We start from the raw sequence: 124,191 nt of genomic DNA on the forward strand, positions 1-124,191 counted from the left end.
AGGCACAAACATAGAACTACATACAGCACAAGAAGTCATAGACATTTTTTATAAAGACAGGCATAGATACATAGGGATACAGACACACCACTACAAAGACATGTGCAGACAGACAAAAACATACAAATGCAGTCATGGTTCAATGGACAGACACACATACACGCACACTCTCACAGTCTAGCTCCCTCCCTTTAACGGCTCGAGCATAGCCGAACAGCAGTGCATAGCTGGGAATGCTACAGGCTCACCCAGTGGATTTGGCTGGAGTACTCCTGCTCTCTGTATTTCTTCTACATACTCACTCTAAAGCCCCTCTCTCAATTCACTCTCTTGCCCACTTTCCTATAGTTTATGGGCTCTGACACCACCCCCACCTCGGGCTTCCAATTCTTAGCCTGTTCTGCTGCTGCTGTAGCCTATTCTGCTGCTGCTGCTGCTTGGGGCATGGAGGGGGGGGGAGGAGTGGGGTGACTCAGCCAGGCCAGGATGACTCACACTGCCAGTATTTTTAGCAGCAGCCAGGAGCTCTCTAGTGTGCCAGCCGCCCCCCTCCTTCTGCTTGCTATTTTGGAACTGTCACTGGTGATATAAATAGCTCCTCTCCCACGGCCTGAAGCTTCTGCCAAGCTATTTTTGGTTCTTCGCTGTTAAAAATAGCTCCATGGAGGTGGGAGGAAAAGGGAGTGGGAGTTAGCCTAGAGAGAGGAGACATTGGGGCATTCAGAGCTTCTCAACTTGAATTGGAGTGGGCGAACTAGGATGAACCTTTTTTTACTCCCTCTTTTGTCCATTTCTAGACCCTTCTTCCCTTCGAGTGTCTCTCTTTCCCCCAGTCTATTCTCTTGGAAAAATCCAGAGGCTCTTCCCTTGAACCCCGTTCTCCCCCCATGCTTCCTTCACTCCTAGAGCTCAGAAATCTTGGCCCCTGGTACCCTCTCCCATATTCATCCTCAGAGGAAGAGGGGACATCCCATTGGGACCTCATTCTGAGGCCTGTGTGGTCTCAAGCTCTTACTTTGATGTCCCAGGCAGACCATGGCCAATATGATGTCCCTGGTGACTTTTCAGGACCATGGACAGCGATCAGAGTTCCATTCTTTCACTGTGAACGTTCTGCTCACTGAAGACCAGCTGGGCCCCACCAATAGACACTTACCATGGAGAGGGGCACTACGAATGTGTCCCAGCCAGGGCTAGAGCTTCATCCGAGCGTGAAGAAAACAGGAATGCTGCCCTGGATTGTCATACAAGAAGGACATCCAAAGATCAAGGGCTTGTCCACCAGGAAGCCTAAGGGAGGGGTGGGTGAGTACGTCAGGGGTCAGATAGAGATGAAAGTGGAACTATTGCTCTGTCACCCAGATGAACAGGGTTAGAGAGTGTGCAGACACACACATCCTTTTCCTCCATTTCGGTTGTGCCACTGAACACAGGATGGTTGATAGGAATGTCCCCAACATCTGCCAAAACGGCACGAGCGGTCGGCCACCCTTCTGCTTGGCGGTCTCCTCCTCCCAGGCTGCCTCTCTCGCCACTGCCCTTTCCCACAAGGAGCGAGGAGTTCCTTGACCCCAAATTTCACTTCTTGCTCTCAACGTTTATGTCTACCCTTCCTATGTGACTTCCTACAATCAGGCCAGTCCCACTCTCCCATTTTAAAGTGACCTCATTTCCAGCCCCTCAAGGGATTTCACACAACCCCCTCCGTCTTCCTAGCGAGACTTCGCTAAACTACCCCCTAGCCCACCCTTTCTTCTTTTATAGGATCCTGGGGAAAAGAAAGGAACCCCTCAGACCCCGTAGAGAGCAATCATCTGTGCTGAAAAGAGAAAAAAAGGAAGAGGGAGGAGATAGGGCCAAGGAAACAAACTGACAAAGGACCTTCGAGAGAGCAGAAGGGGACTGTTTTGGGAGTAGAGGGCGCAGGAAGCTGAGACAAACCACCACGCCAGGCAGTGAGATAAAGAAACTAGTTGAGGCCGAGGGAGGGGCATGTGGAGAGTGGAAGGTGGAGAGGCCGAGAGAGGAGTCCCAGCACCGAAGACGGAGAGGGGTCTGCAGGGGGTGTGGAGGGCAGCCCGACGAGCAAAGGGGTCCGTGTCGGTGCAAGGATCTCTCCAAATAGGTCCAGCTCGGCCCCCTCGCTTCTCCGCTGCTCCCCCATCCTCCCGGCCGGAGGCGGAGGGGGGGCCTCGGGAGCGTTGCGGAGGCTGCGAGGCTCCGCCCGCCGCTGCGCCGCGGCAAACGCTGGAGGATTCCTCTCCAAATAAGGAGCTGGGATTCCCCGGCCCCGCCCCCGCCCCCAGCCCGGGGAGACACCAGCCTGCGGTCGGGCGTGGGTGCGGGGGGCGGGGCGGGGCGCTCACTTTGGGGGCTGGCGACAGGGGCGCATAGGGGGGAGGGATACCTCGGTGCAGACTCAGATCCTCACCATGCCCTGGACCCTGCCTCAGTTTCCCCCGCCACGGGCTGAGGTTAATTCGTTGGAATCCCTGCAGACCGCAGCGTAGGTGCTGCTATTTCCATGCTTGGCGGTGGGAAAATAGGACCAAGGCCAGACTCGGCGGATCCCTCTTCCTCAGGACCCCTTTCCACCCCACCCGAGGGGCTGAGACCCCCACCCCCGCGTCACTCCCCTGCTAAACCACCAAGGCCTGGCTTGGGGACGGGGTGGGGGGAGGAGGCTTGTTCTTTGAAAGTGACTAAGGCAATCCCAGACCCAGGAATCCCTGGAGAGAAACCCTAGCCGCGACCTATCCCGCGGAGGCTAACAAGGCCCTTCTTCCCCTCGTGTGAAGGTGACTTTTGGCTCGCAGCTAGGAAGGGGGGTTTGTGGACAACCATGCCCTCCCTTTTCTTATCTCCTTTAAAAATCGACGTCGGAACCAACCCCTCCTGGCCCTCCGCAGCCTCTCCTGCCAGAGGCTTCTGGCCGCCTCCACCCTTGCCCTGTCGCTTCCCTGGGCTGAGCACACTCGGACGCCTGGGCCCCTGCACCCCCTTCAGGCCTTCCTAACGCAGCACCTGCCCCTCCGCTCAGCTGCCGCCAGCCCCGGCCCCCTCCGCAGCCTCCTCTCTCCCCCTCCCGCCGGCACCCCTCCTGCTCTCGTTCTACGTCACGGGATGACGTAGGAAGCCGGGGAGGGAGGAGGAGCGCCTGCCAGTGGCTCCTGCTGCAGTTTGCTGAGCCCAGCCTCCCGCTTTCCCGCCCCCCTTTCTCTAAATCGTGCCCCCCCACGCCTAGCAGGAGCTATATAAGGCGGAACGAGGCAGGCGAGGGAGGCAGCGCAGCGGAGCGGAGCCCAGGAGAGGAGAGGAGAGAGCGAGCTGGAGCGAGAGCCGGAGCGAGAGCCGGGGAAGCGAGGAGGAAGAAGCCGCCGGCTTCGGGACAGGACCGCAGGTGCTCGGAGCGCCGGAGCGGGAGCCCCGCAGCCGCCAGGCATGTACCGCTCCACCAAGGGCGCCTCCAAGGCGCGCCGCGACCAGATCAACGCGGAGATCCGGAACCTCAAGGAGCTGCTGCCGCTGGCCGAAGCGGACAAGGTCCGGCTGTCCTACCTGCACATCATGAGTCTTGCCTGCATCTACACTCGCAAGGGCGTCTTCTTCGCCGGAGGTGAGCAGACTGGGGCTTTCGGAGACCCGAGCTGGCGGACACTGGGGACCGTGGAGCTAAGGGAACGCTCTGGGGCTGCCGCATGCATAGGGTGGTATGTTGGTGAGCTGGGAGAGAAGGGATTGGGGACTAAGGAACTCCCACTTTTCCTTCCGAGCTCTGTCCAGACTTCAGCTTAGTTCTGGGTGGGGAATAGAGAGCCCGGACGGTGTCCCTAGCGCCAGACTTATGCAAGGAAGAGAGCCAGGACACAATGGCCCCCGTTCCCACCCGCGCAGAGGCGCTCCCGGAGCCCGAGAGGAAAGCCCGGGAAGTTGCAGAGATAGAGTAGCGCTGTCCACGGTGCAGACAGCACCGCCGGGTGGCGATGCGCTGTCCGCGGTGCTGAATGCCCGCGCTTCTCTGTAGCGCTGTCCGCGGTCCTGACATTCAGAGATGCAGGAAAGCCCGGCCCCGACTTGGAAGTCCAGCAACAGGTTCCCTAGGCAAGAACCGCGGGCAGTGGGTCCAGGGGTGTGTGCAGAGGCAGGGCCATGAGAAATTCCCCTGGGTTTTCTGAAGTTCACTCCATGCCTCCTGGTCTCACTCCTGACTCACCATGTCTTCTCACCCCACAGGTGCTCCTCTGGGGGGCCCCACAGGGATTCTCTCCACTCAAGAGCTTGAAGACATAGTGGCCGCGCTACCTGGCTTTCTGCTTGTATTCACAGCGGAGGGGAAGCTGCTGTATCTGTCTGAGAGTGTGAGCGAGCATCTGGGCCACTCCATGGTGAGTGCTGAGGGCCAGGGCACAGGTGGGACACAATGAGCTTTCTACTTCTGAGATTTACTTGGGAGCAAGGGTTTATACCCTGCAAGATGCTATTTGTCAAAGATTGGCCCTTGACACCTTCACTAATGATCATCTCCTCTTCACCTTTCTCCAGGTGGACCTGGTTGCCCAGGGCGACAGCATCTACGACATCATTGACCCAGCGGACCACCTAACTGTGCGCCAGCAACTCGCCCTGCCCTCTGCCCTAGACACCGGTGAGCACTTCTTTCTTGCTTCCTCAATCCAATCTCCCTTCTGCTGCCTTGCCCCTCCCCATCTGCCATCTCTCTCAGCCATTTGCCTTCTTATCAGTTTTCCTCTTCACTCACCTAGATCGCCTCTTCCGCTGTCGCTTCAACACCTCCAAGTCCCTTAGGCGCCAGAGTGCAGGCAACAAGCTGGTGCTTATTCGAGGCCGGTTCCATGCTCACCCACCGGGAGCCTACTGGGCAGGAAACCCTGTGTTCACAGCCTTCTGTGCTCCACTGGAGTCAAGACCCCGCCCTGGTCCTGGGCCTGGGCCTGCTTCACTCTTCTTGGCCATGTTCCAGAGCCGTCATGCTAAGGACCTGGCCCTACTGGACATCTCTGAGAGGTAAGCCCACAGTGTGTAGACCCCAGGAGGAAAGCAGGCCAAGATGAGGGGACCCTAGATTCTGGAGTCAGGGGCAGGGAGGATGGGATCTAAGGGACCAGAGGATCTGGGAGGGAGTGAGAGGCCATGGTAAGCAGGGAAAACAGAAAGCTGACCTCACCCTTTCCGCTTTCCCAGTGTCCTAATCTACCTGGGCTTTGAGCGCAGTGAACTGCTCTGTAAATCATGGTATGGACTGCTGCACCCTGAGGACCTGGGCCACGCTTCTGTTCAACACTACCGCCTGTGTGAGTGTCCAGAAAAGCTGGGGACAAGACAGGGAGCTGGGAAAGGGAATGGGAGACCCTACCAGGAAGGTCTGGTCGAGGCTGATGCTGGGGAGGCACCAGAGGCCAGCAGTTTTGGATGCTATAGGGTGCACATTAGGTGAGGAGTAAAGGTGAAAACAGAACTGGAGGACTCCCAATGGTGAGGTCAAGGTGGGGAGCTGAGTGGTACAGGTTAGGGTAGTCAGAAGAGGATGTTATGGATCCCAAACTCAGTGGAGAGGTCAGTGGGGTGATAGTTTAGGTGATGTTATGTGATATGTGTCCTAACTCTGCATTTTTTTCTTTCCCTTCAGTGGCTGAGAGTGGAGATATTCAGGCAGAGATGGTAGTGAGACTGCAGGCCAAGCCTGGAGGCTGGGCATGGATTTATTGCCTGTTATATTCAGAAGGTCCAGAGGGCCCCATTACTGCCAATAACTACCCAATCAGGTGAGTTGCGAGGCAGGAGCCTGAGCGGGGGCGGGGGGGGGGGGGGGCGGGCAGCTGAGGGGGGCATGGAGGAGATACAAACCTGGGAACTGCTCTGGGAATGGGCACCAAATCCTTACTGGCTATCTCTTCTCTCCTCTCCAGTAACACAGAGGCCTGGAGCCTCCGCCAGCAGCTGAACTCTGAAGACACTCAGGCAACCTATGTCCTGGGTACCCCAACCATATTGCCCTCATTCCCTGAGAACATCCTCTCCCAGGGACAGTGCTCCAGCCGTAACCCACTCTTTACCCCAGCCCTGGGGGCTCCCAGAAGCACCAGTTTCCCCCCTGCTCCTGAAATGGGTGCTGTCTCAACACCAGAAGAGCTTCCCCGACCTCCCAAAGAGCTGGGCTTCAGTTACCTGACGTTCCCACCTCGCCCTGAGCCTTCTCTTCCAGCCGACCTGAGCAAGGATCTTGTGTGCACCCCACCCTATACACCCCACCAGCCAGGAGGCTGTGCCTTCCTCTTCAGCCTCCACGAGCCCTTCCAAGCCCACTTGTCCACTCCATCCAGCTCTCTCCAAGAACAGCTGACTCCAAGCGCCGTGACCTTCTCCGATCAACTGACGCCCAGTAGTGCCACCTTCTCAGATCCACTGACTAGCCCACTACAAGGCCAGCTGACCAAAACCTCAGCCAGAAGCTACGAAGATCAGTTGACTCCCTGCACCACCAACTTTCCAGACCAGCTGCTTCCCAGCACTGCTCCCTTCCCCGAGCCTCTGGGCAGCCCTGCCCATGAGCAGCTGACTCCTCCCAGCACAGCATTCCCGGCACATCTGAACAGCCCCAGCCAAACTTTCCCAGAACAACTGAGTCCCAATCCCAGCAAGACTTACTTCGCCCAGGAGGGATGCAGTTTTCTCTATGAGAAGTTGCCTCCAAGCCCCAGCAGCCCTGGTAATGGGGACTGCACACTCCTGGCCCTCGCCCAGCTCCGGGGCTCCCTCTCTGTGGATGTCCCCCTGGTGCCCGAAGGCCTGCTTACACCCGAGGCCTCTCCAGTCAAGCAGAGTTTCTTCCACTACTCCGAGAAGCAGCAGAATGAGATAGACCGTCTCATCCAGCAGATCAGCCAGTTGGCTCAGGGCATGGACAGGCCCTTTTCAGCTGATGCTTGCGCAGGCGGGCTGGAGCCACTTGGGGGGCTGGAGCCCCTGGACTCCAACCTGTCCCTGTCAGGGTCTGGCCCTCCTGTGCTCAGCCTGGATCTGAAACCCTGGAAATGCCAGGAGCTGGACTTCCTGGTTGACCCTGGGAACATATTCCTGGAAGAGGTGCCCGTGGAAGACATCTTCATGGATCTCTCTACCCCAGACCCCAATGGGGAATGGAGTTCAGAGGATACTGAGGCAGCGGTCCCAGGAGGGGCCCTGTCGCCTTGCAACAACCTGTCCCCAGAAGACCACAGCTTCCTGGAGGACCTGGCCACATATGAAACCGCCTTTGAGACAGGTGTCTCAGCATTCCCCTATGATGGGTTTCCTGATGAGTTGCATCAACTCCAGAGCCAAGTTCAAGACAGCTTCCATGAAGGTGAGTCCAGCCCAAAAGTTCAAGAACTTAAGTCCCTGTCCTGCCAGCGAGATACTGGGTGGAATGAGTAAATTCCCCTCTCTGGACCTCAACTTTATTAATGGGATAATATTGTCTGCTGCCTAGGGTAGCAGTGAGAATAAGAACTAATGAAAAATATTCTGGAAATTCCTGACAAGTAGGCTTGAAGGGCAGGGGTTAGGGGTGTGGGATAAATGCAAGAGGATCCTTCACTAATGGTTTCTCCTCCTTAACTCTGTGAAGGACCTAGATCAGCCATCATCACCCTATTTTACAGATGAACACAATCAAGGTCCCAGGGTTAAAGAAACTTACCTAAGGCCACACACAAACTGATGGAGGAGGCATCAGAGCCCCATCTCAGTATTCTTACCCCCCTAAAGGGGATACAGACTAAGCGTTTATAGGCATTTGGAAAAGTAAGAGAGGCTGCCTGCTATGGCTCCATCCATTCCAAAACTATAGCCATGGTTTCACTTCATCTGTCCAAGTTGCTCCCTTTTCTGCTGAACCGCTGGTGATCATTCAGTCATTGGGCCAACATATTTGAAGCCCATATACTATGTGCCACATCCTCAGCCTATCTTTCCTAACAGGCCTACTGATTGTCCTCTCTCTCTCTCTCTCTCTCTCTCTCTCTCTGCAGATGGAAGTGGAGGGGAACCAACGTTTTGAATAAGTCTGTGACTTAACGTCGTCAAGTATGGCATATTGTCATCAAGACGTGGAGCTGCTCTCCACCCCCCCGGGACTGTTGGGGGGATTCTAGGGGCTGGAGGGGGATATATCTGATTCCCCAGGCCCTGCAGGATTGGGTGGGGGGAGGAGGGAGGGCTAGGGAGGGGAGCTTCTTTTTAATATTTAGAGACTTCCAGCAATCCCAGTTTCCATTTCAATCTGTATTCACTCGTAGTGAGTTTCCTTGAATGGGATTTCAAGTGGAGAATGGGGGAGTCTCACTTACCCCCTGCACTGCCCCATGGGCTTGGGCCAGTTCTCCACGCCTGGGGGCCAAGCCACCCCTGGGCCTTGGTGGGGGAAAGGCAGCACCCATTCGGGCCAGCCTGTGCCCCAAGGGGCTCTTGACACCCACGTAGAATTCTCTACACACCAGTAACGGGATTTCAATTCCGATGGACTCTGCCGCCCTGGCGGCCCTTCTTGTGACTTTTGCGCCCCGCACCTGGGGTGGGGGGCGTGAAGAGACGCTACGTTTCTTTCCGATGGAGGAAGGCAGACCTGCCGCTGTCACACGTGTGCTTGCACGAGTGCGTGTACCTGGTGCAGGACTCACCCGGCTGCCAGACTGCCTGGGCCTGCCCAGGTGGCCACCTCGTGGTGCTGTGGTGACTTTGTAGCCAACTTTATAATAAAGTCCAGTTTGCCTTTTTGGTACCTCTGGTGTCATGCTGTAAAGAGGGAAGCGGGGGGGTGACCTGAGAAGGTTGGAAGGCCCAGATGGGAGTGTGGGGGTCTGGAAGTAAAGCCTGGACCTGCAGACAGCCTGGCTGTCTTGATTCTTGATTCACTTATTCGCTCATTCCTTTGTTCATGCAACATCTGAGTGCACAGTGTGCTGTCCACCCTGTGCTGGAAGCTGGAGAGTCTGGAGCTGAAACAGCAGATGCCACAACTTGCCTTCAAAATGCCAGCGGGTATTGGCATCTCCTCCGTGTTCAGGCTTGAAGTGCTCACAGTGTGGGAGCAGCAGAAGGGCCTGGGGATGGGTAGCGGATTCCGCTTGGCATTTTCCTGGGGGTGGGTTGGAAGTCTCAGGACATGAGTTTCTTTCTTCAGCCTGGTCCTGCAGGGAAACAGCTTCCCTTGGTGGCCTGTTGGAATGATAACCACCTTGCATGGGTCTCTCAGCTGACACACACTTTTATATCCCTCATTCACTGCCGAGAAGCCTCTGAACAGGCCTATTGGCGCCATTTCACTAATGAAGAAACGGAGTGTCATAGGGAAAAAGTGATTTCCCCCACAGTTGGTGAGAGCCATAAGTGGGCGACACATCATCTGCATCCGAGCCCTGGGCCGGGTCCTCTGCCCCAAAGCCCATGAACCACCATCTCAAATCATCCCGTCCCAGTTACCCGAGAGGGCCGGCTTGAACTGGAGCAGGGAGCCTCTTCCCTCCAGGTCTGCATACTAAAGCTTTCAAAAATACTGTTTTCCTCTGAGCTTGAGGGCCCAACAGCCACAGGGCATGGCAGGGGGGAAAATTAGGAGACAAAAAGGCCTGGATTTAAATTCACCAACGTTTTGCTGAGTGGAACCTGAGCCTCAGTTTCTTCTCAGGTAAATTGGGGATGGAGTCCAGCCGGTGTGGCTCAGTGGTTGAATGTCCACTTATGAACCAGGAGGCCCAGATTGTGGGCTGGATCCCCAGTAGAGGATGTGCAAGAGGCAGCTGATCAATGATTCTATGTCATCATTGATGTTTCTATTTCTCTCTCCCTCGCCCTTCTTCTCTGAAATCAATAAACAAAAATATATGAGAGAAAAAAGCACTTCACTGGTGATTGGTGGAGGTGGTGGGTGATAGGAGAGAGTGTGCGTTTTGTTGAGAAGGCAGGTGACTTCAGAAAGAGACCCTGGCCACCAAGTTAGTTGGAGAGAAAAAATTAGAAGAGCCAATAGCTCCACCTGCTGGACAAAGAAGTATCTGCTTCTGTTCCTCTCAGAGCTTTATAGCTTAGACCAGATGAATGGTTATACTGATGCCCAGGGAGAGGAAAGGACTCGCCTAACGGCATTCTCACATCTGACTCTCGGCCAGTTCTCTTCCTACGGATACCAGACTCTGCCCTGGGAGCAGAATGGAGGAGAAAGAGCTCAAGTTTTGAGGTCATGAAGGCTGAGTGCAAGTGCTGGCTCTGCAGCCTCATTTCTTCATGTGATAAATAGTATTTACAATACCTACATGTGGCAGTGTTCTGGGTGCTGGCAATGCAACAGCGAACAAGGCCCAAGGTCCCTGGGGGTGGGTTGGAAGTCTCAGGACATGAGTTTCTTTCTTCAGCCTGGTCCTGCAGGGAAACAGCTTCCCTTGGTGCATTCTAGCTGTGAGAGACATAACAAAAACTAAGTGAACAGTCTGCAAGAAGTGCACAGTATGTCGTTCAGTAAGGGAAAGAACCAGTTCTCTGACGGCAGGAACTGTGTCTCTCACATTTATTCTGTAGTAGGAGCACTGAGCCCAGTACCTGATAATAAGCCACTCAAAAACTGTTTTGCAAATGATGTTCATCCTAAGTTTGTGTATGTGTGATATATATTAAATGTTTATTGATTTTTAGAGAGGAAGGGAAAGGTACAGACAGAAACATCATCAATTGACTGCCTCCTGCACACCTCCACTGGGGATCGAGCCTGCAACCTGGGCATGTGCCCTTACTGGGAATCAAACCGTGACCTCTTGGGTCATGCTCAACCACTCAACCATACCCAGCGGGGCTGTATATATATTTTAATACAAACAAAATAGCCAACAGTTATTTTATTGTTGCTTCTGAGGACTTGGTTAAATGAATTACGGTCCACCCACAAGACAAAATACTAAGCAGTCATCAAAAATTGCTTAAAGAAGATAATGAAAAATGTTTTAAATAATTGCCAAGCTAAAAGTAAAATAGAACAGTATCTAGAGTATGACACCACTTTATTTATTTATTTTTTAAAGTTACATATAAATACATGCACAAAGAAGAGTAGAAAAGATATATACCTAAATACTGTTAGGAGTCTCATCTGGGTGGTGGGATTACCCAAACTGGAGTGTGTTATTTTCCAAATCTTGGTGCAAAACAAAGAGACTAGCATGTAACAGGTGTTCAGTAAACGTGAATCCATTTCTGCCCCAACTCCTCCTCTCTTCTCTGCAAGGACAAGTCCTTGATGTTCTGGGGAATGGGGGAAAACAAAAGGCCAGGGCTTCCTCAGGTCTTCTCCTGCCTCGGGCAGGGACCTCCTGAAGCTTTGCTTCTTCCATGGGTCTGTAGCCACGAGCCCAATGGTTCACATTCAGCTAACACCTGATCCCGTGCCAGGACCAGCTTCGTAGAGGGACCTGAGGCACTTGTGCAGCAACACTGCTGGGGCTGTGACCTGAAGTCACCACAGGGGTCTGTTTCTGTTGAACTGGCAAGTTCCTAAGAGTTAAGAAATGTTTCTGATTACAGCACAAGCAACATCTGCTGCTTCTGTACACACGAGCCCCGGCGTTCGCAGCCCCCACCTACCCTGCTTGCTTTGTCATCGGTGGGGAGGAGGGCTACTACTCCGACCTCTGCCACCGATTCAACCTGGACAAGTTGCTCGGCTTGGCTGAGCCTCGGATCATGTATCTGAGAAGCAGCAGGAAGAGCCCTACTGTCTGTGTTGCCACCATCAGTACTGGTCCCTTTCCCCTAGGGCCCTAAGACAGAACTCAATAGAGAGTGACAAAAGGTGTTTATTTAGGCTGAATCTCCTGATACATCCATACGTGTAAAAATATATAATCTAAGTCAGGGCAATAATAATCAGGTTGGTGTCATCTCCCCTTCTCCCCTTCGGCACAGCCTTCCCAGCTGCTCCTTTCAAAATTCTGGAGTGCGCAGGACAGGGGTCACTTTTTGGCAGCGGCAGCTTCTGCCTGAGCTGCTAAATCGGCCTCTTTCTGAGCCTCCAAGAATATGGCTCGCTCCTTCTGGAAAGCTGCCAGCTCTTCCGAACTGAGGCTGTGGGTACAAAAACACAGATGGTAAGTGAGTGGCCCATGTCATTGTCTCAGAATCCTTTCTCCCCTCCTGGACTTCTCCTACCTTTGCTCATCTGTTTCCTCTGCCAGGAATGTCACCCCACCACCCTCACCATCTCTGCCTTTTGTTCCCTTCTTTAAGCCCTACGGTCCTTTGAGGCCCCGGCTACAACTCAGCCCAGATGAACTGGCTCTTCCTCGGTGACCCACAACACTTTGTGCAATAAAGTCTTTGGGCATGCGTGTCTCCCCGTGAACAGGAACCAAACGTACTCATTTCTGTACTCTCAGCAAAAGTAAATATTTGAGAAAAATGAAGCCCATTCTTGTTCCCTGCTTAACCCCACTTCTTTTGGGAAACGACCGGCAGCAAAAGACCAGTAAAGGGTTGAGAGCTGACCCTGCTGTTGTCGGGGCTAGACGCCCTCTCACCTAACATCTCACTTCAAAGACACAATTGCTGAGGTCATCTGAAGCCCAAGGTGGGGGCCCCTGTTGGCCTGGCCTCTCTCACACTATTTCCTATTCTGCCTGTAATGCCGGATTGTATACCAGATTACACTGAACTTCTTGCTGCACTCTTTCACCTTCTATCCTTCACAGCAATCTCCACTTTTTGGAATGCTTGCCCCCAGTCCTTGACTTCCTTTTCCAGGTCTCGTCACCTCTCCTACAAAGTTCCCATCGACACGCCAGGCAAATCAGGAGTCCTACACCTTGTTCTCAAGACAGCTGTCGTTCAACACTGCCTGTCTGCAGTCTAATGCTCCAGCTGTGCATCTGCCTCCAGCTCTGGACTGTGAGTTCCTTAAAAGTGGGGCCAAGCATGGCTATCTAGTTCCCTCTAACACATAGAGGGTTCTTAACAAGTGCATTCAAATGAATGAATGGGGCTCCCAAGACTCTAAGGTCCTCTGACTCAGAAGCGGACGCTCCCACTAATGCGCACGCTCTGTCTTGCCCCAAAGTCAAGAGCTGTTCAGGTCCTCCCCTGGCACTGTGCTTCCCCAGAACACTCACTTCTTCACCACACGAATGCCCAGGGAGCGGGCAGAGCCGATGATGGAGCGGACAACAGAGGACAGGGGCATGTCCCGCAGGGCGAAGGCATCGTCCTGAGCTTTGACACAAGCAATCTCATACACGTGCTTCAAGGTCACCAGGCCTGCCACCTCCTTCCCTGGACGGAAGAAACAAATAGCCCTTTGGGTGTCACTGCCTCCTTCAGATCCCCCCTCCCCCCAAATCCCAGGGGCCTACCCCAACCCTTACCTGTCTGCCGGGCCCCTTTTTCAATCCCAGCAGCTGCCTTCAGGAAGTAGGTGACAGTGGGTTGTCCTATCTTGATTTCAAACGTCCTGTCGGGCTTAATGAAAAAAAAAAAGAAGAAATGTGAGAATATCTCTTCCTGCCTCTCCCAACCCCTGCTTCCCCAACCGAGGGGACTTCTAACTTCCCGTCTCCCCTACCCTTGAGTCCCTTTCTGATGGTGTCCCTCCAAAAGACCACAAAACCACAAGAGAAATAAATCTGTAGCAAACAGCCGCGTCCCCTCGGGTCCAGGCCCAGCTCTGCTCAGGAAGCCCCAAGGAAGTGAAAGGACAATGGAAGGCCTGCGACCGGCGGGCGGGCTCGGAAAAGAGGCCGTCGTCTCCCCTGCGTGGACGGGGAACGCGGGGCCCAGGAACAGGAGGAGACCCGCCCCGAGCGAGGAACGGGGTGGCAACCCCCGGCGACCCGTCCCGAGCCTGCGGGCGCGGGGGGAGATGAAGAGGAGCCAGGCTCGCAGTCCCGATCGATCGGCACCTTCACGAAGATCTTGGTGGGCAAAGGGATGCCTTCTTTGATGTCCTTCGTCTTCTCGTTGAACTCCTTGCAGAACTGGTTGATGGAGACGCCTCGCTGTGGCGGAAGCACAGGGGCTCGTACAGGGAGCAAGGAGGCTCCCTCCCTCCCGCTTCCATCTCCAAGTCTCCCTGTCCCCTTCCTCTTCCCTCCACCCAGATCCAACGACCACTGAGAGCCGGTGCTCTGCAGGCAGCAGCCCTCTCCATCCTCACCACAGTCCGCTGGGGACGGGCTGAGGAGGCGGGGCCTCCAGGAGGCACCTTAGCGAGTGGGTGGCAGAGCCGCGCTTGGAACCGAGGCCTCCCCGGCTCCCGAGCCCGCCCCCTCCGCCCCAGCACCAGCTCCCACCCTCCGGCGCCTCCCACGCCGAGATCCCGCACGCTGCACCTGACCCAGGACGGGGCCTAGAGGGGGCCCCGGCATGGCCTGGCCCGCTCGCACGATGGTCCGGATCACGCCGCCGACCTCGGGTTTCTTGGCCGCCCGAGTGGCCCGGATGAGCTTCGACATGATGCGGGGTTCACTGCCTTCGTTCACGCAGGTCAACAGCAACACCGACGGCTCTGGGCGCCGCCATCTTGTGTCAGAGGTCACGGGTCCTCTCTTTAGGTTAGGGCTGGTGAAGCCCAAGAAGAGCAGAGTTGTTTCGATCCTCCAACGAGTAAAACAAAGAGGGTGATATAAAGAAAAAAACTTTTACTTTGCCCTCTGGAGATAGAGGAAGGACCCGAACGGTTCGGGTACACATATTTCTCCCGAAGAGCACGCAGGCAGTACTTCGGACAGCTAAACTAGAGAAGGCCCTTACTGTCCGCACAGCATTGTGGGTATGGTAGTTTTGACGGCTTTGCAAATCCCGCAGATGGCTGTGCGCTGGGGCGCTGGCGGCTGGACATGGGTTTGAAATGAACCTAGAGCTCATTTCCTCACCTGTTGTCCAAAGGCGGTATGGCTAAGAGTACAGACTCTGGAAGCAAACTGCCCGGTGGCTCCTCTTGTTGCCTGTGAACTTGATGAAGTTTGGATCATCAATGTACACAGGATAAAAAGATTTACAGGGTCCTAACCGGTTTGGCTCAATGGATAGAGCGTTGGCCTGCGGACCCAAGGGTCCCAGGTTCGATTCCGGTCAAGGGCATGTACCTTGGTTGCGGGCACATCCCCAGTAGGGGGTGATGTTTCTAACTCTCTATCCCCTCTCCCTTCCTCTCTGTAAAAAAACCAATAAGATATATTTTAAAAAAAAAAAGATTCACTGGGCTACAAGGAGAAAGAAGAAAGAGGGGAGTGGAGTGATGAGAGATGTAGGAATCCCAGCTGGAAAGGCCAGTAGCCTGCTTCCCAGTGGGTTAATGGAGCCCAGAAAAGTGGTTCAGGCCAGAGGTCTGTGGGTGGCTAATCCCACTCCACAAGGAGGCAGCAAGACCCTGGTGAGGGCCCTAGCTGGGTGGCTCAGTGGATAGAGCGTAGTCCTGCGGACTGAAGGGTCCCGGGTTCGATTCCAGCCAAGGGCACATTCCCCGGGTTGCAGGCTCCATTCCCAGTAGGGGGCGTGCAGGAGGCAGCCGATTGATAATTCTCTCTCATCCTTGACGTTTCTATCTTTCTCCCTCTCCCTCTCTGAAATCAATATTAAAAGAAAAAAAAAAGACCCTGGGGGGGAAGGTGGGGGGAACAGCTGAAGGCTGGGCAGAAATGACTGTGCTTTGAAGGGTGACATGGAGAGAACAGAGAAGCTTCCAGCCCTGAAGGGCATGGCTGACCAGCTAGAGGCCTCTCAGGGTGAAGGTCCAGTCAGGCCATCTCCATGGGGACCTGTGTGAATGGACGACATTGGGTGCCAGATACATTCTGCTGAGATGTGTACTTGTCACACACAGTGCTCAGTCCGGTCCCCTGGAGGCCCCCTGTAGCAGCAGGACAGCAGAGATGGAGGAAGGCAGGGGGAGGAGTGGGCTGAGCTTCCTTCAGCCTTTGATTGAAGACACGGAGAGTTAGGGACCTAGAACTGCCCACTTACAGTTCACCCCTCTCCCTCAGCCCCCACAGTTCTCTCCAATCCTGCCATCCCCTCTGTGACTTCCCAGAGAGAAGTGGTGACATCCACTTTCTGTCTCTCCCAACATACACTTCTCCCTCATTGTGTGACTTGGGGCAAGTCCCATCACATCTGTAGGCCTCACTTTTCTCAACTGTGAAATAATAATAATAATAATAATAATATCTACCACCAGAACTGTTGAGAGAATCTAATGAGATTACCCAGGTAAGGTGCTTAGCTCAGGTCTGGCATGGGATGTATGGTAAGCACTCTCTAAGGGGTAGCTATTATTATTGTCACTTCAGACTTTATCTGTCCTTGGCTGAACACTCAGGACAGCCCCCTTTATGGTCTCTCTGCCTCCATTCTTGCCCCATCAATCTATCCTCTCCAACTCAGCGAGTGTCAGTTCCCTAAAACTTGTCAATGTCAATGCAGCTTCTTTTCCCAGAGTGTGGGTCTTGGTCCATCTGAGACACTTATTAAAATTCAGTTCTCTGGGATCCTCCTCCAGTCCCAGGGGACCCTCCTGAGACTCATTGCTTTGTAAACTAAAGTCTACACTTGTTGGTATGGGATTCAAGACCCTGGAGCTAGCCAACTTCTCCATCCTGCTACTCCGTACCTCACACCATACTCTCAGCCACACCAGAGTGTGCACTTTCCTGCCACTTTTCGCTCTCCTGGGCCTCCGTCTGTGCATATAGACCTGGACACTCTTTCTCGCCTTTTCTCCCCGGCTCCCTCTGCCTCCATACCCTTCAGGAAAATTATAAGGTTTTTCTCTTATAGGTTGAATTATCTCCACCCAAAAGTAATATATTGAAGCCCTAACTTATAGTGCCTCCAAATGTGATAGGGCCTTTAAAGAAAGGTGACTAGTTAAAATGAGGCTATTAGGTTGGGCCCTCATCCAATCTGACAGTTGTCCTTATAAGAGCAGATCAGGACACAGACAAGCACAGAGGAAAGACCATGTGAGAACACAAGGAGAGAGGTCTCAGAAGAAAACAGATTTGCCCACACATTGGTTGATTATAGGGATTTTTTTCAAATTAGAATTGTGACCTATCAGTGGGTTATGAAATTGATTTCATGAGTTTGACCAGCATTTGTAATGAAATAGAATAGAAAATGAAGTATATCACATGGAATAAAGATAAGTGTTTTTGCCCTGGCTGGGTGGCTCAGTTGGTTTGAGTGTTGCCTCATGCACCAAAGGGTTTTGGGTTTCATTGCAGGTTAGGGCACAGGTTTGATCCCCGGTCAGGGCACACACAGGAGGCAACCAATCTACATTTCTCTCTCACATCAGTGTTTCTCTCTCTCCCTTCCTCTCTAGAATCAATAAAAACATATACTCACGTGAGGATTAAAAAAAATTATAAGTGTTCTCATAAAACCTGTGTTTCCCTTGTGTGTCTGTGTGTATGTATTGGATCACAATAAAAATGATCTCTTACTAATGCTCATGGCCCAGCCTCCCCCCAAAATAGAAAGCAGTGCAGTGGCCTGTGTGACCCTAAAAAGTGATGTTACATCTTGCTCATTCCTGTATGTCCAAGGCCTAACCTTGGACCTGGCACACAGTAGGCCTTTTGGAATTATTGATGGAACAAATATAATGATCCTTGCATGTATTAGTTCCTGTGCTTCCACTGCTGTAACCCTAGTCTCAGCACCAACATCTTTCACCTGGATGACTACAGCCTGCTAACAGCACCCCACTTTGGCTCAGAGCCAGAGGCTGAAAGGGTTCCTGGCTCTCGAGGGAAAGGTGGCTGTGCAAGTCACTCCCGTGCACTGAAACTGGCTCCCTTGGTCCTGCTGGAAGGACAAGTATTGCTTGTGGGTGCCGGCCAGGCAGTTCTGAAAAAACAGTCTCGGTTCTCAATTCAAGATGGCAAAAGATGGGCTTCTTCAGAGGAGGAGCAAGGCGTGGGAGGCAAATACAGAATAAAACACAAACTGGTCATGCCACGGAAACTGAAGAGCATGCAGGGAAGGTCTGCCAACCAGGACGGCAGGTGGACATCACCTAACGGCCACCAGCAAAGGGCTGTGTAGGTGAGGCTGCCCTCTGAAGCATGCTATCCTGCCCCGCATGTTCAGAAAACGAGGCTCCTGGAAGGCCTGTCCACGGCCTTGAGCACTAGTGTAGACATGGCTGTTGGAATCCAGAGGCAGAAAAACGGTCCTCCGGTGGCTACCCTGCCAGGAGTATACGGGGGTCACCCCCTTCCCTGAGGCCCAGGATTCCTTCTGTAAGACAGTGGCACCCAATGACCTTCCTGGATATTGGTTACTGGACTGTGGGCCTGGCAAGTTCTGATCCCCAGATAGCATGTGGCCTGGGAGTTGGAGGCCCTGCATTTCAATCCCCGCTCTGGCTGTGGCTCAGGTTTTTTCATGGCTGCCTGGATCTCAGGCTCCCAATGGTTCAAAGCAGGGGTGGAAACAGGTCACCTGTCCACCACTTCTTGCTGGAATATTCTAGGGTTCCAAGCTTGCTTTTTGCTCTTATGCTATTCCCACTATCACTGTTTCTTGTGGCTTCCTGATTCCAAAGCTGTGTTGCTTGTGTCTGATGTGGGGAGGCTGGGGTCCAGATTACAGCTGCCAGCCTATAGGGGCTAGTACTGCCACACAGGAGGTGGCACACCCACACGAAAGACCTCAAATACCCTTTCTCTAGCCCCACCCTTGTGCTTGTACATTTTCTCTGCCAGGTCAGAAACAGGGAAGATGGGAAAAAAGACCTCATCTTTCCCCCACCCACCTCCAATCTCTGACTCTCACTTTCCAGTGGGAATCCGTTTGCCTGTTACCAAGTCGGGGACTCGTATGCAGTCTGTGCAGCCTACTCTTCTGGCTTCCCCCACCTTCCTAATGAGTGGCTAATTGGCTTGGAAAAGACTGCCTTTAGTGAAAGAGACCTCTCCAAAGTTCTTAAACAGCTGTGCAAGACTATAAAGGGAATTAAAAATCCTAGATCAGAGAGAGCTTAGCAAGATTTTTTTCTGTAACAGCCAGAGAGTAAATGGCTTACGATCTCTGTTGGAATTCCAAGTCTCTTCTTATAGTGTGAAAGCAGTGCTCGGACTCTGCTCAGACTGCGAGAGAGGCCCACAAGGCCAGGCTGGCCTCACAGGGCTCTGTCCAAGCTCGGCTCTCCGAGCGAGGTCCGGCGGCCAGAGCCCGGCCTAGCCTCAGAGTCTCTATTTTTCTCTCTCTGTTCTTCTCTCCTTTTCTCTCTCTAAAAATCAGTAAATAAACAGCCCTAGCCGGTTTGACTCAGTGGATAGAGCGTTGGCCTGGGGACTAAAGGGTCCCAGGTTCGATTCCGGTTGAGGGCATGTACCTTGGTTGCAGGCACATCCCCAGTAGGGGGTGTACAGGAGGCAGCTGATCGATGTTTCTGACTCTCTATCCCTCTCCCTTCCTCTCTGTAAAAAATCAATAAAATATATTTTTAAAAAATAAACAATTTTAGTTAAAAAAAGGAATAAACTTGTATCTTGTTTCTCTCTTTGTCTCCCCCCCTTTTTTGAAGCAATAGGGTTAAGATCTAGATTGAAGGGAGAGAAGGGAGGGGCTGAACAAAGGGATTTCAGAACAATACTGCATTTAAAAATATATATATTTTCATTGATTTCAGAGAGGAAGGGAAAGGGAGAGGGAGATAGAAACACCAATGATGAGAATCATCAATCGGCTGCCTCCTGCATGCCCCCCACTGGGGATCAAGCCTGCAACCCGGGCATGTGCCCTTGACCGGAATGGAACCTGGGACCTTTCAGTCCACAGGCCGATGCTTTATCCACTGAGCCAAACTAGCCAGGGCTACTGCATTTTTTTAAATTGTTGGTATTACAGATGTTCCCCAGCCTTCCCCTTTTGAATACTGCAAGTTTTTATCCCACTACGGGTAGATATTAAATTATTTCCATTTTATAAATAAGGATACTGAGGATAGAGAGATTAAGAAACTGGAGTTCTTAGCATAGAACATGGGAGTTAGAGCCAGAAACCAAGGCTGAACTTGGGCATCTGTGTCTGCTGGTGGTATCCAGCTGTCCCTTCTTCTCCCCTATGTGGACAGTGCTGGGATCAGTCCCATTGCAGGCTTCTGGAGGCCCCTTCAGGTCTGGCTGTGCCCACCATGCAGCTCTGATCCTCGTTGATTCCAGCACTCTACGGCAGGAGAAATCACTGTCTTCCTGGTGTTGGGTGGTAGCACTGGGCTCTGGACAAACCTCAGCTCTATACTTACCTTGCTGTGTGATCCGGGATAAGTATCTCCCCACTGCCAAAAAAGAAAAAAAAAAAGAGTCTCACTTTTCTCAGTTGTAAACTGAGGTATCTAATAGTAACCCAAGCACACGTTCACTGGGCCTGCTCTGGCAGACAATGTGCTAGAAGCTGGGAGTGCAAAGGGGAGTGAGGCTGTCCCTATGTCCTAATGGAGCTGTGCCTACCTGGCATGGGAGAGGGCATACTGTAGGCATTCAGGGATGGAGGCTGTCTTGTGGTGCAGGATTTGCATGACCTGCTGCTGGCAGCCCAGCAGTCCAGCTTGCTCAGTGGTGTTTCCTTCTGATCAATGAGTACCTTTGTCCCTAAAGGACTTGCTGTCTGCGGCTTTCTTGTCTCATCTGACAGAGGGCCCCAGAACAGATGGCAAAGCAGTTGGTATCCTAGGCTATTTTTGGTGGGGGAGTTAGTGAGATGTGAACATGGTGGGGCCCAGGTGGTCTCAGACACTGGGAGCTTCACAAGCAACAAGTGTGGGGTGGGGGAAGGATGCTCCCTCCAGGATTTTGTGGGCAAATTCACGTACCTTTCACAATAGGGCCAAAGGCCATTTCCTCTGTGCAACCTTGTTTGATTTCCGCAATGGAGCACACACTCACTCCAAAGATGCAGGTTAAGAATCCATCCTCTAAGCGTCCCCCATTTCTTGATTATGGCTCCAAACATACTGAGAGATAATGTCCTAAAGGGATCTCATCTGATGCGTCTCTGGGCCTCTCCTGCTCTGGCCCACCTGCCTCTCCCAGTTATCACAGGTAAGGAAGTTAGGAGTCCAGACTTTGGAATCACACAGCTGAAATCCACTCCTGGCTCCTTTCTAGCAGAATAACCGTGACCAAGTTTGTAAATCTGTTTTCTCATCCATAAAACAGGTGATTATTGTGCCTGCCTTCCAGCAATTAAAGGCTTGTTTTGCTCAAAGTACAGTGGATAGCTACCTGTGCAGGCCCATAGATGAGATAGGTATCTTTCACGCCAAGGCCCGCAAGGGGTTGTGGGCCCTCCATCCCTTTTGTGGCATTTCGCCTGGTGTGGGCGTGCCGGCCGGCGGGAGGGAGGTGTTCCTGGGCACCAGGGGGTCCAGAGGGGCCAGAAGTCACCCAGGGAGAAGAGAGGGGCCGGGCTGGGCTGGAAGAAAAGGTCTGCGACGTAGCGGCTTTCCGCGGCCTCCCTGCAGACGCACAACCCTCTCGCCCCCGTCCGCCTCCTCTCCTTCCCGCCCCAGCTCTCTCCTCTAATTCTGCGGCTTCCCCAAGTAGAAGGTGGGTGTGGGGGGGCGGGGGAAAGAGAGCCCCTGTACTAATGTGGGGAGAGGGGCCTCCTGCCCAGACTGTGGGGGAGGAGGGGGCGCCCAGGTCTTTGGGGGGACCCGGGAAATCCCCAGAAATAAGGGCGGGATCTGGGTAGCCCGAACTAGGCTGCCAGGGAGTCGCCGAACCCGCAACGATAGTCCACGGAGTTCCTGAGACAGCGGCGACTGGGACTTCCAGTGCAGGGGGCGGGGTCATAGGGGCGTGGTCTTCCAGGAAGGGGCGGTGCTCAGGTCATTAGGGCTAAACTTCGCCGCAAGGGGCGGAGTCTAGAGTGGGCGGGGCTTTCCTGGAGGCGGGCCAGGGGCGGGGCATCTGGACGGGAGGTGGAGCGTGGAGGTGCGCGCTGGTCCCCCTCCCTCGGACCCGGGTGTCCACGTGACGAGGCAGCGCGGAGCCGCCACGGGCCGGGCCCATCCCGCCGCAGCGGCCCCGGGGCCGAGCAGAGTCGAGGTGCGGAGGGATCGGCGCAGAGCGGACCCCCGAGCGCGGCCAGGTGAGGCCGCCTGGGCGGAGGGGGCGGGGGCTGCGCCGGGCGGGCCCTGGCGGGTGCAGGGGGCGTGTTTGCATGTCTGGGGGCGGCAGGGGGAGTGGGTCCGAGGGCGAGCGCCTGTGGCTGTTTGGGCGCTCGCGCCTGCTGTCGCAGGACCAGGGTTGGCTCTGCGCCGGTCCTGGTTCTGCTCGCGGGGCTCGGGGTGTGCGGGACTGTGCGTGCACGCGCGTGTTTGTGTGGAGGGGCCCCGGGTGTGTATCTGCGTATGCGCTAGGCCGTCATTGTGCCTGGCCCGGGTGCGGGGCGCGGGCCTGCCCGGCGCAGCCCCTCCTGCGCGGGTGTTTTCCAAACAGGCTTCCTGCGGAGATGGGCTCTGCTGCAGCCGTAGCTGGAGGGGGGAGCGCCGCCCCCACAGGCCTCCAGAGACCCAGACAGCCCGGGGACTGCAGACAGACACCTGAGGGAGGAAGGGGGCGCGCACCCGGGATGGGTCCAGAGGCCTGGCCGAAGGGCGAGGCCAAGATGGACAGACTGAGGCAGATGGATAGGGAAGTGGAGGTGGACAAACGGGCGGAGATGGGGAAGGAGGTGGGAAGGGAGGTGGTGAAAAGGACAGAGGCGGGGAGGACGGAGAGTCATTGAGAAAGCAGACAGACAGAGGCCAGACCCGCGAAGAGGCGGAAAGATGAAAAAGGACAGATTCCAATAACCTGCCAGAAGGAAGGTCCTGGGGCTGAGAGCTAAACCCAGGAGCTGAGTCTGAGATGAGGAGTTAAGGACCCCCAACTCCTGGGGTACCCTTCTTCCAAAAACATCCCAGACTGGGGTCCTGGCCAAAAAGAAGCCTCTGGCCATCCCAAGTTAGTTCATCCCTCCAACCCCACCACATTTTCCCATCCTCTGTGGGCTTCTCCCTCTTGGTTCCATTCCACCTATCAACTCCCTTCCCTGGTATCCCAGCAACCCAGGGCAGTTTAGGAGAGGCAGAGGTGAAGTGGTTGCCATAGCAACAGAGGCGGTGAAAGGTCATTCTGGCATTAGCCTAGGTGGCCCAGCAGCAGGCCAGAGCTGGCATTGAGGGGGGATGGGATGGGAGGCTACAAAATTCTTTTTCTCCTCTCCCATTCTGCCCAGAATGGTGCTGGAAGGAAACCCCGACGTGGGGTCCCCCCGAACCTCAGATCTCCAGCACCCTGGGAGCCAGGGCTCCTGCATCCTCTCTTCTGGTGAAGATGTGCAGCCAGGCGAGGAGCCCATCAAGTATGGCGAACTCATCGTCCTGGGGTGAGCATCCCTGGCCCAGGTGGGGTGGGGCACCAAGCTCCCTGCAGGGCAACCAAACCAAGGGCCCAGTCCTCCCCGTCTATGACCTTCTGCTCTTTGTCCTTCCTCACCTTCCCAGCTGAGAGACAGAGTTGATCAAACCCACTCAATTCATAATTGTTATTTTATCTTCCCATTTTTCATAAATTACGAAGACAACTCTTAACTACCCACCTGTTTCTGATCAGAAAAAAAGTAACACAGCTGCCTTTCATGAACCACCTCGTGAGTGTGTAGTTTGAGGTGAAGAACTCTGGTTCTCTATCAAAATTGCTTGGTTCAAATCCTGCCTCTGCAAGTTGTTTAACTTCCCTCTGCCTCCGTTTTCCCCTTTTACAAATAGGGATGATGATAATACCTCAGAGGGTTGTTGGAAGGAAGGAATAAGGTGATTGCTGTAAAGCACGTAGAACAGTGCCTGGCACGTATCAAGTGTTCTGGGAGGCAGGCCTGTGCCAAGCCCTTTCATGGACATTATTTCATTTCAATCTTCACAAAGATGCTGTGAGGAAGGAGGTGAGGAAACCGAGGCTCAGAGAGGGGAAGTGACTGGTCCAAGGGCACACAGCTGGTAAGTGGCAGGGCTGGGATTTGGATCCAGGTTTCTTACTCTAGGTCTAGTGCACTTTCACTAAGCCACGGCTGATTTTCATGCTACAGATGAGAAAACTGAGGCCAGAAGAGAGGAAGTGATGTGAGTTGGTGGCTGGGTAGACTTCTTGGTCTCTGTCTGGTCAGGATCCCTGCAACAACCACTTTGCTTTCCCCCCAGACACAGACCCCTCCTTCTCCCCCATGAATACTTCCTTCTGGCCTTTCTCTCTGCCATCTGCCCTGAAGAAAATATCCGAGAAGCTATGTTATCATTATGATAATTTTGTAGAAATAATACTGGCTACTGTTTGTTGACATACACATGCCATGTGCTTTAAAAATTTTTTTTTTTATTGATTTCAGAGAGGAAGGGAGAGGAAGAGAGAGATAGAAACATCAATGATGAGAGAGAATCACTGATCAGCTGCCTCCTGCATGCCCCCTCCTGAGGATGGACCCCGAAACTTGGGCATGAAATCAAACCGTGACCTCCTGGTTCATAGGTCAACACTCAACCACTGAGCCACACCGGCCAGGCCCATGTGCTTTTAAAAATAATAATAGCTAACATTTATTAAGGGTCTGCTATATATATGTCAGACTCTGTGCCAAGCATTTTTAAAGGCTTTATCTCGTTTAGTTCTCACAATGAACCCACAGGTAGCCCCTGATAAATTAGCCCCGTTTTACAGAGGTCATGTGATAAATGGACAAGCCAGGATTTCAGCTAGGCCCTTCTGAGCCCCAGCCTGTGTCCTGAACTGCCCCACCCCATAGGTGGAAGGAGCTTACAAGGGTAAGAGTGATGCCCCTCTCAGGGGTGCTTGCCTTAGAATAGCAGCTGCCTGGTATTCCAAAGTCAGGGCTGCCTTTGCAGATGGAGGTGAGACCAGTGATGGGGGAGAGTGCAGCCCTAGGGTCAGGTCCTCTTGACAGCTGGTGGTTCAATGCCGAGCATTGAAGCCCACACTGGCTGTACATCTGAGCCACCTGGAGAACACATGGAAAGTGGCCAGGGACAGGCCCATCCCAAACCTACAGAATCACCATCTCCATGGGTAGGGCCAGGGAATCTGTATTTTAACAAGCTCCTAGAACAGCCGTGGGCAAACTACGGCCCGAGGGCTGGATCCAGCCCGTTTGAAATGAATAAAACTAAAAAAAAAAAAAAAAAAAAAAAAAAAGACCGTACCCTTTTATGTAATGATGTTTACTTTGAATTTATATTAGTTCACACAAACACTCCATCCATGCTTTTGTTCCGGCCCTCCGGTCCAGTTTAAGAACCCATTGTGGCCCTCGAGTCAAAAAGTTTGCCCACCCCTGTCCTAGAAGGTTCTGATCAGGTGGTCCTTGGCTGTATTTGGCAGCTCTTCATCCTGTCAAACCATCCACTGCTCCCCACTGCTTACAGACTAAAGGCCAGACTCCTCAGCCTGGTTTTCTGGGCCCTTCCACGAACCTCATCTTCTCCTGTTGCACTTCACCACCTGAGTCACCATGCCCTGATCTCATCAAGCTCTGCCAGCCTCAGGGCCATTGCTTACGATGAGCCTTACCTCGAAAAGGGCTTCTGCAGGAGAGGCTGGAGTCAGACAGACCCGAGTTCAAATCTAGACTTTTTCACTTATTGGCCTGGGACCTCGGGCAAGTCATTTTACCTCCCTGAGCCTCAATTTTCCTCATTTGTAAAATGGGAAGAAAGACACTTGCTTGGCAGGACATCACGCAGGTTCCATTAGGTAATTACTGAAGCACCAGGAACATGGGAGGCTCCAGTACGTGGCAGCAATCAAGTCTGTGACTCACCCCATCCTTGCTTTCCACATCATTCCCTCCGGACAAGAGCTGGAAAGGAAGGTAGAAATTTGATGTGAATGGCTGTATGGAAGGCGTGGCATTGTGGGTCTATTTTTTTCTTTCATTCTGGTTTCCAGTAGTACTGTGGTGTCATAAATGGCAGTTTGCTAAAGGTGACACCTTTCCAGTTCTTCAAGGCCCAGTAGAGGTGTGCTCTCTCCTAGAAACTTGATCCTGGGGCCAGAATTCCCTTCTCCGGCCTCTGGGCTTGTAATGCACTTGACTTGTGCTTGGGTCATGGCAGGTGGCACCCAGGTTCCTTGAAAAGCTGAGGATCCCCTTCTGCCACCACTAGGGCATAGAACTGACCTGTGCTTCATCACTTATGCCACCCCAGTGCCCAGCACCTGGCCGGGCACGGCTCAGGGGGCCAGGAATCACTGGTTAATTGAATGAAAAATCCTTTCAAGGTGTTCTGACCCAGTCTGCTCCCGAAAGGCCCCACTTTGATCAGTAGGGTCTTCTGGTTTCAGGTGGTCCTAGGGCTTGTTTATTAAGGTAGGATCCGCCCAGAAGTTGGCAGTTCCTACTAGCCTCTCAAAGGCTCACTTGTATCTCTCTCCCTGCAACCTTTGCTTACCTCCCCATATCCACAGCTACAATGGTTGTCTATCCAGTGGGGACAAGGGCCGCCGGCGAAGCCGCCTGGCACTGAACCGCAGGCCACATGCCAACGGAGTGAAGCCAGACGTCATGCACCATATCTCCACGCCGCTCGTCTCCAAGGCAAGCAGCTTCTCCCAGCAGACCCGGGTCACGGTCCTGCCCTTGCTGCCCACACCCCACTGGAGCCCGGAGCTCACTGTGTCTTTACTCATTGCCTCCTGGGCTGCCAGAGAAATGGTGCTGGTGGGGGAGCCTTTGCAGGGTGCACCGTCCTTTCCAGTTTGCGAAGCATTTCCTTCACCACCAGACGCCATCCACTGGACAGTTAGCAGCATTATGTATTTATTTATTTAATATTTGTATTGATTTCAGAGAGAGGGAGAGAGAGATAGAAACATCAACAATGAGAGAGAATCATTGATCAGGTGCCTCCTGCACGCCCCACACTGGGGATCTACCCCGCAACCTGGGCATGTGCCCTGACTGGGAATCGAACCGTGACTTCCTAGTTCATAGGTCAACACTCAACCCCAGAGCCACGCCAGCCGGGCAGCATTATTTTATTTTATTTTAAATAAATTTTTTATTGATTTCAGAGAGGAAGGGAGAGGGAGAGAGAGACAGAAACATCAATGATGAGAGAGAATCATTGATTGGCTGCCTCCTGCATGCCTCCCACTGGGGATCGAGCCTGCAACCTGGGCATGTGCCCTTGACTGGAATTGAAACAGGGATCCTTCAGTCCACAGGCTGACGCTCTATCCACTGAGCCAAACCAGCGAGGGCTAATTTTAGAGGCAGCCCAGGGTCAGAGAGGGGACATGAGAGTCACACAGCAATGACAAAGGAAAAGCCTTTGGGTTAGAATCGGGGCTCTGTTGTTTCCTGCTCCATGACTAGGCCAATTTCTTCTCTCTGAGCTGCTGTTCCCTCAGCTGTACAATGGGAATGATAACCATGTCTTCTTGTTGGGGTGGCTGGAGCGAGCAAAGAAGGTAACCTGTGTGAGTGCTGGCTGGGCCGCACGCCTCTGCAAAGGGTAGAATCACCATTCCCTGGGAGTGGCCGCTGGCCTTGGGCCCCAGCTTCTAGTTCAGAGGTTCACCCTTCTCATGGCCGCTCACTCTTCGTTCCCCCGCCAGGCACTGAGTAACCGGGGCCAGCACAGCATCTCGTACACACTGTCCCGGAGCCATTCGGTCATAGTCGAATACACACATGACAGTGACACAGACATGTTCCAGGTATGCTCGGGCCCTTCCGCACGCCTCCTGGCCACCAGCCTCAATGGTCGGCTCTACACACCTTCCAGGGGGAGGCTGGGGGACCGAAGGCCCTGGGGAAGGTGCTTTGGGGGCCTTAGTGCAGTTGGCCTCTCTTCAGATGAGGAAGCAGGACATCCCAGCAAGGGTCACACAGCAGGTAGTCGCTGTATCAAGATTCAAACCCCAGACCGGACGCCCCAGCTGTGGGAGGACGTACAGTTTAGGGGTTCAGAGTGCCGTGTGAGAGTCACACCGCCTGGCTCGGATCCCAGCTCCGTTGCTTACTAGCTTGGTGGCTTTGAGAAAGAGTCCCCTAAGCTCTCCAGGCCTTGCTTACCTCATCGCTCAGGTGGGGCCCAGAATAGTACCCGCCCGAGGAGTTATTGGGAAGATTAACTGAGATACGGCACAGAAAATGCTTAGGAAGGAGCCTGGCATATAATAAACACTACAGATTCATTAGTTCTGCTAATATGTGAGCACTTCCAGACCATGGCTATCACCCTTTCACTGTGCAGTCAGCAAATCGGCTAGTTTTTATTGAGGGGGATGCTCCCCAGAGCTTTGGGGGAGGTGAGGGCGAAGCCCTGGACCTTAGCAACTGGACTTGGAGCTCCCCGGGGACTTGAGATGGTGCTGCCCCTCATTATTTGGTGACTCTGCATGCAGAGCAGCTACCAGGAACCCTGGGGGTGGGAAGCCGGGGGATTGACCTGCACACACGGCATCCCTGTGCTTGCCTTCCCTTTCCTCACAGATCGGCCGCTCCACAGAGAACATGATCGACTTTGTGGTAACAGACACGTCTCCTGGAGGAGGGGTGGCCGAGGGCCCCTCTCCCCAGAGCACCATCTCCCGCTATGCCTGCCGCATCCTGTGTGACCGCCGGCCGCCCTATACTGCCCGCATCTATGCCGCCGGCTTCGATGCCTCCAGCAACATCTTCCTTGGAGTGAGTGAGCCCCAGGCAGGGCCCAGCGCTTCATCTGAGAGTGAGCTGTGGGGTAGGCTGGGGAGGGGCAGCATCCTGGGGTGATGGACCAGCCCTCAGTAATCATAACTATGACCTGTGCAGGGCTTAGCACCCCACTTAACCAATGAGCAAAGTGAGGTTCAGAGAGGTCAGATGATGTCCAAGGCCAGGCAGTGCCAACGTTAGTCCCCTCTGGGCTACCTGTGACCTTGAGGATAGAGGGACAGCCCCCCTGGCTCATGACCTGCTGGGGGGCCACTTGAGGGCGTGGTCTGATCCCACGTGTGGTCCCAGGAGCGGGCAGCCAAATGGCGGACCCCCGATGGCCTGATGGACGGCTTAACCACCAATGGGGTCCTGGTGATGCACCCAGCGGGCGGCTTCTCTGAGGACTCGGCCCCAGGTGTCTGGCGGGAGATCTCAGTCTGTGGGAACGTCTATACTCTGAGGGACAGCCGCTCGGCACAGCAGCGGGGGAAGCTGGTAGGTGGTCTGTCCCCTCCCTCCCTCCCCGCGCAGTCATCCTTCCTGGGATCTCCAAATCTGCCCGTCCCCCTGCCCAAGCCAGGAGGTGGTCTCCAGTCCTCCTGCACGAGGGAGCCCCAACAGGCTCCAGGTGCCGCTTGCTGCACAGAGGGGACCAGGCTAACGTCCCCAAGTACCACCCTTGTTGGCGGTCAAGGAAGTGGAGCACACACAGGCACGCCATGCAGTACCAAATGGCTTGCAGTGGTTCTCAACCTTCTGGCCCTTTAAATACAGTTCCTTATGTTGTGACCCAACCATAAAATTATTTTCGTTGCTACTTCATAACTGTGATGTTGCTGCTGTGATGAATCGTAATGTAAATATCTGACATGCAGGATGGTCTTAGGCGACCCCTGTGAAAGGGTCGTTCGACCCCCAAAGGGGTCGTGACCCACAGGTTGAGAACCGCTGCCTTAGAGGATGCCAGCAGCGGAACAAAATCACACGCTCTTATGAGAGTGACACTTGGCCCATGTGTGAGCAGTTTACAGCCTAAAGTGTTGGCAGTTTGTAACGTGTCTGTCACATTCAGACGGGTTTAGCTTTACTATCCTCTCCCAGCGGGAGGGCCTATGGAGTAAGTAGTTCTGACGCAGGTGACAGCGAATGCTCTATGTGGTCCAGATAGGAAGCTGGGAGAGGTCATGTGGCCAAGTTCCTCAATGGCCAATGCAGAGCTCTTTCTGGGTATGAACGTGTCGGGCAAGGAAATGCAAAACCTCAAGGGAAAACGTGGCTTATCTTTCCAGAGCCTAAATTCTACTGGGAGGTTTGGGGAAACATTATTTTTAAAAATTACGCACGCGAATGTGTCACTACCATTCGCTGAGTTCCAGGCACGCTCCAGTTTACATTGATTGACTCATGAGAACCACTTGACATACAGGAAAGTGGAATCCATCTGGAGGGTAAGGAAGTGAAGACACAGAAAGGTCGAGTCACTCCACCAGGCACACAGATTTAGTAACTGGTGAGGCCAGAAATCACACCCAGGCAGTCTAGCTCTAGAGTCCGGGCTTTAACCCAGCCTTTGGGACAGCTGCTGTGGGCTCAGTCCCCAGTAATAGAAGAGTTTCCTGCCTCTGCCACTAGGGGGGAGCCTGGGAAAACTCTGGGTCCAGACCTGATTTGACGGATGAGGTAACCAAGGCCCACACTCTGTTGAGTGAGGGATCCTGTGTGCCTGGGAGCACCTGCCAGCCCTCCTTCTGAGATGGTGCTGCCTGTTTCTTGGTCCTCCCCCCTCCTCTGCCCCAACCCTCCCCTTCTCTGTCCCAGCCACACCCCCTCCCCCAGCCTGCTCTGACAGTCCAGGGTGCCCTCTCCAGGGAGGTTCTGTGGGATGGATGGGTGGCTAGTCCGGGGAGATGGCTGCCTGATGGTAGGGGCGTGGGGGCCTCTTGGGCAGTCAGGCCCTTCTGCTCCCCTGGCAGGTGGAGAACGAGTCCAATGTGCTGCAGGACGGCTCCCTCATCGACCTGTGTGGGGCCACGCTGCTGTGGCGCACGCCGGCGGGGCTGCTGCGGGCGCCCACGCTGAAGCAGCTGGAGGCCCAGCGGCAGGAAGCCAACGCCGCGCGGCCCCAGTGCCCCGTGGGCCTCAGCACCCTGGCCTTCCCCAGCCCCGCCCGGGGCCGCACGGCGCCTGACAAGCAGCAGCCTTGGGTCTACGTTCGTTGCGGCCATGTCCACGGCTATCACGGCTGGGGCTGTCGGCAAGAGCGGGGTCCCCAGGAGCGCGAGTGTCCTCTCTGCCGTCTCGTGGGGCCCTATGTGCCCCTGTGGCTCGGCCAGGAGGCCGGCCTCTGTCTGGACCCCGGACCACCCAGCCACGCCTTTGCACCCTGCGGCCATGTCTGCTCTGAGAAGACTGCCCGCTACTGGGCCCAGACACCGCTGCCCCATGGCACGCACGCTTTCCATGCCGCCTGCCCCTTCTGTGGGGCCTGGCTCACCGGCGAGCATGGCTGTGTCCGCCTCATTTTCCAGGGACCGCTGGACTAGGCTCCCAGGACCCCCTGCTGCCTCGCCCACCTGCCCACCCAGGTCCCCCACCTCCTGCAGCCTAGAGGGAGCTCTGCATGTGGGACTCTACCTGCTGGCACCTCGCCACACCACGTGGACGCATCGGATGGGCTGTGCCCCTCCCCTTTTAACCCAGAGGTGTTCCTGAGGCCCGTACTCCAGCAGGGATGACGGGGTCCTCAGCACCAGCTCTGTCCTGGCCTGATGGGAGAAAGCCCACCACCATCCCTGGCCCCTCCTGGGGTGTCTCACATCACGCCGCCTACACTGTGCCGCTGGGGGAGTGAAAGGGCCCTGGGCCCCTGACCCCCAGTTTAGGCTGGCTGTGCCCGGAGCCTGCTGACCCAGCTTCAGCTATTCCCCCTGCTGCTGCCGTGGGATTCTGTAAACCTTGCTGCTCAGCTGCCCCCACCAACCCCACGTGTCCCGCATGTGTGCAGTGCCCCAGCCCCTGACGGAGTTCCAGGCGGCGGCAGGCTGGGACCAGCCTCTGCTGATACCACTGTGGGCTGGACTCCATGCCAGGTGGGTTCTGGGGACACAAAGACAATCAGGCCTGGTCCCTGCCTGGTGGAGTACACAGCCTAGTGGACGACAGACCGCGTTGCCGAATGACAGCATGGCTTCCTGTGTGCGCGGGTCGGAGAGTTACCAGAGGCTGCGGTGCGGGTCTCACCGGCAGGTGGAAAAGTGAAGGAGGGTCACAGGGGAGGTGGCATAGGAGCTCAGGGATCCCCCACAGGAAGGGGAGGGTGCCCTTGGCAGGAGGGAGAGGGAACACAGGCTCAGAGGTAAGGATGCAGGAACTGAGTGGGGTTCAGAGTGGCTGGAGCAGGGGCTCCCGGAGGGCAGGAGGTTGAGGCTGTGCTGACAGGGAAGATGCTGGATGGAGGATTCGGAACCTCATTTGCGGACAGTCAGGAGCCCAGGGAGGAGAGAGGACTCGCAGTTCCAGAGCTTTGGCTGTGATATAAGGGCTACCATTCCCGAATGCCCACTTGTGCCCCGCACTGTGCTAATGATAATAATAACTATGTTCATCGATCACTCACCAGGCATCGGGCTCTGCTTCTCAGAGGTTCGGGTATTTAATCCTCCTGGGAACCCAGGGAGGGCGGTGTTACCATTCCTATTTATGGGCAGATTAAGGCATGTGCTCCACGTCCCGCTGCTAGGAAGTGGCCAGGTCAGATTCCTGTCCACGGCTGCCTGCCTGGACGCAGGGCCTGCCCTCTTCTCCATTACACGGTGCTGCTTTCCTTGACTGGGTGGGAGCCGTGGGGAGGGCAGCCCAGGTAAGAGGAGCAGCCTGGGCACAGGTGCGGCCTGGAAAATGGGCCGGGTGTGGAGGGGGCAGAAAAGAGGGTGGGGACATTGGACTGGGGCCTGGTGGGCTGTGGTTGCCATGGAGGCCAAGTCTGAATCGGATCCCTGAGCCAAGACAAGCTTGTGGTGCTGCTGAGGTTGCCCCCAGACTATGTCTAGGGCAACGGTTGCCAACCGGTGGTCCGCCGACCACTGGTGGTCTGTGAGGTCCAAAAGGTTGGCGACCGCTGCTCTAGGGGGAGTGAGCTAGGGCGACAGGTAGAGGTTCTGGAGATATAAAAACCTGAAGAAGAGGCTCTGAATACAAGCCTGACCTGGACATCATCCCCAGTGGAAGATGGCTGTCTTAGGGAGTGCAGATTCCTAGGGGGCGGAGGGCGAGGGGGGGGGGGGGGGCGGGAGGACAGCCGCCCCAGGCCACACAGCCAGTTGGAGCATAGAGACCCGACCTGGGGCTATTGAGAGGACAGAGGGCCCCCATGAGTGGTGAGAGGGGGATGTGATCAGCCTTGCTTCCAGACCATCACACTGCCAGAGTAGGGGAGCCCCGCTGGGGATGCTGGGAGGGGTATGGGAGCATGGCGGCTCCTACACACACACACACACACACACACACACACAGCACTAGGAATCCAACTCTACCCAGTGGCTTTCTCTCGACCCGGTTGGGAACCAGATGGGAACATCCTGGTCCCATCTAGCAGGGAATCTCAGACTCTGGAAGAGAGATGAGCAACGGGCACAGGCACAACCCCAAGGAGAGCTCAGAAGTGGTGGTGGAGGGGATCAGACAGCCCTGGTCTGGGCCCAGCTCTGCCCTTTTCCACTCCTGGAGTCTCCGTTTCCTCAGTTGTTAAATGGAATAAAAGTCCCGTCACCAGGTGGTTGTGAATTATGGAGGATACCTGTAATACAGTAGGTACTTAATGTTCTTTCCTCACCCGTCTCTTCTTCATTCCCATGAGAAGAGACAAGGCTGGGACAGTCAGGACTCCAGTTGCGTGTGTGTGTGTGTGTGTGTGTGTGTGTGTGTGTGTGTGTGTTGAGGCAGGTGGAGTTTGAGGAAGGCTGAATCCCAGTTCAGGGACACCGGAGGACATGCTAGGTGGCCTTAGGGAAGTCGATGAACCTATTAGCCTCAGTTTCCCCATCTGTACAATAGGTAAAATAATGATATCCTATTTCAAGGTTTTTTTGCAAAATTAAATGAGACCCTCCATGTCCAGCTGCTAGTACAGGACCCCAGTGAGGCTCGGAGTAGCTAGGATCAGAAAAATGCAGCTTGTTGAGGCTCCCAGGGGTACTGGGGTCTTTTGTTGGCCTGAATTGCCCACTGGTGGCAGTGGACAGCACTACTACCTCCTTTACCGGTGTACATTTCAACTCCACCCCCGTCAGGAAGAAAGATTTTATACTCAAAGACCATGAAAATGAAGCACAAGAAAGAAGGGTGGCATTCCTAAGGACATAGACCAATTTATTGAGCTCCTCCTACGATCATCATCATCAGCGCGAACAGTTGCACTGTTGTGCCAAGCAGAGCTTGGGCACCTTTGTGAACAAGCAGCTGGTGCTCACGTTGGGCAGATGTTGCTTTGGGGCAAGACAGGTGTGGCAAAGCCAAGACAGGCAAGGAGGGGATGTGGATTTCAGGTGCCCCCTTCTCCCCGCATCCTCTCTGCACAACACTAGGGGGCAGCACTAACCAGTCCACACTTCACTGAAGCTGACATCCCTCAGAGTGGAATGGAAACAACTATTAGCCCAGTTTTTCTGCCAACACTCAGAGTGGTAAAGCGACCCAACCAAGGACACAGCCAGTAGGCGGTGGAGGCCAGATTCACTTCAGATGGCCTGACTCCGCCTCCATTCTGATCGGGGACCCTCACCATACTCCCCTAGGTCCCAGCTGGGCCCCAGGCACTTTCATAGGCTGTGCCCCACCCAGGCCCTACTCCAGTGAGACCATCCAGACATACAAGGTGGGTCTCAGGCCCGGCTCTGCCCTGGTCAGCCTTTCTAGGTCGCAGACGGCTTTCTCATCCGCCAGGCGCCCGCCAAGCAGCAAGAAATTGCCAGGCCCCTCGCTTCCTTGTGCTGAAAAAAAAATGAGGCTCAGAGATGTTCAGCGGCTGCCGCCACCACCCTTCCGGCCCATGGTGAGTCGGTGGTGGTGCCGGCACGTGTGGGACCATCCGAACCCAGGCTGCAGCCTGCTCGCCGGCAGCCGGTGTGTTCTGCTGGGAGAGCTTGGCCGACTCCAAAGAATCTCCACCCACTGGCCATCGAATCCAGCGAGGGCGGGGGAGCCGCCGCATCCCCGTGGTGCAGGCTTCCACCTGCAAAGAGCTGAGGTCGGGAACCGGGAAAACCCCAAAGGAGGTCAGGGTCGGGGCTGTGTGTGGGGCGGGGAGTGGAAATCCCTGGCGCTCCGTCGGCGACACCATGCCGCCCCGCCCGGAGCGGGGACCTGGTCAGCCCGGTCTGCCGGCGCCAGGCCGCGGCCAGGCCCGTCGCTCGGGTTCCCGCCCCGGCGCGAGCACCACCTACGGACAAAAGGCCAAGGCCGCAGGGTCCCCACCCCCAACCCCCGCGCGACCCCAAAGCACCGGGAAGCGGGCGGCCCGCAGGCCGGCGGAGCACGCCTCGGCGCTCCTATTGGCTGGAGGTGACGCCCATCTGGGTCCCGAGGCCCGACAATTGGCCGGTGGGGGAGGAGTTCGCGGAGCCCCAATGAATGGGGGAGCCGGAAGCAGGAAGTGAGTTTGCGATCGGAGCCGCGGCAGCAGGTGAGGCGCGGCGCCTGGGTGTCGGGTCATAATGTGTCATCCTCGGGGGACAGGGCGAATCTGGACCGGGTGCAAGACCATTCCCTTTCTCCCCCCCATCCGGTACCCCTTCTAAAGCCATCGAGGCCCCGAGCCGAGGAATGCCCCTGGCAGCAAAGGGTTAACGCCCCTTGCAGAACCTGGGCGATTGTGCTTTTAGGGCAGAGCATCGGGGCGGCGGGGGATGCTGGAGACACTTGACCCGCCAGGGCGGGAGGACGGTGTGGAGAATGTCCTGGGTTGGGAGACCCCTGGGTGCCTACAGGCTGTGAGATCTTGGTAAGTTACTTGGTCTCGCTAAGCCTCAGCCTCCGTATCTGTAAAAAGTGAGTTTTCTTCCAGCGCCGAACTTGGGTGGCTCTGTAGCTCCCGGCCGAGCACAGGGAGAGAGCAGCAGGATGCAGGGGGCAGATCCTGCGAGCACTGAGAGAGGAAAAGGAAAAGCATTAACTGCTGTAGGTACATTCCGTCAGCGGTGACCTTATCTAATTTGCACACCCACCTGGTGAGGTTGGGGTTGTTACCCCCCCCCCCCCCACCCCCCTTGTACAGAGGCGGAAACCGAGGCCCAGAAAAGTGAAAGAGTTGACTTGATTTTAGGAGTCTGGGACTGAGCCAGGACTGGAACTGGGTCTTCCAGCCGGTAGCCTGGGGCTCTGTCCTTGTGAACAAGGGGTGAGTGGAACTGAAGAACCTGCAGGAGAATTTTGAAGGCCAGGAAGTCAGGAGGAGCGGGTAGCCAGAGAAGGATGTGGGCTGGGAGTCTAGAAATGCAGGTCTCTGCTTCTGACCCTTCCCTTGTGTTATTGGGCACAGCTCCTAACCTCTCTGGGCCTCAGTTTCCCCATCTGTAAGACTAGGTAGTTGGATTCAATATTTAAGATTGAGGGGCCACAGGCCAAATATGGCCCACCAATGTATTTTGTAATTTCCCTGGGTGAGTCACCTAACCTTCTTGGAGCCTCAGTGAGCATATCTGGTGAATGGGTACAATGGCATTTCCTTCCTCATGGGCTTTGGGGAGGATTAAATGAAATCATGGGAGTGCAGAGCCAGGGGTGCAGTTGATGTGGTGTAAATGACGGCTGTGATGATGGTAATGGTTCTCAGCAGGACCCATGGCGGACACCCAGTACATCCTGCCCAATGACATCGGCGTGTCTAGCCTGGACTGCCGCGAGGCCTTCCGCCTGCTGTCGCCCACAGAGCGCCTCTATGCCCACCACCTGTCACGCGCCGCCTGGTATGGAGGCCTGGCTGTGCTGCTGCAGACCTCCCCGGAGGCCCCCTACATCTATGCCCTGCTCAGCCGCCTCTTCCGTGCCCAGGATCCGGATGAGCTCCGCCAGCACGCCCTGGCTGAGGGCCTTACCGAGGAGGAGTACCAGGTCAGTTCTTTCAGGCCAACCTGCATTTCGTAAATGGTCTGTGAGTGTGAGGGACCAGGAAGGAGGGGGATAAAGGTCTTTCTCTCTCTTTGGATTAAGACCCAAAATTATAAATACTGAAGCCTTAGTCTTCTCGTTTGCAAAATATGCACGAGGGTAGTCTATACCTCTTAGAGTTGTGGTGACCTGCCTCCAAGATAAAGTTTGGCTGCAGTGATTACAACAGGGCTGTGAATAAAGAAAACAGCTGGAGATTCAGAGATGGTAGAGGAATAAGATCAGGGTAGGAATCAGGTCTGTGTGTGGACCAGTCCCTGGGCAAAATATTCTTCCTGTCCCTGGTGTTTGTTTGTTTGTGGGTGTGTTGGCCAAATAATACATGAATGCATTCTTAATGTATTGCAAAGATCACTCATTCTCAGTGCCTTTCCCAGAGGTAACCACTGAGGACGGCAGGGTGGACAGCCTTTTCAACCCTCTGTATCACAGACTCCCACTCTCAGTTCCTTATTTTCTCTTTTACATAAATGAGATCATTTTCTCTGTGTTCCTCTGAGCCCTGCTTTTTTCACCGAACACCATGTCTTGGAAATTTTTCATGGGATACATTGAATCCACCTCATTCTTTTATTGGCTGTGAAGCATTCCACAGCAGTGTACACTATAATCAATATGGTCTTTTCTTTATTGCTGGATGTTAATTGTTCCCGGTTCAATAAGCAGTACCACAGTGAGCATATCTGTGCACGTGGGTGAGTAGGATCTATTTCTAGGAGTAGAATTGCCGGGGCAAAGGCTCGGTACAGTTACCGCTGGTTGGTGCTGGTAAGTCATCTTCTAAAAAAGCTTCACCAAGAATATATGAGGCTGTGGCCTGTGTTTCTAGATGTAAAATAAAGGGGTTGGATTGCTTATCTCTGAGCTGAGGCCCAGGCGGTTTCTTCTATCTTTTTCAACCTTTGTGTAATCACATCCCATCTCTAGGCCTTGATTCACTCATTAAAAGAGCTAAACGCTGGGGAACTGCTTATAAATGGAAAAGCGCTGCTCAAGTACTCCTATTTCCGGTGGGATTCCTTTGTTTGTAAAAAGCAGAAACTCACCTCAAATAGACTTAACTGAAAAAGGAAATCCTGACTTCTAGTTTCTGGCCCGGCATGTAAAGAGCTTAGACGTCTCCAGTCTGTCCTAATGACAAGTTAAAAAGCTGGACAAGCTGAAAGTCAGCAACTCTTCTTAGATCACTGGGTGAAGTGAGGTCACAGGGCAAACTCTTGTTCCCCAAATTGGAGAGAGGCAGGCAGGACTGAGAATTACAACTTATCAGAGCAAAACTTCATGAGCAGAAACCTCCACTGGAACCAGTGCTGGGGGAGAAAAACCTGAGCTGAAATTGGCGACTTGCTCAGTGTGGACAACTCTGAGCTTTAAAAACTCCAGAGGGACCCAGTCATATGGAGGCGGGGGGCAGGGGGCGGGGGAGGGGGGGGATCCCCACACTCTTGAAGATTTTACCTCCAGGATCTTGACCTAGTTCTCAGGATGAACAATGCCCTCAGGAGAAACTGTTTAGCCAGAGCCTTATGGAAGGGTTTTGTCAGAACATGACTGACCTGGGGGAAAGGAAATAACCCACTCCAGCCCACTCTAGCCATCCCGTCCCACCTAAGAGGGAGTCAGGGACGTGGAACTGTGAAGCACATGTGAGGTTCTCAGTCCAGAGGCAAAGGCTCACTGAAAGACAGACCTGCCTGGCCCTGTGGCGTCAGCCTATGAACCAGAAAGTCATGGCTGGATTCCAGGTCAGGGCACATGCCTAGGTTGCAGGCTCCATCCCCAATAGGGGGCATGCAGGAGGTGGCCGATCAATGATTCTCATCATTGATGTTTCTATTTCTCCCTCTCTCTTCCTCTCTGAAATCAGTAAAAATATTTTTAAAAAAGCAAAACAAAAAAAACAAGTCAGACCTTTAAAATAAATAAAAATAAAAGAAGTAAAAGACTGAGACCTGATCGTGGGACCACAGAATGCTTTCCCTGCCCCCAAACCTACCACCACATTCCTGAAGCCCTCTTTACAGCAAGCAGCTCCTTTTAGCTAGTGCATCATGTCTGGCTATCAAGAATAAATCTACAAAACATGCCAAAGGCAAAAAACATGGGTTGAAAAGACAGAGCAAACATCAGAACCGGACTCAGATATGACAGGAATGTTGGACTTCTCAGACCAGGAGTTGACACAACTATGATTAATATGTTAAGGGCTCTAATGGATAAAGTAGACCACGTGGAAGGAAGATGAGCAATGCAAACAGAGGTGGGAATTCTAAGGAAGAACCCTGGGCAGACTCTGCTGAAGCTCAGAAACACTGTAACAGATGCAGAATGCCCTTGAGGGGTTCATTAGGAGACGGGACCCTGCTGAGGAAAGAATCTTTGAGTTTTGGGGATATCTCAATAGAAACCTCCAAAACTGAAAAGCAAAGAGAAAAAAGATGGGGGTGGGGTGGGGTCAGAACAGAATATGCGAGAACTGTGGGACACCTATAAGAGGCATAAATTTATGTAATGGGAATATCAGAAGGATCAGAGAACAGGAGGAAATCGGAAACAATAATGACTGAGAAATGTGTTGCCAGTGGACCTGTTTTGCAGGAAATGTTCAAAGAAGTTCTTTAGAGAGAAGGAAAGGATATAGGTCAGAAACTCATCTCTACATTGGTGATGTAGAAAGAGGATTGGAGAAGGAATGAGTAAAGATAAAATAAAAGCTTGTTTTTTCTGATTCTTCATGGATCTAAGAGAGAGCAATCTGTTCAAAATCATGGCAACAGTGTATTCAATTACATGTGTCTGTCTGTATGTAAATAAAACGTACGTATGTTACGTATAAGTGAGATAAATGATAGCAATGACACAAGGGAGGGAAGGCGGGAATTAGGATTATTATTTTTTTTTATTATAAGGTACTGCTACCACCCAGGAAAGTGTATAGTGTTATTTGAAAGTGGACTTGGGTTAGTTGTAAATGTATTTTGGGTGAAGGGAGATGTGAGGTTTTGTGGCCGGAGGAAGGGAGACTGTTTTGGGCCAGCAAAAGCCATAGAGTAGATGACCAATACCGCTCCAGCCCTAACAGTGGATGCTGCCGGTGCCAGCTAGCTGCCGGCCAGGTTGGGGGCAGAGGACAGCAGGTTTGCTGCACAAGGAGGCGGTGTTTAAACTGGGCCTTGAGGTCATATGGGATGGCCGCAGGTGGCTGAGAGGGTGCTGGGCGTAGTGGGTGAGCACCTGGATATGTTTGGGTGCTGCTGAGACCAGTTTGGAGGGACAGTGGGTGTGTGAAGATTGGTCTGTGAAGGTATGTTGGGGCCAGGTGGGGGCCTTCCGGGACCTGGGTCCTGCCCCCAGATTTCCCAGCCTCACCCATACTGGTTCCTCTGGGTGTTACCATCTCAGGAGGGAACTTCCCCGGGTGGGGCGGCTGTGCCTCCAGGTGTCTGATGCCCACCTCCCCCCAGGCGTTCCTGGTCTATGCCGCCGGGGTCTACTCCAACATGGGCAACTACAAGTCCTTTGGCGACACCAAGTTTGTGCCCAACCTGCCCAAGGTGAGCTGAGAGGGGACTGGGGAAGGTCGGGATTTCGGGGCCAGTGGGGTGAGTTCAGGGCCCTGAGCGGAGCATCCACCCTGTCACTGCCATCTGCATGACCTCAGGTCAGCCACCCAGCCTCGCTCGGTGCTGCAGCCTCCTCCTGGCTGTGCTGACCCAGGGGGTGGGCGAGGATGTGGAAGTGCTCTGGAAACTCTTAGGTGCTTGCAAAAATGAAGCCTGCTGGCACGGGGAGTCCCTCCCTGGGACTGGGGCTCGGGCCCACCTGGGGCCGAGGCAGCTGTTGCACCAGGGCTCCCTGCCCCTCCCGTGCACACGGACTGCCTGGCGATCTTGTAGAAATGCAGCTTCTGGTAGAGAAGTCTCGGCTAGGGCCCAAGGCTCGACGTTTCTCGGGCATTGCCAGTGCTGCTGGCCCATCGGTCGCCGAAGGTCTTACGTTGTGGGATGAGAGCTTGGGGTGATGTGGAGGCTCCAGGGGCAGGTCTGGGCAGTGTGGCCAGACCAGTGGACTCCTTCCCTGGCAGGAGAAGCTGGAACGCGTGATCCTGGGGAGTAAGGCCGCTCAGCAGCACCCAGGAGAAGTCAGGGGCCTCTGGCAGACCTGCGGGGAGCTCATGTTCTCTCTGGAGCCGAGGCTTCGACACCTGGGTCTGGGGAAGGAGGTAAGACTCCCCACCACACGGGAGTGGGGAGCTTCCCTTGAGGCCAGCTGGTGTGGTGCAGAGAGAGGCCGTGAGCTCTGCCTTGCACTCATGAGGCAAAGCTGCTCCCCACCTCGGGCCTCAGTTTTGCCAGCTGTAAAATGAAAAGCAGCTCGGGTAGCATGCTTTCTGGCATCCTGGGGTGCTGTGTGCAGGAGAAGGGAAGGAGAGAAGAGCTGAGGGCTGGAGGGAGCTGTGGAGGGAAGGAAAGGGGGGGGGGTTCTGGCTTCCCGTCTCTTGGGCGCTGCATGGGGTGAGCACATGGCAAGCCGTGGAGTTGGACCGGCCTGTGAGAGGCTGGAGCAGAGCTGCGGGTCGCTGGAGATGGGCCTCTGTTTCCTCTGTTGTTTGATTTACAGCTTTTTCCCCTGGAAAGAGATGGAGGGGACAGGGTGGGGGCTGCTGAGGACATGCGGGAGGCCTGGGGCTGGAGAGGGAGTGCTGGGAAGAGGTTCACCAGCCGCCCCTGCAGTCCCCGACCTCCGCAGCTCCTTTCCATCTGCCCCCTCCCCCACAGGGCATCACCACCTATTTCTCTGGGGATTGTACCATGGAAGATGCCAAACTGGCCCAAGACTTTCTGGACTCACAGGTTTGGGGAACTTGGGGTAGTGGTTTGACGGGGCCCCCTCGCCACTGGCACGTACTCCTGGGTCTCGGCTTGGGTCCTTGATGCCCCCACCCCACCCCACCCCAGGCTGAAGGGCCCTATGACAGCCTCCAGACAGGTCGAGGCAGAGCATCAGAGCTGCTGGGGAGTCCCATGCGGGGTTCACCTCCTGGCTCAGCAGCTATGTGCCCCGTTCCTTTGCCTGTGAAGTGGGCCCTGCCTTGCGTAGCCCTGGGTTAGCTGTCATGCGGTGCTTGGCACAGTTGAGTCAGCGTTTAGTAAAAGTTTGTGCTCAGGGTACTGAGCAGAGCAGGAGAGTTTCCCTGGCTCTCCCCTCCCAGCCAGCTCGGGCAGGTCCCCCGGAGCTCCGGCCTTTGACTCCATATCTTCTGTCCTTGGTGTGACTGGCTTTCCCTCCCCCTCCCCCGCGGCCCTCTCTGGACTTACTCTCCCTCATACCCCTGCCCTGGTCTTTTCCAGAACCTCAGTGCCTACAACACACGGCTCTTCAAGGCGGTTGACCAGGACGGGAAGCCCTGCTACGAGGTGCGCCTGGCTTCGGTGCTTGGCACAGGTGAGCTCCTTTCTGTATTCTGTACATGGGATGGTGAACACACTGAACTGTGCTTCCAAATATCTCTCAAGGTACCCTCAGGATAAAGCCCAAGGCCTCCTCTACTTTGCTGTTCAGGACTCTTTGGTTACAAGTGAGGAAATCCTTCAAATTTGTCTAAACCAAAAGGGGACTTTACAGACGGGGGTAATTAAGAAGCCCAGAGTAGGAAGGCTTCAGGCACAGCTGGCTCCAGCTGCTCAGACAGTGATCTCAGAACATTTCTCTCTCCATCTCTTGGCTGGGCTCTTTTTAAAAATATATATATATATTTATTGATTTCAGAAAGGAAGGGAGAGGGAGATAGAAACATCAATGAGAATCACTGATAGGCTGCCTCTTGCACACCCACTACTGGGGATCGAGCCTGCAACCCAGCATGTGCCCTTGACCAGAATCAAACCCAGGACCCTTCAGTCCACAGACCGACGCTCTATCCACTGAGCCAAACCAGCTAGTCGGCTGGGCTCTTTGACTTCATCCTCAGCTGGCTGCTCTCATAGGTCCTGCTGATACTGGACACGAAAGGGTCCGAGCTGCCCGCTGCTACCAGAGTCATATAAGTAGAGACGAGGATGAATCTTTACCGTGCGTTTTATTAATCAGACAGCCGGCAGCCTGAGAGAGCGGCAGGTGCAACACCCCGGAAAGACCGTGCGGACATTTCATTTCAGACAAGCTCTTATGTCGGGTTAGTGGGTGGGGGACAAAATCTGAAGTTAGTGAGTGTCCAGGGTCTGCCTTTCATCGTCCTTGCAAAGGTCAGGCCCGGAACGCTGTCTTCCTCCAGACAGGCCCTGTCTCCAGGGCCTGTTCTTCCTCTTGCGACACATCCTCCAGTTTCCCGGGCCTGTAAAAAAAAAATAATAATAAAAAATCTGCTTTACAGTGAGTAGATATTAAACAACTGTTCTATTAAACAACTGATTCTATTTTTATTACATGCCCCTTCCCTACCACTGCTAGCCACCAGTCTGGTCATTTCAGCAGAAGGAGGGTCCTTTTCTCTCAGAAATTTCTTCATAAGAATCTGGGAGTTGTCGAGTAAGACTCCCTCCACGTCCCGCGTGGAGTAGGGTTCGGTATCTGAAAGAGGGGCCGCACACAAATGAGAGAAAAATGACACGAGATAATTTTGAAATATTGGGGGACCAGGCGGGCAAGTCCGGAAGGACTTCCACCGATGCTCAGACCGCTCCAATCTTTTATTGAGCTTGGAGTAGCCCTTGGGTAAGGAGGTTTCAATGACACACGCATTAGCTCATCAGTAGACAATTTCCAGGAATAAGCAGGATATCTGATCAACAATAATAAACAAGGATCTACACAAGTATCTAAGGAATTCAGTGAACTAAGGTGGGGATGATGCTTTAGTTACCATTATCTAGATTAACTGGGTGGTGTCTAAATTAACTGGGTGGTGCACAGCCCTGACCTTTGCTAGGACTTCAAAGGTTACTAGCTTTTGGGGGTCTCTGTCTATACTCAGCTAGTGAAGACAATAAATGGTTTCCTGCAGGGAGTGACACTAATTTCTCTATTTTGGGTCCCATATTTATCTGTGAACCAATTCCTGTAGTCAAGGGCCAGGTCCCTGAGTGGGTAGATCTGGGTGCCAAGCCTATCTTGGAGCTAGGCAATGAGGTCAGCTCCTCCCACCTGAACTGGAGGTGGTAGTGGTGGGGGGTTCTCAAAGGAAAATTGGGGTCTGTTTCCCGGGGATGTTTGTTACACAGCAACAGATAACTGATACACTCAGGCAGCCTGACACCAAAGCCACACTTTTAAACTATGGTGCCATAGTTTCCCCATCTATAAAATGGAGATAATAATTTCCCTTTCCCCCCAGAATGGCTGTGAGGCTTAAATGAGAAGCCACATATAAAGCTCTTAGAATATTTCATGTTATATAATATGTCTGTATATATTTTTTAATCCTCACCCAAGGATATTTTTCCGTTGATTTTTTAGAGAGAGTGGAAGAGAGAGGGAAAGACAGAGAGAAATATCGATGTAAGAGAAACACATTGATTGGTTGCCTCCTGCACTAGCCCTGACCAGGGAGGAGCCTGCAACCAAGGTACATGCCCTTGACTGGAATTGAACCCGGGACCCTTCAGTCCACAAGCCAACGTTCTAGCCACTGAGCCCAACTGGCTTGGGCCATAGTATGTCTATTTTTGAAGATGAAAGTTTACACTAATTTCTGTAGGCAATGGGCAGCCATGGAAAAGCTTAGAATAAGTGTGTCACGGTAAGAAGCCTGCTGGGCGTCCTACACTCGCCTTTTCCCTGAGCGATCCCCCTTTCCCCTCAGAGCCTGCTCTAGACTCCGAAATGACTTCCAAGTTGAAGAGCCACGAATTCCGGGGGAGCTGTTTCCAGGTGACCCGGGGGGACTACGCGCCCATCCTGCACAAGGTGGTGGAGCACCTGGAGAAAGCCAAGGTAGGCCTGGCGGGGGTCGAGGTGTGCGGGCTCCAGACCCTTCTGGGCAGCTAAGGGGGGTGGGGGTGGGTAGGTGGCCTGAGGCTGATCAACCTCTTCTCACCCTCAGACGTATGCGGCCAACAGCCACCAGGAGCAGATGCTGGCTCAGTACATAGAGAGCTTCACCCAGGGCTCCATCGAAGCCCACAAGAGGGGCTCCCGCTTCTGGATCCAGGACAAAGGCCCCATCGTGGAGAGGTGAGGGGCCCGGCCTTCACCCGCCCCGCCCTCCTGCCCACCCCTCTTCCATCTCTGCCCTTCTCTCCCCCCAGTTACATCGGGTTCATCGAGAGCTACCGAGACCCCTTTGGTTCCCGTGGAGAGTTCGAAGGTAACTTCTAGGAGGCGGGAGGTCAGACTGGAAGCCCTTTCCCTGTGTCCTCTGAGGCGTCTCCCCCTTCCCCTTGGCAGTAATAATAACACTGACAAGTGCCAGCCGTGATGATGTACCCTGTACAGGGCACTTACCTGTATTAGCTCATTTAGACACCATTATCCTATGAGCATTTCCACCCTCACTTTACAGATGTGGGAACTGGAGCACGGTAGGTGGGTGGCCGAACCCAGGTGCCTTGGCTCTGAGCCACTTGGGTGCTGCCTCTGGTGTCTGATCTGGACACAGGCTCTGTCTGTTCCAAGCCTGGCTTTGCTTCTCAATTAACCCCACCTCCGAGCATCAGTCACTCCCTCTGGGTGTCGGGGGAAGGGAGAGATATGCTCAGCACAATGCCAGGCACATAAAAGTGCTGGGTGGTTGGGAGCATAACTGAGAACCTGACTCGGCTGCTGCTCTCCCAGGGCAGGTGGCAGGCTGCCTCGGCCCCGTGCCCACACGCTCCACAGGACCCGCCTGAGGTTTTAGACTTGTTTCTGCCGAGCTCCTGGACGTAGAGTCTGGAGCATCCAACTGCCAAAAAGCCAGAGAGATTAACTTGGGAGGAGAGAGGAAAGCCCCAGCAGCCGACAGGGGGCTTGATCTGAGCCCATAGATCCAGGCCCAGGACAAGGCGTGCGGGATCAGGCAGGCCGGGGGGCCGGAGGGGGAGACAGGTGTGCACAGCCACTGCTTTCCTGCCCAGGTCCTGATCCACCAGGCCTGCTCTGAGGGCTGAAACCCCAGGGCCTCCTCGGCAGCCTCGAGCTCAGAGGCCACCCCCATTTTTTATGTAACTCATTGTGGTTATTAGAAAGGTAGTCCATGCTCATGGCCAATAATTTTGAAACTACAGAAAAAAACTGATTGCACCCACCCCAAGGTTAAAATTTGGAATATACTTTTTGTCTTTGACTTTTCTATAGGGCTATACATGTTTAAACACGTGTGTGTGTGTGTGTGTGTGTGTGACTTAAAAATCCATGCTTGTTGCAAATAATTAGAACAATCCGGAAGTCTGTAGGACAGAATGTGAAATCTCTCCTTTACTGCCTTCGCCTCTGTCACTCCCTCCAGAGGTCACCACAGTTCAGTTGGTGCGTGAGGCTGCTGAGCAGAATGGCTGGACTGATCTTGTTAGATAGGATGCAGTTCGAGTTCCTGACTCAAAGCAGCATTTACAAAATTGCACATTTTCAGCTGCTCTCGCCATGCAGGACCGCGCACAGCTCCCCAGAAGAGCACCTTTTTTTTCGCTCCTGAAGTCCCTTCCCCTGGGAATCCGATCTCTCTCCCCCTCCCCCTATGTACTCCCACAAACTCCTTGAAGATTCTTCTCAGTTGTTACCCAGCGAAGCACTTCTCCCCAATTCCAGCCACCCCAAGCAGTGAGCAGGCAGGCACTGCTCTCCCCAGTGGCCGGCGCAGGGTTCTTGCGTGCAGCAGGCGTGCACTCCATGCTGAAGACCACGGGTAGGGGTTGAGGAGGGCGAGGACCCCTCCCAAGCCCTGCCAACCCGCAGCCCCTCTCCCCCGCAGGCTTCGTGGCCATGGTGAATAAGGCCATGAGTGCCAAGTTTGAGCGGCTGGTGGCGAGTGCGGAGCAGCTGCTGAAGGAGCTGCCCTGGCCCCCAGCCTTCGAGAAGGACAAGTTCCTCACCCCAGACTTCACCTCCCTGGACGTCCTCACCTTCGCTGGCTCCGGCATTCCTGCCGGCATCAACATCCCCAACTGTGAGCTCCCCCAAGCCCCCAGGAGCCTCCATTTAGAGTCTCCCCCTCCTCCTCCACACTCGCCTGGCCACCATTGCCCTCCTCAGTTCGCCGTCCCAACCTGTTGCCCCTTGTCTAGATTCCTTGTCTGTGGCCCTTAACCTTTGCCCCTTCTCTCCGGTTCCCTCCTGCCCTCTCCAGATGACGACCTGCGGCAGACGGAAGGCTTTAAGAATGTGTCACTGGGGAATGTGCTGGCCGTGGCCTATGCCACGCAGCGGGAGAAGCTCACCTTCTTGGAGGAGGAAGACAAGGTGGGCACTGGCAGCCAAGAGGCAGGGCCCGGGAAGCAGCCAGCCTGGTGCAGGGTCTGGGAACGGGCACCCCTTCTCAGCCGTGTGACCTGTGACTTCAGAGCCTGTGTCCTTACCTGTCAAGAAGGGGAAGCAGTCCCTTCCTCCTGGGCTGTTGCAAGGATGAGATGGGCTCATCTCAGTGTCCATTACGGAGCCTGAGGTGTCGTAGGCCTTTACCGAACGTGTATCATGCTGGGCCCTCGGCGTGGCAGGCTGTATGGCCGTGGTGGGCCGTGGACAGTATGGGCCTCTGATTGTCTTGGCAGGACCTGTACATCCGCTGGAAGGGGCCCTCCTTTGATGTGCAGGTGGGTCTGCACGAGCTGCTGGGCCACGGCAGCGGCAAGCTCTTCGTGCAGGTAAGGACTTGGCCGGCGGGCCCCGGGCACAGGCCTACAGCTCCCCTGCCCCTGATCAGGCCTCAGGGGTGAAGCTGCTCCAGTATTTGCCTTCCGGGGCTTTGGGGCAGGTGGCAAATATGACCCCTTAAGTGGCGAAGTTCCTATCTCACCCTCCCCCAAGATGTCCCAGAAGCTCCAAGGATTGAAGGGGACCCGCAGGACAGTCCAGCTGAGGTCCCCCCACCACAGAATCTCCCCCACAGGAGGAATTGCTGGGCTCCTGCCAAGGAAGCCGGCCCTGAGGGTGGGACTCCGGCCACCCTGGGGACAAAGAGGCTGGCAGGGGGCAGTCCCTGATGCTCTGGTCCTGAGGCTCTAGCCCTGTAGTACAGTTCCTAGAGCTTGTACCCTTCAGGTATTGTAGGGAGCCACTTCTCCCCAGAGCAGCCCCTTCCTGCCAGCTGCTCAGAGTGGCTGCAGCCCCCGGGACACCCACTCAGGGAATGTACAAAAGACAGAGGCTTTCTCGCAAGCTGAGAAAATGCCCAGCACAGAGCTGCAGAGATGAGAGAACTGGAGGGGTTGGGTGAGAGCATCCGAGAGTGTGGGCTCTAGGTTGGGCTTGCTCCCTGTGGGTGGGGCTGCCCACTGAATGGGGAAGAAAGAACCAGAGCTGGGTCTTGGGATCTGGGCCTGGAAGTCAGGAGGATTCAAAGAGCAGCTGGTGAGAGTAGCAGGCTGGTGTCAGGCCTTGTCTGGGCTTTGAAGTCACAGGGAAGTAGGGACAAATGCGGACAGGTCTGTTCCCCTCGCTGAGCCTCAGTTGACATGTCTGTAAAATGGGATTCCTGAGCCCTCCTATGTGGGCTGTTGGGAGGAGTCACAGCAAAGCCTGGGCTTCCCTGGCACACAGAGGCCCTTAGCAAATGTGTTCGTCATAAGAACACATTATTAGGAGACAGTGTGCCCAGGGGTTGTGTGCTCTGATGCTGTTTTGGGGACCTTAGTTTCTGAGCCTCAGTTTCCTCCTCTGTGAAGTGGGGTAATAATAGAACCTTCTTCGGAGGGTGGTTGTGAGGATTGAAGGGATGATGCATGAAAGATGCTTAGCACACGGACAGGATGGTGAGGGTGATGCTTGTTCAAGGTAGAAGCACAGGTGCTGGGCTCTGCCAGCCTGGGGAGCCGGCGGAGAGCCGGAGGGAGGAGCAGCGGGCTCTCTGGCCCACCCACTGGGACACCTCTGCTGGGGTCTGGAGAACTGGGTCTGGGTCTTCACATGACTGGGCCTTCAGCGTCCTCTCCCTGCCTTGGGGCAGTGGCCCTGGTTCTCCCACCTCCTTGGGGCTCTGAGGGGGCAGCGGGTATCACAGGACCCAGGTTTGGAGGCAGCGATGTGTCGATGGACCTGCTGCTCCTGCTGTCCGCTCACGGCTCCCCAGTCGTTTTTCTGGGCCACTTATCAAGCTCTTGGAGCCCAGGCCTGAGGACCCAGACCTGGGCATGGGCACCTTTTCCTCCCCCCGCCTCGCCCCCTCTACCCCCCCGGCCCATCAATGACCCTTCTCTTGCAGGATGAGAAAGGAGCGTTCAACTTCGACCAGAAGACAGTGATCAACCCAGAGACAGGGGAGCAGGTGAGGGTGGCCTCGGCGAAGCCCCAGGGTGCTGGGAGGGTGGGCACAGGTGGGGTGGCAGCCATCCTTAAACCGGCTTCCTGGGTCTCCCCTCCCAGATTCAGAGCTGGTACCGGAGCGGGGAGACCTGGGACAGCAAGTTCAGCACCATCGCCTCCAGCTACGAAGAGTGCCGGGCAGAGAGCGTGGGCCTCTACCTCTGCCTCCACCCCCAAGTGCTGGAGTACGAGCAGCAGGCGTGGGGACTGCCTCCTCTTTGGGCGGAGGGGGGTCCACAGGGAGGGCAGGGCCCAGGCAGCCTCCGACCCCCCTGCCACCGCCCTCTCCTGTCCCCAGGATCTTTGGCTTCGAGGGGGCCGATGCGGAAGATGTGATCTACGTGAACTGGCTCAACATGGTCCGGGCTGGGCTGCTGGCTCTGGAGTTCTACACCCCTGAGGCCTCCAACTGGAGACAGGTGGGGCCCTGGGGGCCCTCAGGAGTGGGGGAGCCCGAGATGGGGGCCAGGATCAGGATTCTGGGTACAGGGACGGGCAGTCTACGAGGCACGTGAACTGGGTTTAATCTCAGACTCCACTGCGTCTGGGGACAGGTCCGGTCACTGTCTTGTGAAATGGGAGTAATGAGCTCCCTGCCCACCTTGGAGGAAATCAAGTGAGATGGCTTTACTGCGACTCCTAATAGATGACTAGCTTAGGACTTTGTGCCAGGCCCAGTTCTAAGCCCTTTACATGAATTAACTCATTTGTCCCCAGTACCAACCCCGAGAGGTAGGTACTATTATTACTGTCATTTTAGAGATGAAATCGAGGCCCAAAGAGGTTAAGTAACTTGCTGGTGAGTACAGAGCCAGGGTTCAAATCCAAGCATCTGCCTCCTGAGCCATCCGGCCTGACTGCTCGGGTACGAGATGTCCTTTGGAAATAGGGTAAACAGTAGAATGTTTTTAAAAGTCAAATAAGTATGCTTGCAGGAGGCAATATTATATCATCGAAAGAACACACATTTTAGAGTCGGGAAACGAGGGTCTGAGTGAGCCCTGGGTCTCCCTTAGCAGCTGTGCGACCCTGAGCAAGTCACGTGACCTATCTGGGCCTCTGTTTTGTCATCTGTAAATTGGGAATAACGATGCCCTCTCTGCCCCTCTGTTGAATGCAAACAAGATTGTGGAGGAGAAAGTGCTTGGGGTCCGAGTGGTGAGGCTACTGCTCTCACAAGGGCAGAGTTTGGAGCAGCAGAGGCCATGCTGGTGGCCAGGGGTGGGCAGGTCCTGCCTGGAAATGGCCTCCATGTTCCCCAGGGCAGCCTGCCCTCCTTTATGAGCAAAGGAAGGAGGGGGCATCTGAGGAAAGAGGAGTAGGCAGGAAAGAAGAGAATACAGTAAGGATAATTGACAATGAGCAAGAACTATATATCAGGTCTTGGATCGAACACTTACTATATCTTACCTCAGGGCTACAAATGACTCCTTTCTCCCTGGCCCCTGCAGGCGCACATGCAGGCCCGGTTTGTGATCCTGAGGGTCCTACTGGAGGCCGGCGAGGGACTCGTTACCATCACTCCCACCACGGGCTCCGATGGGCGTCCGGATGCCCGGGTCCGCCTTGACCGCAGCAAGATCCGGTCAGTGGGCAAGCCCGCCCTGGAGCGGTTCCTACGGAGACTCCAGGTAAGAGGGGGCCTCTTGCCTCGGAAGCCCCTCCAGACTCACCCTACTTCTCCGCCCGATTTCCCGTTTTGCAGATGATAGGACTGGCTTCATAGGCAAGCCAAAAGGCTCTACAGACGAGTTGTTGAAATTAATAAAAGAGTTCAGCAAGGGTGAATAAAGTCCCAAGAGGATTTTTCATAGAACTTGACAAGCTGATTGTAAAATTTGTTTATTTATCAATCCTCACCTGAGGATATTTTTCCATTGACTTGTAGAGAGAATGGAAGAGAGTGGGAGAAACAGAGAGAGAGAAACATTGATGTGATAGAGACACATTAATTGGTTGCCTCCCGCAGGCACCTGGTCAGGACAGGGGATCAAGCCTGCAACCGAGGTACGTGTCCTTGACTGGAATCGAACCCGGACCCTTCAGTCTGCGGGCTGATGCTCTATCCACTGAGCCAAAGTGGTTAGGGCTGATAGTAAAATTTAGGTGGAAGCACAGAGGACTATGAATAAAAGCCGAGGCACTGCTGAAGCAGAACGGGCTGGGAGACTTGCTCCCAGATATCAAAATTTATTCTAAGATTATTGGGTTCAGTGTTGCCCTGGGGCAGCAATAGACATGCTGCCCAGTGGAACAGAACTAAGAACCAGGCCTCGACCGTTTGGCATATGGCAGACGTAGCCTTGCAGATGACTGGGAAAAGGAGGGACCGTTCAGAAAGTGGTGCTGAGGCAACAGGCTGTCCTTATTGAGATGAATTGGATTTCTTCCTGATACCATACACACAACCAGTCTCAGAGAGATTAAAGGTTTAAATGTGAAAGGCAAAGTTTTAAACTGACCTCAGGATGAAGGAGAATTTCGCCAAACACGAGAAGCACAAGCCATCAAGGAAAAGATTGATCTCTTTAACTCCATCAGAAATAACTTTTGTTCATTACAAGTCACCATATAGGAGGTGAGAAGATGAGTCAAACTAGGCTAGGGTATTTATATGTTAGCACAGGGGTCCTCAAACTACGGCCCTCGGGCCACATGCAAATACAAATATTGTATTTGTTCCCGTTTTGTTTTTTAACTTCAAAATAAGATATGTGCAGTGTGCATAGGAATTTGTTCATAGTTTTTTTTTAAACTATAGTCCGGCCCTCCAATGGTCTGAGGGACAGTGAACTGGCCCCCTGTTTAAAAAATTTGAGGACCCCTGTGTTAGCATATATATTACCCAAGGTTAGTATCTAAATATATAAAGAATTTTTAGAAAAGTGAAGAGCCCGACCGGTGTTGATCGTTAATCTATGAACCTGGAAGTCACCGTTTGATTCTCAGTCAGGGCACATGCCCGGGTTGTGGGCTCAATCCCCAGTAGGGGCCGTGCAGGGGGCAGCCGATTGATGATTCTCGCTCATCATTGATGATTCTATCTATTCATCTCCCTTCTCTCTGAAACCAATAAAAACATATTTAAAAAAAAGTGAAGAAGAGCCCCGTCGGTGTGGCTCAGAGGTTGAGCATCTACCTATGAACCAGGAGGTCACGGTTCAATTCCCGGTCAGGGCACATGCCCGGGTTGTGGGCTTGATCCCCAGTGTGGGTGTGCAGGTGGAAGAAAAGACTATCGAACAGAAAAATAAGCAAAAGTCATGAACAGAGAGGAAAATAAGAAGCCACCAATTTATGGGAAGATGCCCGATCTCATCAGTAATCAGGGAAGCATAAATGAAATCCTGTGAGATTTACGGCCGTGGCAGAAATGAAAACTGCCCGCAGCAGCCCGATGTGCGGGGCAGTGACTGCCACCTGCTTCCCCGACTGAGTTAGTGCGACCTTGGACAACGACCTGCGTGTTGCCTGTAAGGTTGTGCGGTCACCCGGCCTCCAGACCATCGCGTCTCCTGGACGTTCAGCATACAAGGCTGTCCAAGCAGTACTGGGTGGCAAAAGCACAGGTTACCCATCAACAGAAGAGCTTCACTTGTGTGTGTTTACAAGTGGAACAAGTGGAACACCATACAGCGGTGTGAACTAGGGCTGCATGCGTGAACACAAGGGAATCGCAGACATAACTTGAGCAAAAAAAGCAAATCACAGAACACGGCAACGTTGACATAATGTGTGGTTGAGGGGAAAACAAGGGAATAAAAGCACAGAATTGAGGGCTGTTTCTTCAGCCCGGAGGCCACAGGGTGCAGGCAAGGAAAGGCAGTTGGACGAACTCTTAAGCTGGATGGCGGTTGCATGGGTGTCTTATTTTTTATAACTTATATGTTAGATATTTTAACAGGCACTCACTGTGTGCTCAGCACTTAGCATGCCTTTCTGTCCTCTTCAGCAGGGCAACACCAAGAGCATGTGTGGTTCAGGGCTGGGCGCCATCAGCTGCGGCCCCGGGAGAGCCCTGTGGATGCGGGGTGGGCGCCCACCGGGCACTGACTCCTTCTGCCTGCCCACAGGTACTGAAGTCCACAGGGGATGTGTCCGGAGGCCGGGCCCTGTACGAGGGGTATGCGGCGGTCACGGATGCTCCCCCCGAGTGCTTCCTCAGCCTCAGGGACACGGTGCTGCTCCGCAAGGAATCTCGGAAGCTCATCGTTCAGCCCAACACTCGCCTCGAAGGTAACGGACTCCTGAGCCTCCTTTGGTGGGGGCCGTGCAGCCCTGTGGGAGCACAGAGGAGGCCTGCAACTAGCCAGAGGCCCAGGGAAGGCTATCTGGGGCGACTCCTACCTATCTCCCTGCCACAGTCCTCCTCATGCCAAACCTCAGGCCAAAACCTTGGCATCTACCATCACCACCATCACTACCACTGTCCATGGTCATGCTGATGATAAGATGGGAACAGAAGGTTTGAGAAAAGCCAGCAGAGCCAGGGCTACTGGAACATGCAGACCCCAGGGCGGGCAGGCATGGTACCAGAGAATTGGACCTCGCCCTGAAGTGAGTCGCATCAGGCAGTGAGTTGGGACCCAGCGGGCCGAGTGGAACCCAGGGGACAACGTGACTCAGCAGAGCCAGGACAGAGATCAGTAGCCCTGTGGTCCCTCTACCTGCTCAAGTGATGATCCCATTCCCAGAAGCCCTGACCCTGTGTGCATTGCACGTGGATCTTTTGTATTCAAAGCCCTTAGGGATCCCAGCGCCTGCTGATTCACTTTCCCTCACCCCTTGACTCGTCTTCCCTGACTTCTGGCTCACGAGGCACCTATGAAGAGGCAGTGCCAATCAGCGGTACTGCTCTGCGACCTTGTCCTAGCACTTGGCTGCTCTGGGCTTGGGTGTCTTCATTCATAAAGCCAGCCTTGATGGGTGCTTACATTTGTGAGCCTGAATTAAGTACTTCCTTCAAGTTCTAAGTGCTTTCCATGGACCAACCCTTTAAATCCTCACAATAATCCAATGAGGTAGATATTTTTATTACCCCGTTTTACAGATAAGACAATTGAGGCACAGAGAGTAAATTACTCAAGACTTATAGCTCGATATTGGAAGAGCCAAGAGTGAATTTAAAAGTGTTTCCTCTTCACTACCACATCCTGGGCAGTAGTGAGGGTTAAATTCAGTAATTACCTCCTACTGGTGAGGAAGAAGCACTTAAGAGGCTTATCCTAAACTCTTTACTCTACACTCCAGAGGCCTCATGGGCTTCGGCCCTGGCCCGTTGCCGACCTCAGTGACCCTCCTGCCTGGTTCACTGCCTTCCGGGCACATGGGCCTTTCCGTTTCTCCAACACCCTGAGCTCGCTCTGCTCTTATAACCCTTGCACTCGCTGTTCCCTCTGCTTGGCGTGGTCCTCTCCCAGATCTTTGTCTGGATGGCTCTTCTTGTCATTTGGGTCTCTATGTAACGGCATCTCCTGGGAGAGGCTGTCTCTGACCCCTCAATCTAAAGCAACCCCTTCGGTCCCTCTTGGCTTTCTCTTCTTCATGCACCCATCCCTCTGCCGTTTTCCTGTCTGCCTCATCTCCATGACAGCAGAAGCAGCATATCCCCTGCACCTAGCACATGGCCTGGCACTCTGGAGCTGCTCAGTGCCTGTCAAATGAGTGAATGAATGAATGAACGAATGAATATGAATCATGCTGGGCACACAGTAAGTGCTGATTCCATGGACAATATCGTCATCACTCTGATTGTTCTGCCCTGCAAGGGCCATTGGGGATCAAGAGGTGAATCAGACCCAGACCCTCCCCTCAAGTGGCTCACAGCCCATTAGGAAAGCCTGCATGAGTGCCCAGGAGACGCAAACAGTGGTTTGAACAGGAAGAGAGAAGGTCACTCCACCTTCAAGGGAGTCGGGGAGGGTTCTGGGGAGGAAGTGGTGACTACACGAGGCCTGAAGGACAGGCTGGATTTTCTTTTTATTTCTTTTTATTTTTTTGTTTGGATTTTCAAAGGTAGTGTTGGTAATGATGATGATAGCTAACTTCCGAGGACTTTCATATGCCAGGCACTGGGTAAAAACTTCCCATGGATTAACTCCCAACAACCTAATGAGGAAGTAACTGTCCCCATTTTTCAGCTGGAAACTGAGACACAGGGGGACTGACTGTGTATTTGCCTGAGGTCACACAACTAGTGGGTGGCAGAACCAGAATTTGAACTTGGGCCATCTGAACCCAGAGCCTGTGCTCTTAGCTCTATACAGCGCACAGTGCCACAGAGCACAACAAGGCACTGCGGGGGGATGTGAGTTAGAGGGAAATGCTTCCAGGAGTACAGTGGGACCTTGACTTTCGAGTTTAATTCGTTCCGTGACGGAGCTCATAACTCAAATTACTCGTATGTCAAATCAATTGTGAACGAGTGAGACACGTGATGCTGGGCTGATGTTGTGGCGTTCACTGTGACGTTCGCTGTGCCAAGTAGCGGTGGGGTATCTGAAGCTGGCTCGTAACCCGAATTTTAGCTCGCAACTCAAAGCAAAAAATCGGCCGAGAGACGGCTCGTATCTCGAAATACTCGTTAGTCGGGACACTCGTAAGTCAAGGCCCCACTGTATTCAGAGGACCCTCGGAGCTGCCCCATTTAAGAGATGGGTAAATAGGTCAGAGATAACGCTATAGCACTTGTTGAGCACCCACTTGATGCATTATTGTATTTAATCACTACAGCTTCTTGAGGGAAGAGGTACTGTGCTCACCCCCACTTCACAGATGAGGAAACTGAGGCTTACAGGTTGAGAAGCAGCCAAGGACAGTGTCTGTTTATCCTGGCATGGCACCTCATATACATCTCTTATTTAATGAATGAATGAATACAGCAATTCATTAAATACTCCCCCTCTAATATTTCCTTCCTCATAGGGTTATTGTAAGGATGAGTAGATAATAAACCTAAAACATTGGACACAATTTTTGCCACATGGTAAGAGCTCAGGAAGAACTAGCCGCTGCTGCTGCTACTGCTGATGGTGATGACAATTCTGCTTCCCTATTAAGACCTTTCTCTGCTGCTGTTTTCTCTCCATCTCCTCCCCAGGCTCAGAAGTGCAGCTTCTTGAGTACGAGGCCTCGGCTGCTGGTCTCATCCGATCCTTCTCCGAGCGCTTCCCAGAGGATGGGCCCGAGTTGGAGGAGGTTCTCACCCAGCTGGCCACAGCCGATGCCCAGTTCTGGAAGGGCCCCTGTGAGGCCCCATCTGGCCAGGCATAAAGCAGATTTGTACAGCCCCTCCCCAACTCCATCAAACCAAGGCTGCAAGTGGTCCCCTTTTTATCTGCGTATCAGGGGGTAAGGGAGGGGCAGGAGCTCAGGCCTTGGTGCTACCTCAGCCGAGGGTGGTGACACTAACCCCTTCCATTTGGCAGCACTTTCCACTTTACCAACTACTTCCCTGTGTTATCTCATTTGATCTGTGCTGCCCTCTGAGGAATGGGCAAGGCAGGGCGCCTTATCCTGTTTCCCAGATGAGGAAATGGAAGTTCTGAGAAGTGACCTGTCTAGAGCCTGCAGGACTCAAAACCTCTCCCTGTCTAGGGCTCTTCATGGATTACTTTTATAACCAGAAAAATAAATATTAGAAATAAATAAATATTGTGGTCTGAGTAATTTCTCCTTGTCTTTGCTTCACTTTTCTTTTGCTCCTACCAGGGTAGTGGGATCAGGGGCTGGGGAGGGGGCAGGAGGGTCATTTTCAGGCCTCCATCCCCTGAGGATGTGCGCACGGTTACAGAATTGAACATAGCAAATTTCTGCACTCCTCTTTTGTGGCATTTCTTGTGTTTTGAAATATTCTGGGAGCCTAAAAATTAGAAACCCGCAACTCCAGTCAGAATCCTAGGATGTAATCTCTTGAGCCTTGTGTTTTGTTTTCTGAGCCTGGACCTTTTAGTGCGGCGGGAAGAAAGGACATGGCCCTTTTCAACTTGAAAATGGTTCCAATTACTTTTGCTGCTCAAACACTGGAAGGGCTGCACTCAGGCTTGAAGCCAAAGCGCCCTGCCGCTGACCCAGAGATCACAGGGCCCAGGTGCTGCGGCTGGGAAGGAGCAAAGATAAATCCTATGAGCTAGGATGAGGGATTGCGCTTTAGCCGCCAGAAGCCCAGCAAAGAAGCCAGCACATCTCGCATGGCTCCCAGGCTCGGGCCGGAACGTTGCGCTGCCGGAACGTTTGTACGCGAGCTTTCCGGAACTCGGAGCGCTTGGATGCTGCACGGCGGCTGGCCAGAGCCGGTTGCCAGGGCGACGCCTGCGAAGATGGCGGCTGCGTCTCCGTTGGATTTCGACAGCGGCAAAGCTGAGAGGTGAAGGCCAATGTCCTTGCGGCCTCTTTTCCTAAAGATGTGAAGAGGGTGCCCCCGGGATCTGGCTCCTGACGTTCTTGAACAGCTAGGGAAACAGGCCCAAGCAGTGTGTCGTGTGCGTGTGTGTGTGTGTGTGTGTGTGTGTCCCGCGGTCAGTGCTGGAGCCTGGACTTGGACCCCCAGTTCGGGGCTCCCCACACACCTCCCTCTCAGAGACCGGCTCCCTCCCTGGGTACTCGCTCTCCAACTCTTTCCCTCCTCTCCCAGCAATGAAGCCAGTTCGAAATGGCTGGATGCGCACTACGACCCCCTGGCCAACATCCACACCTTTTCCGCCTGCCTGGGTGAGTCTGGGGCTGCTGTCCCGGTTCTGGGGAGATGAGTTGTCAGATGACGGTTCTGTAGTGAAGCCGCTGGGCTGATGCCCTGGCTTATGGCTCTTTTGTGTTTTCCAGCGCTGGCAGATTTGCATGGGGACGGGGAGTACAAGGTACGGTATCACCCGCGCAGAAAGAGAACTGGGGGCGGGGGGGGGGGGGGGGGGAAGAGGGGGGAGCGCGGAAATACCAGAATTGACATGTCCCGATGGCCCCAAAGAAGCTTAGCATAATCTGGGTAGAATTCATGAGTACTCTGAAATAGCACATTTAGTGTTAATTTTTTAAAATTGATTTTAGAGAGGAAGGGAAGGGAGAGAGAGAGAGAAACATCAATGATGAGAATCATTGATTGGCTGCCTCCCGCAGGCCTCACACTGGGGATTGAACCTGCAACCTAGGCATGTGCCCTTGACCGGAATCGAACCTGGGACCCTTCAGTCCGCAGGCTGATTCCCTATCCATTGAGCCATGCCGGCCAGGCTAGTGTTAAATTTTATCTTTATGCAGAAGGTGAAGAGGTCCCATAGATGTCATAATACAGAATGCAGAAAGTAAAGCAGAACAATTGCTGCTGGGCATTTTGCTAAGACAAAGCCTCTTAGTTTTGTTAATTCTTTGCTGGAAGGGCAGGCACCTCCCTTGGCTGGTTGTGAGGGGTGAATCTGGAGGGGAAGTAGAAGGGAATTGAAGGGACTTTTATGTTTATCAAAAGGACATCAATCTTAAGATTAGCCATGAGCTGATAATGGATGAAGCTGGGTAATGGTTCATTATATGAGTCTGTCTACTTTTGTCTGTGACTGAAATTTTTCCATAATAAAAAGGTTGAAATTTAATTTTAAACATAAAGATAGCCTGTTGACCCATGAACCAAGAAGCCTGGGTTGTGGGCTCGATCCCCAGTAGGGGGCATGCAGTAGGCAGCCAATCAATGATTCTCTCAACATTGATGTTTCTGTCTCCCTCTCCCTTCTTCTCTGAAATAAATTTTAACAATGTATATATATTTAAAAATAAATACATAAACATAAAGGTAAATAAAATGTAAACATAGAAATAAATAATTTTAAAGGCACAGGTTTTCAATTTAATTTATTTATTTAGCTTTCACCCCAGAACTTCTTTTTTTAGAGAGAGAGAAGGGAAGGGAGAGAGAAAGAGAAACATTGATTGGTTGCCTCCCGTACATGCCCCGATAGGATGGAACCCGTGACCTCAGTGTATGGGACAATGCTCCAACCAACTGAGCCACACTGGTCGGGGCTAGACACAGGTGTTTTTGGTTTTTTTAAAGGTTGGAAAATATATTGGGCTAAAGAAAGGAAGTTAACATATATTAAGTATCCATTTCTGGACTAGACCCTCTTTGAGGCATTTTTACATACCAAGATATTATTGATCCCCATCTTGTTAATGGGGAAATGGATTCAGAGAGGCTAAGTTTACTGAGTTTGTAGAAAGCAGCAGACCTGGGCCTGTCAGATTCCAAGTTATTTATTTGTTCCACTATATAGCTCAACCTTTGTCCTGGGCAGTGAACCCACAATGGGCGCATTAGGTGGGCAGCTCAAGGATACATGGAAAGTGCGGTAGGATTTGCTGCCTTTTGACCCCAAATTCCTATATGTAATGCATTCAACAATTCAACAAGCATACAGTGAACCCCTACTGTGTGTCAGCCATTGTGCAGACAGTAAACTCAGAAATGAATCAGTATACAGTCTGGAGGAGATACAGACTGAACACCTAGTGTGTGCTTGGCATTGAGTTTACAGCAGTTAAGTATGGAGAAATCTGACCCACTAACAAATGTAAAATGTTAAATGCTTTGGTGTGATGCCTTTTTTAATGACTAGTTTGCTTACTGTTGATTCCCAACATCTAACCCAGTGCCTGGCACAAATTAGGTACTTGATAAATATTTGTGGGGTAAATGATGGGTGCTAAAATAGAACATATGGAAAGTATTGTGGGAGCACCAATGAGGGCATAATGAAAGCTATCTGGAGGCACCAGGAGGCAGTAACATGTGAACTAGGTTTTGAAGGATGAATGAAGTATATGAAAAACGCACAGAAGAGAGGAGGGGAAAGCAACCCAGCATCACAAGCAGAGGCACAGAGGCTTGGAAGTTCACAGCACACTTGGAAAGAGGAATTTTGGAGTTAGAAGTTGAGGCCAATGTAAAATAGTAGTTAAGGCCACTGGCTTTGGATTCAGACACATTAGGTTCCAGTTCCAGGTCTACCACATACGAGCTGTGTGAACATTTACGTAATAGCGCTAAGCCACAGCTTTCTCATTTGTGACGTGGGGCTAATAATAACACCTACCTCATATGGTGTTGAGAAGATTAAATGGAATTCCTGGCGTGGCTCCTGGTGCACTGTGCATGCTCGGAATCCAGACGTTCTGTGGCAGTCCCCATTCTGGCTGGAGCATAGCATGGATGCGAAGGTGATGGTAAACAAGTTGGGAACTAGATCGGAGGGGCCTTGAAGGCCTCGTCAGGAGAATGGGCTTGCATGGCAGCTGCAGTGGCATGGAGTATGGGTTGGAGGGTGAAAAATGAAGACTGGCCCTGACTCGGTTGGAGCATCATCCTGTATACCAAAAGGTTGTGGGTTCAATTCCCAATCAGGGCACATACCCAGGTTGCAGGTTCGATTCCAGGTTGGGGCACGTGTGGGGGGATGGCCAATTGGTGTTTCTCTCTCTCATTCTCTTTTTCTCTTCCTTCCTCTCTAAACACATCCTCGGATGAGAATTAAAGAATAACAACAAAAAAACAGACTGAAGAGCTTGGTTTTGGTCTCTGCATCCACAGAGCACATTCTGCTCTGCATGCTGCTTCCTTAGCTCTGTTCCCATTCGGAAGTCAGGCGTCAGAAGCCCGGAGTTTCCAGTGCCCCACTGACCTCGGCCAGTGTCCCAGTGTCTAGAATAGTGCCTGGCAGGGAGCAGGCCCTGAAATGTTTACTGAATGAATAATGCAAACATCAGCTGCCACCTACTCCTCACTAGGACTCACCATGTTCTGTAGTTCATGATCTCATTTGATTTTTGCTACAAGTGTCATGAAATTGCTAGACCCATTTTGCTGGTGGGAAAACAGGCACAGGAAGTTTAAGCAACTTCCCCAAGATCACAGAGCTGGCAAGCTTTATCGCAGAGCATTTCCTATTGGGTGGGAGTGAATGAATGAGCACCAGCAAAAGGACTGAGCCCAAGAAGAGGGTCCGGGGCAAGGTCTTTAGGCTCTGAGCCTGGAGTAAGCCAGCCTCTCTTTACAGCTGGTGGTGGGGGACCTTGGCCCGGGCGGGCAGCAGCCCCGCCTGAAGGTGCTCAAAGGACCCAGAGTACTGACTGAAAGCCCACTGCCCGAGCTACCGGCCGCGGCTGCCACCTTCCTCAAGGACCAGCATGAGCCCCGAACACCAGCTCTGGCACTTGCTTCAGGCCCTTGCGTGTATGTGTATAAGAATCTTAGGCCCTACTTCAAGTTCAGCCTGCCCCAGTTGCCTGCAAACCCCCTAGAAGAAGATCTTTGGAACCAAGCCAAAGAGGTAAGTGATATGGGGCATGGGAACAAGAAGGCAAAGATGGCAGCCACTGGGGCATCCTCCTTCTCTGCTGGGCTCTGGAGTTCACAGGCTTTCCCTCCTTCCTATGCTATTATAGGACCGGATCGACCCCGTGACCCTGAAGGAGATGCTGGAAGACATCCGGTGAGAGCCCACCTCCTCTTCCTCCACCTCCCACCCCGCCCTCCTCTCCGACTCTTTCATCCCAGAGCTCTTGGTCTAACCCCGGGGCTCTGTTCCTCAACTAAACCTGCCATGATTGCCCCTCCCTTCACAGGGAGAAGGCAGAGGTGCCGTTGTCTGTACAGTCGCTCAGGTAAGGGCCCTCTGAGGGCCTGGGCTCCGGAAGCCCCAGGGGGCAGTGAGTGGCTGAGCGGCCTGTGGACAGCCAGGCCCAGGGTGCGCAGCTGCATGTTCTCTCCAGGTTTCTGCAGCTGGAGCTGAGCGAAATGGAGGCGTTTGTGAACCAGCACAAGTCCAAGGCCATCAGACGTCAGGTAATGCCCCTTGTCTTCATTTCTCCATTAAAAATATGGATAATTTTTTTAAAACCACCAACATCAGAGGTAAATTCTACAACCAGACCTGACTAGTTTCATTTTGCAGTTTCCCTTCCAATCCTGCCACATAGATATGGTCACAAAGCGGCAGGGCCTTCTGCATTTCCAGTTAAGTGACAGCTTTGGCTTGACCTGTAGTTATATAACTTTATAGCGCTTTCATTGTCTTGAGGGTAAAGGTAATATATTCTCATTAGAGAACATTTGGAAAATAAAAGTATAAAGGAGAAATAGAAATGACGAGTCTCACTACCTGAGGTACTTGCTCTTCTTGGTTTGGTACATTTCCTTCATAAATACACTTTTCTATCCTGCTTCCCTTGAGTAACATGACATATTTTGAACATTAAATAATTTAAGAACTATGGTTTTAGAGGCCCCTGGATTATTTAATTGATTTTTCATTAAGTCATTTAGTGTTTATATAACTAGTCACATGCAAGTCATTGGACAAGAAATGTGTCCCTTTTATTCACTTCATAGTTTTTTTCTTAGTTACACTTTTAATTGCTTTGTTGATGAACCTATTCACTGATGAACTCTATTGGCTCCTGACCTGGGGGCTGACCCTTAGTCCAGGGACAGACTCCCAGAGCTGTTCTCTGCATTTTAAAAAAGCCTCATGGGAGCCATGAGGTCACTTGAGCCAAACATGTTGACCAACACAGTCCTCAGCCATTGGCTAGTCTTAGACCAATTCTGTGAGAAGCATGTTCTCTCCTGCTGATCAGCAGCTCAGATCCACAGCTGTCAATATCTTTGAGTACTTCTAAAACCAGGAAGTGAATTGTTGCTCAAAAGATGCAGTTTTGGGGCAGAGGGCAAGCTTTCTAAGTGTGTCATGGGTACATGATTGGGAGCCACTAAGTTCCATACTTCTGTAACCTTTCTCCTTCCACCAGCTTTTAATCTTAAAGATAATCACACGGCCCTAGCCGGTTTGGCTCAGTGGATAGAGCGTCGGCCTGAAGACTGAAGGGTCCCGGGTTCGATTCCGGTCAAGGGCACATGCCCGGGTTGTGAGCTCGACCCTCAGTAGGGGGCGTGCAGGAGGCAGCTGATCAATGATTCCCTCTCATCATTAATGTTTCTATCCTTCCCTCTCCCTTCCTCTCTGAAATCAATAAAAATATATTGGGGGGGGAAAGATAATCACACAGTGAGCAGCTTTATTCAAAGAAACACTTGGTCCTGCTGAAATATTTCCATAGGAGAAATTCCTAAAAAGGGGGTCATCCCCTTCTCTTTTGTTTTCTCTCCGATCACAATTACAAAGGAACATGTGCCCACTGTAGAAATTACAGACAAGCACACTGAGAAATTAAATAGCACCCATGAGCTTGTTGTCCAGAGATAACCAGTGTTAATATTTAAGGCTTTAGCCTTTCAGCATGTTTTTCTATTCATTTTTAAAAACTGAGATTATACTAATGTAACTTTTTACCTATTTTTTCTCTTAATACATTAGAAGTATTCTCCCTATCTTTGAATCTTCTTTTAAAATGTGATTTTTTAAATGACTGCATGGTTTAGGATCCTATGGATAGTTCATAACTGACTTAGACAATCTTCTTTTGTTAGAAAGTTAGGTTTGTTGCACTAAACACCTTTGTACATAAATCTTCTTTTGCCTCTCTGATTCTCTTCCTCCTGTTTTACCCTCTTCCTTCCTTCCTGTGGTGTCTTGGGGTGAATGGGGGGAATGGTGTGTGGGAATCCAGGGTGACCTGTGGAGTCCTTCTGCAGACAGTCATCACCACCATGACCACCTTAAAGAAGAACCTGGCTGACGAAGATGCTGTGTCATGCTTGGTGCTGGGCACCGAGAACAAGGAGCTCCTGGTGCTGGACCCGGAGGCCTTCACCACTTTGGCCACGGTCAGTGTGGGGCCTGAAACAGCACACCTGAGGCCCAGCTGCATTCCCTCCCTCTGTCCCCCCACACCTCCTGCTCCTAGTTCTTGGTAATACATGAAAAATTATAAAATATAGATAAGCATAAAGAAAAAATACATAAAGAAATCCCACCACTCACAGACATTTACCATTAAAGTTTCATCATTGCCTTTCCTGACATTTTCATATTTAGACATAGATATATAACTATATATATATTTTTTTTTTTCTTTTACAAAAACGGCCTTGTGGTACAGGATCGTATAACTTGCTCTTTTCACGTAGCAGTAGCTCATCAATGTCTTTCCACATCTATATAAAACCACGTCCTCCTTTTCAAAGGCCTCACAGTATCCATTTTATAGATTCACAACATTTATTTACCCGTCACCTATTGTGGGTTTAAGTTGTTTTCCAATAATAGTTTTCACTATTAACACCTCTGCAGTAGGCATTCTTGCCCAAATGTCTTTGCATGCTTGTCTAAACATTTCCTTAGGCTGCATTCCTAGAAGAGGCGTAGTTTAGTCAAAGGCTTGTGCTACATGTTGGTCAGTTTCCCTCCGGAAAAATTGTACGAGTTTAAACTGACCAGCTGGGTATGCGTGAGGAAGTTGGGATTTCAGATAAAGAGGAGTCGGTCCCTTCAAGGTAGGGAAGGACTGGGGCTCCAGAGAGATGGGATGTTTGAGCCTCTTCTTCGCAGATGAACCTACCCAGCGTCCCCGTCTTCCTGGAGGTTTCTGGCCAGTTCGATGTGGAGTTCCGGCTGGCCGCTGCCTGCCGCAATGGGAACATCTACATCCTGAGAAGGTAGCCACACGTGGTCTCGGGCCAGAGAGAACATCTCAGATACCTGGCAGTTTCTGGGGTTTGCAAGATAAGCAGGGGCCTTGGGGCTGGAATTGGGGAATGGAAAGAGCTGAGACGTGCACATAGGAGGCTGAACCAGGAGCACAGCGGGTATCTGGAGGCTTGTGTGATGAGTTTGGTGAAGTGAAAGACCAGCTGGGTGGCTGAAGCACATAAGCAATGCAATCAGAAATTGGAAGAAATAAAAATAGTTTCTCATATTTGTTAAATTGTTTTATAGGTATGAGACACTTTACAGTGGGTAGTTTGATATTCCTTACAGTTCATTTTTTTTAATTAGATGTTTTTGAGCACCTACTTAAGCATTGTATAAGGTTTTGATAAACAAAATGAACATCGTTCCTACCCTTATGGGAAGATAGATATTAAAGTCAACAAACCAAGATAATATTGTGAATTGGATACATGCAGTCGAGGGAAAAATACAGGCTCAATGGGAAAAAAATAATGGGGTCAAGGTGGTCAGCAAATGCCTGTCTGTGGAAATGTCGAAGGTGAAGAAGGGGCCAGTTTTTCACAAAGTGCAGGAAGAGTGTTGTAGGCAGAGAGAACCTAAGAACCTCAGGTGGGGAAGACACTGGCATGTGCTGCTCAAGCGAGGTGGGCGAGGAGGAGGGTGGGCAGAGAGGGTGAGGAGGAGGGTGGGCAGAAACGACGTGAAGATCAGGGTGGCTCATGCAGGACCCATTAGGATGTGGTCAAGATTTTGGGTTTTATCTGAAGTCTAGTGGAAAGCTGCTGCGGGATTTTACTCAGAAGAATGACATGATCCATTTACACATTTAAAAGATTACTCTGCTGGTTGGAGGGTAGATTGGCAGGAGGCCCAGGGACCGGTGGGAGGGTCTCAGCAGGGACATGACGTTGGCCCAGACTTGGTGATGAAGAAAATGGGCCATAGCCTGTGATTGGTAGGCAGGAACTACCCCTACTTTCTGGGTAAGAGAAACAGATTCAGCCCTAGCCGGTTTGGCTCAGTGGATAGAGTGTCAGCCTGTGGACTGAAGGGTCCCGGGTTCGATTCCAGTCAAGGGCACATGCCTGGGGTTGCGGGCTTGATCCCCAGTAGGGGGCGTGTGGAAGGCAGCCGATCAATGATTCTCTCTCATCGATGTTTCCATCTCTCCCTCTCCCTTCCTCTCAGAAATCAATAACACTATATTTTTTAAAAGAGAGAGAAAGAGATTCAGAGGTCAGGACATGGAAGCAGTGCAATTATACAACAACTCCGAGCTATTCTGTTAAATTACCAAAGTGCCTAAGTCCACTCGCACTACATCTGGCTCCACTCACTGTAAACGGTCAATTGCCAGGTCATCACACAGATCCCTGTAGTGAAGGTGGGAGGGAGGCCAGGAAGGAGGACACACTTCATGTTCCTCAAGGTCACACAGCTATTAAGAGGTACAGGTGGGAAGAATACCATGGTCCTCTGCTTTGGGGCCCAGGTTCCTTCCAGGATAGTCTGTGGGGCTTAGAAAGAGGAGGGTGAGCCAGGGAGAGAGAGGGTTTCCCTGGGCTGGGAGAGTCTCTCTGCTCCACAGAGACTCCCAGTGCCCCAAGTACTGCATCGAGCTGAGCGCCCAGCCTGTGGGGCTTGTCCAGGTCCACAAGGTCCTGGTGGTGGGCAGCAACCAAGACAGCCTGCATGGCTTCACCCACAAGGTATGGCCTCCGGGCAAGCACTCACCCCCACCCCTCCATGCATGTCTCCCAGGTCCCCTTCCCAGCAATTCTAGCCACCCCCTCTGTCCATTCTAACCCCTAAGACCCATGCAGACACCTGGCTATTCCCTCCCAGGGTAAGAGGCTATGGACGGTGCAGATGCCTGCAGCCATCCTGACCATGAACCTCCTGGAGCAGCATTCCCGGGGCCTGCAAGCCGTCATGGCCGGGCTAGCCAATGGAGAGGTCCGCATTTACCATGACAAGACCCTGCTCAATGTCATCCGCACCCCGGTGAGCCCTGACTCCTTGCCTCACTCCCACCTCGAGGGCAGCTTAGCTGCCTCCTGATTCCACTCTATCCACTGCCCTTGACTTTTAATGCATTTCAAAAACATTTGTTCAAAAACATTTGTTGAGCACTTCATATGCACAACTCATTGTATTGAGGGTATAAAACAATGCTAGACCCTTGCCTTCAGGGAGCTTAGTATCCAAGGTGACAGCCAGACAAAGACAACTGAATCAAATAAAAGGCAGACAGATGCCAAGTGCTGAAAAAGCAGAGCAGGCTGAGTATCGGCGGTAGACAAATGGGGATGGAACTCAGGGATGAGAGGCGCGCGTGCTCTTGGTGAGGGAAGCCAGGGAGTTTGATGAATTGGGAATAGAGTTTTTCCAACACTAAGTTGTGAGTCATTAAATCAATTTAATGGGTCACAACCAGCAACATCAAATCCGGTGTATATCACAAGTGGAACTTGTGTGTGTGTGAATGTGTAAGGTGTCCTATGCCACAATAGAAGATTTGAGGGCAGGTGTTGTGTGGGTTGGGAGAAGGTAAAGAGTAAAGAGTTGACAGAAAAGGTGGGCTAGAGTCACATGTGGAAGGGGGGCAGGGAGTACAAGAGCCATGGGAGGTTTTCTAGAAGAGAGTCAACATGATCATGTTGGTTTTGAGAGGCAGCAGAGGCAGCTGTGAAGGACAGACGGGGAGAAAGACTGTTCTGGGAGCCTGTTAGGAAGCTGACCCCACAAGCCCAGGGCTGTTTAGTCTGGAACGATAGCCGTGGCAGAGAGGCGGAGGGAGATGAGAACAGAGGAGCTATTTCAGAAGCAGCACTGCCCAGGCCTCGCCTTTCATCTCACCTGTTATGGCATCTCTGGGGACCCCCAACCTTACCCCTCTCCCGCAGTCTTGCTCTCCTCTCCAAGGTATTTTCCTAAATAAACTCGAGTGTCTGCACCGTAGGATGCAGTGACCAGCCTTTGCTTTGGCCGCTTCGGGAGGGAAGATAACACCCTCATCATGACTACGCGAGGTGAGGGGCGTCGGACCTGGCAAGGGGGTTCGAGTTGGGAATGAAGGGAACAGGCCGGATCCTGGGAAGGAGAGAAGGTGGACGTGAGGACGTGGGTGTGGAAAGCAAGGCTGGCAGACACAGGACAGCTCCTCAGCGGTTTGACTTGGTGACCTCAGGGCCAGGCCCTGGGCTGGATTGTGTCTCCGGTTCACCCAGCATCCCCAGCGCCTGCCACACCAGGAACATCAAAGTGCTCCACAAGTAACTGAAATGAATGAAATAACTAATGGTAGGAGGGTGTTTAGACAGACTTCACCCCTTCCAGAAACGCAGTCTCAGCAGCAAGGCAGACATGTACAGAGATGAGGCGGATGGTTTGGGGAGGAGAGATGGGAATGTAGTGTGACTGGGGAAGTCACGTCTGTTTCTGGCTGTCCACTTCCCTAGGTGGTGGCCTGATCATCAAGATCCTGAAGCGCACAGCAGTGTTTGTGGAGGGGGGAGGGGAGCTGGGCCCCCCACCAGCCCAGGCCACAAAACTCAGCGTGCCCCGAAAGACTCGGCTTTATGTGGACCAGACGCTGCGAGAGCGGGAGGCCGGCACTGGTGAGACTCAGGCCAGGCTCTTCCTCTTCCTCTGCTGCTCTGAATTCAAGCAGCATCCGCCAGGGAGCTGTGGGTGTGGGGCAGGGATGCCGAGTGGCCAGAGGGAGGCTGGAAAGGCCGTCGGAGCCTGCTTCGAAAGGGCCAGGAACGCAAAGCTAAGATGTTTTTGTTTAAGTTAGTGGGAGCTGGGAAAGATGTGAAGCAGAAAAATGCAGTAACTCAACCAGCTCTGCCTTAACAAGGGATCTGGCTTGCAGTTTAAAGGTAAATTAGAGGATAAAGAAAATAACTAACAGACTATTGTAGCCTAGAGAACCGAAGAAAAGCAATTGGTATATTAAAGAAATAATTAGGAAGTTCTCAAAGGTGACAAGTGTAAAATATTCAGAAATCAATAGCTTTTGTGTATACCAACAATAACCAGTTAGAAAATATGGTGGAAAGTTTCCATCCACAATGGCAAGGAAATCTCTAGAAATAAACTGAAGAAGATGTACAAAATCCAATAAAGGAGATTATAAAACTGCTCTCATGAACATCAGAGGCCACATGAATGACGAGATTTACCAAGTCTCAGGGTGGCAAGTCCTAAGGTAAGGTGGATTAATGAACAGCTTCCAGAATTAATCGAGAGACCTAGAGAAGTAACAGCGCAGCCCCCTGGGATTTGTTTTGAGGACCTGACCAAATGATTCTAACCGTAACGCTGAGAAATTTGGAGACAGTGGGAATGAGGGGACTTAGCCGATCACTGAACCTGTAGGAATTCACAGCTGTGATACCAATAGGGGAATTGATACCGATCAATGGCACATTTAGGAAGTCCAGAAACAGGCCCTTGTTTATGTGGAAAGTTAGTGTACGTTAAAGGTATTGTTTCAAATTAGTGGGGAAAGAAGACACTGTCCACAAAATGTAATTAGAATAACTTGCTTCTAGAAAAAAAATTCAGAACTCTACCTCATAGCAAACACAATGTTCTGGGAAAATTAAAAATAAAACTGTTAAAGTACGAAAGGAAAAGGAAAGATTACTAGATGAGATAACATAAAGACGTAAAACTTGTGAATGGTAAGAAAGCACCTCATAAAGTCAAGGACAGAGGGCAGACCAAGTGCTAAATCTGGAGAGACCACAGGAGTGCCGCGAGGGTGGGCTCTGGAGCTGGCTCTGAAGACGAGTCATCGATCTTGACAAATGACTAGAGTGAGGGGTGCACCTGGGTGACTTGAGGGGCGGGATGCCGTGGCGGAGGTAGGGAAATGAGCTTGGTGTCTGCATCACTGAATTTGAGGGGTTGATGGTGCGTCCAGGTGCAGGTGACCGTTAGGCAGTTAGAAGCAGGAGGCTGCCCCAGGTGCTGAGCTGCTGGAGACGCCCTGTCAAGTGTGGACATGGGCCGGGCCCTGAGGTGGGCACCGAAGACCCAGCAGGCACGCGTCCCTCACAGTTGTTCCTCTTTGGAGTGGTCACGGCCAGGGACGGACATGGGTTGTCCATGGGAGGAAGACAGAGGAGAAGAGGACCAAGGACAAGACTCCAGGGAACACCAGTGCTTATGATGGAATGGAAACAGCCAGCAAAGGACCCTGAGATTGTGCGGGCAGCGACGTGGTAGAACCAGGAAGAGGAAGCAGGAAATAGTCCAGCATCCAGTGTCATCAGAAGGCTGGACTGGTGGCCCTTGGCCCTCCTTTTCCCCACATCCCCAGCTTCTGCAGACCCTGCCCCCTGTACCTTCGTCTTGCACTCTCCCCACCCCCTGCCCCCATCCCCACCTCCCCTCCCCACCTCCAGCGTCAGCCCTCTGTGTGTCTCCTCAGCCATGCACCGGACCTTCCAGACCGACCTGTACCTGCTGCGCCTCCGGGCCGCCCGTGCCTACGTGCAGGCCCTCGAGTCCAGCCTGAGCCCCGTGTCTGCGACAGCCCGGGAGCCACTCAAACTACATGCTGTGGTGAGCACCCAGGTGTCGGGGACGTCAGCAGCCTAAGGGCCAGAAAGGCAGAGATCGGGGTGGGTGGGAGCCCTGCAGCCCCAGAGCCAATTCCAAGTCAACTAGGCCCCGTGCCCCTTCTCACCTTCCCACAGGCCCAGGGACCAAGTCTCATGTCCTCCCCTGTGAGAGCGTGCTCACCTTCTCTCCTGGGCTGCCTCTGCCCCGTGCTGGCCACACAGGGACACACTCTCCAGCTCCCTCATCCCAAGTTGTGCTCAGAAAAGCCCCAGACTTGGGGCAGGGCACACCACTCCTTGCCTTGGGATTTTTCTTCCCAGGAGCCTGGAGGGAGTCCTCCCGCTATGGTACCGGGAAGAAAGCTGTTCATTCAGTAACTGCCTGGGGCTTGCACCCGCAGAGGAGGAGCCCACACACCCACGCACAGTGGCCTTAAGCTCATCAGGGCTCCAACCAGCTCTCAGTAGGTCCCTGGGGGGTGCCATCTCCCAACTGGGCTTCTGACCTCTCTTTCCCTAAAGAAAGTGGATAGATAGAGAGAGGAAGAAGCTACAGAGCAACCGAGGGTAAGAGGGAGGAAAATGAAACCATTTCGGCCACCGCAGGATGAGAGGGGAGGTGGGCCAAGCTCTAGGAAGAGGGGCAGGGGCAGTGGTGAGGACTCGGGTGGGAGCTTCGACTTGTATCCCGAGGCCAGCTCTGCCTCTGACCCAACTTGCCAAGTGGCCTCTCTCAAACCTCTTCCTGGCCCTGGGCCTTTGCTGATTCCTATACCCACTGGAGCCAACCTTCTGGGCATTTCGAGAGGCAGATGGACAGTGAGCTAGAACAGCTGGAGGAGGATGACTTGAGGACACTGATGAGGAAGCAGGGCCAGGGAACACCGTGTCCCACGCCCAAGGCCGCTAGGTCTACCCACTCCACCCTCTCCATAGGTTCAAGGCCTGGGCCCCACCTTTAAGCTCACACTGCACCTGCAGAACACCTCGACAGCCCGGCCCATCCTGGGGCTGCTGATCTGCTTCCTGTACAACGAGGCGCTCTATGCCCTGCCCAGGGCCTTCTTCAAGGTACTTGACAGCCTCCTGAGACATGGAAAGGTGGGGAGCGGGGGGCTGATTAAATGCCCACAGAGCCTCCACCCGGTCGGAGGTGAGGGCTGGCAGGGGCTGCAGCCAGAGGTTAGGCTAGGGCACAACAGGGCCTCCGGGGAGAGCACCCAAGACCTGCCTCAGCTGCCCTACTCCCAGCCTGCGAGAGTCTCAGAGCCACGCAGCCGGTGCTGGAGAACAGCCATGCCAGGCCCTCCTGTGCCTCTCCCAGAAGCCTGTTGGTCCTGCAGCAGCTCTGGGAGCCTGTCTGCCTCAAGGAGAATCTTCCGGAGTGAAGGTCCTGGTTTTCCCCTGGCATGAGGGCTGATTTCCTAACGTCTTTGTCCCCAAACTTAGGTTCCCTTGTTGGTGCCAGGGCTCAGCTACCCCCTGGAGACCTTTGTGGAGAGTCTCAGTGACAAGGGCATCTCAGACATTATCAAGGTAGGTGGCCATTGGTACTGCCTGGGGAGGACAGCGGGAGGGCTGTCCCCAGGTGGCTGCCGGCCGGGGGTGGGTACCTGCACAGTGGCCTGTCATTAGGGCCAGTGCAGACCAGGCCAGGCTTGGCCGAGCAGGGAGGAAGGGCTCCAGGGGGCAGGACCCTACTGCCATGAGCACCTCCTCCACAGGTGCTAGTGCTTCGAGAAGGCCAGAGCGCACCCCTGCTGAGTGCCCATATCAACATGCCTGTGAGCGAGGGGCTGGCAGCTGCCTGACCCCTGGACTGGTATTAAAGCCCCTGCGGAATTGGACCAGGAAGATCCAGCCCCTTTCACTGAGCTGGGCAGAGGCAGTGGCCCAGCCTGCTCCCCGCGCAGCAGGTGCTGGGCCACAGCTTCCCTCTCCCCTCCTAAGCCCCCCGTGCTCACCATCCGACCGCTGGTGACCTACAGCAGCAGGTCAGTGACAACCCAGGAGGTTCGGCGCCTTTCCTCTCAGGAAGGTGTAGGCACCGGCTCACTGGGCTCCTGCTGCTCCTCTGTCCTCCCCACTTTCCTCCAGAAACCACACCCAAGCCCAGAGGAAGAGCTCTGACACAGTCAAGGTGAGATGAGGGGCACGGCCGCCTTCTCTTTTGCCGCTCCCCTTAGGCACAGCGCCCATTGCTGCAGCTGGCCCAGCCAGAGGTGGCTGGGGCCTGGCCTGGCACAATCAAAGGCTTTACTGGGTGAGACTGAACCCCCTGTTGCTCCCTGGGGTTCCTGAGGCTTAGCTGCTGCCAGTTCAGCTTGAAGCAAAACATATGCTCTGATCTCCCCTCGTGAGCTGAGCAGGGGGCCCCTTCTTTCTATTCGGGGGCCCAGAATATAGCTGCCTCCCCACAGGGGGCTTTTCTGAAATCTTGGGCTCAGTCAAGGTCTCAGGCCTGTGATGCTCCATGCAGAGGGCATGGGGTGAAGACCACACAGACCCTGCTCCTGACGGGATGCTTGGGTCCAGAATGTACACTCAGGAGAGGAAGGCTCAGGTAGACGGAGCAGAGAGGGTGCTGGGGGGAACAGAGGGGCATTTCTGGGGCTCTGGGGAGGTGGCACAGGAGGCAGAAGCCCAGAATTGCCGATCAAGATGCGCTTCAATGCCCTAGAGCCCAGAGCAGCCATGTGAGTGGAAAGTTCACCTGGCAGTGGCCATAGTGTGAGGGAGTTTGCTGGAAAGGCATGGACCAGAGGCTCGAGTGAGTCAGAAGGCTGAACAAAGGCACAGGTTCAGCCCACAAGAACCAGAGACCCACAGTCCCAGCCCTCGGTGCCTCACAGCCCTAGCCAGTCTGCCTGGCCACCTCTCAGCATTCTTGGGGGGCCACTCCTGAGACAGGAGCCCCACTCCCAGAGGACCTACATCTTCCCTTCTCTGAGCAGGAGCAGCCGATGTGTGGCGACAGCTCAGGGTTGTAACCCAATCCCGGGGGACCTTAGTTCCCCTTGTGTAAATGAGGCAGTTTGACCGGATTCCGCTCTAAAATGCTATGAGCTCAATAAATAAATAAAATAAAAATAAAATAAAATGCTATGAGCTCGGCAGCCCCTCTAGAGGAAGTGAGGAGTCGGCTCCAGAAAAGGGGATACTTGACAGGAATAACTGCAGAGACTTTGCCCTGAGGCCGAGGGCCCCAAGCTGACAGCCACTGCCAGGCAACAGCCTCTGTGCCCAAGACACAGTGAGGGACTGGGTGACAGCCACAGCCACCCCCTCCCCGAGGAATGCATTCTGGGGCCACGATATTTTGAATTTAATTAAGAAAGGTCCGCCGCTTGCATCTATAGACGCTATGGCGTACAAATGGTTAAGACAAGCAAGCGGTCTAGACAAAGAAGAGCCCATCCCCCTCTTCTCTGTACAGTCCACACTCGCAGACATGGACCGACTGGGAGAGGACGGTGAAGGGTTCTGGATCAAAGCAACTGATGCGCAGGGGAACACGCAGGAGGTTTCACCTGGAAATGGACAGACGGGGAGAGGGCGTTGGGGGCACAGCAGGGTCACTGTCAGAGGCTTAGCTTAACCTGAAGAGCTTTCTCAGGGAGCTTATCCGACAAGGAGGGCCTGCCCTAGAACGTGTAGCCCCTTGTCACTGGCGCTGTGTCCTCCGGGCTGGGCTATCACTGCTCGGGTGGCTGTGTTGAACCAGATGACCTTACAGTCCCTCTCACCCCAGTGAAGTGATGAACTGTGTGAACTCAAAACAAAAAGGTCTGCTCTGGGTTCTCATAGCTATTCATGATGAAAGCGGAGAAACTGCTCCTAGGCCCAGCAACCAACGTGAGTTTATATGATGGACTACCATGTGCTGTTACTAAAAACACATGAACTGCGGTGATGTGTAAATGAAGCAAGCAGCAGTGCGCGGGACCCGGGAAATTGTGTACATTAAGGAGGAGAGTTGGTGCCTGTAAAAAGAATATTTATCTAAAAACATGGACCTACATAGTACTATGGAATTAGACCATAAGAAGAAAAGAGCGTCTCCCCACCCCAGCACTGCTCCCCTGCTAGTCACTTGCAGTTATCTTAGCTATTTATTTTTGTAACTTGCTTACACTGGTCTTGTTTGATTTGTGGATCTCAGACACTATCTGTTGGCTCCCTTTCCTAACAGATGAGGGACACCATCCCTTCCTTGTCTTTCCAGTTTGTAGGTGAATCAATATTCAGTTTGGATTACAATTTATATTATTATGTGGAAATTATTCACTGTGAACCAAGAATTGGGCTATAATTAAATTACCTTTTGAGTACTGGTACCTTTTGTTTTTCATGGAATTAATAATTACCTTGTTTTTTCCCTTTGCTTAGTTTTCTGTGCTAATTCTCCCCCTGCTGGGTCTGACTATTCCTTTTTACTGAACACTTGCCTCCATCCGGGGGCAGGGAGGCTGGAGGGCTCCAGAGCTGCTGCAGAGCACGTCTCCTGGTTCCCTTTGCTGTGCCCTGGGCCAGCACCCAATTCCTGGGCCCCGTGTCTTCCTCCTCCATCATTCTGTACCCTCATCTGGTGAAGCATATCCACAGGTACTTTCTTTAAAAAGCCACTAGCGTTAACATTTTTAAGGCACTATTTGTCTGAAATTTTCTCTTTTTAAAAAATATCTTTTTATTGATTTTGGAGAGGGAGAAATAGAAATATCAATGATGAGAGAGAATCATTGATTTGCTGCCTCCTCCCCCACCCCCAATCCCCCGGGGATTGAGCCCCCAACCTGGGCATGTGCCCTGACTGGGAATCGAACCGTGACCTCCTGGTTCCTAGGTCAGTACTCAACCACTGAGCCACGCCAGCCAGGCTGAAATTTTCTTTATTCAATTCATACATATACGTGATAGTTTGGGTTGTAAAATTTGAAGTTGAGAATCATTTTCATGCAAGAACATCATCTTTAGGCAGTGCTCCCATTAATTTTTATTTTTGTAAAAAAATAAATTGCTGTTGAGAAGTCCCATGCTCCGTTTGCTCCTGACCTCCTCTCTCTGAGGCTCTGAAATGTCAGGACACACCTTACTCTGTGTCATTATTTGTTGTGCCGTGGGTAGCGATGTGCATCCTTCAGTTCTGGAAAATTCCCTCCCATTTTCTCTGTTCTCTCTCGAATTCTGATCAGGCCCGGCATCTGTTAAATCCAGAGAGAACAGGATTGATCCTCTGATTTTCTTCTCTCTTCTCTTATTGTCTTTTCTGTTTTTGAGAGATTTTTATCTTCCAGCTCTTCACTGAAATTACTTTTAAAATGCTATTATTTTCTCAACTCTTTTTGTTCTCTGTTCAATCTTTGATCGTGGTGTCTTTTCAAGGAGCTCAACAACACCATCAATCAACTGTATATAACTGACATCTCTAGACTGCTTCCACTGAGCAGAGCACACATTTTCCTGAAGTTCACATGGACATTCACCAAGAGAGACCACATTCTGAGCCATAGAAAACACATTCACAAACTTAAAAGAATGAAATCATACAATGTCTGCTATCAGATCAAATGGAATTAACTGGAAAATTCAGTTTCATGCAGATGTTGATTTCCCCAAAACTGATCTATAGATTCAGTGGGTTCCATTCACAATCTCAAAGAGGTTTGTACTGTTGGAACTTGATAAGCTGATTCTAAAATCTACATGAAGCACAAGGACCAAGAATAGATCATAGGGGATCATACACAGGGGGGCAAAATAGAAAAATAAATTGTGGTATATTCACAGGGTCACCATACAGCAAGGAGAAGGAATGCCCTACAGCTGCACACATTTAGACAAATCTCAGAAACAATGAGTGAAAAAGCAAGTCACAGAAGAATAAACATGGTACAGTTCCATTTATATAAAATTCAAAACATGCAAAACCAATACAAATGTAATAAAATTACAAAGCAAAGCCAGAGAGTGATTAAGACAGTAGTGTGTCCTCTACCAGGGAGGGGCACCGTAGGGACGTCAAAGGAAATGGTATCCATTTCTTAAGTTGGGTGGGAGCGTGTTGTTTCTCTTTATAAATATTTTCTTGCATCTCCTTTTTAACTTAAAAAAACCTCACACACACACACACACACAAAAGATACTCTGGAGGAGGGGTAAACAGAGGAGGGAACAGGTGGTTGCAGTGCCCATGTCACAGGAGAGCACCCTCCCAAGCAGCATCTGTAGACGTTCACTTCACCCCATTTGTGGTCCTGCCTCTCATCCCTATTCTCTCCCGTGCCCCTGAGACATAAAGCTTATCAAACAGCCCCTCTCCCACCCCAGAAGGGTGGCTGCTTGATTGTCGGGGGTGGGGTGGGCACTGGGGGAGAGGCACCCTAGCTGCTCCTCAGACTGGGTCAGCCCCTCCTGTGTCAGCCCCAGGCCTTGCCTTCCACGTTGCTCATGGAATTCCTGAGCATCTGCAGGTTCTGGGAGGCAACTTGGCTGCCTCTTGGCCCCTCCCTCTGGGAACAGAATTTCATTCTCTACTTCTCTGCCAAGAGAGTAAAGGAACCTCCACTCACTTTCCATCTTTTAAAACTCCAGGCTCTCTGGTCTACTGCTGTCTCCTTCCTATTTTCTTTCTCCTTGTAAACATATATTTTTTCTTTACTATCATTTCAGATTTGAAGAGGAAAGAGGTACATTGATGTGCTTAAAACCTGCCACATTTAATTAGTTACTAGATTTAAATGAAAAGGTTTAGTAAGTAGCTCCTGAACAGTCCCAAGAGGAGTGTAGCCCTGTCAGCACCACCTGTCACAGATGCTTGAAGGAGAAAGCACAAAGATCTGGGTTCAAATCCTGACTCCTCCATTTACTACCTCATGAACTTATCACATCAACTCTCAGAGCCTTAAGTTTTCTACCCACATAATTGCTGTTCAGTGTATCAGGTTAGCTAGAGAGAGGTTCAATGAAATTGTTGATGTGGGAATGCTTCTAACTCTAAAGCAATGAACCTGGGAAAATATTTTAGATGTGCCCTAGCCGGTTTGGCTCAGTGGATAGAGCATCAGCCTGCGGACTGAAGGGTCCTGGATTTAATCCTGGCCAAGGACACACATACTTCAAGTTGCAGGCTCCTCCCTGGCCTGGGCCCTGGTTGGGGCGTGTGCAGGAGGCAACCAATCGATATGTCTCTCTCACATCGATGTTTCTCCCTCTGTCTCCCACTCTCTAAAAATCAATGGGAAAATATTCTTGGGTGAGGAAGAAAAACAGAATTTTAGATGCTCATGCCCTGGATCAATACATGCCACCTTGGCCACTGGTGCTCCCACCCCGACCCCACCACGGCCACAGAGGCAGAGCCCTGGCTCCTCAGGTGTTCAGTGGTTCCCAGACGTGACAATCAGAGGAACCTGAAACAGCAGCCGGGCAACAGTGAGGGACCAGAAACCCATAAAGCTGGAGGGAATCCAAGAACCAAGTGGGCGCTTTATTAATCTGGCAAAGGGGCAGCTAGGTTGGCCATGCAACCCCTTGCCAGACCCTCCACTGCATTCGGGGGCCACTGATACAGACTCACAGGGCCCACGCCCTGGAGACTGAGTCCAAGCTGGGCAGGGGCAAGGCCAAGGATGGGGCTGGAGTTGCTGAAAGCAGACATTAAGTACCAACCTGCCTCTCCTCCTGAGGCCGGGGGTGGGCCTGAAATGAATTATGAGCCCCTTCACCCCTCCTCCCTCCCTGTACAGCTCTGGCTCTTCCTGGAGTCAGGAAGCCACCAGTCCCACATCAGCTGTGGTCTGGAAGGTGATCCCGTCCCCAGGCAACGGGGAGGCCAGAAAGGGCCAGAGCCAGACAAGGATCCAGCGGGGCCCCAGGGCTGCCTGCAGGTTGTGGCAGGGGCCCAGGTCATAGGAGTGCTGGCCCCGCGCCCATTCCCAGGTGGTCTGGCCCCGAAGCAGCAGCATCCCATGGAAGAGCAGCCCAGCCCCGCAGAACAGGGCACCCGCCACACACGTGTCGGTCACGAAGGCCAGCGCGAACTGCGCCAGAGACACTCTGCCTGCAAGGAGAGAGCAGACGGGATCAGGGGGCAGCAGCAGGCCCAGTCCCCCAAAGCCCAGCTCCTGCCCTCCAGCCACCCCCTACCTCCACCATGAAGCAGAGTTCATTCCTCCCCCAGCAAACAGTGAGTCTCTGTTCCCTAGCCGGCCCCTGCTGGGTGATGGGAACACAGCAGTGACCCGGGCAGACACAGTCCTCTACCTTAGGTATGACTTTCATTCATGCATCCCAAATGTTTGAGCACTTCCCATGTGCTGGACATGGTGCCAGGCACCGCAAGTATCAGAATGAACCTCTGACAGAACCTCTGACCTCAGGGAGCTCACAGACATTCATGAGGCCCCTTCTCAGTTACTTAATTACAGCTGGACTATGTGCTACACTGGAAAAGTAGAGCGTCTCTCTGTGGAGGCCTCCCAGGCTTCATCCTGGCCCACAGTCGGTCACAAGTATCTGCTGAACTAAGAACTACAGGACAAGGGTACAGAGGGGACTGTGGGTATAGAGGTCAGGAGGAAGGAGGCAGGGGAGAGAAAGCCCAGAGCATTTGGGGGGCGGGGGATGGGGACAAAGAGTATAGAAGACTAGTGGGGCTTTTATCTTGGGTGGTGACAGAAGAAAGAGGAATAAATGTCATCCAGAACTTGGCCTCTCAATCAACCTCCTGATCCAAGTCTTCCCCTGCCTGTAACTTTCACTGGCTCTCCACTGCCCAGGCAAGTGAGGGCCATCTCTTCACACCAGCATTCAAGGCCTCCACCATCCAGTCCTAACCTACTGTCCTGGCCTTAATTCTCATAATTCCAATCCAATTGCCTTTGCTGCTCCCTGCCCAACATCCAAGGCCTCGATTAGAATGGTCCCCTTTAGAATACTCCCCCAGTGACCTTCCCCCAGTGACCTCCCCAGTCTTTCCTCCTCGGCCAACACCTCCTAGAATCCTTCCCTAATTCTCCCAGGCAGATCTCTGTACCTGTGTTCAAGCACTGTATTTTACCATATCCAGTTGAATACCAGGCTATCCTCACCACCAACCCCAATAAATGATACTGGAACTGGGTCCCCAGGGCATTGCTAGGGACTGCCCACAGCCCCATCTCCCACCCGAATGGCCCACTACTAGGGCCTCTGCCTCTGTGGAGGCCTCCCTGGCTCCCACCTGTGAGCAGCATGAGCCAGGGCAGCAGGAGGAGGGCAGCGGTGTGGAGGGGCGTGTGGGCTTGCAGCAGAGCTGCCAGGGCCGGGCCCAGCAGCACAGAGACGTGGAGCAGGACGCCTGCACCATGAAGCAGCAGGCACAGGAAGGGCCGGTAGTTGTGAAAGCCCACGCAGCGGCCCAGCAGGCGGCAATGGTGATCCCGACGCAGGATGCAGACGCGGCAGGCAGAGCAATGTCCGCTGCGTGGCGGCACCTGGCTCTGGCACTGGTAGCAGTAACTGCAAGGAAGAAGCACAGGGTCAGTTCCCCCAGCAGCTCTGAGTGCCCCGTCTCATGCCTGTGAGCCCGTCCTGGGAAAGCAGAGGTTGCCCTTGCTAAGCCTCAGCTTATTCATAGGTAAATGCAGGCTGAACACCACTTCCCAGCCCTCCCAGTTCTAGCACTGCAGGTCTGAGGTCACTTCCAGCTCTGACATCCTTAGTCCTAAGGCCTTTCTCTGGCTCTAACATCCAGGAGCAAACTTCTGCCTTCCTCCACAGTCACCATGAACTCTCACCTGGATTATGGCAACCTCTTGACTAGTCTTCCTGACTCCACCTTTGCCCCCTCCTAGAGTAGTCTCACCCCAGCAGCTAGACCAGGGGTGGGCAAACTTTTTGACTGGAGGACCACAATGGGTTCTTAAACTGGACCGGAGGGCCGGAACAAAAGCATGGATGGAGTGTTTGTGTGAACTAATATAAATTCAAAGTAAACATTACATAAAAGGGTACGGTCTTTTTTTTTTTTTTTTTAGTTTTATTCATTTCAAATGGGCCGGATCCGGCCTGCAGGCCGTTTTGCCCACGGCTGAGCTAGACTGATCCTTAAAAATCTAAATCATTCCCTAGCTGGTTTTGCTCAAGTGGTTAGAGCGTCAGCCTGCAGACTGAAGGATCTTGGGGTTCGATTCCAGTCAAGGGCACATACCTCTGTTGTAGGCTCAATCCCCAATCCCAGTCAGGGTACGTGCAGGAGGCAACCAATTGATGTGTCTCTCCCACATTGATGTTTCCCTCTCTGTCTCTCCCCCTCCCTTCCACTCTCTAAAAAATTAATGGGGAAAAAAAATCCTTGGATGAAGATTAACAACAACAAAATCTAAGTCATGTCCCTCCTCTGCTCAAAACCTTCCAATAGCACCCTGGCCAGTGTGGCTCAGTTGATTGGAGCATAATCTCATGCATGGAAGGGTCTTGGGTTCCATTCCCAGTCAGGGAACATACCCAGGTTGTGGTTTCGATTCCCAGTCAAGCATATATGGTAGGCAACCGATTGATGTTTCTCTCTCACAGCAATGCTTCTCTCTCTCTTGTCCTCTCTCAGCCTGTCTCTCTAAAATCAATTTTTTAAAAATATATTTTATTGATTTTTTACAGAGAGGAAGGGAGAGGGATTGAGAGTTAGAAACATCGATGAGGGAGAAACACCAATCAGCTGCCTCCTGCACATCCCCAGTACCTGCACACCCCCTACTGGGGATGTGCCCGCAACCAAGGTACATGGCCTTGACTGGAATCGAACCTGGGGCCCTTCAGTCCACAGGCTGACACTCTATCCACTGAGCAAAACCAGCTAGGGCTCTCTAAAATCAATTAACACACACACACACACACACACACACACACACACACACACACATATATCATCAGGTGAGGATTAAAAATAAATCTTAAAAAACAACCCTGCAATGGCTCTCCATCTCACTTCTAGTAAAAAGCAAAGCCTTCAATGTCCTACTAGTTCTTTACATGTCTAATCTCTCTCCTCCCCTTCTCTCACTTCACGTTGGCCACACTGGTCTTCTTGCTGTTCCTGGAACATGCTAAGCACATAACTGCCTCAGAGCCTTTATGTTGTCTGTTCCCTCTGCCTGGAACACTCTTCCCCCAGATTCCCATATGGCTAACTTCCCCACCTTCTTCAAGTCTTTGCTTAAATGCCACCTTCTTAATGAGGCCTACCTTGTCCACCCTATTTAAAACTGCAACTTGCACCCCTTCTACCCTGCTCTACATTTTGTTTCCATACCACCATCTTCTAACATTCTATATAATTTATTTATTATGCCTATAGTTTACCTGGCACATAGTAGGTGCTCAGTAAAATTTGTAAGTGAATAATACTCCTAGCTCTCCCATCCAGGTTCTAAATGAGTTCTCTGGTTCTAACAAGAGGATCCTATAGAATCTGGTTCTAACATCTTCAGGTCCCAAGGCCCCTCCCCCTGTCCAAGGCTCCCGCTACACCGCCGAATCCCGTGCCCCACTCACGCCCAGCCCTGGCCTAGACCGTGGCCGGCCAGCATCACGCCCCGAATGCTGGGATCCGAACACAGGAAGAGACCCACGTTGCCCAGCAGGTTAAGCAGCTGGAAGGCGGCCAGCGCCAGCTGGAAGGCCCGGGCCAGGGGTCCCAGCGGGGGCGGCCCAGGACCCAGCACAAGCACGTAGGCCAGCTCCAGACCCACCGCCGTCGCCCACAGCGCGGTGAGCACGAGGGGCAGCCGCGTGGGCGGCCCGTCCGCACTCCCCACCGCCCTGGGCTGCCCCATGGCCTGGACCCACGCTGTAGGATCCAGAGTACCCCGCCGCTTCCGTATTGGGGCGGGGATAGTGTCAGACGGAAGTCTACCCCGACCAATGGAAGCTCTGGGGGGCGTGGCTGTGAGTTTAGAGTCACTTGGAGTCGCCAGCGGATGCGAAGATGTGATTGGACGGCCAAGTGAGCCAAGAAGATGCTTGGAATCCTGTTGGCGCTGGAACTGGGGCGGGGCAGCGGCGTTATAGCTCCGCCCACCCACGGAGGCCCCGCGCCGCCCGCTGAAGCCCGGCTCGCTGGTCTGGCTCTCCAGGGTGCCTGCAGGATTGAGTTGCACCCTTGGTGGCGTCGGGGTTTCCCGGCTCAGCACATTCCCCATGACCCCCCAGTCTCCCCGATATTAATAGCCCTGCATCGGCCCATCCAGCTGGCCTGGAGCCCCTCCCCGTGCTCGAGTCTCTCCCTTAGTCACCCCAGGAAACGTTCAAAACATCTCTGCGCCTTGGTGTTCCTGACTGTGAAATGGGGATAGGGCTCCAGGTATCCCACCAGCGCCGCGCAGGAAGAGGATCAGGAGGAGGCCCAAAGCGCAGCGTCTAGAGCGGTCTGCAGCCACTATTATTATTGTCGTCTCCGTTGTGCACGAGGAAACTGAGAGGGCCCGTGGCTTTCCCAAGCTCACACAGCGCCCTAGCGGCAGAGCTGGAACGCGAACCCCGGATCTCCGTCACGGGATCCGAGCCAATGCCCCCAAACTCTGCAGTCCCCAGGCCCAGTGCACCCTCTGGCCCGGTCCCGACCCGAGCGCCCTCGCCCCCATTCGGCCCCTCCCCCCGCCCCCATATTTAGCGCGAATCCGATCCGGGGCTGGGCCCGCCGCTACTTAACGCGGCCCCTGTGTCCTGGAGAGCGCCGAGCAAAGCGAAGCCAGGAGCTCCAGCGAGATGATGATGGTTATGCAGCCCGAGGGTCTGGGGGCCGGGGAGGGGCCCTTCGCGGGCGGCGGCGGCGACTACATGGAACAGGAGGAGGACTGGGATCGCGACCTGCTGCTGGACCCGGCCTGGGAGAAGCAGCAGCGGAAAGTGAGTACCAGCCCATTTCCTGATGGCAAAACTGAGGCCCGAAAAGCCGGTCAGTTTTGGGTTGTCATCTCAGCAGGTCAGGAGTAGAGCCTGCAGAGTGCCACTCCCTCGCCCAGGCTCTGCCCATCAGTCCTCTGCTGTCCCCCAGGGCTGGAAGAGAGAGAGGGCTGGGAGCCCTCATGAGGGGTTTAGGATGACAAGGAGAGTTTCCGGTGTGCCCCCCAGGATTCATTCCCCTGGGTCCACTGCCCTACTTCTCCTGGCGAAAACAGGTTGGCCTTAGCTCAGGAGATCCAAGTTTGGGGGTTTCTGGAAGAATAATCTCTTTCTCCCCACACCTACCCCACCTCTCTAGTTAGATATTCCCAGGCCCCACCCTAGCAGCCAGGCAACTAGTAAAGAGACTTAGGAATGTCGGGGTGCGGACAAGCACCGCAGATCCCTTCCCACCCTCTCCTCTGTATTCTCCCCAGCATGGTGTCCGTAGTCACTCTATTCCAATTGTCAAATGAGGAAACTGAGGACTAGAAAGAGGCAGAAATAGGACCCAAATCATATGCTGTCAGAAAACGGGACCCCCCCACCCCCCAACCTGAGGGTCTTTGCCCCTTGCTTGCCGCATTCCCACTCTTTCTCAGGATACCCCTCCCTGCCCCAGCGGCCCTGAGTCTGCTGAAAAGGCCACAGGACTGGGGAGGAGGGAGCCCTGGGTCCCCTTACGCAGTAACCTGACTCTCTGGCCAGATGGACACTTTGTGCTGAGGCAGCAGCTTGTGGGAGCTGGAGAGGGGCACATGGGCAGCTGCTGCTTTGGCCCAGCCTTGCAGGGTGCTCAGGCCCCCTCTCCCTGAGCTATTTTCACTCCCAGACTTTCCTAAGTGGAGGGGGCAGGACACCTGGGTTCCCAGAAGAGAAATGATCCAGGCTGGGGTGAAAAAACCTTAGAGAGTGGCAAGCCAGGAGCAGGGAGGACACCAGGGGGTTATTGGAACCTGCTCCACATTTGCCAACAGTATGACTCCAGGACGGGGCAGGGAACAGGGGTGCTCAGTGAAATTTGCAGGATCTGAGAATCCCAGGATTGAGAATCAGAGCACTTCTCCTGAGGTGATGGGAGATGACTCCAGGGACCAGGAGGCTCAGCTGACAAGCTTCCCCAGGTGACAGGCTTTCCCTCAGGCTCCTCTTGCACCTGTCTCCAAGCCGGGCTGTGGCCCGCTGGTCCAGCAATCTCCCGATGATGTCATTCCTGCCCCTGACTCCAGCTGCCATCTGCTATGCAACAACTCATATCCTCACCCCCACCCACCCAGGCCTCTCCCTGACCCAGGTCCATGTGTCCTTCTTAAGATACAGGCCTCTGTAACTTGCCTTTGTCACTTAACAAAATATCAGGAATATCCTTTCAATCCAACTTACAGCCACCCACCTCATCCATTCATTCAGTGGCTGAGGAGTACAGATGCTCTGTAAATTAATCAGCTTCTCGGGGATGCTGGACATTCTGGTCTGTTCTTTCTCATCCAACATTGTTTATCACAATGTAACGAACATCTCTGCGCTCAGCTTTAGCCCTGCCTCATCCCTGCTACTCTTCTGCGTCTTGGAACACTCCCACCTCCTTCCACCTGATGCCTGAGTCCTCTTCATTCAACCTCATTCAAAAATATCCACGCATTATTTCTTGAGAAGGTCCAACTATGTGTCAGGCACTGTTTTGGGTGCCAGGAACTCAGCAGGGGACAAGCTCAGGGAACGTGTACTCCAGCAGGAACAGATGTTTCTATCTCATCCACCTCGTCCTGCCAGGTTCCCTTCTCTCACCCTGGTCCCGGTCACCACCTCCCCACTTTTCCCTTCTGCTCTGCCAAGTCTTCAGTCTCCACTCTGCAACCAGAATGAGTTTTTAAAAAATACAGTTCTGCCGCCCCCCCCCCCCCCCTCACCTCCTCTGCCTGAAAACTTCCCTGACTCCCTGTTGCTCTCAGGGTCAAGTTCAAACTCCCTGGCTTAGCACCCAAGTTTGTGCATGACCTGGCCACTGCTGCCCCTCCGGCCTGCCTCCCACTACTTACAGCCCAACACCCCCAGCTTCACTCTGGAGAGTGGCCAGATAGCTGTAGCCCCGCAAACCTAGCAACTGTTTCTTACTGCCAAGCACTTGCCCACGTGGCTGCCCCTGCCCAGAATGCCCTTGCCTGCCCTTTGCTGCCTGAATAATTTCTGCTCCTCCATCACAGCTCTGATCAAATATTAGCCTTCCCCAAGAGGTCCCCACCTGATTTAGAGAACTCCCCTGGAATCCTGGACACCAGTCTCTCCCAGCTCTTCTCAGACCAACATGACTCTTTGACTGACTGTGAATTCCTTTAGGGCAGGGGCCACATCCCATTAAGAATCATGTTTGGCCCTGGCCAGTTTGGCTCAGTGGATAGAGCGTCGACCTGCGGACCAAAGGATCCCGGCTTGATTCTGGTCAAGGGCATGTACCTTGGTTGCAGGCTCCTCCCCAGCCCGGGCCCTGGTCAGGGCTGGTGCAGGAGGCAACCAACCAATGTGTTTCTCTCTGTCTTTCCCTCTCTCTTCTATTTTCCCTAAAAATCAATGGAAAAATATCCTCGGGTGAGGATTAACAACAACAACAATTTAAAAAAAAAAAAAAAGAATAATGTTTGTCGAGTGAAAGAATGCCTCCTCCTTTTCCATGGAGGCCCCGCCCAGGCCTGCCTGCCCCCTGGCCCCTCCATTTCCAGGGCATCCCAGACTCCAGGGCTGGAAGGCACTGCGGAGAATCAACTGCCCTTCCTGTGCTTGGAGCCCCATCAAGTAGTGCTCAGCGCTCAAAACACCTCCAGTGACAGGAAGCTCACCCCCTTCCCTTAGCAATGACAGCCCCTCAAGAATTTAAAGCATCATCTCCCAGGTCAGCTTCTAGGGCATCTGAAAAGCTGTTTCTGAGGAGGGGACACTGGCTGAGGGAAAGAATTCCAAATAACTTTCAGGGCCACTGTCCAGGAGAACCGGCTTTGCGGTAGGGGAATGCTCTGATTCTAGAATCCTGCCAGGTCGGGGAAGAGAGACCCGAGACAACATGGAGTCTGTTCCCTTAGCTGTACAGATGGGGAGGCTGAGCCTAAGAGAGGATTGGAGCCCAAATATGGATTCGACCAAGGACTTCATAGCTGATGGATCCAGGAGAATCCAGGCCTGAAAGCTTGGTAGTTTGGTAGAAACTTGTGCGCCAAGCTCCAGGTCACCCCATCCCCAGTAGACACACAGCCATATACCAGCCTTCCCATCCCAGACCAGCTTTTCAGATGCCCTAACTCTAGGGGGCCGGGGAAGAGAGTCGCCTCCACAAACTAGATCAGGCCGGGCCCGACTACCCAGCTGACCCTCCACAGCCTGCAAAGCTCTTCCACACTCATATCTACCTGGAGGCCAATTCACAACAGCCTGGAGAGGTCGATGGGGCTCATATAAAAACACACAGGTACACAGTCCCTCGGGCCAACCCCTCAGAGCCAGATGTGCTTTGACCCAGAATTTTTCAGGTTTTAAAAAGGCTGTATCGCCGAATCGGTTTGGCTCAGTGGATAGAGCATCGGCCTGCGGACTCAAGGGTCCCAGATTCTATTCCGGTCAAGGGCATGTACCTGGGTTGCGGGCACATCCCTACTGGGGGCTGTGCAGGAGGCAGCTGATGGATCTCTCTCATCGATGTTTCTAACTCTCTATCCCTCTCCCTTCTTCTCTGTAAAAATTCAATAAAATATATTTTTAAAAAATAAATAAATAAAAAATTAAAAGGCTGTATCATCCTGCATTGGCCCTGGTCCCTCAGAAGCCCCAAGCTTTGGCGTGTCTGCTTTATGATTTTCTAACCACGCCCGCTCCAGTGTTGGAGACTGCTCAGCGTCCAAACTGAGACCTGCATGGGACCCAGACCCCATTTCTCCTCTTCCAGAAGAACTAAAGCTCAGAGAGGGAAAGGGACTGGCCCAGGTACACAGCAAGTCAGTGACTGAGCCAAGACTGGAATCCAGGGCCTTGGGCTCTGAGATCTGCCCCGACCAAGGAGCCTGAGCCCTGTCCTCAGCGCTAGGGTCTGAGCGCTGTTCTCCGCCCCCAGACTTTCACTGCCTGGTGCAACTCGCACCTGCGCAAGGCGGGCACCCAGATCGAGAACATCGAGGAGGATTTCCGCAATGGCCTCAAGCTCATGCTGCTCCTGGAGGTCATTTCAGGTGAGGTGTGCAAATTCGTGCACAGGGACCCCGGGACCTAGGGGGATCCCGAGAGCTGGGGGAATATGGCAGCAGAGACTGCAGGGGATTGGCTATGGAGGGGAACGTTTGAGGACAAGATATCCAACTTCCTCTCATGACCTTTGACCCTTTACCTCTTCTTTTATACCCAGGAGAGAGGCTATCCAGGCCAGACAAAGGCAAGATGCGCTTCCACAAAATTGCCAATGTCAACAAGGCCCTGGACTTCATTGCCAGCAAGGGGGTTAGGCTGGTGTCCATCGGGGCTGAAGGTGAGGAGGTGACAGGAGGGGGCCTAGGTGGGCTTTGGGGGTGTTCCTGCCATCAGCAAGTCACCTCTGTGAGCTTCAGTTTTCTCATCTCAACAATGGGGATAACCATCCATGCCTCATGGGAGGGACTGTAAGGAGCAAATGTGCCCAGAACGCCAGCCCATGCCCTGATACCTAGACTGTGTTATAATCAGCTTTAAGTAAAACAGTTGAGTTCCTACTAGGCACCAGCCCTGGGATGAGGGACAGGCCCCAGAGAGCAGAGCAGGGGGAGGTAGCTGAGGCTGGTAGCACAGGCCTTGAACCCCAGGTGGGATCTGCCCCATCCCCGCCCTGTAGAGATCGTGGATGGGAACCTGAAGATGACCCTGGGCATGATCTGGACCATCATCCTGCGCTTTGCCATCCAGGACATCTCTGTGGAGGGTGAGCAGGGGATGGTGGGGAAAAGCAGGTAAGGTGAGAGGACCTGGCCCAGACCCCTCCCCAGCTAACACGCCCCCATCTTCATCCAGAAACCTCGGCCAAGGAAGGCTTGCTGCTGTGGTGCCAGCGGAAGACAGCGCCATACCGCAATGTCAACGTGCAAAACTTCCACACCAGGTCTGTCAGCTGGTCAGCTCGAGCGCGCGGGCCTCTGCCAGGCCCTGGGGCCCAGAGCTGGCCCCTGTTACAAGCCGCAGGGGAGGAGAGGTCACAGCCGAGTTCCTGGAACAGTGTCTGAAAATAGGAGGACTCAGTCAGTGTTGAATTGACTCCAGGAGGGTGAGGGAGACTTCTTGGAAGAGAGCGCATTGGAGATATTCCTGGGAGGGCATTCAGCCAGAGAGAACCTGTGGGCAGGAGGCCAAAACATCTAGAAATTGGTGGGGCCTAAGCCTGGGGTATGTGAAAGAATCATGGCGGGAGGTAGTCCAAGTCTAGTAATGAAGTGCCTCGAATGCCAAGCAAAGGAGTTTAGACTTTACTCCATTTGACAGATGAGGCTGCCCCGATGGGGATGCTGCAGGGGTAGGACAGGGCCTCAGCTTGGACTCGGGCCTGACCCACCCCCGTCTCTCTGTCCAGCTGGAAGGATGGCCTGGCCCTCTGTGCTCTCATCCACCGACACCGCCCCGACCTCATCGACTATGCCAAACTGCGCAAGGTTGGCCTCTGACACCCCCAGCCCCAACTTCCCAAAACCTCTGCCCTCAGCTGACCTTTAATCTCTCCCCCTCATACCCATCCAGGATGACCCCATTGGGAACCTGAACACTGCCTTCGAGGTGGCAGAGAAATACCTGGACATCCCTAAGATGTTGGATGCAGAAGGTCAGACTATCTCATGGTCTAACCTCTATATCTGTTCTTCCCTCCTCCTAGAAGGCCCTGCCCTTCACCTGGCTCCCTGGTCAGAATCCTTTATGCCACTGGCCCTCCTCTCTAGGCCCCTCTAGTCCATCTCCCTGTCCCCCTCCACCTAGTGGAACCAGCCTTCCCTCCCCTTCTGAAATGCCCCCCCCCCCCCCCCCCGCCCTCTGCCTCATATCCTAGTTTCCTAGGTCTCTTGGAACATATTGGTCCCTCAAGACTGAGAGCTCCTTTGGGGAGGTGCTGCGTCTGGTCCCTGTGCCCAAGCAAGGCTTTAGTTAATTGAAACAGCAGCCCTGGCCAGTTTGGCTCAGTGGATAGATCATAGGCCTGCAGACTGAAGGGTCCCAGGTTCGAGTCCAGTCAAGGACACATGCCCAGGTTGCAGGCTCAATCCCCAGTAGAGGGTATGCAGGAGGCAGCCAATCAATGATTCTCTCATCACTGATGTTTCTATCTCTCCCTTCCTCTCTGAAATCAATAACAAAATATTTTTTAAAAAATTGAAACAGCACACACTTTCTGAGCACCTGCTGTGCCTGGTACCCTGAATGTGTGGGCATCGGTGGATGAGAACTTGGGGGAAAGACAGACAGACAGAGTTGTGGGACGGTTAGAAACACCAGGCAGTGTGGTCTGGTGCCTCATGAAGGCTGCGGTGTCTGCCCACTCACCCACTCCCACATGGTTTCCTCAGAGGGGGAGACGGCTGGACCCTGGGGTAATCAGAGAGGGATTCAGGGAAGAGGAAGATGTAGCTGACATCTGGTGGCCATGGCTCGATGTCTCTGTCCCCTCCCATTCTAAGGGAGATCTCTGCCTGGGTGGGGACATAAGCCCATTTCCCACCCCTGGGTTTGGCCAATAAATACCTCGCTGCCATCCCCCAGACATCGTGAACACGCCAAAGCCCGATGAGAAGGCCATCATGACCTACGTTTCCTGCTTCTACCATGCCTTCGCTGGCGCTGAGCAGGTGAGGGGTTGTGGACTCAGGGCCAACCTTGGAAGCATCTCAACATTTGGAGATGCCAGGCCCGTGGGTGGGAGCGCCACATCCCGGCTGCACACATGCAGTCCTCGGGGAGTTCAGGGGCAGAGGCTTCTGGCCTGGAAGCCCCCCTGCCCCCAGAAAGATGTGCTCCCTTCGTCCTTGCTCCTGTTTGTACGGCCCAGGGTTCATAGGCTTTACAGAGGGAGGCTGGGTTGGGGGTGTCTGTGGCAGCTTGTTCTATGGCAGCCACTCTACCCCACCCCACCCCACCCCCACCCCACAGGCGGAGACAGCCGCCAACAGGATCTGCAAGGTGCTAGCTGTGAACCAGGAGAATGAGAGGCTCATGCAGGAGTATGAGAAGCTTGCCAGTGAGGTGAGCCAGAGAGGGTCTCCCATCCCCACCTGTGCCCTCCCCACCTGCCCACTCAGGTCTGTGCCGGCCACGTCTCCCTCTCCTCAGAGGAGCCTTGGTCTCCCCCAGCCTCCTCATGAAATCTTCACCAGCTCCTCCCACCTTCTGCCTTTCCAAGCTCCTGCTCATTCACTCACCATTCACTCATTTCCTCATTCATTTATCCGCTCACTCATATTTAGGTGGTCTCATGGTTTTTGCTCTGTGCCAACTTATACTGGTCCCTGGACTCAGAAATTAACCACCCTACTCCTTCCCAGACTAGTGGGGCTCCCCCATTCTTCCCTTCAGACCCCCACTCTGCTGGAGCCAGGCCTTTTGGGTCGTTTTGCCTTGGTGTGGGTGTAGAGGGGCAGGTGAGGTGAACACGCCAGCCCAGAGCTCTCTGCTCTGCTCCTGCCTGGCCCTGGCAGCTGCTGGAATGGATCCGCCGCACTATCCCGTGGCTGGAGAACCGTGTGGGCGAGCACAGCATGAGTGCCATGCAGCGCAAGCTGGAGGACTTTCGGGACTACCGGCGCCTGCACAAGCCGCCCCGCGTGCAGGAGAAGTGCCAGCTGGAGATCAACTTCAACACGCTGCAGACCAAGCTGCGGCTGAGCCACCGGCCCGCCTTCATGCCCTCCGAGGGCAAGCTGGTCTCGGTGAGCCAGTGCCCGTATTCTCTGGGTGACCTTGGGATCTGTGTCCCCTTCTGATAAATGGGTGAGCCATGATGGAGGGCACCTCTGCCTGCCCCACAGGACATCGCCAACGCATGGCGGGGGCTGGAGCAAGTGGAGAAAGGCTATGAGGACTGGCTGCTCTCCGAGATCCGGCGTCTGCAGCGACTCCAGCACCTGGCTGAGAAGTTCCAGCAGAAGTCCTCCCTGCACGAAGCCTGGACTCGGGGTAGGACACTTCCTGGGGCTTGATTCTGTCCTGGGGTGGAGAGTGGAGAGAGTGAGACTCCTGGCAGAATGCGCCGGCCAGGGGTAGGGGTTCTGCCGGAAAGTTGGAGACTTGTTTCCTGGTCCCACCCTTGCTATGCAACCAAGTCACGGCCCCTCTTTGGGCTACAGTTTCTTTATGTGTAGAGCCAGGCCCTTCACTCTCTTCTGGGTCTGACCTTCTGGAGGTCTGCTCTAATATATTTGTCACTTAGCATTTTATTTGTATATGTAGTATGTATCCATAAGAGAATCCCTAACCCTAATGTCACTTATGTTATGCTCAAAGTATATTGATGCCAAAATATTGCACGAGTCGCATATATTACTCTATATGAACACAGCCATTCTGTATTCTGTCAGGATTTTAGTCCTACAAATGAATGATTCCTGCCTAAAAATAATGAACAAACACTAACAATGGATTTCAGGTATGAGAAATAATGATGGTTTGATATAATAAGAAGTCCTTGAATATAAGGCCACTTAAGTGACCATGAGATCTCAAAACCTCTAAATTTCAATTACCTTTTCTGCAAAATGCAGAGGCACTCAATCAATGGTTGCTGCTGCCATTATAAATATGTTTTTATTTGCATAATTATGGCAATTGTCATTCTCCAAGCACTTTTAGGTTCATTATTCATTCATCAACAAATATTCATAGAGGGTCTACCACATGCCAGGCGCTGGGGACACAGGTGAGCGGAGGAAACCGCGTCAGGAGCTCATCAGGCTCAGAGTCACTGGGGGGTAGTTCTCCATCAGATAATTCCAAATCAGTACCAAGGGCCACCCCACACCGCGCAGGTCAGGGACGCAGACGTCAGTTACCGGCATGTCCTGGAACAGGAGTTTCATTTCACTCTATGAGGCCAGCGCCTCAAAGCAAACCGCTAGGGTGGGCCAGACAGGTGAGATCACCTGCGATTCCAGATGAAGAATCTCCGCGGGCACAGCCCCGCTCCAGGCCCCGTTCCTCTTCCTGAGCAGGAAAGGAGGAAATGCTGACCCAGCGCGACTATGAGTCGGCATCGCTACAGGAGGTGCGGGCGCTAATACGGCGCCACGAGGCCTTTGAAAGCGACTTGGCGGCACACCAGGACCGCGTGGAGCACATCGCTGCGCTGGCCCAGGAGCTCAAGTAGGCGTGGCCCAGGAGCTCTAGTGGGCGTGGCCCACTGTCGGGCCCGCCCCCCCAGAGACAACGCCCCTGCCTGCCCGACCCCGCCCCTCGGCTTCGAGTCCCGCCCCGATCCTCATTGCCTTCAAGACTGTTCTCCCTTTGTCTTTCCCCATCACCACTCGCTCCTCCCCTCCTCCCTTATCCCCATCCCCATCTCTGATCCGCTTTGCTGCCCACACCCCTCCCTACCGCCACTCACTGACCCTCACCAACCCCATGGCCGCCCGCTCCCTTCAGCTTCGCACCGGGTTGGCTACCGTCTTGGCACTTCCTCCAGTAAACCCGCCGCTTTTCGCATAACCCCGCCCCTCCATTCAAACTCCTGAGGGACAAGCTGAAACCAGTGGGAACCCCTATTCCCCTAGGCTAGGGCCACGCTGGGAACGCCCCCTTCAGGAAAGCCCCGCTCCACCCCCACCTGCCCTGGCTTTCTTACACCTTCACCACCATCCGGGGTGTGGATCAGGGGGAAATCTGGGCTGCGGTCTGGCCCCCCAGTCACCCCCTCTTCTCGCCCCCAGTGAGCTAGACTACCATGAGGCTGCCTCAGTGAACAGCCGCTGCCAGGCCATCTGCGACCAGTGGGATAACCTGGGCACGCTGACCCAGAAGAGGCGGGATGCGCTTGAGGTGAGGCTGGGGGCTGGACTGGAGACAGGTGAGGGGGCCTGTTGCGCAAACTTCTGACTCTCCGCCATTCCTGCGGCCTTCAGAGGATGGAGAAGCTGCTGGAGACCATCGACCAGCTGCAGCTGGAGTTTGCACGGCGGGCAGCACCTTTCAACAACTGGCTGGATGGCGCCGTGGAGGACCTGCAGGACGTCTGGCTGGTGCACTCCGTGGAGGAGACCCAGGTGGGCGTGGGTGTTCCGGAGGGAGGGGGCGGAGGGCTGCATGAGATGACAGGGAAGCTGGCCTAAAATGCTGTCGGCCACTCCCTTAGGCTCTTGAGGAGTGGGGGAGGGAAAAGCTGTTTCTGAGAGCTGGACTGGGAGACAGGACTGGGTTCTTGAGCCAGCCCTGCCCTAGACCCACTGGATGGCCTGGAGCACGGTGCTGCCCTTTCTCTCGCTTACAGGAAGTGGGGGTCCTGGCTGATCCTTCCTGCCTGTTGCCCCCAGAGCCTGCTGACAGCACATGAGCAGTTCAAGGCGACGTTGCCCGAGGCTGACCGAGAGCGGGGTGCCATCCTGGGCATCCAGGGTGAGATCCAGAAGATCTGCCAGACTTATGGGCTGCGGCCCAGCTTGACCAACCCCTACCTCACGCTCAGCGCACAGGACATCAACACCAAGTGGGACACGGTCAGTGCTGCCTGTGGCCACCCCTTGCTTCCCACCTGCTCCTGAGACCGCTCATCGCCCTGAAACCTCAGATGCCCCAAAATAAGGGTCTGCGATCTGCCACAGACGCCATGTGGTGCTGGACAAGTCACCCTGCCTGTCGGCCGTATCTGTAAAGAGGCCCTAACAGCAGCATTTTCCTGTCAGGCCTGATGTGAAATATAATGAAATCTGGTGTGTGGGCATCCTTTACAAAACAGTTAGTTATAAATGAAGTTGATGCCCCATTTACTGATGAGGAAACAAGCCTAGAGAGGTTGAGTGATTTGCCCCAGCGCCTGCCCAGCAAGCCCTGACACCTTGGTTCAGAGCAGCAGGGGTTGTTTGAGGGGCAGGATTCCTCCAGAGCTACCCTGGCACAGCCACTCCCCTTTCAGGTCCGAAAGCTGGTGCCCAGCCGTGACCAGATGCTGCAGGAGGAGCTGGCACGGCAGCAGGTGAATGAGAGGCTCCGGCGACAGTTTGCAGCCCAGGCCAATGCGATTGGGCCCTGGATCCAGGGGAAGATGGAGGTAAGGCTTGGACAGTGGGGCAGGAGCTGGGCCACCAAGAACTGGGAGTTCTCATGCTGCCCGGGTCCCCCTGCAGGAGGTGGGGCGCCTGGCAGTGGGTATGGCTGGCTCTCTGGAGGAGCAGATGGCTGGACTGAGGCAGCAGGAGCAGATCATCATCAACTATAAGAACAACATTGACCGGCTGGAGGGCGACCACCAGCTGCTGCAGGAGAGCCTGGTGTTCGACAATAAGCACACCGTCTACTGCATGGAGGTGGGGAGGCGGCACTGGCTGGGAAGCTTGGCGCGGCCACACCTGGAAACAGCACGTCTGTTCCAGGAGGGTCCCAATTCAGCTTGGCCACATCCCCCAATGTACCTATGGGGATATTGAGACCCACGAGTGAGAAGTGACCTGTCCAGAATCATATAGCAATCTAAAGCCAGGCCAGATTGGATCAATACTTAATACATAATAAATCATCAAACTTTAAGGCAGAAAGGGCCACTGGAGGTCACTCAGTGGAACCTCCAGATGGGTACGGAGGCCCAGAGAGGAAGACTTACCCAGGGTCTCACAGTGGGTTGGGGGTGGAGCTACAGCTCGTGGCCAGGCACTGGCTGCCCACTGACTTAGCCCATCTCCTGCTCTCCCAGCACATCCGTGTGGGCTGGGAGCAGCTGCTCACCACCATTGCCCGAACCATCAACGAGGTGGAGAACCAGGTACTGACCCGAGACGCCAAGGGCCTGAGCCAGGATCAGCTCAATGAGTTCCGGGCCTCCTTCAACCACTTTGACCGGGTCAGCAAGGGCCCAGCCTAGTGGGGTGGTGGACCTGGGTGCTGGTGGGGTTTGAGGACCAAGCCTGACACCCACTTACCCACTACAGAAGCGGAATGGGATGATGGAGCCTGATGACTTCCGGGCTTGCCTCATCTCCATGGGCTATGACCTGGTGAGTGCCCCTCACCCTCCTCCCATCAGTACCCTGTCCTACATGGATCACCTGCTATGTGCCTCCCACCTTAACATCCATGATCTCATTTTCTCCTCTTCACACCCACTGAGGCTAGGCAGAATTAGACCATTCCAGACAGGGGCTAGCAAAGGCTCACAGAGGTAGATTAACTTGTTCAGATACATAGCTGGAAATTTGGACCTAGTTCTGTGTCTCCAAAGCTTGAGTTTGCAGCACTACAGGGAGTCCCAGGAGAAAAGACCAGGACCAATGGGCAAAAGGGGCACTGCCACAGGCAGGAAACAGATTCAGCCTAGTGGACAGGACTTCCTAAAGGCAGAGCTAACAGAGGCTGCAGTCTAGGGAGAAAGGGAGCACCCTGTTCCTGGGGTTGTGCAGCCAAGGCTGGGCAGTGCTCAGGGGGGACATGTAGAGCCCTCCTGGCTTTAGCACCCGTGGGCATGATGCCCGGCCTCTATCCCTACAGGGCGAAGTGGAGTTTGCTCGCATTATGACCATGGTGGACCCCAATGCGGCTGGGGTCGTGACCTTCCAGGCCTTCATTGACTTCATGACCCGAGAAACAGCCGAGACTGATACAGCTGAGCAAGTTGTGGCCTCCTTCAAGATCCTGGCGGGAGACAAGGTGGGTCCCTGGCATGGAGGGGCTGGCAGGCTGGGGCAGGGAATAGGACTTGTGGGCCCTCAATACCTCTTCTCCCGCAGAACTACATCACTCCAGAGGAGCTGCGGCGGGAGCTCCCAGCTGAGCAGGCTGAGTACTGCATCCGACGAATGACCCCCTACAAGGGGCCTGGGGTTCCAGCTGGAGCCCTGGACTACATGGCCTTCTCCAGTGCCCTCTACGGTGAGAGTGACCTCTAACTTCAAACCCTGATGAGGTTTTCCAGGAAAGAGGGTGTTCCCTCTGACTGATCCCATCCATCTCAGAGCACGGGCCCCTAAGAATGACCAGCAAACTCTTTCAGAATAAAGATCCATCCATGGGTTTCACTCCGTCTCCTTTTGGTTCCTGAAGCAGAAGCTGGGCCCTAGGCTCCTGGGCAGGACTAAATGCCTGACCTTAACCCTCCAGGGGTCCCCACCGCCCCTCCTTGACCTCAGGGACTGAGCATTCACACCACAGTGAAGCTGAGGACACCTCTTTATTGCTGTTAGAAAAGGGTGGTTACAACAGTTTGTCTGGACATGAAAGGGGATACTGTCCCCAACTCCAGGGAACCAGAATTTATAACATCAGAGAAAAGCCAGGTCAGGAACTCAGAGCTACTGAGGACAAGATGAATTTAAGACCAGAATATCTGTTTCCCACCTGTTCCTTGCCTAAGCCCAGGGTTTTTGGCCCAGCTTCAGCTGCCAAGACATCATCCTTCACCCCAAGACCCTCCTGGCTACCACAACTTAACAAAGGTGCAGCTGGGGAACTTCAGAGTGGGGGTTGGGTGGAGGGGATAGGGGCTGTACCCCTCACCCAGTGCCCTTTGCTCACCCTGAGGTACCCGGCACCCATCCCTGAGCCAGCTGTGCCTCCTGGGGAGGGACCTGGAAATGCAGGCCAGGTCCTGAGCTGCCGCTCCTCAGTTCACTACTGCTGAGCTGGCCATGACATTCACACCACAGGCCCCAGACCCACGGTGCAAGTAGTAGTAGCCCTGGAAGAGAGAGGAAGGGGGGTTGGTGAGGGCACTAGGACAGGGTGGGGGCTGGAGGGCCAGGGGCTGAGCAGGCAAGACTCACCTCCTCACCCCAGTCAGTGCCCCAGCTGTTCTTGATGGCCCAGAAGGGAACATCGGAGCCTGGAAAGTAGTGGGGAGTGCAGGGAGTCAGGGCCCCAAGCACTCTGCACTCTTCAGATATCTGCTGTGGGCCTACTGTGTGACAGGTACTAGGAAAAGAGCAGAAAAGAGACAGGCCCACCTACCACCCTCCTGTAGACCTGGGGCTCTAGGGTTTAGGAAGGGTACCTACCTACTCCCCTCATGCAGGTTAGCTGTCCGTACAGTTTAACCTCCGTACTGCCTCCGCCTTCCCATCCACAGAGGGGATGGATGATCCCACCTGGCCCACAGCTGGGGGGAAAGGGTTCCTAGGCTTTCCCCAGATTTCCCCCTAGAGGTCCTGAGATGCTGTGGTTCAACCTCTGCCTGTGACCTGGGGTGGGTGGGCAGAGAGGGGTCAGCAGAACTCACGGTTGCCATAGCCCACGAGCAGTACAGCATGGTCAATGAACCAACGGCTGCAGAGAGGCCGCAGAGGGTGGGAGATTCCATGGCGGTAGAACTGAGGAGGGAGAATAAGCAATAGGAGGCCAACTCCAAGGAGAGGTAGGGGAGGAGTCAACAAGAAATGGAGCAGGGGCAGGGGGGCTAGGGCCTTACCTGCATGCCAAAGGCGTTGATGGCAATGGAGATGGGGCCGTTCTTGGCCAGCCAGGCCGCCAGCTCTGAGACAGGAGAGGGGCAGTATCAGGGGCCCCCGGGCCCCAGCCGCACGTGGCCTGTCCCCATCCCATCCCTCACTCACCTTGCTCATTGTGGCTTAGCTCTACTGAATCATTGATGTAAACCTTGACCTTCTGGGCAGAGAAGCTGCAGGTCTGCAAGTGGCCACTGTAGCTGTAGTCATCCTCTGTCTCCAGCCCTCCTGGCAATGGTGGGGAGTCGATGGGGAAGTAGAGAAAAGGTGGACTCTGTTTAGCATACACTCAGTCTTCTCCTAGCCAGAGGCTATGCTAAACCCCTTATCCACAAGGCTTCACATTCCTCATCCACCCCAGAACACGGGCCTTCCCCTCTGCGGAAAAGCCTCAATCTAGAGTGTCAACTCAACGGGGTTGAGGGAGTAACCAGTGAGAAATGTGGCAGAGATGGAACTCACCCCCAACTGCTGACTCCTCGCTTGTCCCTGCCTTCCTAGGGCACTTGACCTCGGCTTGCTTGTCCTGCTCTGACAGGACTCAGCCCTGACTCTGCCCATCTCTTGTAGGGCATGTGTGGGTCCCCACTGGCCCCGATCCCACCAGGCTTCCAGACCAGTTTCTATGTGGCCACTTCAGTCCCTCAGCCCTTTATCCTTTTCTCTGCAGCCCACTGCTTGACTGAATTGCCAATTTAATTCAACACCTCCCCTCAAGAGTGAGGTGAGTTACCACCTGGTTTAGCAGTGGCTAGAAATACAGACCTCCAAGCAACAAAAATATCAAGACCCTGTTATGTGCCAGGGACTTCACATATATTTCCTCACTTGATACTCAAGGCAATCCAATGAGGTGGGCATGAGCCCCATTTCACAGATGAGGCAACTGAGGCTCTGAGAGAGCTGACTTGCCCAAGGACTTCAGGGTCAGCACGAAGGCTTAAACCCAGTTCACGTGACTCCCATGCTTATGTCTCTCCCCCTCACAAAATGTGACTTCAGGTGGAGGGAGAAGTGGCTCCCACTGTCCCTCCTGACCCCATTAATGCATACCCAAAGTCTTTATGGCCGAATAGGCGTTGGAGGGCAAGCCACCCATGCAGGCCTTGTCCACTGTGTCACAGTCCACGAGCTCTAGGAGACATACAGCCAGTCCCAAGGAGCCCTTGGGAGGAGCTGGGCTGGGCACAGGGGGGTACAGCGGGATGCTCACCCTGCTCAGAGAGGGAGAGCAGGTCCCCCCGTTTCAGGAACCATTGGCCCTCCACGTTGCCTGTAACTGAGAAGGCCCAGCAAGAACCACACATGCCCTACAAGAGATGGGCAGAGTCAGGGCTGGGTCTCTTCCCAACCCCAGGGCAATCCTCATGTCCCACCCTCACTTCTGAGGGGTCCAACCTGGTTCTTGACTTTGGTGACAGCCCCATTTTTCCTCCAGTCCCACTCAGGTGGGGCAGGGTCGCCAACGAACTTGACTAGGCGCATCTTCTTGCCAAGCTCCTCTTTTAGGAGGGGATTCAGGTAGATGGTGCGGAACTCCTCCTCTGTGGGCAGAGGTGGGCAGCGGATTGGGGTGGGAGAGTTTTCTAAAACAGCCCTGATCAGGGCCTTAGAAACAGGTCCTGTCTCTTCTAGGCTCCATGATGGCTCTGGCCACCAGCCTACCTGTGAGATCACTGAACTTGGTGACTCCATACTGAGCTGTGCCACGGTCCAGGGCCTGGATCTTCTGTGCTTTTATCATGTTATTGATAAAGATGGACATGCGCCACTGGGCTTCTGAGGACCAAGGAGCAGGAGAGGAGGGGCTGGGACTCCAGGCAGATCATAAAGGAGGGGTGCCTGGGGCTAACTGGCAGAGGTTTCCCTGGGGAGTGGGTGGGCTCTGTAAGCTCAGGAAGGACCAAACCCTGGAGCAGGTAAGGGTGGGGGGCAGACCTGCAAGTGATAAGATTGGGAGGTGTGACAAACTTTTGGGGCCAAACTGGGATGATGACTTCTCAGGTGTGAAGGCAGAACCAGAATGGGCTCCAAAGAGCACCCCCAGACAGGAGGTCATAGGAAAAGGCCACCACGCCAGGGGCCTCCAGCAGAGAAAATCTGTCCTTTGCTCCATCCTACTCGACCCAGAATGATGGAGGCCCATGGTTTCTGACCAGGAAGATCCGATGGGAGAAAGAGTCAGATCCCTGAGGTAGCCGCCCAATCCTGGGAAATTGGGCAAGAACTTGGGGATTTAGGAGTCCTTGAAAGGATGCACTACCTCTCTCGTCTTTCCCCTCCCAACACCAAGGTGCCAAAGTGGGGGGAGGCCTGATCTGTTTGGGACTCATACACTCCAGGCTGGGTCCTCACCCTCCTCCGTCTTGTATGTCCGGTTATAGGTGGTGATAAAGTACTTGAAGAGCGAAGCCATTCTCACATAAAAGTCCTGGAAAGGCAGAGGGGTCTTTACAAGGAGTCCTTCTCAGATTGACCAGGGAGCCCCAGGCCAGGGTGAGAGGAAGAGAGGGGATATAAGGCAGCAGCCAGCTCCCCAGAGAGAGGAGGACTCCTCACCTGGGGTAGAGGGTCCCTGTCCGACAGTGGGAAGAGTGGACTGGAAGTCTCATTTTTGTCATCTGGATAGGATTGGAACAAAGAAATCACGGATAAACCCTGAATGAAGTCTGATCCAGGCTATCCCCGCATCCTTGGGCGATCCCAGCACCTTTCATCTTGGTATCCACTGGGCCACAGTCCTGCTTCAGCAACGCATGTTTTCCTAGCTCATAGGAGACTTCAAAGCTGCAGAGCTAGGGGGAGAGGAGAAAGCAGTCTGGGGGCCCTCGGCTAGATGGCGCTGGAGGCTTCCCAGATGAGGATCACCCCCAAGGCAATCACCCCCACGGTAGAGACATCTTACCTTTTAAAGCATGGTCTCTGGCCCGCGTCCAGGGAAGTGACCTGAGTAGCTGTTGCCTCAGATCCCTTCCCTTTGGCTTGACCCACCTCCCCAACTGCTGCCAGACAGCCCGGCACAGGGAAACGGGGGAGCCCCATCACTCACCAGGGTTTTCTTAGACACAGGGAGCTGGCACACCATGGGGTCCGTGCAGGGCAGCTCCTCCAGCGTCACCTTCAGAGAGTACAGCAACCCTCGGCCGGCCTGGTTGGAGGGATGGGTGGGGCGGGTGAGGCGGGCACAGCCACTCCCACCGCAGCCCCGTCTTCTGGGGTCCCACAGCCCTCCTCCCCCATCCCAATCAAAGGCGCCCAGCCGTCCAGTGCCCCCACCCTAAGTTTAGGCCAAAGTTCCTATCTCTCGGACTAGGGCCCCGCGTCCCCGCCCCAGCCGCGTCCTCACTTGGCGGACGCGACCGCTCACGGTCCCCAGCACGGCCCGCGCCCCGGCAGCCAGGCCGCGGTTGTATGTGTCCAGGGCGAAGCGGGCGGGCCGCCGCAGCAGCTCCGGGGACGCGGGCTCCCAGGCCTGCGCGCCGGCGTCTCGGGGGGACGGGGCGGGGGTAGCGGCCGGGAGCAGCCCCAGCAACCACAGCAGCGGCAGCCAGGACGCCATCGCGAGGGCGAAGCCGGCGGCGGAGCCCACAGGCAGCTCCGACCAACAGACCCGCCGAAGCAGTCCGAGACCTTGGGGCCTGAAGCCCCGCCCCGCTCCTGGGCGCCGGCCAATGGACGTCCGTTTGGGGCGCCTGCGCACTCATTTGTTTACGCGAGGCACGTGGGGCGCGCTGACTGCGCAGGTGGGTGGGGTCCAGCCCAGCGGGGATGAGCGGGTCCTGGCACAATCCCCGTCTGCAGGAGCCCCAGCCTGGGAATAACCCTCTTAGGTCTCCGGAGCTAGCCTAAGAATAAAAATAACTAACATTTATTGCATTTTTATTACATGTTAACATATAATCGTTGTAGCAATCCTGCGAAGTAGATGTAATCCCGATTTAATAATAAAGGAACTAGAGCAGCAGTTCTCAACCTGTGGGTCGCGACCCTTTAGGGGGTCGAACGACCCTTTCACAAGGGTCGCCTAAGACCATCGGAAAACGCATATATAATTACATATTGTTTTTGTGATTAATCACTATGCTTAAATTATGTTCAATTTGTAACAATGAAATTGGGGGTCACCACAACATGAGGAACTGTATTAAAGGGTCGCGGCATTAGGAAGGTTGAGAACCACTGAACTAGAGGCTCAGAGAGATTAAACAGTTTACCAAAGATCGGATAAGTGATGGAGCAGGACTTGAACCCAGGGAGTTGGCCTCAGAGCCTGGATTCACAGTTCGATTCTTCTTTGAGGCCTCTCATCAGCAAAATGGCAGCTAATATTCCCTGGATTGGCAGTTAGTTCCTCAGGCTATTGTGAGGGTCAAACAAAACCATGCAACCGTTCGGCACTCCTCAGGGCCTAGCAAGAGGAGATGTAGGACAAGGGTCTCAACGCCTGGGCCATTCTTACTAAATACTATTCTTGCTAAATATTAAACTGTGGCACAGTATTTTGCAGGCCAGCTGTAAATAGGATGAGCTTGACATTAAGGGTAGCCAACTGAAATCAATGAGTAATTGAACAAATAGTGTATGTAAGCAATGGTAAGCTTCTGGGAGATCGAGCTTTGGGTATGAATCCCCTCTTCTTTACTTGCTGCGAGTAAATAAAACTACCTTGCAACAACCACGTATCCTTCTTGAATAGAGCACCCCAAGCAGCGAACCACCTGAGTTGGGTAACAGAGGCATGAGCAGTTACATTAGGCTAGCGCTGTCTGTCTACTGGAGCTCACAGTCTAGTGGAGAGACAGATGAGAAAAAGAAATATTCCTGCATGACATGCCAAGCTGAGGGAGAAGAAAAAGGGAAGAGAGCATCTAAGGGAGTTAGAGAAATCACAGAGTGGGTGGAGGGTTACCTTATAATTGGAGAGTGAGGGAAACTGATGTTAAAGTTCACCTAGTCTAGTCCTGGCAGGTGTGACTCTGAGGATACACGTTTTAAAGGGCCTGATGCTGTTGCACTTTGGTTAGTAAACTACAACCTGAGGGCCAGGTCTGGCAGACTGCCTATTTTGGAAAGACAGTTTTATTGGAACACAGCCCTGTCCATTTAGTTCAGCTATTATCTATAATTGCTTTCACAGGACAAAAGCAAAAATGAGCCTTGTGACAGAGACCATGTCGCTCACAAAGCCAAAATATTTTACTATTTGATCCTCCACAGAAAGTCTGCTGACCCTGCCGTAGCGTTTCTCACCTGGGTCATGTGTAACTTCAGGAAAATGCAGCAGTATTCCAGGGGAAAAGCCAAAATAGAAATGCTAAATATAGCATGTCTTCACAAGGGGCAGTTTAACTCAAATATAAATAATTTCGAGCATCATTTTTATATTAAAACAAATATGAAAATATTATGAAGTAGGGTGTAAATTCTGCATAACTTTCAAAAGTGAAAGACTTTAAAGAAATTCATCTCATGCCTTTCGGGTCAGCACTGCTTCCCTCTACTTCCTCCACGCCCCAATCCCTCATACCTGACCAAGATGCTTGTTTATGTTCCTCCATTCAAAAGGAAACTTGGGTGGAAAAGTTGAGAAATGCTGTTTTTATACAAAGTGGACGTTTATGTGCCAGCAAATGGTGAGTGGTGGAGATCTGAGGCTTTACATTACCTATGCCAGCAGGTGAGGCAGGCTGTGTCTAAGAGCTCTTACCACCCTACCTCACAGAATCAGACACATGTAGGCTTCTGGCTCACACAGACCTGGGCTTGGATTCTGGCTCTCCAACAAACTACCTTTATGACTCTGGGTAAGTTACTTTACCTAGCCAAGCCTTCATTTCATCAGCTGCAAGATGGCGATTAAAATATATATTTCATAGGTGGCCATGAGGAGTCTAAGAAATCATGGAGGGAAAGTGTTCTGCACAAGGTAACTATTAACACGTTAGCTAAATTTCCAGAATATATAAAGAATGCTGAAAAATAAAAAAACAAAATGGTCAAAATCAATTGAAAAAGTAGGTAGAAGGCATGGGCATTATATCGAAAAGGAAATAAAAATAGCTTTAAATGTATGAAATATGCAACTTCACTCATAAAAGAAATAAGAACACAACTCAAATAAGATGCCATTTTTCACCTACTGATGGTAAAGATTTAAACATTTGATAACATTCTATTGTTGAGAGTGGGGAAAGAAGTATAGTTATACAATATTGGTGATAATGCAAGTTGTGGAGGGTAATCAGTAATATCTATCAAAATTATAAAAGCTTATGCTTAGACATAATTACACTTTCAGGAATTTAAAGTATAGAAATAGTTGCAATCCTAAATAGATGAATGAGGATTTTTAGAGCATTGTCTTTTTTGTTTGTAAATGTCCAATAATAAATAAATAAAAATACACATAGTGGAATACTATATAGCTATCAAAAAGAATAAGGCAGCTTAATGTATATTGATATGGAATGAGCTTGAGGCATGTTACATGAAAAAAGAAAGGAGCAAAACAGAGGTACAGCCCTGGCCGAGTAGCTCAGTTGGTTAGAGCATCGACCTGATACACCAAAATTGAAGGTTCAATCCCTAGTCAGGGCACATACAAGAATCAGCCAATGAATGCATAAATAAGTGAAACAACAAACCAATCTCTCTCTCTTTAAAAAAAAATCAATAAAAATAGTTTAAAAAGCAGAGGTACAGAATGCTAGTTATAAATATATGTATAGATAATATACACACATATGCTCATATTTGCATAGGCTATACAATGGCCTATAAGGCCTTACATGACCTAACTTGCCCTTTGGCACCCTGTCATGACCCCTCTGACTCATCTCTCCCCCAGCTCTGCTCCACCTACACTGGCCACCTTGCTTTCTGAGACACCCCACTTACCTGCCTGCCTTAGAGTTTTGCAATGGCCGTCAGGTAAGTTGTCCTAAATGGGGTTCACTTCTTCCCCTCCTTCAACCCTTAGCTCAAATCTTCCCTTCACACTGAGACTTATACTGACTACCCTAATTAAAGCTACACCCTCACCCTTTTTTTCCCTCTTAGCCTACTCTTTTTTTTTTTTCCACAGTACTTATCACCTGCTAACATTTTATTATTCAATGTGTTTAGGTTTATGGCTTAAAGCTACGTTTATGGCTTATTGGCTATTTCCCTCCAGTAGAATGTAAACTACAAAGGGTCAGGATCTTTGTTTTGTTCAGTGTTAAAACCAAGCATAAAATAGCTAGTAGGTACTCAATAATTATTTTCTGAATAAGGGAATGAAAAGATACACAAGAAACTGGTAACAGTTGTAACCCCCAGGGTGGGGAACTGAGTTACTAGAGGTAAGGATGGAAAGGAGACTTACTTTTCAGTACATACCCTTGTATACTTTGTACCGTATGCTTGTATGAACTGATAAAATTTTAATAAAAAAGTTTATGCTAAAACTGGAAGAAGTGACAATCTGGACTCAACCCTTCCCCTGACATATGGTGGTCCAGGTGCAGAGCAGCTAAGTAATTTGCCCAAGGTACGCAACCAGAATTTAAACCCACATCTACTAACTCCAGAGTCCTAGCTCTAACCATTAGGCAACAGAGCCTTTTGATTGGGGGCCCTGTCAGCCCATTTAATGTAGCATGATAGAAATGCCCAGGTATTCTGAAGGTGATGGTTTTCCATTACAATGAACTCCAAGTGATGGACTCAGTTCTTTTGATACATGAGATTTTGGCTGTATAGTGCTTAGCTTGACATAAATGGGGATACTGGCCTTGGGGATTCTTTTATGAGAATTTCACTGTCAAAATAAAGTGTCCATCTCAGTCCCTTGGTAGTTGGAAGCACAATGTTCTTAAACCCTGCACTCCCAAATATTTCTTCTTCCCAAGCAGTCAAGAGGTCTGGATGAGCTGCTGGGTGTTGGGGGTTGAGGGAGGGATTAGCGGTCACTTGGACTAGGAGTATTTCTAGGGGCTATTAAAGGCTTCATGCTGAGCCTCTGGAACATGGCTTTCTGGGTCCCAACCAGTTGGTGCATCCGCCGCCTCTGCTGCAGCCAATAAAGCATCTCCACTTTGTCAAGCTTCATCTTGTCCAGGTAGCGCCGCCCCTTGAACGTCACTGGCTCACCAAAGATGACCTCAACCTCCTCTAGGAGCGAAACCAACGGAGCCTCCATTAGATTGAGCTTCCTGTGTAGGCGGTTTCGGATTTGATTCTCCTCCAATAAACGAGTCAGATCCATGCCAGTCTTTTGGAAGAAACGGTTGGGGTCAGAGGCGTGTCGCTCAAACCACTCCAGTTTCCCCAGCAATATCTCCCGCAGCTGAATGGGCTGCACGGTCTGCTCCCAGGCACTCAGCAATAAAGGCAGCTGCCTCAGGCGGGCGTTGGAGCTGTACTTGATAGCCATGTCCATCCGGTCCTTGTCAGGAACCTCAAGAATGGACCACAACTGCTGCAGACGCTTCTGCAGACTCAGGATTTTGTGGGGTTCTCCCAGGAGGCTGGCCCTCCTAGTTTCTAGGCTGTGCCCCAGCACCGTGTTCCAATCCCATTCTCCTGGCACAAAATCTGGCTCTTCATCCTCTAGCAATGGAGGTGGGTGCTGAAACTTTAGGGACTCTCTGACAGGGGGCACGATCTCCACAGGAACATCCTCTTCATACATTTGGAAGATGACATGGAGGAAATCTGTCTCCTGGTTGGTGAGGTATTTGAAATAGTCACCCAAACGCGAGATGTTTTTCAACCAGTTCATGCCTGAGGTCTTCTTCGGCCGTCTCTTCCAACCTTTGCTTACTTGGAACAATGAAAGAGAGGACTGGAAAGTGATTACTCTCTTGGGACAAAGACCAACCAGCTTGGGGTTGATGACACGATGCCGTTTATCTTGATGCAGAAAGGCTGAGGATAGGAACATTGACCAGTCTTTACTGGCTGCTGGCTCAATCAAGGGTCCCTGGTCAAAAGAGAAGTGGTCAATAGAGACACGGCTCATCAACTGCTTATAGACTTCCCTGATGCTATTACCAATGAAGCAATCAATATCCATTTCCTCGATCTGTTTGGAATCCAGTTCACCTACTAGGTGGTTGTACAGGGCTCCGGTCTCTTCAACGTGGAAGGAATCCAAAAACTTTCTCTTAGAGACCTGTACACCAGCTGCCTGGACCACGATCTGATTTCTCAGCTTCAAAGTAACTGTCACTGGCTGTGGATGAAGTGGAGGGGGTTTGGGGAACTGGGGGCCCCACTGCCCAGAGGTTTCTTCTTCCTCATTCAACATTCTCTGCAGCTCTTCTATGCGATGTGCTGTGGCTGGGTGGTGGGTCAGGGCCCCCAGGAGCGGGGACACACCTGAGTCCAGTGATGCGTAGCGAGTCCGCTCCAATTTCATGTTTTTCATTATCTGCTTCAGGTCCTCGGCCACCATATCCTCTACCAGCTCTGGTTTGCTCTCTGCAAACAGGACCAGTGGGGTCAAGGGGCGAGGGAGGAGGGGAGGAAGGCCCAATTCATCTGCTAGCTTCCAGCCCTCTCGCAGAGAGGGCATGGACCGGCCCCTATGAAGCTGGGCGTAGAGAGGCAAATAGGAGGTGCGCGGAGACCTGCTGGTGATAGCCACCGAATACCGGGGCAATGACTCAATCTGTGAGGAAGTGAAGCTTTCTCCCTTCTTTTGCATGGCAGGCAGCCAGCGTAGAGTCTTTTTTTTTAGCTGAGGGATGGACTTTAATTCCTTCACAGGATCGGGTCTGGGCTCACCGAGAAGCTCTCGCGAGCGGCTGAGTTGGATGAGATAGCTCAGGTTGAGGTTGCAGTGTGGTATTTTGGCAGAACTGGCGCCGTGAGGCCTAGGAGGCTTGGAAGCCGCAGGGGGTCCGAAGGGGCGCAGCTGGAATATGCTGCCCTGGGCCTGCGGTACTCTCAGCAGGAAGCGGAAGTCGGCGAGCAGGCCACGGTAGACCTCGGGGCTGGTGAGGAAGATTGTGCAATCCCTGGCGAGGTTGGCGGCCAACCGGGTGAGCGTGGCGGATTCAGTGAAGACTTGCGTGGAAGTCGGCATTGTCTTCAGCAGGCGCAGGTAGTGTAAGAAGAGCTGCTCGCAGCTGAGCAGCACGTAAACCAGCACCCGCTTCCGAAGCCTCTGGTTGTCTAAGTGGCTCAGACTAGGTTCGGGGGGAGGCTCCCGCCAGCTGCACTTCAACTCGTCCAGGATGACCTTTCGGAAACGGGGAGGGCCCGCGGGAGGCATCTGCTCCTCCAGCTCGCACCGGGCCAGCCGCTTGGACACCTGGTGGCACAGTGATGCCACGGTCAGCCGTGAGACGGGTAGGGACGGTAGCATTGGAACCTCCTGCGGGAGGCGCTTCGGAGGCTCTGCGTACGTCTTCCTGCTGGGGAAGATCGACAGCGGGTGCAGCAACTGGTGATAAAACCGCTGGAGCTCAGGTTCAGGTTTAAAGGGCTCCATTTTAGCGCTGGCGCCGTAAGCTGTCGAGGTAGAGGCGTCCAAACGGTTACTAAGGCAACCAGGGCCCTCATAGCCAGAGTGCGCTTGCGCGGCCAGTGCCCCTCCCCCCCCACGCCTTGAACATTGGGAATGGGAGGGCCTTGCGTGCGCACGCGCCAGGAGGCGGGGCAAAGCCTGGCTTCCGAGGCTCCGCCTCCTCGTGATGCTGCTTGGATTTCCGCTGTAGGACTCGAGCTGTTCAGGTCCTCCTGCCAGTGACTGGGTCCGAGATGGCGTCGGACTCGGGGGACCGGGAGACCGCCTGCACGGTGAGGGTCGACGCCTCTTGTGGGAGCCTCGCGGGACAGAGAGCCACGACCCCTAGGGATGATCGTTACCGCGAGAAGGGGAAGGAAGAAGCGGGCACTAGGAGCGGGACCTGCGGACCCGGCTGCAAAGTGCGATAGGAGGAGAGTCCTTGGCTTTAATGTTGGAGGGTGGTGGTCCTGAATTGATCTTGAGTGATAATGAAGGCGCTTGAGGAGGGCTCAGGCGTTTCCCCAGACCTCTGGGGTGGTTGTAGGGGAGGTAGTGAAACAGGGTCACACAAGAGGGGTTCTCAGCTCTCATCGGCCGGTCCCTGCCGTCCTTGCAGTTGGAGTTCGCCGTGCAGATGTCCTGTCAGAGCTGTGTGGACGCAGTGCGCAGGTCCCTGCAAGGGGTGGCAGGTAAGAGACATACATTTTTTGCGAACCGTCCAGAGACCTCTGGGAGAGGCAGGCAAATCTCTTAGACCCTACTTTCTTGAGGCAAGGGAAGGCGCCAAGCGTCAGCTTTGGGTTTGGACAGGCTGCCTGCCAAGCTTTGTGACCTCAAGTCAGTTGTGTGAACTTCTAGCCTCGTTTCCTCCCTCACCGGCCAGAGGAGGACAGTATCACCATCCTGATGTGTGTAAAAGTGAGGGACAGTTTGGTTATTTGTAGGGTTTCCTTTTCACAGAATTGCCCTGTTCCTTTTTTAGAGAAAATTTTCTGAGTTTATTTGAGCCCAACTAATGACATGTGCCGGGGAACAAGGCCTCAAATGATCCCAGAATTGCCTTGTTTTTGCAGGGGAGGAGGTGTCTGTGTCTGCCTGATCTCTTACAGATGCTGCCTGTTCCCTGGCAGTGTCCAGGATGCTGCAGGGGCTCTGCAGAAGCAGCCGATGAGACCTTTTGGAGCCACAGCCCCAGTATTCCCGTCTCTCACGTGCTGCCTCCTCCCGGTTACATTTCTGTTCTGCCTCCTTTGAGCAGGCACCTTGTCTGTACCATAGCTGTTATTCCCTTCTCTGCCTGATGGTTAACCCAGGCATAGTCTGAGTTCTCCCACAGGCTGTGAGCTCCCTGAGGATGAGGATCAGAACTTTGCCTGACCCTGGCCTCCTCCATGTTGAAAGAATACAGAGGAGGGAAACCAAAGATAAAGGGAAGGCCAGTGGTCAGTAGCATTCAGTTCACAGGGCGCTAGCTGAGCATGGCATGAAATGCCTCATTTAACCTGTCTTCTGGCCTGCCCATGGCTCCCCTGGGCTTTACCCTACAGTGCAGCAAACACACTTACTGAGGTCAGAGCAGAATGATTGTCTTCGCTTTGGCAGCACGCATACTAAAATTGGAATAATACAGGGAAGATTTGCATGGCCCTTTAAAAAAAATACACAAAAAAACAAGAGCATGATTGTAAGCCCTACAGGTGAGAGCAACATTTAGAGGATTCAAGGGTTCTCTGAAAAGGCTTGGGAGCCCTGAATATCTGAATGAAAGGGAAGCCCCTTTCTTCCTTTTTTGAGTTGGCTTGATGCTCTGCAAAACTCAGCATGTGTCAGAGTTATCCCACAGGCTGGTACTCTCACAGGGGTGACTTTGGGGACTTGGGGGGCAATTGAGACATACTGACTCTTGAACCTGACCGTCGTGGAACACACAGAGCTCCTGCCCTCACAGAGGACTGAAGTCAGTGCAGCGTGAGTTACGAGGGGAAGTGGCAGCTGCCACAGGAGGGCAGAGGAGGGGGTCCCAACCCAGCTGGAGGCTGGCGGCTGCTTATCAGGTGAGCAGTGTCCAGGTGAAGTGCTCGGGCTCTGGAGCTAGGCTGCCTGGGATGCATTCCAGTTCCACAGTTTACTACAATGTGACTGTGAGCAAATTTCTTAATTTCTTGGTGCCTCAGTTTCCTCATCTGTAACACGAGGATAATAGTAATCAGCTCACAGGGTTACTTGAGTGTGGAAGGAGTTACTACAGGTGAAGTACGAAAAAGCCCACAGTGCATGCTCAGTCCATGTTAGCTCTCATGATGATGGTGCTAGAACCCTTTCTTATGTATGTATGAGCCTTACTGAAATGTACTTCACATATCACAAAATCACCATTTACAGTATACAGTCCAGCAGTTTTTAGTATACTCACAGAGTTGTGCAGCCATCACCACTATCAATTATATTTCATCACCTCATGAAGAAACTGAATCCTTTACCACCACCTTCCTATGCTACTACCCCCTAATCTCCCTCCTGTCCTTATAGATTTACCTATTCTGGACATTTCCTCCAGAATGGTATCATCTAATATGTGGCCTTTTATGACTGGCTTTCTCATAACAGTGTTTCCAAGGTTCATCCATGTTGTGGTGCATAGTGCTTCGTTCCTTTATATGGCTGAACAGGATTCCACTGTATAGAAATACCACATTTTTTATCCATTCATCAGTGGATGGGCATTTGGATTGTTTTCACCTTTGGCTATTATGAATAATGTTGCTCTGATAGCCTAGTTTTATAAAAAACATTTAAAAAAAATTTTATATGGTCCTGGCCGGTTTGACTCAGTGGATAGCATCGGCCTGCAGACTGAAGGGTCCCCGGTTCGATTCCAGTCAAGGGCATGTACCTTGATTGTGGGCACATCCCCAGTTGGGGATGTGCAGGAGGCAGCTGATTGATGTTTCTCTCTCATCGATGTTTCTAACTCTCTATCCCTCTCCCTTCCTCTCTGTAAAAAAAATCAATAAAATATATTTTTAAAAATTATGTATGTTTCAAAAGTTATAGATAACGCCCGGCATGTAATAAGGACTCACAACAGTCCTGGGATTGGTGACATTATCCTCACTTTCTTTATAAAGAAACAGCCTTAGAGAGGTTAAGGGCCTTACACAGCTAGAAGGCAACTTCCGGGCCTGCCTCCAGCCATGGGAGGTTGGTGAAGATGGGGATGGGAGTCACCCTCTGCTTCTCTCCTCCCTGTTCCCAGCGCAGGGGTGCCAGCCCTCTGCTGCCCTCTGCCCCTCCTTTCCTCCCAGGTGTCCAGAGTGTAGAGGTGCAGTTGGAGAACCAGATGGTCCTGGTGCAGACCACCCTGCCCAGCCAGGAGGTGCAGGCCCTCTTAGAAGGAACGGGGCGGCAGGCGGTACTCAAGGGCATGGGCACGGGCCTATTGCGTGAGTAACTACTGTGGTCTTGGCCTTGCCTTTCTGGGAGGGAGGTGGCCAGGGACTGGTATAAATCTAACCATAGGATTTTGTGGCTTTGGGTTGGAGAGACTTTGGAGAAGGTGTGAAAGTTCTGTGGGGCTCTCTCCAGGCCCTTGCCCAGCTGATGAAGAGGTGGGTCTGGGTGAGGTGGCAAACCAACCCAGGTGTCTAATACCTTGCAGAGAATCTGGGGGCAGCAGTGGCCATTCTAGGGGGCCCTGGCCCTGTGCAGGGGGTGGTGCGCTTCCTACAGCTGACCCCTGAGCTCTGCCTCATTGAGGGAACCATTGATGGCCTGGAGCCTGGGCCACACGGACTCCATGTCCATCAGTTCGGGGACCTCACAAGGAACTGCAACAGGTAAGTTGTCTGTAACCTCCCTTGCGGCATCCTCATCCCCCCAGTTGTATACTCACTATGTGCAGGGGACTATATTCAGCCCTTTACACACACTTTCATACTTGGTCCTCATAAGTGCTCTGTGAAGCATATACACACAGGCCCATTCTACAGATAAGGAAACTGAGGATCAAAGAGGTTAAATGATTTTTTTTATTTTTTATTTTATTGATTTTCTACAGAGAGGAAGGGAGAGAGACAGAGAGTTAGAAACATCGATCAGCTGCCTCCTGCACATCCCCCACTGGGGATGTGCCCGCAACCCAGGCACATGCCCTTGACCGGAACCGAACCTGGGACCCTTCAGTCCGCAGGCCCACGCTCTATCCACTGAGCCAAACCGGCTTCGGCGAGGTTAAATGATTTGTCAAAGGCCCCAGAGCATGTAAATAGTAGAGTGGGGTTTTGAACCAAAACCTGACCTTGATGGTCCTGCTCATAGCTACCTTACTGTCTCTAAGATGGAAGGTGACTCCTGGACACAGTGACTCCCTGTGTCATGATGTTTGTCATCCTATTAGTTGTTTACTCATTTGTGTCTCCCTTAGAAGCTTATTGAGGGCAGGACCAATGTTTGATTCTTCTTAGGACCCTCAACTCAAAGCTTGGCATAGAGTGAGCCTGTTTATTGAATGAATGCATGAATGAATGAAGGAAAGACAGAAACAAATGTAGTTAAAGTAAGAGGATGGATCATCTGGCCTGTGAGCTGCTGTTTCACTGCCTACCTGCTACCTTTTCTTCTCAGCTGTGGGGACCACTTTAACCCTGATGGAACATCTCATGGGGGCCCTCGGGACTCTGACCGGGTAAGTGTCCAGCTCTGTGAGGCTTAGGCTGAGACAGAGCCCAAGGTGTCCAGAGACAGGCAAGCAGCCCTCGGGGCCTTTGAGTGAGATGCCTTTTTGGGGTCTTTTCCCTTCACCTCGTTCCAGTGAGGAGCATTTGTGACACTTTCTGTCAATGGAGGGGCAACCACTGAGTGCTCTGGTTGCAGCACAGTGAGAATCCTGCTGGAGGCCCCTGGGAGCCCAGAGCAAGCCCCTGGTGCAGCCCTAGGGGCATGGGCAGTGGGAAAGCTTCCTGGGGAAGTGACGGTGTAGAAGTGGAAGGTTTTACCTAAACTGGACAGGCCATTCCCCAGTGCTCCGACTCCTGGTCCCAGAGTTTAATTTTTCACCAGAGAAGTGTTTTTCTCATCGATAGTGAGTCACGTGTTGCCTTAATGATGTTTGCCCTATTTGAGTACTGCTTGTTCCGTTAGTTACTCAATGTTTTGATTTAACTCATTGTTTTTCTATAGGTAAATTTGGTTATTTTTAGTGCTGTAGTCTGTCACAGAGTTTCAAACATATTCTAAAGTAGAGAAACTCGCCCTAGCAGGTTTGGCTTGGTGGATAGAGTGTCGGCCTGTGGACTGAAGGGCCCCAGGTTCGATTCCCGTCAAGGGCAGGCACATCCCCAGTAGGGGGTGTGAGAAGGCAGCTGATCGATGGTTCTCTCTCATCAATGTTTCTAACTCTCTATTTCTCTCCCTTCCTCTCTGTAAAAAATCAATAAAATATATTTAAAAAATAAATAAAATAAATAAATAAAGTAGAGAAACTGCTGTCCTGAACCGGCAGGTCCCTTTTCCCAGCTTCAGCAGTCACCACCTCATGGCCAGTCCTGTTTCATCTACACCCTGGCCCTTCACCATTATTTTGAATCAAAGCAAGACATAATGAAGGTAGATTGATTTTTTAACGAGACACTTGATAATTGCCACAGAGAATGAAAACCAGTACTTCCAGCCTTAATAGGAGGATCGTTGTAGAAATAAATCAGTTCAGGCTTAAACCGAGTTCTGTGTCCTGCCAGGGCCTGGGGTCCCTTTATCTTTGTTCCAGTGATTAGCAAATGTTAGAGAGGTGTAAAAGGCCTGTGAACACCAAATGGAAACTGTCCTGGATGTCAAACAAGTGATTTAATGTTTCCTAATGCCCTGTCCTCACACGCCTAATGCCACCCACTTCACTTCCTGCGTTGTGCGTTCCCCCCATGCGGGTTTCAGTACCAGGCAAGCCCTGGGTCCTGGTCCTGGGAGCTGAGGACTCCTCTTCACCCCCCACCCCCAGGACCTTCTGCCACAACACAAATGAAAACATGGTGTGTGTTTATAATTCATGTAACTGATTTTTTTTTCCACTTTTGACAGCTGTCACATTTCTCATGGTAAAAAGTTTTTACTCACTCGCCCCTGTACCCCCACCCCCAGAGTTTGAGAAGCCTTTCTGTCATGTCCGTTGCCCTGGGGCATGCTTGTGTTTCGTGTATCAGTTCTATATCGCTGTGAATTAAATTACTCCAAACTGAGGGGTTTAAAACCACAAGCATTTATCATCTCATGTCCTCTAGGTGCAGTTTAGGGTCTCTCAGGCTGCAGCCAGGATGCTGGCCGGGGCTGCAGCCATCTCCATGCTCAAGGTGGGAGGGTCCCTTCCACCGGCTCAGGTGGCTGTTGGCAGGCCTGGCGGCCTCCATGGCTGCTGGCCAGACATGTTTGCCACGCGGGCCTCGCCCCAGGGCAGTTCACAGCACAGCAGCTGGTTTCCCTGGAGGAAGGGAGTGAGAGGGGCATCCGAAACTGAAACCATACTTCTTTTTGTCACCTGTTGTTGGAGGTCTAAAAAGTTCCCATTCTGCGATGGAGCTCACACAAAGCACAATGAAAAGACTGGAGATAATGTGGGACCTCTGATCATTAAGAGAAAAGAAACCTATGTCGACAGTTTCCATGCTGCAAGCCAAGTCATCCTGATTTTTTTTTTTTTTTTATATATTTTATTGATTTTTTACAGAGAGGAAGGGAGAGGGACAGAGTTAGAAACATCGATGAGAGAGAAACATCGATCAGCTGCCTCCCGCACACCCCCCACTGGGGATGTGCCCGCAACCAAGGCACATGCCCTTGACCGGAATCGAACCCGGGACCCCTCAGTCCGCAGGCTGACGCTCTATCCACTGAGCCAAACCGGCTACGGCCATCCTGATTGTTTAATTAGAATGACTACCGCTTTAGTCTAATTCGCCATCTCTGGGTTCTAGATGTGGTATATTACAAACTGCAGCTTTCATATTCATGTCATTTGCCTTACTTGTTGAACCATCGCGGCGCACATTTGTTTAAACAAAGGAAAAAGTGAAACTGAAAGAAAAAAAAAAGTAACCTAATCTTGAAAGTGACACCAGGCGCAGCCCACCCTCAGGGGAGCACGCAGGGTGTGAATACAGGGGAGGTGCACCTTACAGGCTGTCTTCCTCACTGAGCCTTGAACGAGGCTGAGCAGGAATCAGGCAGGTTTGACAAGCAGGAGTGGGAATGGCAGGCTCAGCAGAGGAAACACCACAGGCAGAGCCCTCGAGACATGAAACTGCTAGAAGCATCTGGGAACTGACAGCCCCGAGTCTCTCTTGAAGTGAAGGTTTTTGAAGAGCAAGAGGCCACCCCGTGACTCAGGCCCTGGTCCGGGCCCCTCTCAGGGCCAGGAATCAGAAGGAGCTGGAGCCAGTTGCTCTGCTGTGCCCAAGCCCTTGATGTAGACAGAGGAGGACTTGAGCGAAAGCTGCATGGCCAAGGTGACCATGACGACTGGCAGGTTCCTTTTGGATTTCAACATCTGGTTTTGGCCAGATGGAAAAGAGTTCAATGTGGGAACTTACATTCACGCCTGGTTGTCCTGTTTCATGTCTCCTAAGTGGTCTCAGCTTCCTCCCCTTCTCTCCTTTCTCTTCATACACTTAGTGCTTCTGTACTGGAGGGATTGCTCCAGAGCATGGGGTCACCATGTCCTGCCCCAGCCTGAAGCCCTTGGCTCCCCAGTGCCTGAGGGTACAGGCCCTGCTGGGCTGCTTGGTGTGACTGTTTGAGGCCACCTGGCCCAGTTCCACCCACTGTGTCTGGGAGTGATTGTAAAGGCTGCCTCTCCTGACCCTCCACTGGGGTGCACCTCTGAGCTGCACTCCTGCTACTGCTCCCTCCGCCAAGTCCTGAAAACGCTCCCCAAGGCTCTGTGTCATTGCCTCTCCCTCCTTATCTTTCTACCATAAAAGCCCCAACACAGGACGCAACAAAAGAGCCAGATGTAAGCAGCAGATGTCTCTCTGGGAAACAAGATAAAGAGAAGTGGCTCTTCTTGCTGCTTGTCAAATCCGTCATACAGTGACATGCTTTGCGTCCCACACAGCCATAGGTACTTGCTTCTGCCCAAGTGTCAGGTTGGGGACAGTTTATTTGCACAGATGTGAGTCTCTGTGACTCACCAGTAGGTCTTGTCACTAGAATATACACTGTTGTACTAACCCTGTTGTCATAATCACTCCTCTGTCCCACATCTGGCTCCCACTGAGCTGCGAACCCTTGAGGGTGGTGACTGCACGCGCACCCCCCATGCCTGACAGAGGGTGCCTGATCTAGGAGATGCTCAGTGGATGTGTTACATTTTTGTTACCTCCCAGGGCAGAGTCATCTTCTGGGGAGAGCCTGGACAGGCCTTGGCCCCTGTGTTTCTTCTCTCTGTTCTCGGAGGCTGGCCATCAGGGAAAGGATGCTGGCTGCCTCTAAGGGTCAAGAAGCCAAGCGTGGCCAGCTTAAGCCCAGAGGAACTGCAGATTGATTGTCAAGGGCTCAGAGTCATCAGGAGGCTGGAGAACTGGGCTTGGAAAGAAGTAGGAACTGGGTTAGCTTCTGAGGCCAGGAGGCAAGGCTGGCAACGGCCTCATAGGAGAAACAGCCTGGTCCAGTGGTCATGGCTCCCCAGGAAGGGGTCACTGGCTATTTTCAGGGTGCTCTCATCCTGCCCAGGATTTCGGTTCCAGGGAGGGAGCATGCAGTTGGCTTCCTTGTGTCCTGGGCCATCTCTTTATCCTACCCGACTGTACCCACAGGGGGACTCTGGTACTTTTGGGGAGTCAGAGACTGGGAAGCCAGAACCTAGCAGCTGTGCTCCACGTGCTCTTTCCCCCTGGGTCTCGTTGCAGCACCGAGGAGACCTGGGGAACGTCCACGCTGATGCTAATGGCCAAGCCATCTTCAGGATAGAGGATGAGCAGCTGAAGGTAAGCTGGAAAAGAAAGTGGGGACCTTTCCTCACAGGTGGCTACACTGTCTGAGGCCATTTGTTGTCTCCCCTCAAAGGTATGGGATGTGATTGGCCGAAGCCTGGTCATTGATGAGGGAGAAGACGACCTGGGCCGGGGCGGCCATCCCTTATCCAAGATCACGGGGAACTCAGGAGAGAGGTGGGTAATGCCGCCCCCGGCAGGAGGCTGTGCTCTGCCAGCCGTGCATGCAGACCCCACAAGCGGCCCAGACAAGTGCCCACTCTTGACCACACATTCTCCTGCAGGTTGGCTTGTGGCATCATTGCACGCTCCGCTGGCCTTTTCCAGAACCCCAAGCAGATCTGCACCTGCGACGGCCTCACCATCTGGGAGGAGCGAGGCCGGCCCATTGCTGGCAAGGGACGAAAGGAACCGTCGCAGCCATCCCAGCCCCCCGCCCACCTCTGAGCAAGGCCTCCGCCTCAGTCTCAGGTCCACCATCCTCTCAGCTGATGCCATCCTCCTCCAGGGGATGGGGGAGCCCTGCTTGCCTAGTCCAAGAACAAGGGTATGGGGTGTGCAGGGATTGCTGTGACGCTCCCTTGGCAAAGTAAAGTTTTTCTATTCATATGGAACTCTGTTTTATCCGTGTCCCCAGGTCCCATGGGCGTGGTGAACACAGTCCCTCTGCCCCTGCCCTCCCCTTCGAGAGCCAGCTCTTGGGCTTTGGAGCCAAACAAAACTGGATTTAAATCCACACACCTCCTGAGGGCCCCATCCTCCTCAGGATCACAGTGAAGGACCACACAGTCATATTGCTGTTTGTGCCTTGTCTCCCTCCCCTCACTGTGGCCCGTGGAACCCAGTGGGGACAGCCACCTCCGGACCTGGGGGTCAAGGGATACTCCTACATCCTCCCAATGCGTCCCCCCTTTAAAAAAGTAATCTGTCTTGAATCAATTTCTTTACTCACAAGAGGAAGATTCTAAATTAATCTAATAAGTGCTTAGCACAGGGCCTGGCACCTGGTAAGTTAAAGGAGCAGTGGCTGTGATTCTGAAACCAAACAGGGTCCTGGAGGCAGCCCTAGTCCAGCTCCCGTCTCACAGAGATGGCCGATATCCAAGGGTGTGTGTGTGGGGCCAGGGATTCTGGTCCTCCCCACTCATCTATCTGCTTTGCTGCCCACCCCTACCCGCACTAGACTGCGTCAGGCTTGCTCATCCCTGACAAAACTGCTCTTAGGACACGTGGGCTGCCAGAGTACAGACCTTGCCCTTGACGCTGCCTGCAAGGAACCAGATGGGTGGTTTCGCATTTAGCTGGCCTAGGCCTGGGCCGAGATGTGCCTGGCTCTGCTCCCATTCCCAGGCCCTGCCTGGTTCTCCCTGAAGGCTGCTGGCTGTGCCGCTAGCCCCAGCCCTTGGACCCTGCTCTTTCTTGCCTAACCTCTCTGGTTGCTTTCCAGCCCCCCTTGTTTCTTGGGGAACCAAATTCTTTTCATCCTGGGGCCCAGGCTGTCTTTCCATGTCCGCCTCATTGCATGAACTCCTCTTGGACTCTGCCCACAGCCAACCCCTGACCTCCACTCACCTTCCTGCTGGAAGTAAGGCTGGATTTAACCCTTTTATGGCTAAACTGCTCACCATCCTCTGCTGCAGTGGTTCTCAACCTTCTGGCCCTTTAAATACAGTTCTTCATGTTGTGACCCAACCATAAAATTATTTTCGTTGCTACTTCATAACTGTAATGTTGCCACTGTTATGAATCGTAATGTAAATATCTGATATGCAGGATGGTCTTAGGCGACCCCTGTGAAAGGGCATTCGACCGCCAAAGGGGTCGCAACCCACAGGTTGAGAACCGCTGCTCTACTGTGTTTCGACCCTTAAGAATCACCATCCCCATTAGCTTTTCTTTCTTCTAAACTCTTAGCTGTATAGTTTACAAACTTTGTTTTTAATCACAGAACACTGTCCATGCATCTGTAAAGCAGAGGTGGACTATCCTGGGGCTCTGGAGAGCACAGTTTGAAAATCTTTACCAAATTCAGACATTTTTGTGTTACCTCTCAACTTCTGCCATGTCCACAAACCACCTGTACTATCCTTCACCAAATACTTCTCTTTACATTGATTCATTTTTAAACTTTCTTAAAAAGGAAGTTGTAATCATATTTGCTAATACCGTACCTATATTGTGATTATTAAGTGCCAGCCTCTGTTTTAAGCACTTTCCATGCAATACTACAAAATAGGTACTGTTATTATCCCATGTTACAGATGAGGAAACTGAAGCACAGAGGTGGTGGTGGAACTTGCCCTAAGACACACAGTAACATGACCCAGGTGGTCTGGCTCCAAGTCTATGCTCTCACCCACTATATTAGTTCTCATTGTCAAGTATGGAAAGCAAGATTCATTGGTCATAAACAGAAGTTTGCTAGAAAAAAAACACTCATAGCCATTCAAATAAAAATTGTTTAGCCAGGAACTGCCACAAATGGTGTATAAACTAAGCTGTTTTGCTCTGCAATTTAGGGAAACCAGACAATTCCTTTTGCCGCCTGTTCTCTCAGCTGCCATTGATCACCTCTCTGCCACAGCTGCTTTCTCAGTGGCCCCCGCCTCGTTGTCTTCATGTCTCAGGGACCCTGAGCTCACCCTTTCTGGCGTTCTGCTCTCAGTTCTGCCTGGGATTCCACGTTGTGGGTTTGTAGAGCTGTGAACCCTGAAAGAACCTTCTGTTGTCTGCAGCTGAATTCTGGCAGAGGGGCCTGATTGGAGTCCTCTTCAGAGCAATGGCAGAGCCCCTTCTCAAGGATTCCTGTTGGCTGTTTCCACTACTAGTGCTCTCGAGAGGGCACCCTTGTGGTCCCTGGATCAGCAGCCTGCGTGTCACCTGGAAATGTTTGGAATGCAAATTCTGGGGCTTTCACTCCAGACTTACTGAATCAGAAACTGTATGGGTCGGTAAAAAGAAAATGTATATATGTTTAAAAATAAAGAAAAAAATAAAATGAATTTTAAAAAAAAGAAAAACTGTGCTCTCTGGCCAGGGTTCTCAGTGGTTAGAGCATTGGAATGGTCTTGGGTTTGATTGCCAGTCAAGGGCATGTACCTGGGTTGCAGGTTCGATCCCCATACCCCCCGCAAACAGAAAAGTGCTCTGAATTCCCTGGGTCTGATCGTCTAATAATACCCCTGTCAATTTGAGCAGGAAAGAATGCTGTCATCATGTTTATGATATACATTAGTGGTATCAGTGCACTGAAAAGACTACTGGTATTAGCAATTGCTTTATTTATTTATTTTTTAAAGTATATTTTTATTGATTTCAGAGAGGAAGGGATAGGGAGAGAGAGATAGAAACATCAATGATGAGAGAATCATTGATCGGCTGCCTCCTGCACACCCCCTACTGGGGATGGAGCCCAAAATCCTGGCATATGCCCTGACCACGAATAGAACATAGGTCAACGCTCAACCACTGAGCCACAATTGGGCCAGGCCAATTGCTTTTTTTTTTTTTTTTAATATATTTTATTGATTTCTTACAGAGAGGAAGGGAGAGGAATAGAGAGTTAGAAACATCGATGAGAGAGAAACATCGATCAGCTGCCTCCTGCACACTCCCTACTGGGTATGTGCCTGCAACCAAGGTACATGCCCTTGACCGGAATCGAACCTGGGACCCTTGAGTCCACAGGCCGATGCTCTGTCCATTGAGCCAAACCGGTTAGGGCCCAATTGCTTTTTTAAAAAGATTACGGTGATAGGCTGATAATAGCCCCAGAATTATCAGGTCCTAATCCTTGGAAGCTGTCAATCTTACCTTATATGGAAAATGGGTCTTTGCAGATGTGATTAAATATTTTGAGATGAAATTACCCTGGGTTACCTGGATGGGCACTAAATGCAATATCCTCAGGTGAAGATTAACAAAAAAATAAATTTGTGGTAAATTTGTTATAGCAGCCACAAGAAACTGATATAATTATGATCCAATGTTCTGAAGTTAATTAAAACCTGGTGTTCCTTAAACCTTTAAATTACAAATTTCATTGTTCTATTTATAAATATAGTAAAATAAGAACTATTATCTTTACTTATTCTTTGGTAAAACTCAGGTTACACTGGATACACTGGGCTCCCTTAAACAATCATAGCCATTTGCAACTTAAGTTCTCTCAAGTTTTAAAAGTGCATTTGGCCCTGGTTGGGAAGTTCACTTGGTTAGAGCGTTGTCCCCATATGCCAAGATTGTGGGTTCAATATTCAGTCAGGGTACATACAAGAAGCAGCCAATGAATGCATAAATAAGTGGAACAACAAATAGATGTGCTTCTCCCTAAAAATCCCCACAGGCCAGGCCTAGGGACCCCACTGGTGCATGAATCCAGCACTGGGCCTCTAGTATGCATATAAAATCTTTGGTTAATCTCTTGCCACTCCTCTTCCTCCCCTCCCCCGTTCCCTCTGAGATTCATCAGTCTGTTTCATGTTTCCATGCCTGTGGTTTCCACTCCGGCGTTGAGCATATGCCCCCTGGTGGTCAGTGTGCGTCTTAGCTACCAGTCAGATGGTCAAATGGTCAACCGGTCAGCTGGTTGCTTAGGCATATATATATATATACCCACATATACACATATGTGTGTGTGTTTGTTTGTGTGTGTGTATATATATATTAGAGGCCCAGTGCATGAAATTCGTGCACGGGTACGGTCCCTCGGCCTGGCCTGCGATCAGGGCCATCTTCCCCAGCTGCCAAAGCCGGCCTGTCCCCCGCCCTTGGTTCCCCATTTGCCATCGGCGATCGGAGCCTGCTAGCCAGGGAAAGAGACCAAAAGGTGGTCAGTGCGCCTCATAGTGACTGGTCCAGCGGTCGTTCTGGTTGTTCTGCCATTAGGGTCAATTTGCATATTACCCTTTTATTATATAGGATATAGATGTTTTGAATAGGCAAATCCAGAGTCAGAAAGATTAGTATCACTGACCTAAAATCAACGTGTCAGCAGGGCCACACTGTATTCAGAAAAATATTCATTACTTGCCTCTTCCAACATCTGGTGGATGTTGGAATTCTTGGCTTGTGGCCACATCACTTCTATCTTCAAGGCCAACATCTTCAAATCTCTCTCTGCTCTGTCTTCCCATCATTTTCTCCTCTGTTTATCTGTGCCAATCTCCCTCTTGCCTCCCTCTCATAGGGATATACATGCTTGTTTTTAGGGTCTAGTTGAATAATCCTGAATAATATCCTCATCTCATGATCCTTAACTTAATCCCATCTACAAAGACCCTTTTTCCAAATAAAGTAACATTTCCAGGTTCCAGGGATTAGGACCTGATCTTTTTGGCCTAATAAACCACAGAACTTTTGTTTGTTAATATAATTAACTGAGGCAAAGGTCTTATAAGTAAATTTGGGCTCTGTTCGCTAGTTTACAGGACAGAATTTCTCATGTTTCCTTCCATTCCTTGTAAAGAGATAAGGTCTTTTCCTATCAGATTGCTTTATTACAGAAATTTTTACCCTAAGTTAACTCAGAGTTACTAAAAATTAAGCTTACTCCAAGTTTACAAAATTTGGTTTAGACCATTGGTTCTCAATTGGGGTGTTACTGCCCCTTAGGGAACTTTTTGGGACTTGTGAGGGAGATTTTTCTGGTTGTGACAATGCTGGGTGGGGAGGTGTTCTAGGCATGTATTGGGGGAAAGCTAGGCATCCTTGCCAACCTGCAGTGTGCAGGATAGTCAGGCGTAATAAAGACCCGTTCCATTTTCTGCACAACTTTCAAATGTCCCACCAGATATACTTGTATGTGAAAAACATGTTTATAATTAGAATTTATTATTTTATTTATTTAAAAAAAAAACAGCATTTCTGGTACAGTCTTAATAGACAATTAATTTTCCTGTTCTTTGTTTGGTTTGGATTATTAAGAGTTTTTGCCCTGGCTGGGTAGCTCAGTTGGTTCGAGTGTTGTCCAGATACACCAAGGTTGTGGGTTTGATCCCTGGTCAGAGCACATGCAAGAATCAGCCAATGGGTGTGTATATAGGTGGAACTGCAAATTGATGTTTTTTTTTTCTCTCTCTCTCTCTCAAGATAAAATAAATAATAAATTTTAAATACCAAAGTATTGCTGGGGGGAAAAAAAAGCTGTTCACCATTTTGGAGAATGGTATTGCCAATGGCAATGGCAATATATTCTTTGAGTTGCCAATGTGATGTCTCTGTATTAGTCTGCATTTGTAGCCAACCAGAAGATACAGTTCATCATAGATATTTCATATCATAGACATTATTTAATTAGAAATGTCTTTCTTTTCATTTCTCTTTTTTATTATAGTTAAGGCCATTTGGCACAGCCATGATGGGCTAGTTATGTCTCCGGGCTCCCACATGAGGAGAGATAAAGTATCAGGGAAAGTCTGGCATCGTTACCACAGAAATAGATCCATTCTGGGTATGAGGTATGGTGAAAACCAAGAGAAGTGATCTTTATTTTTGTCTTTAAGCACATATAGGGCATTATAATTCTAATTGAATGTTGTTTTAGAAATTAGAAGATTGCCTGGCAGACAGCGGGTGCTTACTACAATTCTAGTTGAGGTACTATAGGTTCTTTTTATTTGACTTAGAATTCTGTAGTATATTTTTCTAATA

At 52.6% G+C, this 124,191-nt stretch overlaps 10 protein-coding genes across 18 annotated transcripts; 6 read left to right on the forward strand and 4 right to left on the reverse strand.

The window, feature by feature from the left end:
• Positions 1-3,441: 3,441 nt before the first annotated feature.
• Positions 3,442-8,128, forward strand: NPAS4 (neuronal PAS domain protein 4). 2 transcript variants are annotated; one of them, XM_070426447.1, is made up of 8 exons: positions 3,442-3,616; positions 4,234-4,385; positions 4,543-4,645; positions 4,764-5,025; positions 5,203-5,312; positions 5,648-5,783; positions 5,928-7,363; positions 8,031-8,128. In XM_070426447.1, the coding sequence occupies exons 1-8, from the start codon at positions 3,442-3,444 to the stop codon at positions 8,057-8,059; spliced, it is 2,403 nt and encodes an 800-aa protein (XP_070282548.1). In that variant the 3' UTR covers positions 8,060-8,128. The 2 variants fall into 2 exon arrangements, with proteins under 2 accessions (XP_070282548.1, XP_070282549.1); XM_070426448.1 differs by lacking the exons at positions 3,442-3,616; positions 4,234-4,385; positions 4,543-4,645; positions 5,203-5,312 and having other exon boundaries at positions 4,790-5,025.
• A 3,696-nt stretch (positions 8,129-11,824) lies between these two features.
• On the reverse strand, positions 11,825-14,572 carry MRPL11 (mitochondrial ribosomal protein L11). The gene is made up of 5 exons (XM_070426449.1): positions 14,364-14,572; positions 13,935-14,030; positions 13,401-13,494; positions 13,149-13,308; positions 11,825-12,108 (listed from the first exon to the last, which is right to left on the reverse strand). The coding sequence occupies exons 1-5, from the start codon at positions 14,484-14,486 to the stop codon at positions 11,997-11,999; spliced, it is 585 nt and encodes a 194-aa protein (XP_070282550.1). The 5' UTR covers positions 14,487-14,572; the 3' UTR covers positions 11,825-11,996.
• A 7,408-nt stretch (positions 14,573-21,980) lies between these two features.
• Positions 21,981-32,358, forward strand: PELI3 (pellino E3 ubiquitin protein ligase family member 3). 4 transcript variants are annotated; one of them, XM_070427575.1, is made up of 8 exons: positions 21,981-22,137; positions 23,269-23,418; positions 23,957-24,028; positions 26,508-26,637; positions 27,660-27,761; positions 28,540-28,734; positions 29,050-29,238; positions 30,717-32,358. In XM_070427575.1, the coding sequence occupies exons 2-8, from the start codon at positions 23,270-23,272 to the stop codon at positions 31,284-31,286; spliced, it is 1,407 nt and encodes a 468-aa protein (XP_070283676.1). In that variant the 5' UTR covers positions 21,981-22,137; position 23,269; the 3' UTR covers positions 31,287-32,358. The 4 variants fall into 4 exon arrangements, with proteins under 4 accessions (XP_070283676.1, XP_070283678.1, XP_070283677.1 ...); XM_070427577.1 differs by lacking the exon at positions 29,050-29,238; XM_070427576.1 differs by lacking the exon at positions 23,957-24,028.
• Positions 32,359-35,383: 3,025 nt separating this feature from the next.
• DPP3 (dipeptidyl peptidase 3) lies at positions 35,384-56,989 on the forward strand. 3 transcript variants are annotated; one of them, XM_070427579.1, is made up of 18 exons: positions 35,384-35,422; positions 36,572-36,849; positions 40,371-40,460; positions 40,991-41,128; positions 41,685-41,759; positions 42,258-42,351; positions 44,708-44,838; positions 44,948-45,078; positions 45,153-45,211; positions 46,793-46,987; positions 47,168-47,280; positions 47,589-47,681; positions 49,238-49,300; positions 49,399-49,523; positions 49,637-49,757; positions 50,790-50,969; positions 53,412-53,574; positions 56,438-56,989. In XM_070427579.1, exons 2-18 carry the CDS (start codon positions 36,580-36,582, stop codon positions 56,608-56,610), a joined length of 2,214 nt encoding a protein of 737 aa, XP_070283680.1. In that variant the 5' UTR covers positions 35,384-35,422; positions 36,572-36,579; the 3' UTR covers positions 56,611-56,989. The 3 variants fall into 3 exon arrangements, with proteins under 3 accessions (XP_070283680.1, XP_070283681.1, XP_070283682.1); XM_070427580.1 differs by having other exon boundaries at positions 35,402-35,422; positions 36,575-36,849; XM_070427581.1 differs by lacking the exon at positions 35,384-35,422 and adding an exon at positions 35,827-35,916 and having other exon boundaries at positions 36,575-36,849.
• Positions 56,990-57,628: 639 nt separating this feature from the next.
• On the forward strand, positions 57,629-74,884 carry BBS1 (Bardet-Biedl syndrome 1). The gene is made up of 17 exons (XM_070427585.1): positions 57,629-57,703; positions 57,971-58,047; positions 58,159-58,193; positions 61,377-61,649; positions 61,765-61,811; positions 61,945-61,983; positions 62,092-62,164; positions 63,974-64,105; positions 64,830-64,936; positions 66,541-66,661; positions 66,798-66,956; positions 67,915-67,984; positions 68,414-68,572; positions 70,396-70,529; positions 71,465-71,599; positions 71,978-72,064; positions 72,253-74,884. Exons 1-17 carry the CDS (start codon positions 57,657-57,659, stop codon positions 72,337-72,339), a joined length of 1,782 nt encoding a protein of 593 aa, XP_070283686.1. The 5' UTR covers positions 57,629-57,656; the 3' UTR covers positions 72,340-74,884.
• Positions 74,885-75,401: 517 nt separating this feature from the next.
• On the reverse strand, positions 75,402-82,379 carry ZDHHC24 (zinc finger DHHC-type containing 24). Its single transcript, XM_070427587.1, has 3 exons — positions 82,061-82,379; positions 79,749-80,026; positions 75,402-78,587 (listed from the first exon to the last, which is right to left on the reverse strand). The coding sequence occupies exons 1-3, from the start codon at positions 82,339-82,341 to the stop codon at positions 78,292-78,294; spliced, it is 855 nt and encodes a 284-aa protein (XP_070283688.1). The 5' UTR covers positions 82,342-82,379; the 3' UTR covers positions 75,402-78,291.
• Positions 82,380-83,014: 635 nt separating this feature from the next.
• ACTN3 (actinin alpha 3) lies at positions 83,015-96,630 on the forward strand. 2 transcript variants are annotated; one of them, XM_070427584.1, is made up of 22 exons: positions 83,015-83,105; positions 84,233-84,241; positions 87,546-87,660; positions 87,834-87,953; positions 88,293-88,379; positions 88,469-88,556; positions 89,022-89,100; positions 89,186-89,267; positions 90,197-90,282; positions 90,584-90,676; positions 91,129-91,359; positions 91,459-91,606; positions 92,638-92,788; positions 93,352-93,460; positions 93,544-93,684; positions 93,952-94,134; positions 94,551-94,685; positions 94,762-94,941; positions 95,325-95,471; positions 95,560-95,625; positions 96,116-96,274; positions 96,355-96,630. In XM_070427584.1, exons 1-22 carry the CDS (start codon positions 83,073-83,075, stop codon positions 96,511-96,513), a joined length of 2,601 nt encoding a protein of 866 aa, XP_070283685.1. In that variant the 5' UTR covers positions 83,015-83,072; the 3' UTR covers positions 96,514-96,630. The 2 variants fall into 2 exon arrangements, with proteins under 2 accessions (XP_070283685.1, XP_070283684.1); XM_070427583.1 differs by lacking the exons at positions 83,015-83,105; positions 84,233-84,241 and adding an exon at positions 83,185-83,413.
• A 145-nt stretch (positions 96,631-96,775) lies between these two features.
• CTSF (cathepsin F) lies at positions 96,776-101,690 on the reverse strand. Its single transcript, XM_070427586.1, is given in 14 exon segments — positions 96,776-97,301; positions 97,387-97,445; positions 97,839-97,929; positions 98,028-98,092; positions 98,173-98,292; positions 99,118-99,198; positions 99,278-99,374; positions 99,463-99,608; positions 99,730-99,843; positions 100,420-100,495; positions 100,624-100,743; positions 100,746-100,859; positions 101,114-101,212; positions 101,411-101,690. Coding segments are annotated over 14 exon segments (1,470 nt in total). The 5' UTR covers positions 101,624-101,690; the 3' UTR covers positions 96,776-97,226.
• A 3,977-nt stretch (positions 101,691-105,667) lies between these two features.
• CCDC87 (coiled-coil domain containing 87) lies at positions 105,668-108,554 on the reverse strand. Its single transcript, XM_070427588.1, has one exon. The coding sequence runs from the start codon at positions 108,542-108,544 to the stop codon at positions 106,007-106,009; it is 2,538 nt and encodes an 845-aa protein (XP_070283689.1). The 5' UTR covers positions 108,545-108,554; the 3' UTR covers positions 105,668-106,006.
• CCS (copper chaperone for superoxide dismutase) lies at positions 108,033-120,521 on the forward strand. Of its 2 annotated transcripts, XM_070427591.1 has the most exons (10): positions 108,033-108,154; positions 108,771-108,852; positions 109,179-109,251; positions 111,868-112,005; positions 112,221-112,398; positions 113,186-113,246; positions 117,457-117,534; positions 117,614-117,717; positions 117,825-118,011; positions 120,276-120,521. In XM_070427591.1, the coding sequence occupies exons 2-9, from the start codon at positions 108,814-108,816 to the stop codon at positions 117,985-117,987; spliced, it is 834 nt and encodes a 277-aa protein (XP_070283692.1). In that variant the 5' UTR covers positions 108,033-108,154; positions 108,771-108,813; the 3' UTR covers positions 117,988-118,011; positions 120,276-120,521. The 2 variants fall into 2 exon arrangements, with proteins under 2 accessions (XP_070283692.1, XP_070283690.1); XM_070427589.1 differs by lacking the exon at positions 120,276-120,521 and having other exon boundaries at positions 108,036-108,154; positions 117,825-118,147.
• The last annotated feature ends 3,670 nt before the right edge of the window (positions 120,522-124,191 follow it).

The sequence above is a fragment of the Myotis yumanensis genome, unplaced genomic scaffold (assembly GCF_028538775.1).
Source record: "Myotis yumanensis isolate MYYU_CA2020_CCGP unplaced genomic scaffold, mMyoYum1.0.hap1 SCAF_10, whole genome shotgun sequence".
In the NCBI taxonomy this organism is placed as follows: domain Eukaryota; kingdom Metazoa; phylum Chordata; class Mammalia; order Chiroptera; family Vespertilionidae; genus Myotis; species Myotis yumanensis.

Excerpts from the sequence above, each read along its gene's own strand:
- CCDC87 (XM_070427588.1), bottom strand. The coding sequence starts at position 108,544 with ATGGAGCCCTTTAAACCTGAACCTGAGCTCCAGCGGTTTTATCACCAG.
- PELI3 (XM_070427575.1), top strand. The coding sequence starts at position 23,270 with ATGGTGCTGGAAGGAAACCCCGACGTGGGGTCCCCCCGAACCTCAGAT. Across the intron at positions 23,419-23,956 it reads GGCGAACTCATCGTCCTGGG|ATGCTGTGAGGAAGGAGGTG; the intron begins GTGAGCATCCCT and ends ATCTTCACAAAG. Across the intron at positions 24,029-26,507 it reads GGTCCAAGGGCACACAGCTG|CTACAATGGTTGTCTATCCA; the intron begins GTAAGTGGCAGG and ends CCATATCCACAG.
- DPP3 (XM_070427579.1), top strand. The coding sequence starts at position 36,580 with ATGGCGGACACCCAGTACATCCTGCCCAATGACATCGGCGTGTCTAGC. Across the intron at positions 36,850-40,370 it reads TTACCGAGGAGGAGTACCAG|GCGTTCCTGGTCTATGCCGC; the intron begins GTCAGTTCTTTC and ends ACCTCCCCCCAG. Across the intron at positions 47,281-47,588 it reads TCTTGGAGGAGGAAGACAAG|GACCTGTACATCCGCTGGAA; the intron begins GTGGGCACTGGC and ends TTGTCTTGGCAG.
- ACTN3 (XM_070427583.1), top strand. The coding sequence starts at position 83,273 with ATGATGATGGTTATGCAGCCCGAGGGTCTGGGGGCCGGGGAGGGGCCC. Across the intron at positions 83,414-87,545 it reads GGGAGAAGCAGCAGCGGAAA|ACTTTCACTGCCTGGTGCAA; the intron begins GTGAGTACCAGC and ends CTCCGCCCCCAG. Across the intron at positions 94,942-95,324 it reads ACACCGTCTACTGCATGGAG|CACATCCGTGTGGGCTGGGA; the intron begins GTGGGGAGGCGG and ends CTGCTCTCCCAG.
- CCS (XM_070427591.1), top strand. The coding sequence starts at position 108,814 with ATGGCGTCGGACTCGGGGGACCGGGAGACCGCCTGCACG. Across the intron at positions 108,853-109,178 it reads ACCGGGAGACCGCCTGCACG|TTGGAGTTCGCCGTGCAGAT; the intron begins GTGAGGGTCGAC and ends CCGTCCTTGCAG. Across the intron at positions 109,252-111,867 it reads GTCCCTGCAAGGGGTGGCAG|GTGTCCAGAGTGTAGAGGTG; the intron begins GTAAGAGACATA and ends CTTTCCTCCCAG.
- NPAS4 (XM_070426447.1), top strand. The coding sequence starts at position 3,442 with ATGTACCGCTCCACCAAGGGCGCCTCCAAGGCGCGCCGCGACCAGATC. Across the intron at positions 5,313-5,647 it reads TGTTCAACACTACCGCCTGT|TGGCTGAGAGTGGAGATATT; the intron begins GTGAGTGTCCAG and ends CTTTCCCTTCAG. Across the intron at positions 7,364-8,030 it reads TCAAGACAGCTTCCATGAAG|ATGGAAGTGGAGGGGAACCA; the intron begins GTGAGTCCAGCC and ends CTCTCTCTGCAG.
- ZDHHC24 (XM_070427587.1), bottom strand. The coding sequence starts at position 82,341 with ATGGGGCAGCCCAGGGCGGTGGGGAGTGCGGACGGGCCGCCCACGCGG. Across the intron at positions 80,027-82,060 it reads GGTCTAGGCCAGGGCTGGGC|TTACTGCTACCAGTGCCAGA; the intron begins GTGAGTGGGGCA and ends TCTTCCTTGCAG. Across the intron at positions 78,588-79,748 it reads CTGGCTCATGCTGCTCACAG|GCAGAGTGTCTCTGGCGCAG; the intron begins GTGGGAGCCAGG and ends CTCTCCTTGCAG.
- MRPL11 (XM_070426449.1), bottom strand. The coding sequence starts at position 14,486 with ATGTCGAAGCTCATCCGGGCCACTCGGGCGGCCAAGAAACCCGAGGTC. Across the intron at positions 13,309-13,400 it reads AAAAGGGGCCCGGCAGACAG|GGAAGGAGGTGGCAGGCCTG; the intron begins GTAAGGGTTGGG and ends TCTTCCGTCCAG. Across the intron at positions 12,109-13,148 it reads GGCATTCGTGTGGTGAAGAA|CCTCAGTTCGGAAGAGCTGG; the intron begins GTGAGTGTTCTG and ends TTGTACCCACAG.
- BBS1 (XM_070427585.1), top strand. The coding sequence starts at position 57,657 with ATGGCGGCTGCGTCTCCGTTGGATTTCGACAGCGGCAAAGCTGAGAG. Across the intron at positions 61,984-62,091 it reads TTGTCTGTACAGTCGCTCAG|GTTTCTGCAGCTGGAGCTGA; the intron begins GTAAGGGCCCTC and ends TGTTCTCTCCAG. Across the intron at positions 62,165-63,973 it reads CCAAGGCCATCAGACGTCAG|ACAGTCATCACCACCATGAC; the intron begins GTAATGCCCCTT and ends GTCCTTCTGCAG.